Source organism: Chenopodium album, chromosome 24 (assembly GCF_948465745.1).
Source record: "Chenopodium album chromosome 24, dcCheAlbu1.1, whole genome shotgun sequence".
NCBI classification, from domain to species: Eukaryota; Viridiplantae; Streptophyta; class Magnoliopsida; order Caryophyllales; family Amaranthaceae; genus Chenopodium; species Chenopodium album.
The window spans coordinates 2,906,952-3,019,949 of NC_137857.1; the positions used below are offsets into that span (position 1 = coordinate 2,906,952).

General features: G+C 35.6%; 9 protein-coding genes, 1 long non-coding RNA gene and 1 pseudogene across 20 annotated transcripts; 6 read left to right on the plus strand and 5 right to left on the minus strand.

Annotated features, from left to right (window-relative positions):
- The first annotated feature begins 782 nt into the window (after positions 1–782).
- Positions 783–1,241, plus strand: LOC145612742 (uncharacterized). The gene has a single exon (XM_081668040.1). The coding sequence runs from the start codon at positions 783–785 to the stop codon at positions 1,239–1,241; it is 459 nt and encodes a 152-aa protein (XP_081524166.1).
- Positions 1,242–10,580: 9,339 nt separating this feature from the next.
- Positions 10,581–19,481, plus strand: LOC145611391 (VIN3-like protein 1). The gene is made up of 6 exons (XM_081666716.1): positions 10,581–10,696; positions 12,029–12,169; positions 16,685–17,313; positions 17,468–17,778; positions 17,894–19,078; positions 19,191–19,481. Exons 3-6 carry the CDS (start codon positions 16,856–16,858, stop codon positions 19,202–19,204), a joined length of 1,968 nt encoding a protein of 655 aa, XP_081522842.1. The 5' UTR covers positions 10,581–10,696; positions 12,029–12,169; positions 16,685–16,855; the 3' UTR covers positions 19,205–19,481.
- Positions 19,482–22,508: 3,027 nt separating this feature from the next.
- On the plus strand, positions 22,509–28,494 carry LOC145611736 (fe-S cluster assembly factor HCF101, chloroplastic-like). 2 transcript variants are annotated; one of them, XM_081667094.1, is made up of 16 exons: positions 22,509–22,671; positions 22,757–22,867; positions 24,663–24,805; positions 24,882–24,932; positions 25,169–25,324; positions 25,532–25,675; positions 25,750–25,892; positions 26,039–26,108; positions 26,218–26,313; positions 26,451–26,540; positions 26,669–26,722; positions 27,040–27,163; positions 27,294–27,418; positions 27,618–27,740; positions 27,968–28,045; positions 28,135–28,494. In XM_081667094.1, the coding sequence occupies exons 1-15, from the start codon at positions 22,599–22,601 to the stop codon at positions 28,034–28,036; spliced, it is 1,572 nt and encodes a 523-aa protein (XP_081523220.1). In that variant the 5' UTR covers positions 22,509–22,598; the 3' UTR covers positions 28,037–28,045; positions 28,135–28,494. The 2 variants fall into 2 exon arrangements, with proteins under 2 accessions (XP_081523220.1, XP_081523219.1); XM_081667093.1 differs by having other exon boundaries at positions 22,510–22,671; positions 27,968–28,494.
- A 5,094-nt stretch (positions 28,495–33,588) lies between these two features.
- LOC145612458 (protein WHAT'S THIS FACTOR 9, mitochondrial-like) lies at positions 33,589–36,139 on the minus strand. 2 transcript variants are annotated; one of them, XM_081667827.1, is made up of 3 exons: positions 36,019–36,139; positions 34,138–35,581; positions 33,589–33,952 (listed from the first exon to the last, which is right to left on the minus strand). In XM_081667827.1, the coding sequence occupies exon 2, from the start codon at positions 35,578–35,580 to the stop codon at positions 34,441–34,443; it is 1,140 nt and encodes a 379-aa protein (XP_081523953.1). In that variant the 5' UTR covers position 35,581; positions 36,019–36,139; the 3' UTR covers positions 33,589–33,952; positions 34,138–34,440. The 2 variants fall into 2 exon arrangements, with proteins under 2 accessions (XP_081523953.1, XP_081523954.1); XM_081667828.1 differs by lacking the exon at positions 36,019–36,139 and having other exon boundaries at positions 34,138–35,611.
- A 22,340-nt stretch (positions 36,140–58,479) lies between these two features.
- On the plus strand, positions 58,480–61,352 carry LOC145611498 (strigolactone esterase D14-like). The gene is made up of 2 exons (XM_081666832.1): positions 58,480–59,010; positions 60,495–61,352. Exons 1-2 carry the CDS (start codon positions 58,613–58,615, stop codon positions 60,925–60,927), a joined length of 831 nt encoding a protein of 276 aa, XP_081522958.1. The 5' UTR covers positions 58,480–58,612; the 3' UTR covers positions 60,928–61,352.
- A 2,261-nt stretch (positions 61,353–63,613) lies between these two features.
- LOC145612105 (multiprotein-bridging factor 1c pseudogene) lies at positions 63,614–64,135 on the plus strand (annotated as a pseudogene).
- Positions 64,136–64,937: 802 nt separating this feature from the next.
- On the minus strand, positions 64,938–68,790 carry LOC145610294 (aldehyde dehydrogenase family 2 member C4-like). Its single transcript, XM_081665616.1, has 9 exons — positions 68,685–68,790; positions 68,399–68,541; positions 67,547–67,930; positions 66,610–66,699; positions 66,152–66,325; positions 65,875–66,012; positions 65,639–65,776; positions 65,437–65,498; positions 64,938–65,211 (listed from the first exon to the last, which is right to left on the minus strand). The coding sequence occupies exons 1-9, from the start codon at positions 68,788–68,790 to the stop codon at positions 64,938–64,940; spliced, it is 1,509 nt and encodes a 502-aa protein (XP_081521742.1).
- Positions 68,791–70,978: 2,188 nt separating this feature from the next.
- Positions 70,979–74,866, minus strand: LOC145610241 (aldehyde dehydrogenase family 2 member C4-like). The gene is made up of 9 exons (XM_081665539.1): positions 74,632–74,866; positions 73,482–73,624; positions 73,001–73,384; positions 72,651–72,740; positions 72,375–72,548; positions 71,937–72,074; positions 71,693–71,830; positions 71,435–71,496; positions 70,979–71,301 (listed from the first exon to the last, which is right to left on the minus strand). The coding sequence occupies exons 1-9, from the start codon at positions 74,735–74,737 to the stop codon at positions 71,028–71,030; spliced, it is 1,509 nt and encodes a 502-aa protein (XP_081521665.1). The 5' UTR covers positions 74,738–74,866; the 3' UTR covers positions 70,979–71,027.
- A 346-nt stretch (positions 74,867–75,212) lies between these two features.
- LOC145611195 (aldehyde dehydrogenase family 2 member C4-like) lies at positions 75,213–88,854 on the minus strand. The gene is made up of 9 exons (XM_081666486.1): positions 88,671–88,854; positions 81,506–81,648; positions 77,109–77,492; positions 76,863–76,952; positions 76,605–76,778; positions 76,378–76,515; positions 76,154–76,291; positions 75,993–76,054; positions 75,213–75,779 (listed from the first exon to the last, which is right to left on the minus strand). Exons 1-9 carry the CDS (start codon positions 88,774–88,776, stop codon positions 75,506–75,508), a joined length of 1,509 nt encoding a protein of 502 aa, XP_081522612.1. The 5' UTR covers positions 88,777–88,854; the 3' UTR covers positions 75,213–75,505.
- Positions 88,855–97,417: 8,563 nt separating this feature from the next.
- Positions 97,418–103,269, minus strand: LOC145611350 (uncharacterized). Of its 8 annotated transcripts, XR_014106366.1 has the most exons (10): positions 102,315–103,269; positions 101,893–102,039; positions 100,969–101,231; positions 100,567–100,821; positions 100,062–100,130; positions 99,601–99,692; positions 98,516–98,584; positions 98,198–98,213; positions 97,765–97,902; positions 97,418–97,674 (listed from the first exon to the last, which is right to left on the minus strand). It is a non-coding gene; the product is annotated as an uncharacterized LOC145611350 (long non-coding RNA). The 8 variants fall into 8 exon arrangements; XR_014106361.1 differs by lacking the exon at positions 98,198–98,213 and having other exon boundaries at positions 103,124–103,269; XR_014106365.1 differs by lacking the exon at positions 98,198–98,213 and having other exon boundaries at positions 102,969–103,269.
- Positions 103,270–105,017: 1,748 nt separating this feature from the next.
- Positions 105,018–111,712, plus strand: LOC145610068 (3-hydroxyisobutyryl-CoA hydrolase-like protein 3, mitochondrial). 2 transcript variants are annotated; one of them, XM_081665325.1, is made up of 10 exons: positions 105,018–105,283; positions 107,547–107,648; positions 108,086–108,138; positions 108,704–108,838; positions 108,933–109,029; positions 110,048–110,177; positions 110,523–110,701; positions 110,851–110,978; positions 111,066–111,167; positions 111,303–111,712. In XM_081665325.1, exons 1-10 carry the CDS (start codon positions 105,061–105,063, stop codon positions 111,402–111,404), a joined length of 1,251 nt encoding a protein of 416 aa, XP_081521451.1. In that variant the 5' UTR covers positions 105,018–105,060; the 3' UTR covers positions 111,405–111,712. The 2 variants fall into 2 exon arrangements, with proteins under 2 accessions (XP_081521451.1, XP_081521450.1); XM_081665324.1 differs by lacking the exon at positions 108,086–108,138 and adding an exon at positions 107,826–107,890 and having other exon boundaries at positions 105,019–105,283.
- The last annotated feature ends 1,286 nt before the right edge of the window (positions 111,713–112,998 follow it).

The window sequence follows — 112,998 nt, forward strand, 5'->3', positions numbered from 1 at the left end:
GTTTTGGTTTTACTTTAGAGGTTAGGAGTCTCGAATTCAACACACATAAGATAAAATTTTCAACAAAAAAAATAAAAAAAAATAAAAAATCTCGATGAGATATTATTTATTAAACATCAAAACTACTTTGATAATTTTACATTTTAGATTGATGTTGAACTATAATACAATAAGATCTCAACAAATCTTGCTATTTGGTCAATCCTTATTTGAAGCATGCAAGAGCGCGACATGCATCGACATTTCCTAATGTGCATATCACACACATTCATATTTGAACTGCAACCATTGTTATACACATATGTAGGTATATCAGCATATGTAGTTTATCCTTTATCAGCTTATTCTATTATTTCAATCGAGACTATAAAAAAAATGGTTATTACGAAATACACTCCTTAGCTCCATAGAGTTTGACTTATTGGTGCTGACTTAGTCAAACTTTGACACAGTTTGACTTAAATTAATAAAAGCCCAAATTATCTTTTTCCAAAAAAAAAAATCAAAAAAAAAAATCTCAGAAATCGTGTTGCCCTGGTTGAAAGTCGTAAGCAAGTCCAATACTGCAATCTCTAACCAATAAATCAATAATATGCAAACAATAACGACGTCGTTTCAATCGCAATATCAATGTCACGAATTCATCCCTAACTAAAATTTACAAATTCAATTTTTTCAAAAAAAAAAAAAATTTTACAAATTCAACAAACTTTGACATTCCACGTTGTTGAAGAAGAAGGAAGATAAAACTCCGAATTTCGAAACCTCCAATTCAATCGACAATGGCGAAACGTTTCTTCCTCCTCCCACTCTCTCTCTTCCTCCTTCTCCTTTCTCTCTCCTCCGCAAACACTAACCCTAATTCTCTGTTAGCAGCACACACAGAACTCAAAAGCTACGGTTTTCCCGTCGGACTTCTCCCCTCGAACGTCGCCGACTACTCAATCAACCGAACTTCCGGCGACTTTTCCGTCAAACTCAGTGATCAATGCAAGCTTACTCTTCCGCCAGACAACTACCTCGCGTCGTATTCGAAGATCGTCAGGGGTAAAATCGTCAAGAATAAGATTGCTCAGCTTGATGGAATTAGGGTTAGGGCTATGTTTCAGTGGTGGTCGATTACTGGGATTCGATCTAGTGGTGATGATTTGGTTTTCGAGGTTGGATTGTTGAGTGCTAAGTATCCTGCCAAGAATTTCAAGGAGAGTCCTCCTTGTGAGGGTCTTAAGGCCGATTCTTGAGCTCCGATTTCGAGGTTTGAATTTGAATTTTTTTGAGCTTAATTGGTTGGATTTTTTAGGGGTTTTTGTTGTGTTGTTGTTTGATCGAATTTTGATGTTATGATTGTTATCTAGGGTTTATATTTACTGATTGTTTTTGCTGTGTGATTTGGTTGGATGTGGCTTTCTGGGTGCTAATTTTTGCTTTTGATGTTGCTTTACGCTTTAGTATTGTTTTGATTATTGAATTTCTGGTAATTAAAGTGATTGTGACTTTGTGAGGTTTTAGTGGTTATGACTGATTGGTGTTGGAGGGATGATTAGTTTATCTCTGAGAAACAGGCGTTTTTGCTTTACTTTATATATGTATATGTATATGTATATGTATATGCTGATGTTGTAAGTTGGAAATTGAATAGTAGGTAAGAAACTTTTATAGTGATGAAGTGAGGGATGAAAAGGTTGATCTTTTTGGAGATTAGGAATTGTTGTGACTTGTGAGGGGCATGAACTTTTCTCAACGAAAACTTGGAGGATACTATATTCATTGCAGGCGGTTCTTGAAATCTTATTACGATTGTATGCATTTTTGATGCTGAGGGTGGTCGGTGCGCCTTTGCCATCTTGTCTTGATTAATAGGAGTCTGAGGAAAGAAGACTTTACAAGCTGTTGTCACCAGCTATATGAATTGACGTTTAGGAATATTTGTTATGCAATGCTATGGTGCATCTTCTAATTGGTGGTTCAAAGAATAGTGAGAATGTATTTTGTGGGAGCCAGAGAGAATCTGGGAGACTTATCGGAATGGAAGTATGCAAAATCTTTGGAGAACAGAGTTGATGGTTGTAATCCAGCACTTTTTGTTTGGGATGCCCTGGTGAGCACTTGAGTGCATGTGATTTAAGATGGTCTATATTGCTGTCCCCTTGCTCGAGTTTTGCTGATTGTGCAAATACTCCTAATCTCCTATAGTTCTATGTAGTCATGAGATGCCTAATTAGTTAGGTAAATGGATCAATTAGCAATTTAGAGAAAGTGAGCGCCAAAGGAAATAGAAGCTGAAGAACAAGAGACAAAACATTCCTGATTTTTGGTCAAAGTTTAAAAGGCTTTTGGGAACCAATCCTGTGTTATACATATCCAAATGGGGAGAGTACTTTTATTGGTTCCCTCAAAGTTAATTTAAGCTGATTATACAGTTTAAGTAACTGAACGGATTTGCAATTGCTATTATCTATCATAATGATTAGAGAGTAACGTTGGGCTTGTTAGCTTAGTATGAGTGAACTCTATTGATATAATAAATAGTATAGCTGAAGTTCCTGATTATTATAGAGAATTGATGGTGAGGCTTGTATTGCAGCAGAGAGATATGGTTGTCTCCATATACAACAAAAAGGAAAGCTATACTGGGAAAATAGGGAAGAGAAATTCTTGGAAATCATGGGAGAGTCTTTTTGAAGGTAAGAGCATAAATGGAGGAAGAAGAAAGAGAAGAGAGATAAAGAAGGGAAGTGCATGATGTGGTTTTGGAAGAGAGTATATTATTTACGCTTGTTTCATAAATTATACTAATTATTTTGTACTTCATACTATATTCTATAGATTGGGGATAAGATTGATATAATGGCTTTGAGCTTTGGGAAGTTACAGGAACGGCAAGTTGGACTATTAGAGTGCCAATTTGATTTTATTGCTGTAATTACAAAATTCGATGACACATCTGAATTATAGGACACTTTCTGAAATGTATTATTGGAATGGTTTTTGAGTGAACTGTACTGGAGTAAAGAGGGAACCATTGTCACACACTCACACAACCATATTACTGCAATACATTGGGTGGGAATGCATCTTTATTCCCCACAGATCTTGTGCTTTTGACTTGTGAGATACTTTGCAAGCTTTCAAATGACCTATTTTAATTTTAAAATTTTCAATTTTTATGGTAAGTTTTCCATATATTCAACGGATATTATTGCTCAAATTGCTAGAGTAGCCAAACGAGGGTTCTTATCTTTTGGTGACTAAGTCTGGCTTTCTGATAATTTTGACCCATGCATTGTGTAGTTTACATGTTAAGTTTTTGGCGGGTTACATGTTAGACCAAACTATTTCTAATCGATAAATTGATACTTTTTTGGGACAGTTTAAGCTAGCAGATATGATATTATCTTGTCCAAACATGTCATTTTTCAATAGTTTACTTGAATTCAACTAAGTGATGAGGCTTTGCTGGTACTGCCCTGTATGCCAATTAATAAAAGATCTACCAGAAAATGCTTAGATTTGCAAGTTTGATGATTATAAATGAGGGTAGTAAGCATAATTAAAAGGAATTGCTCTCTTGAAGGGCAGGGTATAAATAAGTAATGAAGTAATTACTAATTAGAGATCGATTAGAACTTTGTGAAATTGATTTTGGATCATATTCCCTCCATTCGAAATAATTGTAATAGTTTGACTTTGACATTATTCATATACTGATTTTGACAACATTTTAAAATTTTATATAAAAATCAAAAGCAGTTGTGTGTGTGTGTGTGTGTTTTAAATGCAGCACGTCCTATAATCAAAATAATCTACACTAACACAATAGTGTAACAAATTTACATAATTGCGTATATTAAAGGTCTAACTTATGCATTGGATCGTTAGTATTCAGGGATGGATGGGCAGTATAGACTATAGATAACCTAACTCCATTTTTGAATGCAGGGTCCCACTCATCTTTATTTCAGTTTTGCAAGTGTACATGCTTGCTCTCAAGTCCCATGCCCCAGGAACATCTACCTCTATTTTATTGCTTTCCTTATGTGTATAAATGCTGTAATTGTGTTATAATATAGACTTTCAGTGGAATAAAATGCTACTGGTAAGCTTTGTAATTTTATGAACTTTTTAATGTTGTATATACTGCAAACTGCTGCTGTTATTTTTACTATGAAGCTGTTGTCATCACATTTGAAATTAGCACTGATTTAGCACTTCAAGCTAGTATTAAGAAAAGCGAAAAAGCGGGGTAGTGGACCACAAAGCCATGCGGTTAGCAACAAGAAAGAGTATGGGTATGCAGCGCGCTCTTGTGTAGAGAAAAAGCTCAAGAATTCAAGATGATTGAGTGTAGGTTAGTATCTTAAGTGTTGAAATCCCAGCCATAAAAATTCTACAGGTATATTGATAGGAATTTGTCATAAAAATTCGAATACACTCTTCAACATAAATCTGATGAAAACCAAAAAGGGGGACGTGTAATTTGATCTTAGAAAGATGTACACTTTATTTTAGCTGAAAATTAACAACTTTACAGAAAAATAAAGTGGAAAATATCTACAAGAAAATTAACAACTTAAGAAGCAATTTTACACTTTATTTTAGTGGAAAATTAACAACTTTACAGAAAAAGGGGGACTTTAATTGGAGTTGTATGTAGTTGGAATCAGGAATAAAAACAATGGTCGCATTTTGAAGAAGCAAAGAACATGGCCACTCTAGATCTAGATCCTCACAGAAGTGTTAATTGTTGGGCCAAAAATTAAATTCGATTCCTAGTTTTACTTATTGATTAATGATGAACATCGGGCAAGCAACAAGACTTTATGGCTTTTAAAGCATCTAAACAAACTTGAAAGTAACTTTTTCTAATATGTCGATGAGATAAGTTCAATTTTTTTATTTGCACTTGAATTTTGATTTTATTAGTCATCCTCATTCAATATACTTATACATTAGTGTAATATTGATGGATAGGACATAATTTTAATAAGTTGTGTATTGACAAATTCAAAGTGTCATAAGTCATAGTGTCATACTACAATTCATAAGCTCAAAACTAAAATACTACGGCCTTATTTGGTAGTAAGCTTATTGGGGGTATATTAGCTTATTTGACTAACTTTAGCTGATTGACTAGTCAAACAAGCTAATACAAGTGTTTGGTAGTAAGCTTATTGAAAGAGCTTATTCCACTAAATAAGCTCTTTTTGAAAAAGCTCATTTTAGGAGCTTTTTTAATTAGCTTATTCATTAATTATTGTGAAATGACACTTATAACCTCATTTAATTAAAATCCTATCTAAACTACCTACCCCACAATTAGCTTATTGGTCATTTCACATACTCAATTACCTTTAAGCTATCAGCTATTTACCAAACACTTTTATATAATCAGTTAATACAATAAGTTAGTCAAATCAGTTAATAAAATCTGTTAGTCAAAATCAGGTAACTCAATAGCTTCAGCTTTCTCCCAAACAGGACCTATGTATAAAACAAAGTAAGTTAATTTTGAAAAACTTTACATACATTCTTAATAGTCATATCTCTATCATCTCATCAAGATGTGAAATTGGTCTATGAGAATATGACTAGTGCCAATATTTTTTCAAATCTCACATTTCATAGTAAATTATCAATAATATTGCTTTAAAGTAGACATAAACTTATAAAAAAAGAATTTATACCTTCTTTTCATTTATTTGACTTTTGTACTTTTCATAAAGATCTTTAATAATTCATAATTAGTTAATGAAAATATAGTACTCCGTATATAGTAATCTCATCAACAAGATGAACTCGTGAAAGGTACATAACTAAACAGGTCCAAATTACATTAATTCTTTATTGTTCACAACTAACTGACTTATGAAGAATTAATGAGGCCAATTTGTAAAGCTAATAGAAGATTACTTCATGTAAATGAGGATGCATTCTCTCAAATTTTATAGGCTGATAATATTTCAAAAATCATAATGGATGCATATCAGCATATGAAACTTTAATTTTCATCTATCAGCTTGATGTAACTATCCATTGATACTAAACCCTAATTTTTTTTGGTCCACAACGTGTAGATAAGTGGGAGCCATGCATGCAAAAATGACATTACCATGCATGCAGAAAATTTAAATAAAGGCATAAATAATGCATGTTTATTTTTTTGGTGTCACCAAAAAAACGTACATAAGAGGAGCTCCTTTTAATAATTGAGGAGGGCCATCCTTTAATATTTCATTTGTCAACTATCTATTACTCCACTTGTCCGACTCTTTTATCATTTTTTCTGATTAAGATATAATAACTGTTCATGAAAGGCGTGTCACGTACCTAACAAAAATAACCTAACAAGACCACTACTATGTAGATTGGCAAGCAAGGGTCGGATCCCAAGAGACTATGGTTCAACTAATTATATAGAATCAAGCAATTACTAAGCAAGTAAACAATTCAAATAAATGAGAATCAATAACTAAAGAACTAATTAAAGCGATTAAACTAAATAATATGATAAATCAATGCTAAAAACATCCGATCCAAGATCAAGCATCACCACAAATACAATTAATGCAATAGTCGTTCTACCCCTAACATATAATTCAATTGATTAATGAGGAAAAGTAATCCCTATATAATACAAATGGTCTCTCTCGAGTTATCAATGGCTTCTCTAATCATAGTCAAGCCTACTTCCGTGGAATCATGCAAATTAAAGACCTTGAGCACATTACTCTAACTTCCTAATCATCCGTTCAACTACTCCCGTGATGAACTTCAAACCCTTAATTGATTTATTCAAACCCGTCAAAACCCAACTCCCGTTGTGATTAAAACAATGGATTAATAACAATACTAATTATCCCTAATCTAATATTGGCATGAGCACAATCAATTAAGCATATCAATTGCAATTATCATTAAAAAAATTTAAAGAATGAAATCATGCATTAATCATATTCGGGTTCCGCTAGATCTTGGAATAAGGAAACTACTCACACATATTAATGAAAACAATAATGATAATCAATAAAGAAAACATAATTAACAATAATAAAATAAGAGAATTGAGAGAAGAAATCACTTGGAATTAATTATGAAATCTTGAATCTTGAAAGCAAAACCCTAGAAAATAATATGGAAGAACATAATACCCAAAAAGAAGTCTAAAAATAATATCTGAAAAATGATAAAAGGTCCTCCAATAAAAGACTATCTAAAACCTATTTATATCCTAGCATAAAACTAGGTATTTTTTTTTTTTTATCTAAATAGGACTCTCAAACGCCACCAAAACAAGCTGCCACAAGTGGGTTGTGGCACGAAGAAAACTGCCACAACCAGGCTGTGGAACGGGCTGTCCTTACCTCTCCCTTGCTCCAATATCGACGCCCACAACCAGGTTGTGGCCAAGAGATTGCACGCCACAACTAAGTTGTGGAGCAGGCTGCCACAATGCTCCATATAAAGAAATTTCTCGCGATTAAAATAAATTCCACGCAAATCGAGCCCTATTCCTATAAAACAAAAACAAACAAACCGAGAACAGCAATATCGAAATAGGAAGAATAATAGCTCAAAAAGACTAGGAGAATGAAGAAAACACAATAACACATGACCAAATATCACATATAAATCGTGTATAATATCGTGTTATCAATTCAAACTAATCATAATAACAATGTAGAGAAAAATTAGAGAATATGATATAGATTAGACCTCAATGTTTGCTAAATAGTTGTGTTGTATTAAGTTCATTGTCTTAGAAGCAAACTTCGTCATCATTTTTTAATTTATTATTATTATTATTATTATTATTATTATTATTATTATAAGTTTTTGACAAGTGTATAGGGTTACACAACTTCTTTTTTTTGGTTAAGCAAACTTCGTCATCATCAATTCATCATTGTATTCTTCATTTCTCTAGGGGACGAGTAGATAGGGTTACAAAACTTCTTTTAAATTGTGCTTTTGCTCCATAACTCAAATGGTGCTGGATTGCCAACTCAAAATATCTAAGGGATCAATTGTAAAGAAAAAGGAGGTTGGATTTCGGTTTGAAAAAGTTGTTTGGTGAAGCTCTAACGATAACAATTTAATTGCGTAAAATTCCAACAATAATTCAATTTTTTTTTTGAAGTAACAATAATTCAATCTTAATAATAAGTTAAATCTTACAAGTATTCTACAATATTAATTTTATAGTCCTTGTATATGTAGCAATATTATTTAAATTACTTTGATACAATACATTTGAAAAGGTATTATTGAAGACTTTTCAGTCTTTAAGATGATTATAATTAACTCAACCAATTACCATTTACCAATTGGTCTTTTTTCATGAGATGCATTAATTCAATTGGTGCTCTTTTAAATTGTACAATATAAAGATAAGATAATATACCTTGAAAAATAAGGCCAAACAAGTCACTTCTTTTTAGAATGATTTTGAGTTAAAGGACAAATTAGGTCAAATTTTTTTATATTACTGTCTCTTTCTTTGGTAGCTAGCAGGCTAGCTTAGAGGCCTTAGACTAGCACATTGGAAAAGGCATTTTATTCTTATTGATTAATTGGTAGGAATTCTTTAATTTCCCAAATATTATAAGATTGGTATGAAAGTTAGTGTGTTAGTGATACCAAATTTGTGCTCTTTTGGTGAAGGTGAGGTGTCAAACAATTAGGGCAAATCGAATTACTTTCTACTACTACTAAAGTATACAGTACAATTTAGAGGAATTCAAAGTGTCACAAACTTTAATTTATAGCTAAGGCCTAACAAATAAGAATAATAGCATTACAAGCTTGCTTTGTTTGACCATTAATTCTAAAATACGATTGAGTTGTTAACTTTCTATAAACATCCTCCTATAATTAATTTTAAAAAAGAAAAAAACTTAAACTTCAATTAACCCTAATCGTAATTTATGTTATATCCAATGCTACATCTAGTTATTTAGTCACGTGATGAAATTAATTAAACTATAATATGAAGGTTGTAATTGTCTTTTATTGTATTATAAATTTGATTTATTTTAGATTCAATTTAAATTAAATACATCACGTGGATTTATTTGCAAATTGCAATCAAAGGTCAACTGAAAGTGAATATGTGAGTTATTGTTGATGCCAATTATTGATGATAAAGTGCTACTCATTGTTTTGAAAGTCGTATACTGTTTGCATACAAATGAAGTTACGTGTTTTTTATGCACACTTGAATTGATTTAGAAAAAAATGTGAAAAACTTGGAATACGACATATATCCCTATGTAACTCAATCGGCTAAATAAAGCATGTGAATGAACCGAAACTTTATAATAGTAGATTATAATGTGTTGCACCAAGACATATAGTACTCTATAGTCTCTATAGTATGAACACTACCCGTATCATTCATTTAACTGAAGTAATATAGGTGAGCGGATTTGTTCATAATAATAACTACTTGAACTGACGTATTGATCGGTTAAAATATTTATAAAAACGTAAATTTTTAGCTGAGCTAATCCTTTGACAATATTCAATCCATACATTTACACTTTTTATTTTACGAAACTTGTGATTGAAAAACGTTGAAGCCAAATCAAACTATGTAACCTTTTTCACTCCTTTTATCACTTTGATATAGCTTATACTACGTATTTCCTACAAGGCTACATCCTACAAGGGGTGAAGGAGATAAAATATAAATAGATATAATATATACGAAGTACTATAACATTTAGCAGTATGCAGAAACTTGATTACCTAAGGACATTCATCTACAATTTTAGATGTAAGAAGTTCTTCAATTCCCACGTTTGCCTTAACAAATCTCTCTAGGTTCGGGACATTATATGTTCTAAAATGGAACACACTCCTTCTCAAAGCGTTGTTCCAATTTCAATTTTTTTATGAACATATACTTTATAAACTTGAGTACTCTTGCTGTCAAAAAAAAAATAAATTTGAGTACTCTTAACAATTTTGAAATTATTCAAGGAAAAAAAAAAACAATTTTGAAATACAAGTCAATATTACAGAGAACTCCTATTTACAAGCAATGCAGATAGGATGACATTGGGAACATAAAGGTTGAAAATATGATGGCAAAAGGAACCCCTACATGCATAATACTCCCTCCGTCCCTAAATCTTTCTCTGGCTTTGTATTAAGAAACGGAGGGAATAGTAAACAAAAAGTACTATTCAAACAACTTATGCTCTAATAGTACATTATACATGTATAATAGTTCACAAAAAGTACCACTATATCGTTAAGAGAGAAAAAAAATGTACAATCGAATCTCAGATTACCCTCCTATTTAGTATTTACAAGCCAAACAAATAGGGCCTATGCGCTCGGAAGACTCCAATATAATTAGCCAGCCAATGTAAAAAATGTCGTACTTCAATTTACGGAGTAAATTTTCCAGTTGGGTATTTTTTTAATGCGTGGAACGAGGAAGTACAAAACTTAACTGAAAATTTATGACCGTTGATAGTACACCTTATATAGATCCGACGGTTGACATAAATTCTAAATTTAAGCGTGTCATTAATCTTGTCGTACGTATTTATTAAATTTCCTTTTGGAGCTTTTCACTTTTACGCTGCACCCTCTCTCCCTTTCTCTCTCCTCCATTGAAGCGCGTACTCTTAATGCTCCATTGAAGCAGCTTCGGAGCTTCCTCTCCTCCATTGAAGCAGCTTCTGAGGTTACATATTTATCTTTTTTTTTTTAATTTATCGAATATCAATTTCACAATCTAGGGTTTTATCTTTATTTAATTGTCAGTATAGTCAATTTAGGGATCTTTTATGTCGGATTATTGAACTTTTGGTTGTAATTACTCAATTTATGAAAGATTTTACGATTGGGTTTATTGCTAGTGTCTTGTTATGTGCAATTTACGTTAATATTGTTATGCGAGATGGAATTAATGTGATTCATGGAGCCTAATTTGGCAATTCAGTCAAATTTGATTGATAATGTGTTGAAGGGTATTTTTTTGTAACCTTGTATTGTATGAAGGAAGTATGAAAATGGACCTTTTCTTCCTGGACCTAGTGCGGCTCCCCACTCGCCTGCCCCGGGTTCAGGGATGGGTCTTAAGAGTTTAAGAATTAAGGGTATTGTGTGAGATTGTGTTTAAATTGAATTGGGGTTGTGCATTGTTTGATTGTGTCTTGATTTCAGGAGTCCTGTGTTTCTATATTTGACCTGTGTTAGTGGCAAGTAAAAGCTTGAATTTATAGCCTTATGCTTAATTTGTAGCATGATTGCATGAACCAATTATGTTGTTAGCATGTATGTTTGTTTCTTATGGAGGTGCATTGGGAGGAAACTTATTTAGCTGTGATCGTGATAAATGTTTCAAGAGACTGATTTTGCTGGCTAACCATGTGGTTCAGCTTGATTTGTTTCTAAATTAGTATTTGGATGGAATAGCATGATCATGTGATGTCTTGAATTTAAGGGTTTGGTCCACTAATTTAAATGGAATTGTACATTTTTATTAGATATTTATTGATCCTGCTTCTGAGTGATAGTCCTAGAGGAAGGAAGGTAGAGGGTTAGTTATTTCTCCTTCTCCAAGATTGGGATTCAAGGGACATGGGAATTTTGATGAAATGTGTCATTTAACTATTTTATTCGTTGAGTGGTGTTTTTCCATTTCACAATTCTAATTTGATAGAAACTTGTATTCAATGTCTTTTCTCTTGAATCTGAATTGGTGTGTTTTGTGAGTGTCTGATTAATATGTTGGACTATAATATTTACAGAGTTTGCTCTTTACTTGTCTAATTTTTAGGGAAATGCTTAACCCATTGTAGCTAATGCATGTTTATGAATACTTTAATTGGGAAATATAATAAATTCGTCTTCTTTGCTCCCTATGTTTGTATTTGTTACTTGCTAGATCAATATGCAGGCTGTTTTTATCATAGTTCTTTCTTTCTAATTAGAATTTCCTCCTGATTTAAATTCTTGAATTTGGGTTTAGTTCTTGTGTGGTACCGCCTTAACATAGTTTTTGTTCTTGTAGTAAAGAGGAGGAAGGAAAAGGAAAGAAGGAATGACTATTGAAGGATATCAAACAGATCCATTATTCAATGGATGGGTATTAGTTGGAGTTGAGAACTTGAAGTCTAGAGCATGAGATTGGAAGATCAATTCCCTACTCTAGGTACAATGCCTCGTGGTTTTGTTTCTATGATATGTGAATTATGATTGATTTCATAGGATGAAGCCATAGAGTATTTTTAGTTTGTTTTGGTATCCGTAGTCTAGACTTTAGAGATTTGAAAGCAACAACGGGAACAATTAAATGATAAGACGATACCCTTGTGGCCTTGTCTCTCTAATATCTTGTTCTGATAGAGTGTTTGGTGAAGGGGGGGGGGGGGGAGGTAGTTGGTCACCGAGGGAAAGGAGATGTTGCCACTTGTGATTGGAATTCAGTAGGCATGCCTGTATCTATTGCCTTGTTCTTCCAACATTAAAAAAAATTTCTTCTAGGTTTGTATGTTTGAATTAGGGTTTCAACTTTTTAATTCACAGACAAGTACAAGGGTGAATAAGTTCAGTGTAGAAATGTTTAGGTAAGAAGTTTAATTTTATGAAATGAAGCCTTAGGCCTTGTTTAGTCACCTGATTAGTTATTACGTAGATTTATTTTAGACTAGATTAGAAAAGATAAGAATAAAAAACTTATTTTTAAAAAATGGTACTCCCTTTGTCCCACAATAAGTAACACATTCAAACTTTGCACACATGTCAATGGATTTTTTTTTTTTTTTGTTTTTTTTTTTTTAACAAGATGTCAATGGATTAGTTTGACCTTAATTTTCAATTATTTATTTATATTCAGAAATAATGGAAAAATACAAATTAATTGAAGATTTTGGGCTATAGTTCATGTTCTACTTGCAAACATGAAAACAATAGAAATGGGATTGACCCAAATAAATCGTGTTAAAAACATGTCAAATAATGCAGTTTAGGCTAGCTGGTTCATTTGGGACAAGGTTTAGAATACTTAGTAAAGTGCTTCCTGCACTATTTAAATTTTTTCTTTCGGCAAATTTTGCTTTTTAACTTTAGACAAAATTTCTCATAAGTTTGAATAGGTTCGAAGGTTCATACAAACAGTTGAGCCTCCCCCTTGGCTCAAGATAATTACTCGTATTATATTTTGCTTATACATGTTATAAGTTTTAGTGTAGAGGAGGTGGTTTTTGCCATGTGATAGTGGACAAGAGGGCAAGAGTTCAAATCTTGCAACTAACATTTTTGTAGTTTTTTTCTTTTTTAAATTGTAAATGTAATCAATGAACTCAATAATAGTTGCAAAATTATGCATATATAGATATGATATTGGTTCCCACTACACTCACTTTTATTATTCTATAGTTTTTAATATCTTAACTAACCCCACTTCTATACAAGTACTAAATATTTAAATAAATTCAACTTAAAGTCTTAAGTTCAGTGTTGGTGAAACTGTAACACTTCGGATAACTGTTAGTAGCTGTCAATTCATATTTGTAGTGGGTAGAGGTTAGCTATCAAAGTAACAGTTGATAGTATGAGTGTTTGGCAAAAGTTGCGGTTCCAATTCTAAAATGTAGCAAAATTCATTATATTGTTTAAAAAGTAATAAAAAATTATTAAACGCTACCCTCTATTTCTAAACGCTACTATTTTTAACGTTTGAGAAAAGCTACCTAAATGCTACATCTATCATTAACTGCCACTCGAACCGCTACCTTGCCAAAAACTCTTATATTTTTTCTAGTAGTGTTTTGACTAGTCAAAACGCTATTCGCTATCTTAAACGCTACCACCAAATAGGGTCATAGTTAAGGCTGTGCATTGACACGTGAGTCAAGTTAAGCTGTTGGCAGCATTATGAAATGGAGGAAACTTTTCGTAATTCTAAGATCACTTTTAAGAGTCACGTTAAGCATGTGACCCATATCAGTTTCTTTTTCCCCTTTTCCCACCCTTCTACAAACAAGTCTTATGATAGCAAGGCGGTTTTATTAAAAATTTATACTCGTATATTTTTAATTTTGTGCCTAGATTTACTTTTGCATAAGCCAGTCACCAATTTTATTGTCAAAAGTCAATGTCTTATAACCGGTTTTTATTTTAAATTTGGAATACTTTATTGTTGGTTGTCTACCAAAATACGAAGTATGAATTTGTCACAAAAAGACATATTGAGTACAAGATTAGCCGGTTTTACCCTAACATGGTGCACAAACATTCAAGTTGCACAAAACTATACATAAAAATTTATTAAAAAATGCACATAATGGGACTTTTATTGTAATTATTTTTTTTAATATTTTTTAATTGTTATCTACAACACTTCTAAATCGCTTTTTCTTTTTTTTTGAACTTTTGATTTTATATAAGTGTGAATCATGTGATGTAACATTCATGACATTTTGTTTCTACATTTCCGCAACTGTTATAGTGGTCACGCCCTTTACCATGCCCCCGCTCTTTTGCCCAATTCTCGTGTTTGGACTCATTGGAGGTTATGAGAGGTTTACAATGAGCTGTCAATTGATTATCTTTAAGATGTTCCAGTATATATTTTAACTTATCCAGCCATTTATGCTATACCGATATTACCAAATCGTCCATTTTGAGTAATGTTGCGTCTTAATTTGATAGTTTCAATTTTCAAATGATTTCTCTCTCTCTCTCTTTCCTTAAAAAAAAACTCTCATTTTCATCATTTGTCGCATAGAAACATTATTTTTCTTGCAAATTTCGTGACTTGCTAATAATTTTGAATTTTGATTGCTGTAAGGTACGTTGTATATGTCTTGTATAACATAGGAGGATATTTACTGCTTTTTTAGAGAAAGATATTAGCTAATCAAAAAAATCGTGACGCTTCAGTTTCTTTGGAGTGTCTATAAGAGCCTCGTTTCCTCCGCTATTGCTACCCTGTCAAGAACTTCCATTTTTTAGTGCCTTCTCTGGGGTTGTTTGGTTACTGTAATTTCTCTAAATTGGCAGTGGACCTCTTTCAGAGTTTCAGGTACCCTTTGTTTGTTTTGTCCACCACCACCCCCCCCCCCCCCCCCCCAATTGATTGATTGATTTAATGTTGCCTCGCTAAATCTCGGTGATTTTTTGGTTTCCTTTGCTAGATATGCATATGTAAAATTCTTCTTGTCCTTCCATCTTGTGTAATTTGATTGTTTTTTCATACTTGTTGCTACCCCCACCCCCTCCGCTTTTGGTTTGAGCATCAATTCACCGTTAACAGAATAAAAACGTCAAATTACATTAATTGGAAAATCTCTTTTTCTTGAGAAGAATTTGATCTGTTTGTATACCAAAAGATTTGATTTTTCATAAAAATATTTTATATAATCGGAACCAATGACTGAGATTTATAGGAGCATGTTGGCTTGGTTTTAAATTTTTAATGTTTCATTGGTCTTTTGGCTTGGAACTTTTGTGGGTACCACTTGAGTTTGATACTCTTTGTTAATCAAAATTATACAAGGGTTCCCTATTCTTTGTGAATCTTAGGGGTGTGCATTCGGTTTGTAATTATCAAATCCCATCCGATCCAATTGGAATTAATATTCGGTTATTTGGATCCGATCCAAAATCCGAATCAAAAAACACTGTAAAATTAGGGCCTAATACGATTATAAAAATTCAAGTTTTGAAAACATAGTTGTACATAATTAATACAAGTATTGAAAACATAGTTTTAAATTAATATAAACATTCTTTATTTTTAAAATCAGTGTTTTATATTTCGGTTTTTTAAATTCAAACAAGGATAATTTGACCCAATCCGAATTATCAACAAAAAAGTTCAATCCGATCCGATTTAAGTTTGGATCCGATTCAAATTAATAATTTTGTTTAGATTGGATTGAATTGGATTTTGGTTTTAATTTTAATAGTGACTCCTAATCTCCTATGCTTCTTATTTGCTGGTTTTGACCAAATGCTTCTAATAGGATGAACTGTTACGCCTGTGTATTAGCAGAGAGAGATGGATTCATCAGTTGGATCCTTATCTGCTAATTGAGTTTGCTGGACAATTTCTTGGTTGTGCTTCATGTCTTTTTGCCACTTATCTTTCTGTGATGGTCATCTGAAATATATTATATGAAGATTAAGAGGGGAGGTAAAAACGGGAAATGACAGGGTGCCTTACATATAATATTTTAATATCGATGCTTTGAAATTAACTTAGCCTTACAAGCCTAGACTTCAGAGTGGCTGGTTACGATACAAAAGAAAAGACTATGTTAGTCTTTGCTCAATACAATTTTTTTTATTTACAAAACCTTCCCTGTTTATACTTCCTTCTCTCTTTGCATCATCCTCTCCAGTCTCCACTATTTCATATTTTGCATAATTACTAAGTACGTAGTACTTGCACGGTGCAGTGCCTTACTAATTGAATTGTAAAGTGCCTTTACTAATTTATAAAGTGCCTTGGGCTGGGTGGGTTGATATATAAATTGTCTCCTCTCTTACTCAGGAATGGCTTGCCCTGAGCCCCTGATAAATAGTACAAGTCACATAGGAATGAGGATGCCACATCTACATATCTTTCTGTTTTAGGGGGGATTTATGCATATTGAATGTTCATTTGTTCCTGTTGCTATTGTTCAAGTTTGACTGGCTTCATTTTCCTTTTTTCTTTTAGGTATTAGTCATTCATCTAGTGTACAGAACACTCTGGTGAAGAAGGGAATTACATGTTATGCTTCTAGAGGCCTAGAACTTCGAAAAGAATATCTGAAACCTGGTTTGAAGAGAGCTATTAAAGACTTGCTTTGGCAAAGAGTAGAAACTAAGATCCCCTTTGAAAAGAAGTATGATTGAGCAGCAGCTGAAAGCGTGTACCAAAAATGTGAAAAATCCAGAGAGCAGGAAAACTGCTCCTACTTCCTATAATTCTGCTTCTAGGAAGCAAAGTAGGAAGGGAGAAAATCCTACTCGATTCATGCCGAAAACAGAGCAATCTTTTGAATTCGGATGTTCTAGTACTTGGATATGTAAAAATTCTGCGTGTAGAGCTGTTTTGTCCATAGACAATGCTTTCTGTCGGAGGTGCTCTTGCTGCATTTGTCACCAATTTGATGATAATAAAGATCCTAGCCTTTGGTTGGTTTGCGAAACTGAGTCTGGGCAGGGTGATTCTTGTGGATTATCATGCCACATTGAGTGTGCATTTCAACAAGAAAAACTGGGAGTTGTGAACCTTGGGCAATACATGCATTTGGATGGGAGTTACTGCTGTGCTTCTTGCGGCAAAGTCTCTGGGGTACTTGGGTAGGTACTTTGCTTCATTAAGTGAACTTTTAACCTCAGATTATACTTTATATTTATTTATATAACTATTAAACGACAGTTAAGAGTACCTTGAGAATAATTATTGTTTGCTGGGCTCAGCTCAATTGATGTGCTTGAATTTTACTGTTGGCAGATGTTGGAAAAAGCAATTGGCTATAGCAAAGGATGCTCGACGTGTCGATGTGCTTTGTTATAGAATATTTTTGAGCTACAGGCTCCTTAATGGCACAGCTAAGTTTAAGGACCTCCATGATATTGTTGCAGAAGCTAAGTCAAAGTTGGAGGCAGAAGTGGGTCCCATGAATGGAGACTCTGTCAAAATGGCTAGAGGCATAGTTAGCAGGCTTGCTATTGCTGTGGATGTACAAAAACTCTGTTCACATGCAATCGATAAAGCTAATGAACGCCTTTCGAATGTTTCCAATATGAGTCCAAATTACAAAGGTCAGAACCCATGAAACCTTCATTTTTTTCCAATTCCTTGGCCGAGGAATGTCCAAGGTCTATCATAATGAATTATTAACTTTTAATTTATTTTTTTGGGACATAAATTTGGCAGTGGATTCACTTCCAGCTGCATGCAGGTTCCTTTTTGAAGAAGTTGCTTCTTCTTCACTTGTAATAGTTTTGATTGATATCCCCACACCAATAACTGAGTCCATCAAAGGCTACAAGCTATGGTACTGCAAAAGCAGGCAGGGGACATTTTCGAAGGAGCCTCAATCCATCTTTACAAGGGAGAAAAGAAGGATTTCTGTAACACATCTCGAGCCTTGCACTGAGTACACCTTCAGAATAATTTCCTGCACGGAAGCTGGCGATCTAGGTCACTCTGAGGCTAAGTGTTTTACCAAGAGTGTAGAGATACTTAATAACAATAAGAATCCCACCACAGGAGGCTGTAAGAAGGAAAACCCCACTGTTGAGGGGAGCTCCTCAACTGCAAAGGAGCATCCCAACTCAAATTTGGCTGGGTCATCTTCTGGATTTAAGGTGCGGGACCTTGGGAAAGTCTTGCAACTAGCTTGGGCTCAAGAACAGGGCTATCTTGAACGCTTCTGCAGTGCTGATGTAGAACAATGCTGTCGAGTGACAAGTTGTGAATCTCCTAAAGATCACCAGTCACCTCCACCCGTCTCTCGTGAGCTTGACCTAAATGTTGTTTCCGTTCCTGATTTAAATGAAGACCTTACCCCACCTCTTGAGTCTTCAAGGGATGAAGATAATGGATGTACACTGGAGCGTGGTACTGGGCCTGACGATGATGCTGCTTCTCATGATGTTGAAAAGAATGGGCTTGGGCTGGCTAGGTCAAATGGTAGTGGGCCAAGTGATGATTCTCAGGCTTGGGCTACCATTCGAAACGGAGATGTGTGTGCTGTTGATTCCGTGACAGTCAATCACCGGAAGAGGGCCTCAAGTGCAAATGAAGAGATCCATGATTGTGACAGCACTCTGATAAATGGGTCGCCATTTCGGGCCTCTGGAGGGCCCGGTACCCTGGATGATAATTTTGAGTTTTGCATAAAGACGATGCGGTTTTTGGAGTGCCAGGGTTACATAAAACCGGAACATAGGTTGAAATTATTGACTTGGTTTAGCTTAAGATCTACTGAACAAGACCGTCGGGTTGTTCAAACCTATATTCAAACTATGGGAGATGATCCAAAGAGCTTAGTGGGGCAGCTGTTTGACAGCTTTGGAGATGTCATATTTAGCAAGAAGCCCAGGAATAGTTTTACTAGTAAGTTTATGTCCGTCCACAATTAAGATATTTGAAGTTGTTTTTATTTGCACATTCTCTTTACCCTTACCTTCATTTAGAGTTTAGACTGATTTTATCTTGCTCTTTGCAGGCATTGCTTCTTAAATCTTAATTATATGGACCGGAGAATATCTTGGATACATTTCAGATGTTTAGGATACAGTTCTTAGGAAGCAGTACCTGATTTTCCTCCAGAAGGAGATTCGATTTCAGTGGATAATTGCACATTTTTAGGAGGTATTTGTTAGATTCTCTTTGACCTCATTTGTAGAAAAATTCACATTGAGACAATTATTGTTGCCTTCTTTCATTGAAGGAAGGATGGTTTAATGGATGCGTTAATTCTTGTTCAATTTACTAATTAATTAGTCTGTTTTCACAAGTATCAGAGGATTGTTTTTTTCATTTGCTGAGTTTTGTGAGATTTAGTTTTTGACTGTACCACAACCTATAATCGTTCTTTCTGCTCTTTGATACTAAAAAATGTTGACAAATACTGTTTGCAAAAGTAGAATAATTGGTCTGTTCAGCACATACTTTTGGTCATTAGTTTAATTTAGACGGTTTGACTCAAAATAGAACTAATAGCAGCAACAAGCGAGTTCTGTTGTAGAGTATGCCCTATACAACTTTTTGGCTAATGTGGAAGAGATCTAAATGAGCAAATGATAAAGCATGTGCGGGTGTGCTGTGTGCCTGTGTGCGTGGTACATCTGACCACCTGTTCGGGAAAAGGGGAAGACCACCAGCTACGTAGTGAGCAGTATCTTTGCTTGGGCGAGGAGCTAAATTTGCTCCAATGCTGTTCATGCTTTTCCACATGCTCCTCGAGTGTTATCACTACTCACTAGTATTACCCCAGTCATCCATTGCTCATTAAACTGGTTCTCATAGCTTGCGAACTGTCGATTGTCAGTGTTGTTCATATAACTTTTAAAGAAGGGTGTCATCTGGTTAACCTGCGCGCCTATGTTGGAAGCATCATGCTTTGTGCATGATCAAACAATTAGTGTGACTTGTTATTTGGGATGGAACTTATATAATTTAGATGACATAATAGAATAAGTTAAAACTTCTTTGGTATCTTTGGTGATCGATTTATGTTTTAACATAAAAAAATACAACCATTTTTCTTTTATAATTTTGTCATCACATTACTATACGAATTTGAAGTATAACAACGGTTTATAATTTGATTGACATTCACACCCTTCAAACATTACCAATATAGCATGCTCTTTATATTAAGCTTCTGTTATTTTTAACCATCATAATTACTGCATTTGATACGCTTTGTAGTTTGTATGATATTCTCGGTATAGTCTTCCGCCTTTGATAAGCAATATAGGCTTCTGATTATACTCTGAAAATAATTCGACATACCGGAATTAATCACAAGATAATAAATTAATAACTGTGTATATTCCAAAAAATTCAATACAAATATAAATTGGCTAAGCTGATTGTGTATGTGTATGCTTACGGGTCATATCGAACACGAACTTTGCCAGCTCTAAGATCAGCAATTGCATTGAAAGCCTCTTGAGAAAGGTTAAGATCACCAGCACAACTAGAACATAAATCCGTAACTTTGACAGTAACACTGCCTCGTTTGCAAGGGTGAGGAGCTAGATTTGCTCTTCCTATGCAAGTAACCTTGAAATACCTTCCACATGCTCTCTATTGTTCCAATGAGCATTACTTACTCCTGTTATCCATGGTCCATTGTCCTGGCTTCCGTAGCATGCCGAGGCTGTTTGTACACATTTCGAACATAATAAAAATAAGTTTAAGTTTCTCGCTTGCATAGCTTCAATCACTAATAGTTTTACTCATCGTAAGTAAATTTTATTGTGAAATGTTACTTATTGATTATATATATTGGGAGTTTGAGATGAGTCTATCTCACAAGACTACGTTGTTTTGTATAAATTGTCTAAGAGACAAAGATAGCCTAACACTCAAATTAGAGTATGTGAATAGTGTAAAAATTGAAACTTTGTGAGTATAATATTAGAGCCTTAGAGGAATAGTAAAAATACTTACGAGTACGGTGAGTATGATAAACAGGCGACATAGACGATAAGGCTAATCACAAAGCTCACGAATAAAACTGCCTTCAAACTCATTTTCTCTCTTGTGTTTGTGCACTTAATGCTAATGCTTTGCAATTTGCCAATGGTTCATCCTCTATTTATAGGCATAGCAAAGTTTGTTTCTTTAGCAAGTCAATGCCCACTATATTACGACCCTCAATACATTGGACACAATTTTCTCACAAGTTAAATAGTCATCGGAAAATAATAATGCCATTTAGCCAGACATCCATTGCATAAATGAAATTGTCTTTTGGGTCCTTAATTTCCATTCACCTTCCTTGGTGTAATTTGTGTTGAGGAAAAAAAAGCACTAATGTCACCAAAAGCATTTCAAAATTTCTATTATGTGAATAGTAAACACGTTTAACTTCATCACATAAGTTACAGTTACGTCTTTTCAAACAATTGTAATATTGACTCTTGGGAATTTTTATTTTCCCTGAGAAATGAGAAAATTTATAAGGTAAGCGTCAATAATGGGAGATTCTTAAGAATAATTTTTTTTAAGAGATAGCTCTTATGTAAGAAATGGGAGTGTCTAATTTGAAGTTTGCAAATATGAGTGACTTCTAAAATAAGAGATGACTTCTCTTGCCAAGAGCTAGGATGTGTCATCCGAAAATTCATAAAGACTTTACATGTGTCCATTAGCTTTAACTTAGGGGAAAGAAAAGGATACAGGAAGAGGAGAGAGATTAAGAGATATGGCTTAGGCCCTGTTCTCATCAGATTATTTTCACTTCCTTTCAGTTCAGCTCTTAATTTTCTTCTCTCATAAAATATTCATTTCAGTTCAATTTAGTTCAATTCAGTTCGGCTCTAATAAGTTCAGTTCAATTCAGTCAATGAGAACGGACCCTTAGATAGTGCATTTATTTGATTATATGAATTATTAGCCAATAAGTTAGTCATTTCACTTGCTTTGTAGATTTGTTTAGCTAACATATTTCTATTTCGTATTTGTTTCCTTACGCAAAGAAAATGTCATTTTATAATATCGGGATAAGAAAAATTAAATAAGTATTATCTTAAGTCATGATCATGCCGAGCCTTTCCAATCTGATCCATGAGCAACTCTATATTCAAGATGAGCACATTATCTTAAACGAAATTAAAAGCAGGTTCATTCTTGATTCTTGAATTAGTAGAAGATGCAAGAAATGTTAGCCACAATTCTATCCCCAAAATCAAAATATGTTAGCCACAAATAGGCGCCGTGGGGCCAACAATATTAACGGCCGATAACGCAAAACCAAATCAAGCCAAACCCAACGACGTCGTTTTATTTGCAACAAAGATTAGATTTTCAGATGACAATTTTTTGACATTTTATTGATTTTAAGCTCAAACTTAATACTTTCTCAATCTCCTCTTTGTTTTGTACTTTTTTTTCCTGGAAAATGCATTTACTTCATGCACCCATTCCTCCTAATCTTTCTTTTCAACCCTCTAAAAATCTTCAGCACAAAAATGGTAATTCTATAAAACCCACTTTAATTTTCAGTCTTAATTTAATTTCTGCTAATAAAGTTGCAAACTTTTTTATGATTCTTTGCAGGATTAGTATTTAATGGTTTAATTCAACAGCAAAGGCAGATAAAATCTACATGGGTTTTGCATAATCAAGTTAATTTTAGCTCTATTACAGCTAAAGCTTCTTCTGTTGAAGGTATGTATGATTATATTTTGTTTTGTATTTGATAAATTTCTTGGAATTGGAGAGGTAATATTGAATAAATCATGGGTGTGTTATAGCATAAGGAAATTGCAAAATTTGACATTTGGCAAACTAAGATACTTTGTACTAGTAGAATTCTGGATGGTTTGAAAGCAATAGAGGGAGTGACAACTTAGTTCGTACTCCTAGTCCTTCCATTCCGATATAAGTGTCTTTTAAGATTATGCACACATATTAAGGCGATATTAGCTTTTATAGTGGCATTGCAATTTTAAGTTGACAAATAATAGTAATAGTGCATTAATATTATTGATGATGGATGGTGTGGAAAACGGAAAGCATTAGTTAAGTGGTCAAATAATATGGAATAGAGGGACTAATACATACGATGATACGAACTAACCTTTTATTTAAGACTTAAAGTACTTGTCAAGATCGTTAAGTATGGAACGATGGTTTTTGTTGGGTGAAACCTTGTTATACTTGATAAGTTGATAGTATGCTATGTTGAGCCCAGGAGCAATCCCACATGTGAGTGAAAGTGTTACTCCACATTGAAAGAGTGTTAAAGTGTTGAGAAGTGTATCCCACAAAAGTTTGTCCACTTTATAACGCTAAGGGGCTACTCTCTCGTTGCCATATGGTTTTGAGGTGGAACCTCCTTGGTTGTATAAATTGGACACTTGTGACGGTGCAGGCCAGGCCTATTTATCATGCTATGATGTTTGGGTTCTTCATTTGTAAGTCTAGTAACCGAAGAGGTTTCACCAAAAGTTAGAACTTAAAAGTCTAATTTTTAGGGAGCAGATCCTATGGACAAGCAATGTGGCTAATTAATTTCTCATCCATAGTGTATTGCTCCTGAAATTTTGTGTGAGGATGAAAGATTTTGGAGGCAGTGCTTCTAACTTGATGATATCTATTGGCAGAAAAATTATATTGGTATTTCTAAAGAGTTATCCTTTGTAAGTGTCATAGCTTATGCTGCAATGTATTATATATTAGTTCTAATAATTTAAAGAGGTAATGCGCGGGAATGGGTTATCAGAATGTTGGAGTTTAGAAATAGAGGTGCCTGGAATGGCAATCTCTGTGAAGACATGAAGGAAGCTTTGATATGGTAATGACATGGGTTTAATCTTGAGATCGTAGAAATTTTTATTTGTATATTGGCTATTTCTTTCAGGTTGTAGGGGTTATATGTGTTTCTAGGTTTGACTATTATGGCTATTATGGGGATTGAAGGCTTTTTCCACAAGTTGCCATGTTCATGGATTTGCCCTGCATACTATTCATAAATTGATAGTTTCTTTTGCTTTATTAGGTATCTTGAGTCTCGGCTTCTAGGTGTTGTGGTATTTTTAGCATCCATTTCTAAGGTTGTATTGCTTGTGGGTTGTCTTACATGTGTCTTTAAGTTTTGTCTCCTATGGATGTATGAGGCTTATTGTCCTCAAGGTGTCTTTGGACATTGACTGGTTTGGGTGTTCTAGGATTTTTACTCTATTTTTCTTAATCTCTGGTGTTTGAGCTTTGATCTCTAGTTCAATATATGATAAATTGGATATCAGTTATTGATACAAAAAAGGTATCCTATTACTCTATTAGTGAACTGCCTTGCAGAGTTGCAGCAGCTTGAGCTAACTTGAAATATAATTTCAATTCCCATTTTCAAATTTGAATTAGTAGAACATTCTTTAATTTTGTAAAGTAAGCATTAGTACCTCTCTGTCTTGTAATTCATATAGTCATGTTTGACAACATGTCTTTATTTTTTGACACTCAGTGGGCGCTTCAACATCTTCAATTAAAGAAGCTGAGAGTGATGTCCTAAAAGCATTGTCTCAAATCATAGATCCAGACTTTGGAACCGACATTGTTTCTTGTGGCTTTGTGAAGGATCTACAAATTGATGAAACTTCAGGAGAGGTCATTTAAATAATATTGTGCTCTTGTAGCTTTGTAATTTATCATTACTCCCTGAGCTCTGAACCTCTGATTTCAGGTGTCATTTCGCTTGGAGCTTACAACCCCAGCCTGTCCAGTCAAGGACATGGTAAATTAATTCCAAGTTACAAATTTAATTATTGCTAATGTATGTTCTGATGTCACTTTTTCCCTTGGAGCATTGTTGTAGTTGTTTGATATGTCATGTAGAACTATCGTAATTTATTGCCTTAATTCTATACACTGACCTCTGACTGACTCTATCCCGCCTATTTCTTTGTGAAGTGTATTTGGGCTGCAATCATTATGCATTAATGTGGGGTATATAATTGTTGTGTTTTACAGTTTGAGCAGAAAGCAAATGAGGTGGTGGCAGCACTTCCTTGGGTTAGAAAAGTGAATGTCACGATGTCTGCCCAACCTGCTAAACCAGTTTTTGGGGGAGATCTTCCAAAGGGCTTGCAGACAATTTCAAACATTGTGGCTGTTTCTAGCTGTAAAGTAAGAGCCTTGTTTTAGACTAGAAGATGCTGTTTCATGAAAAGTTGGATCAAGTTATAAAATTGTTTGACAGATATTTTGGCTATCATTTTGGGTTGCTGTAAAATTCAATATGTTAAATTATGATGGCTACTGTTATGTCAAAATTTGTTTTATCTCCTGGGATTCAATTCATTCAACATATTTCTCTTTTCTTGCAATATACAGGGAGGTGTAGGAAAATCAACTGTTGCTGTTAATCTTGCTTATACTCTTGCTGGCATGGGAGCTAGAGTTGGTATTTTTGACGCTGATGTCTATGGTCCCAGTTTGCCAACAATGGTTTCACCAGAGAGCAGGCTACTAGAAATGGTGATAGCAATACCTTTAAACTCATTTTTAGCTGTCTTTTTTGGATTCCTTGTTTATGTTATTTGCTTGTCCAGATTGCAGAGACGAAAACAATCATCCCAACTGAATACTTGGGTGTCAAACTGGTATCATTTGGATTTGCTGGGCAAGGTCGTGCAATTATGCGGGGCCCAATGGTTTCTGGAGTTATTAATCAGCTGCTTACAACAACTGAATGGTATAGTTTCTCATAAGTATTTAACAATTTTGCTAAATATTAACCAGTTGTTTGCAACAATTGAATCGTATAGTCTTCCCATAAGTATCTAACTAAGTATTGTTAGTTGAAAAAATTAAATATATGATAAGTTTCATATTTTGCAGGGGGGAGCTCGACTACCTTGTGATTGACATGCCACCAGGGACTGGTGACATTCAGCTAACTTTGTGTCAGGTTCTTGTTGCCTGTGCCTATTCTAGGTTTAGAAGGAAACGTGGAGAAAAAATGGAAATATATTTCTTTTCCCTTGCCTTTGCTGAATTCTGTAGAATATTTTTGTCAGGTTGTTCCATTAACAGCAGCAGTTATTGTTACCACTCCTCAAAAGCTAGCATTCATTGATGTTGCTAAAGGAGTTCGCATGTTCTCAAAGCTCAAGGTCTGATCTTCAGTGCAGAAACCTCTTGTACAGTTATTTACCTTCTGCTTTTCTGTTTACAACCTGTGATGGGAAAATTTATTGAACTTCTTGCAAATAACTTTAGTGTTTAGTAACTCATTGCATGATATGTACAGGTACCGTGTGTTGCTGTTGTGGAGAATATGTGTCACTTTGATGCTGATGGAAAGCGCTTTTATCCTTTTGGCAGAGGTTCGGGCTCTCAGGCATGCAGCTGATCTCCAGACTTTATTGATTTCAATGGTTGATTATTAAGTTTCCTTAAATGCTGCCTCGATCCTTCAGCATGTCTGGAGAGGAGCTAACATAATCATTGTGACCATTGTCCTCTCAGGTCGTTCAGCAGTTTGGAATCCCGCATCTATTCGAACTTCCAATCAAGCCAGCTGTATGTGCTCTGTTTGTTTATGAAACCATTCACATCATAAAAGTGCCATACATATTCATTTATGAACCAGAAATATCCTGATATCTGCTTTCTGAGTCAATTACTGCCATGGATATCTTTGGCACTTGGGTCATATTCCGGGTCTATGTTAAATCAGCTTGTTGTGAAACTTAGTCAATACTGGTTATGTTAGTTTTTTCAAGTCGAGTTGGTATTTGTTCAGGTCGAATATATTCATATACAGTCCCAGTTTAAGTCAGTTGCGGTCAGTATTTCTTGGTATAAACATTATCCTAACTACATATTGACCTCTGCAGTTGTCTGCTTCTGGAGATAGTGGGCAACCAGAAGTTGTAGCTGATCCTTTGGGAGAGGTTGCAAAGACATTTCAAGACCTTGGAGTTTGTGTTGTACAGCAATGTGCCAAGATTCGCCAACAAGGTTTATATCATTGGTTTACAGCGTTATAAAAGATCCTTGTATTGTTGAATCAATAAAAAACTTGGATTTGTAAATTAATTTCAACATGATCTATAATTAAGCTACTTCAAATTATTTTGTGTATTGCCAGTATCAACTGCTGTCAGCTATGACAAATCAATGAAAGCAATAAGGGTGAAGGTACCTGATTCAGAAGAAGAGTTCCTTCTACATCCTGCAACTGTGAGACGGAATGATCGGTCTGCGCAGAGTGTGGTAAGCCAAAATAAACTATGTCCTACCCTTTTGAACAATTGAGTGACATCATTCACCCATGGCTCAAATAATTCTGCATCTAACAGAAGGATGATATGATAAAATTGTGTATCTTGTTGTGCGAGCCATTATAATGAAAGAAATTCCCAATCAGATAATCAAGTATCATGTGATAAAATGGTTGTGTTTCCTTTAACAGGATGAATGGACTGGGGAGCAAATGTTGCAGTATTCTGATATTTCAGAAGATATTGAGCCAGAAGAAATCCGACCTATGGGTAATTATGCTGTGCAAATAACATGGCCAGATGGGTTTAACCAGGTAATTTTGCTTCTTCCTTTCACATATAAATTTGTTACTGTACTTGAGCTTACATCCCTCAAAATTACTCCTCTGACGACTCTCAGCGTTGAAGCTTGTCTAAAGCTCAGTTCATTTGGTCTTTTTTAGTTATTACCTTTGGAAATAATGAAACAAACTTCAATGATTTTTTCAACACTAAAGCATAAGCTATAATTTTTAATTGACTGTTTCTTCTCATGGCACAGATTGCACCATATGATCAACTTCAGACCATGGAGCGATTAGTTGATATTCCTCAGCCAACACCCGCCTAAGGACACAAGGTTGAAATATTATATTGTCACTCTAGCAAAGCAACACTTTGATTGGAGTTGCTTAAAGTTTTCTCTTCCTTTCTGCTTACTGGTAATAGGAGATGTACAAATGAATCAGGCATATTCCAGCACGAGTGTTCGAGTGCTTGTTTATTTGAGAAGAAAATTATGTGCAGTTCCTAATTCATACAGCCATTTGAAGACCAAATTCCTGGGGGATTGTAATATTGTGCAACTCTTCCCAGTACGGAACACTACGGGGGATATTCAGGATATCTTTGATAGAAATATATATTATATCCCAAAGGGGCTATAGTCTGAGATTTTTCACAGAATAGTGATTGAATTTTTTGGTGAAGTTAAAGATTAGCAACATGAGATAGTCTTGTAATAACTAGAAGTTAATGTAGATATGAGCATTCAAAAATCATTTTATATATTATTGAGCATTCAAGTCATCTCTGGTTCTTTCTTTTTCGCAAAGTATCCCAATCCCGACAATTGTAATGCTGAAAAGACGCAGATCAAAAGATTCACCAAGTGTTGGATTGTTCACCCACCAATAGGGAACGTGAGCTGGGTTTAGACCGTCGTGAGACAGGTTAGTTTTACCCTACTGATGACAGTGTCGCAATGGTAATTCAACCTAGTACGAGAGGAACTATTGATTCACACAATTGGTTATCTCACTTGGTTGAAAAGCCAGTGGCGCGCCAGTGGCGCGAAGCTACCGTGTGCTGTATTATGACTTAACGCCTCTAAGTCAGAATCCGGGCCAAAAGCAACGCATGCGCCCGCCGCCCGATTGCCGTCTTACAGTAGGGGTTTCGGCCCCAAGGGCACGGGTCGTAGGCTAAGATCCCGCGGTGGATGTGCCGTGAGAGCCGCCTTGAAGTACAATTTCTACCGAGCGGCGAGTTGAATCCTTTGCTGACGACTTAAATACGCGACGGGGTATTGTAAGTGGCATAGTGACCTTGCTGCCACGATCCACTGTGTTTCAGCCCTATGTCGCTTTGATTCGTCCCTCCTCCCCGCCTATTCCCTAAAAACATCTATATTTTGGAAAACGAGGTTAGCGATACATCTCGTATGCTAAAAAATGCTAAGTACGGGATTAAGACAAGTCACAAAGCCTAAATGTTAGGATTTTGGATGGTACAAGGGGCCGTGTGGCATGTGCACAAAACATGTGCACCCAAGGACAAGACTTATCGGGTTCCGGACACTATTTACGACTCCCAAGGCCCTTAAGATGAGATGATTAAGGATAAATTATATGTTTTTGGGCACTATTTATGACTCCCAAAGTCCTTTGGGAACCCCTGGAAGTACTTGGATGCATAATTTCGCCGGGTGAAAAAATGATATACGGATGGAAAATATGAAGGCTATAATACACGAAATCGGAGCAATTTAGGAGGTGTCGGGACCTAGTGTCGGAATTTCACGGAACATTACGGGATGCATCCCAAGGTTAGATAATATTGTTTCGACCCATATATGACCATTATCCGGCTACGTACATGCCACGTGAAAGCTTATAGCCAATACAAGAGACGTGTACGAAAACGAGTAAATTGACAGTTTTAAGGCAAATTGGATGGCTCCACCCACCCAATTGGACTCCCGGAGGGTATTAGGGACCATGGTAAACATCTCGACAATTTTTATTTTCGGGCGAAAAAAGGTCAAAAAATTCTAAAATTAAAGACTATTATCCACGCTTTTTGAGGAATTTTTTATGTTACAGGGCCCGGTGTCGAAAAGTCTTGAGACCCTAGGTGATACATATTAGGGTCATATAATGGCACTTGGAACCATATATGACCATTATATGTTGTCAAAAATGTTCGTGGTAGGCTTCAGTTCACGAAATCAGTGCAAGTTTCGAACGGGTAAATTGACCGTTTAAAGGCAAATTGGATGGTTCAACCCACCCAATTGGACTCCCGGAAGGTATTAGGAGCCATGGTAAACATCTCAGCAATTTTTATTTTCGGGCTAAAAAAGGTCAAAAAATTCTGAAAATGAAGGCTATTATCCACGCTTTTTGAGGAATTTTTTATTTTACGAGGCCCGGTGGCGAAAGTATTGAGATCCTAGAGGATACATATTAGGGTCATATTATGACGTTTGGAACCATATATGACCATTCTATGTTGTCAAAAATGTCTGTGGTAGGCTTTAATTCACGAAATCGGTGCAAGTTTCGAACTGATAAATTGACCATTTTAATGCAAATTGGATGGTTCCACCCACCCAATTGGACTCCCGGAGGGTATTAGGGACCATGGTAAACATCTCGGCAATTTTTATTTCCGGGCGAAAAAAGGTCAAAAAATTCTAAAATTGAAGGCTATTATCCACGCTTTTTGAGGAATTTTTTATGTTACAGGGCCCGGAGACGAAAAGTCTTGAGACTCTAGGGCATATATACGAGGGTTATATAATGACGTTTGGAACCATATATGAACATTATATGTTGTCAAAAATGTCCGTGGTAGGCTTCAGTTCACGAAATCGGTCCAAGTTTCGAACGGGTAAATTGACTGTTTTAAGGCAAATTAGATGGCTCCACCCACCCAATTGGACTCCCGGAGGGTATTAGGGACCATGGTAAACATCTCGACAATTTTTCTTTTCGGGCGAAAAAAAGTCAAAAATTCTAAAATTGAAGGCTATTATCCACGCTTTTTGAGGAATTTTTTATGTTACGGGGACCGGTGTCGAAAAGTTTTGAGATCCTAGGGGATACATATTAGGGTCATATAATGACGTTTGGAACCATATATGACCATTACATGTTGTCAAAAAATGTCCGTGGTAGGCTTCAGTTCACGAAATCGGTACAAGTTTTGAACGGGTAAATTGACCGTTTTAAGGCATATTGGATGGTTTCACCCACCCAATTGGACCCCGGGGGTATTAGGGACCACGGTAAACATCTCGGCAATTTTTATTTCCTGGTGAAAAAAGGTCAAAATTTTTTAAAATTGAAGGTTATTATCCACGCTTTTTAAGGAAATTTTGAGGTCACGAGACCCGGTGGTGAAAAGTCTTGAGACCCTAGGAAAAACATCTTAGGGTCATATAATGCCGTTTGGAACCATATATGACCATTATATATTGTCATAAATGTTCGTGGTAAGCTTGAGTTCACTAAATCAGTGCAAGTTTGGAACGGGTAAATTGATTGTTTAAAGGCATATTAGATGGTTGCACCCACTCAAATAGACTCCCAGGGTGTATTAGGGTCCATGGTAAGCATCTCAACGATTTTTATTTTCGGCTCAAAATAAGTGGAAAGTTGTCCAAAATTGAAGGCTATAATACACGATTTCGGATCAATTTTTGACATTTTTTCAAAAAATGAACTGAATGTGTTGGATGACTCCTCAGGTCATATAAGGAGGTGTGAAATTATAAGACAACGATATAGATGTCCATAAAGTATCAAGAATGAGTTTTTGACTCTATTTTGAAATTCATGAAATATAGTGATGTTATATAAGTGTAATAATGTGATGTGATGTGCGTTAACTATAGTTATGTCATATATTTATAATAATGTCATATAAGTGTATTGTAATGATGTGACCTAACTATAATGATGTCATATAAGTGTAATGAAATGATGTGACTTGACTATAATGATGTCATCAAAGTATATACTTCCTCCGTTTTCTTTTAGATGCAACACATCCTTTAGCGCGGTAATTAAGAAAGGTGGGGTTTACATGATATAGTAAACTTTAAAATAGGATGAGTGGTTGTTACGAGTGTAATTTAGTGCGCCATGTGCTTTAAATAAGGGATATAGTATAGATTTTCTCTAAAGTAACTTTCCTTTTAGTGTGTTGCAAGTATTGTGACATTTTCTTTTTGGGGAAGTGTTGCAAGTAAAAGAAAACGGAGGAAATAAGAAGTGATGTGACTTGACTATAATGATGTCATATTATGTAAATAATTTTTTAATGATATGATGTCATATAATGACTATTCATTGTTGCTATTCACATGTGTGTTGATTGATATGATATGTGCTGTATTATATTGAGTATATTGATAAATTTGAACAAATATTCATGTTTGTAATGTAAATATCATATCTTATCTCATGTAAACAATCACCAACAACCCAAACTGTCCCTCAATCACCTTGTTTTGGGGTCAATCACCATATTCCCGGTTCCGGTCCCGAACCTCGAAAAAAGCACAATAAAGGAAATATGGGATGTAAAACTGATAAAAACCCATTCCCCTCTTATTTCCTCATCTTCTGGACTGTTTCAGCAAATTTTCATATTTTTCTAATTACCGTCATTTTTCCCGTATTTTCCCTTTTTGGGGCCCACAAAAAATATTTTCTGGAAAAATAAAAGTGTCAAAATGTAGATTAATACCCAGTCTTTGGAGTCCACAAAAAAAAATGGGGTGTAATTATCACATTTTCACAAGTTTTGACCCATTATTATGTTATCGTTATTGTGTTCACTAAGATTTTACAAGAGTTACAATATAAAGCTCTATAGGGGAAGGTAGGCAACTCAATGTTGAATAGCTATAATATAGTTATTCAATGTTGATTCCTTCTCCGAACCAGAGGTAAGTTGTGTGCATTGCCAGACGCTAGGAAGAATGCACACAAAAATCTCATTGGGGGCAAGGCGGAAAATTTGACGGTGTCATAGCTTCGACGCCGGGAATGTTGACCCGGCCATGTGCTTGGAACGATGCAGACGCTACCTCGAATTTATGAACCCGATATTGTTCGTCTTGCCTTCGACTAAACGTCCCACCGTTGACGTTGTACTTTATGTTAGTTTAGGGTGTTTTCAACTATATTTTCTCGTAATGACTTTTTGTTGTTGCAGGACTCGTAGTTCGGGGAATCACTCGGCAAAGTAGTGGTACAACACAACAAATATTCGTTGATGGAGAACTTATGTGAGTTGGGGATTCCGGCTTTTATTACCGTCGGGAAACCTTGGCGAACTAATGGAACACCGTCTGTTGCCTTATTCGTCGTCTACATAGGGTATCGCGAAACGATGAGGAAGTAGTGTTTAGGGTGGCTTGATGCAGACTATAATAAAATACGAGTGAGGACGATTAGTATTATTGATTAGTCCAATTCTTGACATTTTGTGGCATGAAATCATCGTAGTAGCGAGTCTAGCCTGAGTTAACGATTGGAATTGTTGTTTTCACGTTTTATGTTGCTAGTTGAGGGATTTCGATGAATTCTTGCAGTCATATTTGTGGTTGTGGGTTGTACGCTTGGGATTTCTTGACATAGTGGTACGGAACACGTGTGAGTAGTGATCGGATTTTTTTGGTTGGCGGGCTCCATGCTTGTGCATCGAACCGCACGCTTGATAAACTTCTTCAGTGTTTGCTCCAATGCGGTAAGCTTTGGGCGAGGTATGGTTTTCTGTGTTTAATTCCTAATGACGGTATTGATGTACATGTAAATCTTTTGTTTCCGCCTGACATCCTTTTGGGTGTTTGGTGGACCTTGTTGAGACAGTGATCTATTATCAGACGGATTTATCCCAACATTAAATAATTTTAGATAAACAAAAGTTGTATGTTGGATCTAATGAATATACTAGTGTAATGTTGGATATACTAGTGTAATGTACAAATCAGAATTTCAGAATTCATTGATGCCCTACTTGTGTTTTCATAGCATCTTCTTCATGCAACCAACTTATTCTTTAAAGGTCATCCCACATTCCAGTAAAGTAATGCAAGGATGTTAACTTCTTATACCAGCTTGCATAGTTGCATCTCTTATTATTCAGTCTCTGATTCAAGAAGCTTTCAATGCGACATTGTGCCACCATCCTTTTGTGCTCACTAAATCACTTCAAATTATTCTCTGATTCCAGCTATTATACAAAGACAAGCCTGCACATTAAAAAAAATTTAAAAAATAATAATAATATATAAAATTGAGTGAATTTAGAGGAACAGTTTTGGAACTGCCAACTCAACAATTTGAAAGATATTAGGATTATACATCCATCCAAGTTTGGATTAACTAAATTTAACAACTCAAACCAGAACATCAAAGTAAAGGAAGGTGAATTTACCTCCATAATGGAACAAGCTGCAAAGAAGATTCCTCCAAGCTTTGAACAGAATGCATAAGTCGAAGTTTGGCAATCTGATCTCATATTCTGCTGTATGAGATGACACCACAAATGGCATACACATAGCTTAGTAACTTGACAAAAGCCACAAATGACTTTCTCATTGAGGCATAGCAGCATATCTGCTACGAGGCTATGCTTAGCAGCTATAAATCCTAACACACTGCCATCAATGTCCCAGAATGAGGATCGGCATTGGACAGTTTTCAACTGGGTTTTCTAAATGATTGCAACTACCTAGCTTCATTCGAACTCTTGCTCTATGTCCCTAGCTTCCCGATACAAACCCCGACTCCTATCCAAGAATCCTTGTTTCATCATTTCAGCATACCGCCTCCTAATCTCTACTAGTGGATGCTTCTCAAGGAGCTCAGATCCACAATAGGCTTCCCGAAGGACAACTGTTTGTGTATCACTTTTCTTAGAAATATAAAAGATGCTAGGATGGCGTTCAAACACCTTAGTGAATTTTTGGGGCAAGCGCAATGGACTTCGAAGGTTGCTCACATTTTTACGTTCAGTTTGTTTTAGGATTGTGAGGTGTAGAAGCTCGTGAAAAACCCCAACTATCCGTTTCTCAGATATATCTGTACGAGGATCCAAGTGAGAAGGATCACTGTAAGGCGAAGTATAAGGAAGTCCCTGCCACTCTTCTAACCATTCCATACACTTCCTTTTCAATCCATAACCTCGAGGGAATCCAACAGGAAAGGCTAGACAATCACTAGATGCACCCTCATTGTTTTTCTGCAAATGAGATACTGCAAGGTGACTATCCCATGACAACAGCTTCAACCCAACACGATCATCTTTAAGGTTGACGAAAGAGAAAAGTTCAGGAAAGCGGGGAATCAAAGACAGATGGTAATCATGTGGCAAACCAAGATCCCATTTTAACTGGTTAATTGTCTGTAAAGGAAGAGTAGCATCCTTAACAAGCATCAACAGCTTTTGTAGCCGAATCACTGTATCCATCTGATTCTGCTGAAGAATTCTAAGCTCTTCCTGATGCAGACTCAGTGCTTCAGGGGTCAAGCTAAATAAGGGGACAGGCGTGCCCCCACTATCGAGAAAAGAAGACTCATGAAAGATACTTGGGTATCTCCTTACAAAGCTAGATAGCTTAAGTGCATCAGGAATCCCAAGCTGTCTACGCTGGCGCCTAAGACGGTAAATTGGAACACAGTCCTCGGTATCAGAGAAGATCATGGACACAAGGGTGCAAGCCGCCTTGAGGTCTCTCTGACCTGTCACAGCTTCGTCAAGCGTCTTATCTTTAACCCATTTCAGCTTAATGTTTACAAGAGTAAGTTTCTGCAAGTAATCATACCCCTTCTGACTCCTGCAGGATTGCCCAAAACCTCTAACCAGCCACCAAACCATCCTTCATAGATGACAATGAAACGAATATACCAAGTATTACTCATTGTCCACATTTCTTTACAAGAAACAAATTATGTTGTGTATGATGTTTAGGAGACAGTTTCATATACTATTAAAGTTGCAACATTGAATTCTGAAAGAGGCAATACATCAAACACCTGGTGTGCACATTCATAAACAATTTCATTCAGCTAAAACAAACCAATATAATATTTCAATCAAAGAACAACAACCCAACAACATCAATCAACAATTACATCAACCCAAATAAAATCCCACAAATCATAACAATTGAAAGCATCAATTTTCAACAAAATGCAAGCAACCCACTTTAATAAAATGAATTAAATGGTGATAAAATCATGATAGAAATATGAAAATTCAGAAAAATCAACTAACCCAGATGAAAGGGAGTAAGAGGAAGAAAGAAAAACTAACCTGTTGGAAGTGTGTAATGCAAACGAAATTCGAAATCAAGCCTTAGACGAAGAACGCAAGCCTATACTCTTGTGTTTCCCGCGGCCTCGGGCTAGCCTGCGGAGTGCGAGTTGCCCTTCCAATCGGGGTTCGGAGTTGGGTGCTCAGAAATCAGAATACAGGGCAGTTTTGGTATGTTTGGGATAAATCTTGTACTACAAAGTTGGGCTATGATAATTTGATAATGGCACAATGACTAGGCTCATACATGAGAACATGACATTTTGACCTAGCTCATTTGGTTCCGGCCTCTTTACTTCTTTAGTAATCAGTAATCTATAATCCAAATAGTCCCACAAGTAGTCAAGTAGGGTTGTTTATCGGTCCAAGACCGGATCAATACCAAAAATTTGAAAACTGAAAACCGAACCGATTCAGTTGGGACCGAACTTGGACTGAACCGGGAAAATCGGTCCAAAATCCGAACCAGACCAACTTTAGAATTTTTTTTTTTAAAAAAAAACTAAATTTTTAATAATTTTATGGGAAAATCGAAGAAAAAAAAAAACACAACATTGTAACGTCTTTTTTAATTTGAATGTTTAATACAAAAAAAAAAAAAAAAAAAAAAAAAAAAAAAAAAAAAAATCTCATTTTTAAAGCTTATTAAGAATAATCTTAATCATTTTTAAAGGTTTTATGCATAATTTATAGCCATAAAGACCCGATCAAAAATCGTTTTTTATAGAGTTTTGGACCAGACCGAAAACCAGCAAAATGAATTTCTCAACTGGAGACCGGACCAACTTTTTAACACCACTACCCACAAGTGTTGTAATTTGCAAAATTGTAACTAATGGAGTTGGTTGAAAATGTATTAACATGATGCTCTTTGGAAATAAGTACGGCCAAATAAGTACTTAGGGCCTGTTCTATGAACTGAATTGAACTAATTGGAGCTGAACTAAACTGAATAGAGCTGAAATGAATTGTTTATGAGAGAAAGATATTAGTAACTAAACTGAACTAAACTGACTGGAGCTGAACTGAACTGAAATTAAGCTGAAGAGAACAGACCCTTAATATATTTCATAATTTTTGATAAATAATCATATGCGAAGCATCATTTAACTGTAGAATAAACCTGGTTTGATATAATGAATAGATTACCTTATAACTTTTTTAATTGAAAAATAGAGGTGATCTTAGTATGGAATTTTGAGGGGGGGAAAAACATGTTTGATTGTGCAAACGAAATAGAACACATACACATTTACATTTTGAGTGTGTTAGGCAAATTATTACGGAATATGAAGTATATGTATCATGACAAGGAGGGAATAATTTCACAGTATTGCATTATTATATGTACAACCTATGCTTCACATTATGTCAATTATGTGCAACAATTGGGTTTTTTTTGTGAGATATAATAAATTCAATTGTTGTACGTAATGTGAAATTGAGGTAGTTTGTTTTTGTATTGAGCAAGACACAAGACGCATAGCATTTGATTCGACATAAATCAAGGTACACATACACTATTTGGACTCCTAGAACCCCTAGAGAGATGTTTTAAAGCTAGCTAGGAAGACATCCCTACATTTTTTTGAAAGTAGCTACAGTATAAGATTTTTTTTTTTTTTTTTACAAGCACATTATAAGATTTTTAGCTGACTTTTGAATGAGATGTTTCAATTGAATGACTTAAGTTTTGCACTTGACATGAAATGCCAACATAAATTGGATGGGGCTAGTATCTTTGTATGTCATTCTAGACTTCTAGTAATAGGCAATTTAGTAGGAGATTTGTACTTCTTTTTATTACCATTTTTTTGTTTATAGACTTGGAAAAAAAAATACGTAGTATTTGATTATATGCTCCTACAATGGCTAGAAAAAGGTTTATTGTTTTAAGCTATGACCATCACGACAGATTACAATGGACATCATATCAATCCGGTTTGCGTTTTGTCACGATTAAAGGTGAAGCCAAAATTTTAGATTTAGGTGTGGGGAGGCAATTTTATAATTTAATTTGTACTCCCTTTGTTGGTAAAAGTTAATCATGTTCTGAATGAGCATGTTTTTTATCAATACACATACATCTATTACCTTTAATATGACTATGTTTAATTTTCTCTTATATAGGGGAATCGGAATAACATAACAGTATACTTTGTAGAAGATTTACTCAATTATCTATAATTTCAATTAAGATTTTAATCAGATCGAGAAAACACTAAGAGATGAAGAGAGTAATCTATTATGACTTTACATTTATATTTGAGATCATGAGATGTATGAACACGAGTACATGACACCTGAAATGTCACCATGCATGCATCTTATGATGATATGCATTTAAGTTGGAAAGATGAAAGATGTCTGAAATAAAATCAATTAGGGAGACAAAGTTGGATAAGTCATTAAAAACCCTAGCTAATTAATAACTTGTACATCTACTTAGTTAAAAGGGCACATCAAACATTTACTGAGTTTTTGAGTTTAAAAAGTAGAAACCGACCTTTAAATGAACACACCTAACAAACTGTACACATAAATTGAAGCTCCATCAAAAGGGTATTGCTTTCTTCCACCATTTTGCCGTGTGGATTTTTGCCTTCTTTTTTTTAGCTTATCAATTTATTTTACATGCTTTCTTCTATTCCAAGTATTTAATTTTCTTCGAACCAACTTTCTAGACCTTTTAATTTTCATGAATATCAGAATTATCTTTGATGTAATTAGTGGTGGAGGTAGAGTTTTAATCATGAGGATTCAAGACTTCAAGTCCATATACTACCTCCGGTCCAAATTACTCGCAACTTTGGGGTATTATTTTTGAGATATAAAATATTCCAAAGTTGCGAGTAATTTGGACCAGAGGACAGAGGTAGTATTAATTATCTAAAGTTTTAAATCTTAGCATATGGGAGTATTACACATGTACGTGCGCAAATTGTACATATATTATGCAATTAAACAAGTTTTGTTTATCATGTTAATAAACTTGAATTTACTCAATAAAAAAAAAAGAATTTATTTTTCTAATAAAAGAATTTATTTTTCTAATCTCACGTCAAAGGATTCAATTAAGGTCATCATTTTTCACATATATTAGCTTTATTTATATAAGCCATTTTTATAGATTTAGGGAATTAAGGGTACCTAGCTAGATATATAGTTAAATTTTGATAAGAGGAAATCTAGGTGTGTCTTATAAGTTGTCTATTTAAATTAGGAGGTTGCTTTGACGAGTCAATTTGAGTCGTTCAAATCGAGTTTAGTTGATTCCTATACAAGTTAGGCTTTTTTAAGCCCAGTTGGAGTGGTACGGTGTGTAGGTCTAGTGAGAAGTGAAGATATACTAGGTCGTTAAATAGATTTACTACCTCCGTTACATATTATTTGCAACGATTAGATATTTTTTCTCTCTACTTTATGTTAAATCATTGCAAATAATATGTAACGGAGGTAGTATCATTTTTTAAACGCAATCATACTTCAATTCTAAGCATGTTAAATTAGCAGCCTAACTAGCTAAGCATGCATGAGCTTAGGTTCATGCATCACTTGACTTTCAAATAAACTTAATGTTATTTTATGTCATCGCTTTCATGGCCTGGTCTGATTATTTAATATCGATCTTTTAGTCACTATCTCAAAGAAAGTTGATTGTTTTCCAAATGTATTTGGCTACTAACTACTACTGCTCTTTTTAAAATTAAATTTCTTTTAATGACTGGTCACATCCTAGCTAGGTTAATTATTTACTGTATTAGATTTATTTTATTTCCATGTACACAAACAAGTAATTTACTTTTTATAGAATGAGTTCTTAGTTATTATTACGCAAAATTAACAAGAGAATATTTTATCTATCTCTTATTCGTAATTAGTAATTTACCTGAAGAGCTTTCATAAATTATTATATATCTTATTATATGAATTTTTTGCAAAAGTAAATAGATATGAAGTATATACCTAGTGAAACGAATATATAAATTAGGGGAAATCAAAGCCCTGATCAAGAATTTTAGTTATATATTAATATACACAAACCTCTTTTACAATTACATAAGGAAATAAACTTTGCCTCTCGTGATGAGCGGAGGAGGGATTCCTAATAACTTATTTTTCTTACCTTAAAAAAAATTTTAATTATTTTTTTTATTTAGAAAATAAATTAAATAAACTGCATGTTTCAGAATTGAAGGACGTACAACTTGCTAAGCTAATTAAATGCAATAACATAAAATAAAGACTAGAAAATTAAGCCTCTAATATATTACTGAATGTACACATAGACAAAAAAAATTGGACATATGACATATGTGATTTATTGTTAATTTGCTACTGTATTAATTAATTGTTTGGGTCCAATTTAGTCCAATTGGGCCTAGTCATTAAATGATCCAATTAAAAGCCCAAGGTCAAGGTTCAACTCTCCAATTGTGCTAAAGTCAAGATCAGTCCACAAGGCAAGTCAATTGGGTCAAGGCCCAATTCTCCCATATATGCAAAGGTATAAAAGCCATCAATATCTCTATTTTACATTCATTCACACAAAACCTCAAGCAATTAATTCTCTTGCATAGCTTTCTCTCTCTACACATTGTACTGACTTTAGCATCGGAGGGGCCTTCCTCGGCAACACCCCCGAGGCTAGTTTACGTGTGTTTGCTGTGCAGGAAACCCTCGGCCCAACATTACTTGGACCGAGCCCAGTCTTCACCACTTCATTGGACCTTCGGCAAGGTCCCATTATTTCCACCCGAAACAATTTGGCGCCGTCTGTGGGGAAGACTTTCAAAAAAATCTTTAAGCCAATTTCATTAGTTCTACCTCAATCTTAGTAACAATGGCTAAGAATCGCAAGAACAAAAGCAACGGTGCTTCTCCTCTGAGAAAACGCCAAAAGTCACTGGGAGGGTGTCCCTTAGAACGCCCTACTCCTAATCCGTCCTCTCCTAGGGATCGGAGCCCTTCCGGGGGACCCGACTCGCAAGGGGATCCAAGGGAGAGATCCGAATCTCCCCTAATTCAATCCAATCATCCGCCGAGTCCACCTCGGTCAAATGAGGACAACCGGTCCACTCAAAGGACTCAGTCCCATGCTCGGAGTCAATCTCGGAGCATTCACACCCACTCTCGCTCTCAGCCGAGGACACCCTTGACGGGGCCCAACTCGGAGGAGGTAGTGAGAGCCCTAGAGGTCCTCATGGAAGCCATGAAGGCCCAAAACATGCCACCTCCACGCGACCGAACCCCTCCGCAAACTAGGAATCAACGGAGAAACCTCGGTCAGGATGGGGGGAAACCCTCATCTTTCAAGGAGTTAGGCGAATGGGAGGAGGACACCTGGAGAACCGAGAGGGAGAGAAAGAGGAACTCTCACTTCTTCAGGGAGCCTTCTACTCAGCTCACCACGAGCAGGACCCATAAAAGCAGCAGTTCTGCCTCTCGGCCAGAGACTGCTCGCCGAAGCGTACATGACCATCTCGGCGACAGGGAACGGAGCGTGCACAGCCGCCTCTCCTACCCTGCAGCCGAGGCCCAGACCTCCCAGCCAGGGACAAAAACCACTTCTACCTCTCTGAGAGGGCGGAGCGCGGTCCCTTCGGCTGGGAATAAGGGAAAGGCCGTGATGCTGCCTTCCAGTTCTCCATTCGAGCAGTGGATACTGGAAGACCATGTGCCGACGGTTAAAATCCCGTCGCACATTACTTATGATGGAACTTCGGATCCGAAGGACCATATTGCCTCATACGAGGCTCACATGCATCTTTGCCCCAGGTCCGAAGCGACTTGATGCAAATATTTTCCAACCACTCTCAAGGGGGTCGCGCAAGCGTGGATCTCCAAGGGAGTAAAAGAAGGCTCAATCACCGGGTGGGACGATCTGTCCTCCAAGTTTAAGAACAAGTTTTCCACGGCAAACCGCCGAGAGAAGACTACTGCAGAACTTATGGGTTTGCAGCAAGGGAAGGCTGAAAGCCTCCGAGACTATCTGACTCGCTTCAGCAACGAGTCGTCCAGCATTTCTCAGCTGGACCAAGGGCTGGCAGTTTTCGCCCTTCAGCACGGTCTCAGAACTGGACCGTTCTCCAACTTCATGGTCATGAACTCACCCAGGACCTTGGAGGAGGCACTGAATGCTTCGGATAAGTTCATCCGAGCTGAAGAGTGGAACAAAATAAAAACCCAACCTCAATCTGGGGGAGGGAAACAAAAACAAGCACCCTCGTCTGAAGGCCAAGGCCAGAAGGCAAAGGGAAAGGCGAAAGCCTGGGAACAATCTTCGGCCAACGAGTCAAAGAAGGAAAAATCTGCTCCTTTTGCGGGCAGATACGAATCCTACACTTCGCTCTCTCTTCTACGCGCTAAGATTTACAGCGTGACGAAGGAGGAGCAGAGTTACAGAAAGCCGAGACCACTCCCAGAGTGGTATCAGCGAAAAAATAAGAATCAGTGGTGTGAGTTCCATGAGTCACCGGGACACAACACTGAAGAGTATATCCAGCTGAAGGACCAAATCGAGGATATGGTCCGGAAGGGGTACTTGAAAAAATATATCGCGGATCACCGCGAGAAAAAAGAGGCTGAGAAGTCTGAAAAGGACTCTCGGCAAGAAATTGACTTCCCCCGAAAGAACAGCAAAACTGCGAAGGGAAAATTCCCTCCAATTCATGTTATTTCGGGAGGAGCATGCTCTCGGAGGGAGCACAAGCGTCACCTCAGGGCTCTGACCCACCAAGTGAACCACGCTGATATTCAGCCGCCCCAGTCACCGGTGCCGAACATGACGTTCACATCCGCTGACTGCTGGGGGGTGACGTATCCTCACGAGGACCCGTTGGTGATCATCGCCACGGTGGCCAACCACGACGTCAGCAAAGTTCTAATTGACGGTGGTAGCGGAGCAAATATTTTGTTCTGAAAGGCCTATATTCAAATCAAGCTAAAGCCCAAGCACCTCACGCCGGTATCCTACCCAGTATCCGGATTCAATGGGGCTTCAACTTATCCTGATGGGAAGGTTCTGCTTCCTGTCACCATCGGCTGCGATGAAGCAGCTAGGAACGTCATGACTGAATTTTTGGTCATCGACGCTCCTTCAGTGTACAACGTGATTTTGGGGAGACCCATAATTCACGAGATCCAAGGGGTCGTCTCAACTTATCATCAGCTGATGATCTACGTTTCAGACGCCGGCTTCCCCGAAAGGATCCAGGGCAGCCAAAAGAGGCCCGAAGGTGCAACTACCTCAAGCCATCCACTAGTCGCCCAGACGACGACGGTGAGGATGAGGAGGAAAAAGAAAAATAAAGAGAGCCGAGCACAAAAAAGCCAAAAGGTCTAAGTGCTTCGGCCCAAGGTGTCGCGCCCAAAGAAAAAGGGCCAGAAAAAGAAAAGGCTAGCTCTTCATCTGAGCCGAAAGACTCAGAGAGCCAGCCGAAGAAGAAAAAGTCTGGGACGCCTGCTGACATAGACAACAGGCCAGATTATGAAGAGTCCGACCCATCAACAATGGACCTGGACCAGCAGACTGAAACGGTCGAGTTGACCGAAGGAGACGCTGAGAAATGTGTAACAATCGGGATGGACCTTGATCCGAGCACCCGTTGTGAACTTATTCAACTCCTTCGGGACAACAGAGATGTGTTTGCTTTCTCGGCAGCTGATATGCCTGGGATAAGTCCAGACCTCATCTCCCATAAGCTTAACGTCGACCCAACGTGTCGGCCAGTTAAGCAAAAGAAGCGGAATTACTCCGCAAATAAGAACCGAGACATCGCAGCCGAAGTCAAAAAGTTGCTGGATGCAGGCTTCATCAAGCCCTGTCAATATCCAGAATGGCTGGCAAATGTGGTGATGGTTCAGAAGGCCAATGGTACCTGGAGAATGTGCGTTGACTTCACGGACCTAAATAAGGCTTGTCCGAAGGATTTCTATCCCTTGCCGAGGATCGATCAGCTAGTCAACTCGACAAGTGGCCATGCTTTGCTTAGTTTCATGGACGCATTCTCGGGGTATCATCAGATCTTCATGCACCCCGACGACCGAGCAAAGACGGCATTCGTCACGAACGCCGGGGTGTACAATTATAAAATGATGCCCTTCGGATTGAAAAATGCGGGGGCAACTTATCAAAGGCTTGTGGACCAAGTTTTTGCCGATCAAAAAGGCCGAAACATGGAAGTCTATGTTGACGATTCAATCGTCAAAAGCAAAAAATCTGAAGACCATGTTAAGGACCTGGCTGAAACCTTCGCCACCTTAAGAAAACATCAAATGAAGCTGAATCCGAAGAAGTGTGTCTTCGGCGTGAAGTCAGGGAAATTCCTTGGGTTCATGGTCAGCAAGAGGGGGATTGATGCCAATCCCTCCAAAGTTCAAGCAGCGCTCGATCTTCCTGAGCCGAAAACAAAGAGGGATGTTCAGCGGCTCATCGGAAGAATGGCAGCCCTATCGAGGTTCATTTCCAAAGCTTCGGACAAAGGGTTACATTTCTTCAAAGCCCTAAAACTCCCGAAAACAAAAGAGCTTGTTTGGGAAGACGAGCAAAAAGAGGCCTTCAAGCAGCTTCGGGAGCATCTGGCTCAGCTCCCAACACTGGCTAGCCCGGTAGAGGGAGAAACTTTGTATCTGTACGTGGCTGTTAGCCCAGCCACCATCAGTGCAGTGTTGCTGAGGGAAGAAAATAAAATTCAGCAACAGATCTACTTCGTCAGCCACACTCTGACGGATGCCGAGACTCGCTACCCTCTACTCGAAAAAGTTGCCTTTGCAGTAGTGGTAGCTGCTCGGAAGCTGAGGCCCTATTTTGATTGCCATCAGATAGTGGTCTTAACTGATCAGCCGCTGGAAAAAGTTCTCGGCAAAGTTGAAAAATCCGGTAGGCTGGCCAAGTGGGCTTTTGAGCTCACCGAATTCAGCATCAGCTACCAGCCGAGAGCAGCCATCAAGGCTCAAGCTCTAGCGGACTTCCTGGCCGAATGCTCGTACCAGGAGACGCTAGACGATGAAAAGAAAATTTGGACCGTATTTACGGATGGATCCTCCACCGTAAATGGTTCGGGGGCAGGGGTAGTGATAACCTCTCCCGAAGGCAAATCCTTTGAGTATGCACTCAAATTTTCTTTCAAGGCTTCGAACAACGAAGCTGAATATGAGGCAGCAATCGCGGGCCTAGAATTGTACATCTCTTTTGAGGCCGAACATGTCTGCCTGAAAACAGACTCTCAGCTAGTTGCATATCAGATCGGTGGCAGCTACGAGGCCAAAGAGCCCTCCATGATAGCTTATCTTGCCAAGATCAAATCAGTCATTGCAAAGCTGAGAACTTTTGAAGTTCAGCTGATCCCAAGGGGTCAGAATGCTCAAGCCAACGCACTCTCCAAACTTGCCAGTTCAACTCTCACCGAGCTGAACAGATCTGTATATGTGGAAGTGCGCCGAGAAAGAAGTGTCGACGAAGCACCTGAAGTGTGCTGCACTGACCCAGAACCTAGCTGGATGGATCCCATCCTAGCTTTCAAGCTTCGGGGAGAAATTCCCGAAGACAAAATTTTGGCCTCCAAACTGAAGAGAACCTGCTCAAGGTTTATCGTCTTCAGAGGGGAGCTTCTGAAAAAGTCCTTCTCAGCCCCATTACTGAAGTGCGTGGGCCCAACAGATGCAGATTACATCCTTCGGGAGATTCACCTCGGCATCAGTGGGAACCACATTGGGGGAAGGACCCTAGCCCACAAGGCATTGAGGGCCGGATATTACTGGCCCACCATGATCTCGGATGCTAAGGAGCTGGTCCGAAAATGTGAAAAATGTCAAAAATTTGCACCAGTCATCCATCAGCCAGCTAGAGACCTTCAGCCGATCCTTAATCCACTTCCATTTGCCCAATGGGGGCTGGATATTTTGGGACCCTTTCCAGATGCACCTTACCAAAAAAGGTGGTTAATAGTCGGCATCGACTATTTCAGCAAATGGATCGAGGCTGAAGCAGCTTCGAATATCACAGAGCAAACTGTCAGGAAATTTATCTGGCAGAACATTATTACCCGCATCGGTATTCCGAAGGTTTTTGTCTTCGATCATAGGAGGCAATTTGATAATTTACCGCTGAGGCGGTACACAGATCAGTTCGGCATCAAATTGGCATATTCAGCAGTGTGTCATCCACAAAGTAATGGCCAAGCCGAAGCTGTAAATAAACAAATCCTCAATGCTTTGAAGAAAAGGGTTGAAGATCAAAGTCCAAGTGGATAGAGGAACTTCCAGGAACCCTCTGGTCACTTCGGACAACTGAAAAAGAGGCAACGGGCTATTCACCTTTTGAGCTGGTGTATAGTGCTGAAGCCGTTCTTCCAGTGGAAATCGGTTCTGAAAGTTTACGAGTGCACCACTTCTCGGCTGAGAATGAGCAACTTATGAAGGAATCCCTCGATTTCCTCAATGAAGTAAGAGACTCAGCTCGAGACAGAATGGCTGCTTATAAGCAGAGAATCAGCAAATTTTACAACCGAAGGGTCCACGCAAGGCCTCTCAAAATTGGAGACCTTGTCCTTCGGAATGCTGCTGCAGTTCAGAAAAGCCGAATCCATGGGAAACTCTCAGCTGCACGGGAGGGACCCTATGAAATTTATGATGAGCTTCAGCCGGGGACATACCGACTTCGTCAGTTAGATGGAACTGAGCTGAAAAATCACTGGAATGCTGATGTACTTAAGAAATATCATGTGTAAACCCTTCGGGGCAGAACAATCTTTGTAAGTACATTTTGAATTATTAATGAAAGGTCTCAGAGCCACCATTTCTATAACTATTTGCAATATTTTATTCTTTCAAATTTTCTCTATGCTATCTACTCTTTAAGGGTTTTTATTCAGCCTCGTCTGAAACCTTCGCCTTCGGGTAACTGGGTTTCAGATTGCTGACAAACTCGTCTTTTTAAAAAGAACTTTGGTCTTTCAGCTGAAGTAAAACTTCAGTAAGACTTGTTCTCCAAAGACAATGAGTCCATGGACAAATTTGGGATATTGCCTTAACTGAGCCTTGTATCCCAGAAAGCCATTATCTGAAACATTGCCTTCAGTTGGCCTTGTGTTTCAGATATCCATTTTTACAGATAGACAGAAAATCAAGAATAACAGCAACTGTTAGAAATTTTTTATTCAGCTTCGTCTGAAAGTTAAAGAAACAAAACCCAACTCAGCAATCCAAAGACTTGAGTCTCCAGATTGCTGGGGGGGCAAGAGGCACTGTTAGTGCAAGTTTATCTTCAGAAGAATTCTTCAAGCTGAAGGCTTTGTACTTAGCAAATTTTTGAGAAAAATTTTCAAGATCAGAAATAGCAAACATTCAAAATAAGGCAAAGCAAGTGAAGAAGGTGCATCAGATAAATGAGATTAATGCTCAGAAAATGAGCTACAAGTTTAAGCGTTCAAAATACATAATAAAATATCGACAGCCGCCCACAAGCGGAAATTTACAGCTGCCGAAGTACATACAAAAACAAGAGAGAAGTTTGTACATCAAGGCAAGCTGAAGCAAAAAACAAAGCAAAAATTCAGAAAGCGACAAATCTTAAGTTAAGCGCACGATGATCCGCAAGATTCTGAAGACGACTGCCCGAGTTCCTATGCTTCAGCCCGAGGATCAGACTGATCAGCATTGCTGGGTCCCTTGTTGGCTTCAGCCCCAGCAGCAGAAGAAGCAGGCTTTGCACTCTGCTGAGCCTCCCTTTCCCTTTGCTCAGCCTCCATCTCCTTTCTGAAAGCTTCTTCTTCGGCTTCTTCAGCCTCAAGAATCTCAGCTTCGATTGGAGTTGGATACTTCATGTGAGGGTCTTTGGGATCCTGGATCCATTCAGCGCATTTGGACCAGTCCAGCTTCGGCTCAGCATGTAGACAGACTCTTCGGCACATTCTGAACCCGTTTCTGAAACCCATGTCGTACTCTTCCTGGGTGTAGATACGGACCTTGAGTAGAGCCTCAACATCAGCCAACCTCTTCTTTGTCTCCTCCAAGTCTTCCTTGGATTTCTTCAGCTCATCAGCGAGCTTGGAGGAGGAATCTTTCTGCTCGTTCAGCTCCTGCTGAACCTGGGAAACTTCAGTCTGAGCCTGGGTCAGTTCATCTTTTTTAACCCCCAGTTGATCCTCAACCTCTTGAAGCTTCAGTCTTTGAGCTTCAGCAGCAGTGGCAACCTCGGAGAGTTGGACATTCTGAGCTTGGAGCGCTTCTTCAGCAGCCATTCTACTGGCTTCAAGAGCTTCCAGCTTCTGCTGCACTTCAGCTTGCGCAGCGGCTCCATCTCTGATTCGACTCTCAATGGCAGCCTTAAACTTGGAGATGTCTACTCCCATATGCTCCTGAAGGAATTTTTCCCCTTCTATTAATGGGGGAAAAAATCTCCTTCTCCATGGCGACGCAGAAGGTCTGAAGGGCCTTAGCAGCTTTCTTTTCATAGTCTTCAGCCTTCTGCTACTTCTCTTCAGCTGCTGCTTGCTTCAGCTTAGCAAGCTTCAATTCTTCCTCTACCACCCTCTTGTCTTCTTCAGCAGCATCCACCCTATCTTGTAGGGAGTCAATCAGCTCTACAGTAAGAGTCTGATTGTGCACAAACTGGAAACAGGGGCACAAGTCAGCAAAAAAAAAAAAAAAAACTAAAGAACTGAACTGGAAAAGAAATAAAGGCAAGGAAGAAAATTTACCTGCATCATCAGCAGCTGATTAGACTTGGCTGGGTCTGGAACTGATCTGCTGGATTCTCCCATCCCAGCAGTGGCCTTCAGCGACCAGATCCTTGCCCTATCTACTTCGGACAAGCTAGCAAAATTGCCAAAGTAGGCTGCAACACCTTCTCGGTTCTGACCCCATATGATGTCCCAGATGTGATCAAGAATTGGAATTCGGGGGGCCGAGAAACCCATTTCTCCATACTTCAGCGTCTGGAAGGAAGGAAAGGAGGATGAGGGAGCTTCCTGAACCTTGGATGGTTCAGCTTCTTCCTTTTTCTCAACAAAGTCAATTATTATGACCTCCTCTTCTTCTTCAGGGGTGAGGACGAAAGCCTCAACCTCCCTCGCAATATCGGTTGTGAAACCCTCAGCATCGGGCTTCACAGCATCTTCAGCAGCGTGCTCTGCAACACTCTCTTGTACCTCTTCCTGGACCCCTCCCTTCGGATCAGGAGTTTTCTGGTCCACCTCCATCTCAGGAGGTGGTGAAGGGGTCTTCGGTGGAGATTGAGCTGGTGGCTGGGGAACCCTCGGCGATCCACCGCCTTCCTCAGGTTCCCTTATATTGATGCCGATAGGCCTCGGCCTCGTCTGGAAGTCGTGAGGGCCAATGATGGCCATCCTTCTTCTTCTTTTGAGAAGAGGCTGCTCGTCCATATCGGATTCTTCCGGTATTTGATCTTCGGGACGAGCAGGGGCTTTCCCTTCTCTTTGTCTTTTGCTATCGTCAGACTGCAAAAGACAGGGGGGCAAGAAGAGCGTGAGTAAAAAAAAATAAAAAAAAATAAAAAAATAAAAAAAATCCTTGCTGAAAAGCTAAGTCTAAAAACTCACCGAGGTCTTCAGCAAAGCCTCGTCTTCTTCAGCAGCCCTGGAGGACCCTTCTCCTCCTTCGCAAGCTTCGATAACCCGTGCAACCTCTTCGGCTGTATAGGCAGCTTCAGCTTCTTCGTCTAACAACCGAAGCCAAGGATCCCTCTTCTTCCACCAAGGCTTCTGCTTCTGATACAGAGCAACAACCTCAATTTGGAGATGGGAATGATCTAAATGAACCTCCCTGTGCTTCGGATCGGTGATAGAAGGGGCCCGATCAATTATGATTCTCTCTCGGTTGACGCCGAGACGATTGTAGTCAATGCCGACGTTGGTCTCGTTTCGCTCTGAGTATAAGAAAAAAGGAGTAAAGATCAGTTCAGCAAAGTAGAAGATGCTGGATTGGCTCAACAGAAAAGTGCGAAGCAAAAACAGAGAAAAAGAAATAAATAGATAATAAAGGCCTCGGCCCCAGCCGAAGAAGCTTACCATCCCTAAACTTTCGGCTGAGGCCGACAGCTGCTAACATGTTCTCTTGGAAAACGTAATGCGTATCCGGGAGCCAAGTCTCTGGGATATACTTCATTCGGCCGCCGCCCCCAGGGTTCAGCAGTTTGCCGAAGATATTCTGCTGATTAAGGTTCAGATCTGGGCCGTTATCTTCGGGAGGGCCCAAACTTCCCATTTCGGGATCAGGCTCAGCTAGATACCTGGGAGCGCTGAAGACGTAAGGGTGGCTGGGATCCGTGGGTGCCCTGACCCAAATCCATTGACCTCTCCAGTCCTTGTCTGAAGAGTCGTTCGGCCACATTGTTAGGTACTGGGGCCGGGACTCAATCCGGTACCACCCAGGACCATGATCTCCGTGCCCACTTTGAGTGTTTGGCACCAGCCGATGGAGCTTTTTGAAGCAGTGCAGGTTCGGCACATATCTGAAGAACTTACAGACCCACAAGTACGTCATCACCCTTCGGATGCTGACAGGAGTCAGCTGGCACAGGGAAACGTTATAGTGGATCAGCAAGTCTCGGACGAATACGTCCAAAGGGAACCTCAGCCCATACTGAAGTTGTCTCGTGTACACCTCCACATACCCCGGGGGTGGACGATGAATCCTATCAGATGCCACAGACATTCGGCACCAATACCCATCAGCTTCAAGGATGTCGTAATGCAATTCAATCTGCTCGGCAAACCGATATTCTTCAGCATTCCCTACCCACCATGAGTAGGGGCAGTTCTTTATCATAGCCGAAGCTACTTCAGCATCCTCCCACTCCGTAAATCCAGGGAGGATATCCCAAAGGGAGGTGGGGACTTCTTCGTCCCACCCAGAAACGCTTGGCCCCTCCGTTTCTTGAGGAGGAGCCGAAGATATTGGGGTCGCCCTGATCCCTTCAGCAGGGTCAGGCCCCATCCTTTCTCCATTCCATGTTCCAGTCCTATTCCGAGGATCCGGAATCTGCCTTGCTCTTCTTGGAGCACGGGCCCTACCTCTAACTCCTCTCACCATTGTCGGTTTTTGAAGAAAAAGTCGAAAAAAGGAGGAAGAGTTCGAATTCGAAGAAAAACAAACTAAAATCAAAGGAAATTACCTTAATCTGAAGCGGAATTTGCCGATCTACGAGTTCGGAGTGACGAATTTCAGTTTCTAAGCTTAATTCTCGGGGATTCAAGGAAGTTTTGATGCGGATTCGAGGGTTTTGCGCAAGTCGGAGTTCGTGTTTTGTGAAGAAGTGAGGAGAGTGAGGGCGGTTCTCTTGCTTATATTTCCAGAAATGGGAATTCTGGGAGTCCGCGCCTCTAATTTCTTTTAAATACCTCACTAAGTAACCGTTAAACACATTCCCTCTTGATTAACTGCCCATTATCCGTCCAACTTCCACCATTACCCATCCAGCCGCCGTTATTTCATTAGTTGCGGTTTAAATTCAAATTTTTTGGATTAATTAAATCATTTACTTCCCTCCTTTTTCTGATTAATTAAACCCGACCCGTCATATTTCCAAATCGGGTCTGGGGGGCAAGTTGTTTGGGTCCAATTTAGTCCAATTGGGCCTAGTCATTAAATGATCCAATTAAAAGCCCAAGGTCAAGGTTCAACTCTCCAATTGTGCTAAAGTCAAGATCAGTCCACAAGGCAAGTCAATTGGGCCAAGGCCCAATTCTCCCATATATGCAAAGGTATAAAAGTCATCAATATCTCTATTTTACATTCATTCACACAAAGTCTCAAGCAATTAATTCTCTTGTATAGCTTTCTCTCTCTACACATTGTACTGACTTTAGCATCGGAGGGGCCTTCCTCGGCAACACCCCCGAGGCTAGTTTACGTGTGTTTGCTGTGCAGGAAACCCTCGGCCCAACATTACTTGGACCGAGCCCAGTCTTCACCACTTCATTGGACCTTCGCCAAGGTCCCATTGTTTCCACCCGAAACAACAATTAAAAGAGGATGTGACATGTTAATTATAAATCATTACTCTATTAATTATTATGAGCAGATAATAAATCACTTTAATTTCATTTGATAATCTTAATTAATTGTATACTATGTTCCTGCTCCAACTATTTTCTGTCTTTTCGCAAATTCAGTCCAATTGATATTTAATTATCTATTCAAGCACCATTTTATCTTTTTGTTTGATGATGATTTATTTAGATACCGTGAATATTTCCCTCAAAAAAATTCACATGAATATAATAAGAATATTCCTTTTTTTACAAGTACAGATTAGGAAAAGGTTAATTTTGTTTTCTTGCTCGTCCAATTCACATGCTCATGCATGCACAACACACGTGTGAAAAAAAAATTCATTCACAATTTCACAGCTAGGTGACTGCAAAGTCCAATTAGGGGCAAAGCTAGGAATAAAAAATTATTGGGGTCGAGGTTGCCTTCTTCCTTAATTTGTTGGCAAGCAGAATACTACATACCAACCTTTGCTTTCTCCCCTAATTAATTAACTAATACAAGTACAATATACTACCTCAGTTTCTTATTATTTGTAATAAAAGAATTTTTTATGTCTCACAAATAATACCCATTTGTTGCAAATAATAAAGACCAGAGGTAGTAGAATAACCTCAAGTGCTCTTTATTTTGCTATGAGCCTATGACTAAAAATTGTCTAATCAACATAGTAAACTTATATCGTAAATTATCTACTATACGGTCTCGATCAATTTATGGTCTCCATAGATATTCTTCAATAATTTGGAGGATCTCATGGTGAACAAGTATAACTTTGTATAGACAATGTTTTCTTGTCTAAGTGATTTGGTCGTTGAAATGTCCTAGCAATATAAAGTTATGTGTCTTGTTATGTTTCTTACCTACCTAAAAAAACAAAATATGCAAAATTATATTACTGGTACATGCTTGCTGGTTTGTGCAAATTTTACAAAAAAGCTTGCATCACACGTTCATTGGCACCACATTTGGTTTGGACTTTTAGCAATGACCTTTTGAGGCTTTTCCCTCCAAGAAGGGGCAAGTGCGGCTGTTCGATACTTAAAGTTCGTATTTACTGTTTAATATACTTTGTACTACGTACTCTTTCTATCTCTTTCTATCTCTATGTATTTTTCGATGGTGCTGGACAATTTAAGCTTGGTGAGTTTGGAGAGCTAATGGATATGAATAGGAATGAAGGGCTATACAATTACTCGTACAAAAAACTTTTGTATACCTCCAATGTGCATCAAGGTAATTTTAAAACTTTTGAATTTAGGGTAATTTTAAAACTTTTTTTTAGTAACTTTTATTAATAGAGCATAAATAACTTTTATTTGGCTTCTATATCCTTATCTTTTACAACATCAAATCGATAACTGTCAGATTTCGGGAAAACTCCTTGATCAGAGTGATTTCCATTGATCAATATTTATAGGGTTACAATGAGAAACCTAATCATATTAGGTAACTATAAGATATGTACAGATATAAAGATAATCTTATACAAAATATATCCTAAACCTAAGATGAGAATATTCTATGGATATTCTCTATCACACCCCCGCAGTCAGAGCGAGAGAAAATCGGATGCTCAGACTGGATCTGAATCACGCATCGAGCGGTAAGGATAGTATGGTAACCCATGATCAAAAGAGAAGTAGTAGACATGTGCCGGTGATGACGATGAGAAGCAACAGCCACGACCTACATAGAGTAGAGATAAGCACTGCTAGGCCGGAGGAGAAGGAGAAGAGCCGCACACAGACTTGGGCTAAGTTGCAGATCCAGAGAAGAAGAAGCTAAGGGATCAAACCATCATCGGGGAGAAGACACTACACTACTACGTGAAATCACAGTTGAATAAAAACAAATAAATTTGCGTAAGAAAAGATTAAATTCCACCGCTTGAAATTAATCTCAAAAGAGAAACCCAGGTAGCAAGAATCAATACTCCACAAAGATTCCAAGTGCTGCAACAATAAGAGGAGCCAACTTAATAGCAAAAGAGATGTGCAAAAGTAGTTGACTTTATTCTGATATACGACCACCAAATTAAAACAAGCTAAGTAGTGGCTGGATTTAGAGAATAAGATAATCTTATACAAAATATATCCTAAACCTAAGATGAGAATATTCTATGGATATTCTCTATCAATAACAATCATTAAAAGGCTTAATACATGGCCAAATATAGTTGGTCAAAAAAATCTAAGACTACAACAATAATCCAACGGTTTCGACTATAAAGCAAAATTAGTGGTCGTTTTACTTACCAAATGAATAGTTTCTGATTTCTAAAAACAAATTCTAATTAATTAGAAATGGTCGAAGAATATTGACTTGTGTGGTCCTCTTATAAAAAGAGAAAATTTGGACACATTTATAGGATTAAAAGGTGAAGAAAAGCGTCTAAAAAAAAAATCATACGGTGAAGCTTCTACCATCTTTGCTTCAAAAAAAAAAAAAAAAAAAAAAATAATAATAATAATAAAAAATGAAAAAAACTTCTATCATCTTTTATCATTAGTAAAAGTAACAAGTAGCCACACGTCCAATTTTTAAATTTTTTGTACGAACATTTTCTATATTCCCTTTTATTTCCTTTTGTTGTTTCAATGGTAAATTTTTTTTTTTTTTTTTCATTTTCATATCTTACAAAAATTCTAAAGAACACTAAGAAAAAATAGAGAAAGTAAATTTAAGATGGTGTTTTTTTTTTTTTTTAACTTATAAATTTGTAATATGACATTTAATCTCTTATCCATCATTTTTAGATTAAGATCGTACGGAATTTATGGTTATTAATGTGTGCACCAACCAACAGATTGACGATGACTAGCAAATTGCACTATCATGCCTTAATTTTCATTCTTTAATTGAACGTAATATAAGGATTAAGATTCTTGAATAATGTAATGTTTTGAGGGTAAAAGGATAATTGACGTTAGGTCGTGGATTAATTATCTATTGGTGTACATACTCCCCTCTACAAACAGAAGTATAAGCTTGTCAAATAACACCCTAGAATCAGTCACAATTCTTGTTTGTGCAGCATCTATAGACTCCGTACTAACTAAGTAAAAAATAAGCATGTTTTAAAATTATAACAAATGGAATTAATAACGAATGCTATCAACTTAGGTTTTATATCAAAATTAAAACTAATCATAGTTTTTATGCTATGGAAGATAATTATAAATATTGACAAGATAACAAAGAAAATTCTTCATCTTTAGGTTTCTAGAATTGAAAATATCACAATGATAACTATTGATCCATATATTCCTTGAAAAGGGTGTGGACATAAATTCTTGTTCTTGCCACACCAACCACTACCACCTTCATTGTTTTATCCGTACTTTCTTGCAAATTTTATGAATCTTCTCTTTAAGTATTTTTAGTCAAGTTATTTTCTATTTTCCATCCTTTTTTTTTCAAATTTTTGTCTGATTTAGTTGTTTATATTTATATATAAACACCATAATGATAACTATTAATCGGATTAATAATACTTAGGTCTATTATCTTCACCTTACATTTGTTAAGTTGAAATTATACTTATGAAACTGATTACATTGAAAATCGTAAAGGTCAAAGTGTGACCACAACGGGTCGGATAGAGTTGTGAATAAGTGTGGTAATTGATTAATTAATTAATCAAGTAATTGAAGGGGATTATCAATGTCATGTCATAGAGTGAAGTTGCGCTACAATGTTGAACGTGGTGGCTCCCATCGCTTTAAATGGAGAAAAAGGTGGACCTTGGAAGTATCTCAAAATTTGAAAAAAACTCTATTTCGTAGAAAAGGCCAATATTAATAGGACAAAAAGGCTCTTTATGTCATTAAACCATTATGTCTGCCAAACGTAACTTTACCTTCTTATAAACCACATTCATGTGATTTGTATGTTTGTGATCCAACTTGTGTTGAACTTAGATTTCTCTAGCTAGCTCTCCAAAATGGGTTGATTATTTTGGTTGCCTTACACCAACGGCAACTCTGTTATCTTTATATTTTCTCTATATTATACAAGGTACTTAAATGTCATGGAAAACAATCGATTTAGCACACATAATTAGAATGTATGAAGTACATAATAACTACTCTTACATACTGACTAATGTATTACTCCCTCTGTTTTGCTAAGTGTTACTTGTTTTTTACGCGATCTACAATGGACTACTTTGACCGTTAATTTCATTAATTCTGCATTATGTATTGAAAATTCATAACAATACGAATCTAATAAGATCTAACTTGATAAGGTTTTTTGTGTTATATATACACAATTAGACATGATCAAAACTTTAAAACTTTGACCTTGTTAATAGTAAATGGGTAGAACCGAGGTAGTACATAATAATGGTTGAATTTTTCGTCATTGAAAAATTACATACTAGTCAAACATACTTAGTTTTCATCAAAAACCTAATTGATTTTATGTGAATTAACTAATTCGCGTTCTTTATCCTTTGCTTTTCATTGGCATGCATCATGTTAACTAACTTGCTTGACTGTTGACAACATAAAACTTTGACTATACATGAATTTTAAATCAATTATAATTTTCTTTACTATTTGTCTACTATTTGATAGAGTATAAGCTAATTTTAGACTTTAGCCATTAGCGTATGAGGTATTTGTCTACTGTTTGATAGAGTACAAGCTAATTCTGGACTTTAGCCATCAACGTAAGCTTTTGGTTGAGTTGGTCATTTAACACTATTCTCCAAGCTAAGCTAAGAGGTAAAAAAGGTGGTAGATTTGAATAGCATAAAGGCAAAATCGGTCATTAAATAGTGTTAGTTGGCGGAAGATGACTGAATCCTTTATTTCGGCTGTTCTTAATATTCATCAAAAAATCAGCGGATCAGATTGGTGTAAAATAAAATAGAAAATAAAGAAAGAAAATAGAAATGATAAAGTTTGTACTCCACATTTTGTGTGTGTGTGTAAGTGAGCTAGCTACAGTGGGCCTTCTGAAACAAATATTAAATCTAAAAAGTCTAAAATAAAAAGGGATGATTTATGACTTCCAACTGTTTTTGAGATTATTATGACCTTTCAATTTTCATGATCATCTCCCTTATCTAACTTTGCTACTCCTTTTCTAGTTTTCTCTCTCTTGCTTTCTTATTTGTGCCGAGATTGGCTCCTTCCATCTCTAAGATCCTAAAGCAATTAAGCATTCAACAAATAAAAACTTTATGCTATGTCAACTCTTCTAAAAAGTCCTAATTTGCTACTATTCTCGTCTTTATATATGTTCTTTTCACGTTGGATTAAGTTGTATTTAAAAAGATTTCAAATAGAAAGAAGATCAAACTAGAGATGGACTAATGGAGGAATAGTATGCATAACATATATATAGTTGAGTATAGCTTAGCTAGCTAGATACGTACAAGTACGTCCTAAGTATTTGCTCATCGCTTCATATTAAGTATATGTATTATGTGTAAATCTGTTTAAATGGCTATTTTAGTGTGATTAATTACAATTGCTCTTTATTTTGAAGTGGTGAAATCAAATGAACAATGATAATGGCTTGGTATATATCAACACGAGAAAAATTCAAATATTACCCCAATATATGTGACAATATTTCCATTTTAGGCATATTTATTCCGTACTTTTTTAGGCATGATACATGCCAAATGGTGAATGCAAGCAATTTTTTACTATATCCCACTATTGAGTATTGACCATGACTTCATTCTAGATTATAAGAAACATACTCCATGTTATATTATTTTAGTGAGAAATTTGTTTTAGGGCCTGTTCATTTCAGCTTAATTTCAGTTCAGTTTAATTCTACTCCAATCAGTTTAATTCAACTCTTAATTTCCTTCTCTCATAAAATATTCATTTCAGTTCTATTCAATTCAGTTTAGTTCGGCTCCAATCAGCTCAACTCAGTTCAGTAAATTAAATGTGAAAAGACCCTTAATCCTTGTAAAAATTCTTAATTTTCTTCAGAAAATATATTATTATATCTTTTACTTTATTTTGTATGATGTTGGTTTGGATTTTTAATTGTTATGTCATATAGTTGAATCAAGATTTTGAAACCCGAAAAGTAATTAAGAGTCATCCAATATTTCTGAGAGGTTTTTTTTATCGATTATTTTTTAATTGTTGAATATACGAATTGGACATTTTTTTGGTGTATGCATCTTTGTAGTTTGTAAATTAAATTGCATGTCTGTAGTTAAACTTGTACTCGTATGAACTATACATTGAATATATTATACAAAATAATAAACTACTCAACATTCTATCACAATCATCCAATAAACGACACATTTAATTTTGTTAACAAAATATAAATCCATTGCATGATATATTATTCATACATAAAATAATAATAATATAATAATAAAAAATAGAAATATGGTAGCTATAACACAAGTGTTCCATTTAATTTAATGTATGGCTACAATCACCTTTCCTATATAAGACAACCCAAACCCTTTCTCACTTCCTCAACTCATTACCCTACACATACAGCTTCTCTACTTCAACCCCCACTTTTTTTTTAAAAAAAAATAAAAAAATCTCCCTAAAATATAATTTTTCTTAGTTTCAACAATATAATGGTGATGTTAAAGGGTCTAACAGCATCCATGAATGCAAAAATCCTCGGTACCGGGGGCCAAGACGAGGTGATTGTCCTAGGACATGGTTACGGGGGAGAACAATCCTTATGGGAAAAGATTGTTCCAAGTTTAGAAGAAAAGCACCAAGTTGTTCTTTTTGATTGGAACTTTTCTGGTGCTTTTAATAATCATGAGAATAATAATCATGGTTTTGATCCTTTAAAGTATAATTCTCTTGATGTTTTTGCTGATGATTTGGTGAATTTATTGGATGAAATGAACATTAAATCATGTGTTTTTGTTGGTCATTCTATGTCTGGTATGATTGGTTGTATTGCTTCCATCAAGAGGCCTCATCTTTTTACCAAGCTTATACTCATTGGAGCTTCTCCCAGGTAATTAGTTTATTCATTCTACATACTTTTTTAAGAAATTTTAATTTGATGTTTATATTAATTACTCAATAATTAGTGTGTTTTGTTTGGTATAATTGTGGATAATGCATTGGTGGATTACACATATTTAATTTTTCTACCTGAATTTAATGCCTAATTATTGGAGTATTATGTTTTGGATTCTTTGTGAGTTGGCTAGCTTTCTTGGATTTAGTTAAAATAAAATAAAATGAAAACCTCTCCTTCATATACTATCTCTGTTTCATATTATTAGCTTATCCATTTGTGCTAATTTAGTAGATTTTTATGATAATTTATTTCTATTTCTCTAAAATAACTCTGATTTCTTTTCCATCATGGTTTAGTTTTCATGCTAAGTATTTGGAAATTTACAAAAAATAATAATTTATTTGGATATAGACAACAACATTTATAGATCATACAAAAAATCATATCAATCTTTCACATATTTCGTGTGAGGAGTCCAAAAAACCAATATTTTTAATCTTAATAATAAAAACTATGACACTCATATGCTTGAGTTGACATGTCTAGATTTTGTATACTATCAAAGTCTAGTATATACTCATAATTTCGAAAAAAAAAGAAAGTCTTATTTTCTCACTTTGAGATGAGTAGTCCATCTTATAGGAGCTTGCCTTGATTATGTTCAATCCTCAACATTAGGAGTTTGTCACGAGTAGTCCTGTTCAATCCTTAAAAATTTAAAATTAGAGACATTGATACGGAAGGACCATAGTAAAGTTTGAATAGGTGTAACTAATTAACTCTCATATAAATACTAGGATTCATGTATTACACTATTTAATATTATAATATACTTGGACAATTTTTTATATTCTAAGGCTAACATGCTTAATAAAGTTTTAAAGTGAGCTCAACTACTAGGGACCAAGGCTGTTTTAGGTTTAGAAATTTGAGTGATGTAAAATGAAAGAAGAATGTGGACAATTCTTTACTTTTTGCTTGTAATAAAGTTAAAAAGCAACTTTAATTGTCATGTGGCCACATTGAAATTTATTATTATTATTATTATTATTATTATTATTATTATTATTATTATTATTATTATTATTATTATTATTATTATTATTATTTTCATTTTTTTAAATATCTTTTTAATTTTTAATTTCCTAGACTTCTTAATTTCTTATAATCTTATTCATGTGGAGCTTTGTCTTTATTAGATGGAGTAGTTGTTTAGTTAATATTAATGACAACTATGGAGTACTATTCATACTCTGATGTGAGCTTTTGGGCCCAATCTAGCCCAAAAGTTTGTTCAGGTTGAGTGGTTTCAATTAAATAGCACTTCAATTCCCTTTGTTCACTTATCTTTTTGCCCAATCTATTTTTGACAATTTCACATTATTTTCACATCACCACTTAGCTTATCTATATCATATAATTGAGTATTTTTTTTTTTATTTTTTTTTTTATTATTATTTTTTTTAATAAAATAGGTACATAAATTCAGAAGATTATGAAGGAGGATTTGAAGCAACACAAATTGAGCAACTCCTCTCAACAATAGAATCCAATTTTCAGCCTTGGGCCACAGCATTTGCTCCTTTAGCCGTAGGAGGAAAAGAGCCTCATTTAGTTGAGAAATTTGAGAAGAGTTTAAAGAAAATGAAGCCAGAAGTTGCCCTAGCTGTTGCTAAGATCATCTTCCTCGGCGACTACCGCCATGTTCTTGAGAAAGTTGACACACCTTGCACCATAATTAGCACCACCAATGATCTTGTAGTCCCCTCATCTGTGCCTTACTATATGCAGAAGAAGATGATCAATGCTAAATCGAGGGTCGAAATCATCGATGTTGATGGTCATTTCCCACAATTGACTGCTCATGATGAGGTGCTTAATGTGATTACTAAGGTGCTGGATTCTTAATAGTAATTAAGGACTTATATATATATGTATGAAATTAAAATTAATTAATTAATTAATTAATTAAGTTATCTCTAGTATATGCATGCATGCATGCATTATTTCCTGCCCCTTTATTAGGTTAGTGGGAAAAAAGGGTTTGTGAAATAATAGTTACTTCGTATTAGTTAGTTAAGTGTGTTTTTATTTGTTATAATCAAGCAAATTATTAAGCCAAATTAGGATTAGTTATAGCAAGCTAGGTTTGGGTTTGCGAGCGAGTTTTGGTTGGAAATTACATTCCAAATTTTTTCCTATGTTTAATTAAGAAGATGAAATTGGTTATGGCTGTATATGTTAGATTATTTTATAAGTATGTTGTATATTACATGTAAGCCTATGGACTATTTGAAATGAATTTATTCTCTTTCGATGTTTATCTCATCAAACCCAACAAGAACTTATATGACTTTATGTCTTTATTTTAGTCTTTTCAACGAAAATGTAAACCTATGGACTATTTGAAATGCAACATTAGATTGGTTACTGTATTTTTTATTTTTTTTATTTTTTATTTTTTATTTATTTATTTATTTTTTATTTTTTAAGTTTAGCCTATTGAGGATATCAAAGCACAATTCCATTATATATGGCAAAGGCCCAAATATATGTATTTGTATATGTCCCAATGGGCTCAGCTTAAGCATTTACATTTACTTTATAGCGAAAGGGTGAGATGATAATGCCGCTCTAAAAATGTAAAACACCCTTCTTTCTTTAAATGTAGAACAATACATAAAATAAATTGCAAAACACCCTTCTTTCTTCTTCTTCTTCAAAAAAAAAAAAAAAAAAAAAAAGGAAAAAAAAAAATCAATTATCTGAGATTTTGTTGAATTTTATTACTCTTAGATATACCCTTCCATTTCTATTTATTTGCTCCAATTTGCATTTTCATAATTTCCAAGGGACATTCTAAAACATACTAGTATACTTTGTTGATACAAAAATTCAAATATAATATTCTAAAGTCAACAAGAACACATATGACTTGATCATTTCAAATAGATAGAAATGATCAGAGGTTGGCTGAGCCTAGCTTTGGCAATAAAAGTTCTAATAATTTGTGGTTAAATTTTTCAAAATTTGACTCATAAAAAAATGTTAGGAAGAAATAAATAAATAGGAACATTGAGGTAGAAGTATCAAAAGTTGGATTGTGCCGAACCCGTGCATAATATCTTATACCCATTACCCAAACCCGTTAAACAGTGTTGGACTTATCGGGTCAAACGGGGTTTTTAGGTTTTTCCGAGCCAACTCGGATTTTGAACTAAAAATGCATTTTTAGCCTTGTCTAAACTCGCACTTTTCCGGGTTAGTCCGGGTTGGGCTAGCGGACCGGGCCAATGATGATCACCTCTACATGAAGGGAGTACTCCCTTTGTTTCTAAATACTTGCTCTACTTTCGATTTTCAGCCATTTTTAAATAATTTCTCTGTTTCCTTATTTGGAAAAATTATACAATATTTAATTCATTTTTATCAACTAGTAGGACCCAGTAGAATTATATTTTATTACGTTTTGATCCTCTCTACTCTAGTTTATCTTCCACTAACCTCACTATCTCCATATGTTATTACTTTCTTCAAATTCTCCTTAAACTCCGCACATAAAAAATGAACCAAATATTTATAAACAGAGAAGAGAGTATTAAAAAAAACAAATCTTTGAAAACTCATTAACCTCTCCCCTAAAAAAAAAATAAAAAAAAATTCACATTGTACCCTTTTGCTTGATCCCCAAGAGACCTCCCCAAAATAGCAAAAACCCAGCCCACAACATCCCACATTCCCACCTAAACATGGGCACGGGCCGTGCCGGCACGGGCCTGGCACGACTCCGGCACGGCACGACTCCGGCACGGCACGACGGCCCACCTGTGGGTCGTGGGCCGTGAACAATTTTCTGGATTTTGGCACGGGCATGGCACGTGGCACGGCGGGCGGCACGTGGGCCAGCACGCTGGCACGACTCGCCGGCACGGCACGCTGGCACGGCACGTGGCACGGCCCGGCACGGCACGAGCCAGACACGGTCCGTCATATAATAAAATAAGTTATTCTTCAATTTATTGTGTTTTCGGATTATTGCACTCGTATTTTTTTTTTATTATATGCATTGTTGTTTTTTTGCTAAATTAATAAAATTGTTTTTATTTGTTTAAATAAACTTAAACATAATTATTAATTAGATAAATAATTTATATAACCTAAATTAAAATAAAGTTGTTCAAAAAATGAAAACAAAATATATTAACATTAACATAAACATAAATTAATCACATATATTAAGTTGTACTTAAAAAAATATATATCGTTTATTTCTTTTTTTTTTCATTTATTAAAAAAAAAAAAAAAAGGTGGCACGGTTTGGCCCGTGGCCCGGCACGGCCCGCAAGGCACGTGGGCCGTGCCGTGGGTTGGGGTGTGCCAATTTCAGGCACGGCACGGCCCGCCGCGGAGCCGGCACGGCCCGTGCCCATGTTTATTCCCACCTTCTAGACTTTCTACTACCTAGAACCTTCTACCATCCTCTAACCACCAAAAAAATCTCCCCCCATTTCTCCAAAAACCTTCCAGACACCCTTACCTCTATAAAAACCCACCATCTTTTTCTCTCTCCATCTTCAAAATCCTTTCAAAAAAACCCCATCAAAAAATACACTCAAATTCAAATCAAATTCTCTCTCCTCTCTAGAATCCTCCACAACAATGCCAACCCGATCATCCGGCCCGATCTCTCAAGACTGGGAGCCCGTCGTCATCCACAAAACCCGACCCAAAACCCAAGACCTCCGCGACCCGAAGGCAGTCAACCAAGCTCTACGCTCCGGCAAACCCGTCGAAACCGTCAAGAAAGCCGTCGCAGGAACTAACAAGAAGGCCCCTGCGACGGTTGTCAATGCGCGGAAACTCGACGAGGAGACTGAACCAGCTGCGCTTGCTAAGGTGGGGACTGAGGTGAGATTGGCGATTCAGAAGGCGAGGATTGAGAAGAAGATGAGTCAAGCTGAGTTAGCGAAGCAGATCAATGAAAGACCTCAGGTTGTTCAGGAGTATGAGAATGGTAAAGCTGTTCCTAATCATATGGTTCTTGCTAAAATGGAGAGAGTTCTTGGTGTTAAACTTAGGGGAAAATCTGGGAAATGATTTGATTGTGTTGGTGTTCTTTAGTTGATGATGATGATTTGTTGTTCTTGTGATTAAAAGAGTTTAGGGTTTATGTGTATGGTGTAATGTTTGATTGATGAATGAAAAGTAAGTAAATAATTTGTGATTTGTTGGTTGTGTTATTTTTTTGAATTGATTGATTCATTTTTATTCTCTTATTTGATCTGAATTGACCTAACAATTTGGGGGCGTTAAACATAGATTTTGAGCTTTATGACTGAAAAATGACCCAATTAGATCAAATGAAAAAAATGATGAAATCGGAATTTGATATGCATGGGGTATTAAACATGGATTATGACTTGAACTTTGACCAAATTAGAACAAATGAAAATAAATGATCAAATCTGAATTCGACCCAACCTGATTGTATAATTAAACAAATCACTTAATTTGTAATTGATATTGACCTGGTCTTAAATAATTCGGATCTAATTTTATAATTTTACACGACCCGATTCAAACATTAGAGTCTTAAGGCTAATTTGAATATACTATTTGTCAATGTCCTCATAGTCTAGTTTTGGGCCTATTGGTTGGACTTAGTAACCAATGTGGTCTTTTACTCATCTGGAAGATAACATTTTATGACGTAACTTGTATCAAAACAAATGGGTTAATTGTCATATTTAGCAAATAAACACCTAATTAAAAATCATCATTAATAAAAGAGTTAAAATATTACAGAATATAATTTCCACAAATTACGTACCACTCAATAACATTATACAAATATAATTACGCAAATAAACAAAAGGAAACATGTAACTTCTTCGAGTTCACATTGATAATTTAGAAGCTTAGAGCCAAGGGGAGTTGTAAATAGGAGTGACAACAGACTTAACTTGGGTGTACATATAGAGGCCATCAAGTCCATGTTCTCTCCCAAATCCGCTCATTTTGTATCCTCCGAAAGGTGCATCATAATCAAACCCAAAGTAGCAATTGATCCAAATGGTTCCGGCCCGAATCGACCGTGAGACTGTGTTAGCAATGTCTATGTTCTTGGTTACTATCCCAGCTGCTAGTCCATATCTTGTAGCATTTGCTCTTTGTATTCCTTCTTCAACGGTTCTGCCAATTGCACCAAGACAACATAACTTTAGTTTGAAAGTACACCCAATGATTAGCTAAGAATTAAAGTCACGCCAAATACAATGTTACGTACTAGCACTTTTTTTAAAATGTTCCTATTAAAATGTTACATCTATTAGAATATTACATCTTACGCATATCATTCAAACATTTTACTTGTGTTAAAAAAAAAATCATATAAAAATATGCGTGGATAAAGCTTACTTGAACTTCATCAAAGACATGACAGGGCCAAAAATTTCATCCGTTGCTATTTGCATATCATCCTGAAGAAATTGGAGGCAGAATTAGAAACTAAAGTCTTATATAATTAAGCTTTTTTGACAAGATATATAATTAAGCTAACTTACTATATTTTTTAAAATTAGCATTACTAAATTAAGAAAATAAAACTTCAAAATGTTACCTTGACATCAGAGAAAATGGTTGGGCAAATATAATACCCCTTTTCACCATGACGATCACCACCAGCTAGTAACTCAGCGCCTTCTTCTTTGCCTTTTCGAATGTAAGAAAGTACTCTCTCAAATTGTTTCTTATCAACCTACATCATAAAGAAGAAATCTCAATCACATTATTAACATTAATGAGTATATGATTTCTACTGCAGTACAAGACAATGCAATATAGTATCAAAGTTACCTGAGGTCCTTGTCGAACTTTAGGATCAAAGGGATCACCAACAACCCAAGATTTAGCCTTTTCTGTCAATTTCTTTGCAACCTCGTCGTAAATTCCTTCTTGAACAAGAATACGAGTACTAGCCACACAAATTTCTCCCTGAAATAATTCCAATTAGGACTATATAACATCCACGATATGTTCAACGACACATTTTTGTTGTAACTCTTAATTTGAGACGATAAAGTTGTTTGATTAATTAAAACCGTGCTTATTAAAATTAATTAAGTGAATGTACCTTATTAAACATGCAACCTTGAAGAGCAAGCTCAGCTGCAACATCAGCATCAGCATCATCAAATATGATGAGAGGGGATTTTCCTCCAAGTTCTAGTGAGACTGGTTTTAAGTTGCTTGTCGCGGCTGCTTGCATTATAAGGCGTCCTACCTCTGCTGATCCTGTGAAGCTTATCTGCATAATTACGAAAATAATTACACTATGATCGGTACCTCTCAGTCCAAACATTATACGAGTATTAAAAGTAAAACCAATCACAAATCATTACTGTTTTTGGAAATATGAAGTATATATTATAAGTAATGCAACACTTTTCCATTCATTTAGACCATTTTATCAATAACGTTATATTGTGAGACATTAAAAGTTATTAGGTAAATTAAAAGACTTGAATATTACGGAATACCTAAGAATTACTACATGACACGAGTAAAGAGTATCATGAAGTTTTTACATACTTTGTCAATGTCCATATGAGAGGCGACCGCAGCACCAGCAGTTTCTCCGAATCCATTCACAACATTTATCACTCCATCAGGAACACCAGCCTGTTTAATTACCATCCATTAGAAAGGAAGATTTAAATGATAGACATACATAAATTAAGAATGAAAATAATAAATTCTAAAAAGGATATTATTTGTACAAATTATGAATAATATAAATACAATATGTAAATATCCGAGAATACAATATAGGTATAAGTTAACAACATTACGTATGATAAATCTAATAATGGTGTAATTATAAGCTATTTTAAATTTGAACGAATCGCAATTATTCAAAGCTATTAATTTAATACTCTGATCGATCATATAGTTTCATATTCTTACGTATAAGATAGAAACTTTAGTCAGCTATAACATAGGAACAACCTTTATAAAAAATTTGCATACCTTACTCCTACGAGTCTACGACTACGACAACAAATTGTTTACCATACTAGTAGCATTTATTTTAAGCATATTTTTTTTATTTATTTTAGTTTTAGTTGAAAGGTATTCATGTGATCAGCTTACAACTTATTAGAAATTTTGCTAAAAACAATTCAACCAGCATGTTTTTCAGTTTGCAAAAAACCCTCCTTCATAATTCCTACTTTCGTCATGTCAAAACCACTTCTACAAATTAAATTAAGTAGAATTATTAAAGCTAGAAGTACCTTGAATTTCTTTAAATGATCGTTTTCTATGAGTTACAGTATTATCTCAACATACTGTTTAGTATATAGAGCCTTATAATATAGCTAGGAAATATAATATAGACGGTCTAATTATACCACAACACAAATCTCTAAAGGTGAGAAAGTAGTAGCAATAATCAAACTAAAATATAGTGTTTATTATGAAGTACTTGTATGAAGTATTGTTATGTGGTATACTGGTATTGGCTTACCAACTTGGAAAGATGAGCATAATAAAGAGCCGAAAGCGGGGTTTGCTCGGCCGGCTTAACCACCATGGTGCACCCAGCAGCTAGGGCTGGAGCCACCTTTAAGAAAAACATGGTGGTTGGGTAGTTCCATGGTATGATGTGGCCCACAACCCCAATTGGCTCTCTTAGGGTGTACCCCTGCATCGCACGTGACAACTTCAACGTCTCTCCATGGATTTTATCTGCTGCTCCTGCGTAGTACCGTAAGCAGTGAGATGCACCTGGGATGTCCAAGACCTTCCCCATTGTAAAGAGTTTGCCTGCATCTATTGAATCCAACGCTGCTAGTTCTTCCACGTGTTCCTCGATTAAATCCGCAAATTTCATCATCACCCTTCCCCTATCCTAATAATCACGAGAAGAGTGAAAATTAGATCACGATAATACAATTGAAATCGACATGATATGAACACAAAATTGAGAAAACATGATGTATGTAGGTGCAATACGACAGGCCAAAACAAACACAATTATGACACAACACAACACGTTTGATTGCTCTAGTAATAATCTCATATTGTCATGAAAGAAACAATTCATAACATAATTTTGTAGTCTTATAACCCTTATAGGTATAACTTTTGACTAATAATTTGATTGAAAATTCACAAACAATAAATAACATCCACGCTAATATCATTTAGCTAGGGCACCTTCGCCTCTAATCAGATTCCATTACTTTACCACCGTAATTAAAAGATATATACTCCGTATACACCAAGGTACAAAATTAAAGGTTAGAGTCAACCTTTTAATAGACAAGCACTTTATGTTGGTTTTATCAAAAGTCAATCATAAACTTTTAGCACTTACATATCCAGACATACGAGGCCATGGTCCATGGTCGAAGGCTTCACGAGCAACCTTAACAGCCAAATCTATATCTTCCTTATCTCCCTCGGCTACACTCGCTATCACTTCACCATTCCTCGGATCGATTGTCTCGAAACTTTTTCCTGCATAGCATCATTAATTAATTAGTCGATAACATTCTTGGACCGACCTAGACTCTTTTTTTAGTTTAGGTGTACAGAGAGTCGTAAAAGGTAAATAATAAATCGAATTTAAGAGAAAATACTACAAATATAGACATACTAACCCGAAATTGCATCGACAAATTCTCCATTGATAAAAAGTTTTGTAAATTTGATCTCTGGAATTTGGAAGTCACATGATTCCGAACTTTCTTTTGACATATCACCCATAATTATTTCTTTGTGTTTTTGTGTAGCTAGGGTACGTGCAGCCTAATAACTTTGCTTGTTTATGATCTATTATATATATATCCAAACTACTAATAAGTTTCATTAGCTGGCGTAAAATCAGTCAACACCGCCTTCTTTAAAATTAAAATATATTATAAAATATTAGTGTCACGATATGCATGATAAGATAACCACAAATTATTCCTTTAATTCGATCTTTTGGTTGCAATACTTTGGCTTGCGATATTATATTATTGTTAATTAGAATTTGTTGAATGTAGTCCCTAGAAAGCTAGGGGACCCATGGCTATGTTTAAGCAATTAATAATTTTGCGTGTAGAAATAAACGAACTACGAATATATTTGTGTACAACAAACGATGTATACTTTAATCTTAAACTATCAACTGTAACGTTTTTAAAACTCGTACATAATGCTAAGAGATATGAACTACATAATTGTACTTCTACAAAAGTAAATCAACTATAGTATGCCGTATGAATATATAATGTTTGTTTGATTGGAAAGGGATATAATAAGTTACTTAGTCAAAATTAATGAAGTTGATCTGCCTAAGATATGGCCTCCATGAAGAGTACTAAAAACATTTTTTTAAGTACTATCATATTTTTTTTTTGACGGGTAAGTACTATCATATTAGAATATCTAAGATTAATGAATTTAATACTGCATAATTACTTATTGTGTAAGCTAAAATATAAACAGTCAATGGGTTGACTTTCACTTCTATACCTCCGTAAATCAACTGTAGAACGATTAATTAGAATGTGTTTTATTTATCTTAATTCTACTTATCTAAGCTTATCTGAATTTATTTTAACTTATCTGAATTTGTTTAAACTTATCTGCACTTATTAGACTTTATGAGAACTTCTATTCCTTAATTTTTCATTTAATAATTTATTAATCTTTTCTAGTGATAACAACCAAAATATAATAATTTATGTATGTAGTATGTACTATATATGTAATGACCATTTATAATTATATACGAAATATACTGTTATGAGGCCATATGTAACAAACTTCACTACAATACATATTCCCAGCTTGTAATTACTTCATTTTGAACGGCACCTAATTAAATGAATGAAAAGGACAAATTACCAAACCATATTCTTGTTATAATTTGAGCTGGTAGATCCAAAATTACATAATGTTTGATTCTCTTCAAGGGCCTGCAACTTCTACTAGGAAGTCTTAAATATATATGGTGTATATTTTTTATGTGCGAAACGGCTAACAACCATGGTATGGGACAATTAGTTGCCCGTTCTTGGGTATGAATTTTTAGACCTTAATTTTTTTTTGCATAACTTTGAGCAAACCTACATAAACATTGCTACTATCACAACCTTTTTTTCTTGAAATCAAGGAAGCTCGATCGGGCTTTTATCACAACTTTGTACTAATTAAAGTTGATTTTTTTTTTTTTTTTTTTTTTTTTTTGAGGAGAATTAAAGTTGAATTTTGATGTTAATATATTAATGTTTATATATAAAAATAATTAAAATTTCTTTTATTGTATCACAATAAGCTTAAGACAGTGTTTATCTTATCACCAATATACTATGAGCTTAAAAAAAAGTATAATAAACACTTAGATTAAAAAAAAAAAGTAAAATAAACACATAGATTAATAATAATAAAAAACGAAGTATAATACACACTTTTATGTACAATATAAGAATTTTGCTTATTTGATTAATGGAGTTTAGTTTAATTTATTTTCATGGAAATTTTGGTTTTTTTTTTTTTTTTTTTTTTTTTTGTTTGGCATTGTATGCATATGGTGATGGTAGTATTGAGGAATTTTCCAAAGTTATGGGAATTAATTAAGAATTTTGTACATAATATTAATATGGGTTCAATCTGATGAAATAGACGTATAACTAGGCCCAATTTGTCAAAAGCCCAATTTGAAGTTATCTGCTCATTTCACTTGTGTCATTTAGGACTCTTTTGAGTCTTTTCCATGTGAATGTACAATTCAGTTATTCAGTAACTTACTTTACTTGTATACACTTCGTATTTTAGTAGAGCACGTAATAGACTCGAACCGAAAATTTACATTTTGCTGAGGCACGTGTCACCCATGCCCCTTAAAATTGTTCGACGCATGCAGTGATGAAATCACTAACAAAATAAGAAAACGTAAGCTCTTCAATTGTCATCGATAAAAACCTTATTTATTTTATACCTTGTTTTACATTGTTTTACAGCCAAGGGGAGTTGTTAAGAGGGGTAACAACAGATTTGACTTGAGTGTAAATATATAAGCCATCAAGTCCTGATTCTCTCCCAAAGCCACTCATTTTATACCCGCCAGTCGGAGCATCGCAATCAAAGCCAAAGTAGCAATTGATCCATATGGTACCAGCACGAATTGACCGTGAAACGGTGTTAGCAATGTCTATATTCTTTGTCATGATCCCAGCTGCTAACCCATACCTTGTAGCATTTGCTCTTTGTATTGCATCATCTACAGTCCTGTAATTTCTCACAAGAAAACAATGCATGATTAATTTCTACCATAATTTATTAGTATTGATTTAGGGTGTCACCTTTTTAATTTTTCATTTAAGATGTATAAACCTTTTGGAAATTCATATACTAAACTCACTTGAACTTCATCAAAGACATGACAGGCCCGAAAATTTCATCCTTTGCTATCTGCATACCGTCCTGTAAAAATTGTGATTAAATTAGAGACCAACCTCATAAATTTATGCACAAATAAGCTAAGTCCTTGTCAACAAAAATATGCTCATCACAACATATGTATTGGAATGGACCCTAATAGTAATTCTTAGTGTATGCGGTATGTTTAGTTTGCGATGACACGTTTACTTGACAAGGCTAGCTAGCTTAGCAAAATTACCTTGACATCAGAGAATATCGTTGGGGCAATGTAGTATCCCTTTTCACCACAAGGCTCGCCTCCAACTAATAAATCAGCGCCTTCTTCTTTTCCTCTCTTGATATATGAAAGCACTCTCTCAAATTGCTTCCTGTCAACCTGCAAAGTGGTAAAAAGTAAATTTTTCATAGGAAATCGATTACGGCAACATGGAGTGCAGCTAGTAATAAGTGTAGTAATGATCGATGCAAAACAAGTCATCCACCTGAGGTCCTTGTTGAACATTAGGGTGAAATGGATCACCAACAACCCAAGATTTAGCCTTTTCTGCTAGTTTTCTTTTCATTTCCTCGTATATCCCTTCTTGAACAAGAACACGGGATCCTGCCACGCAAATTTCACCCTAAACAAACAAAGATGAAAACATACTTAAAATCATTGCTAAAAAAAACAGGACAACCATTACAAATTGTTAAATTTCGAAACAATATGAAATGGGCCTGGGCAACCCGAACAAGGAGGAGGAGAGTTAGGTCCACAAACAAGGCTTTGGAGCTTCCATACTAAAACCAATTGGCAATAATAGGAGGTACTCCTCTACCTTATAAAGTGAAACCATCTCTCCTCTTTCTCCAATGTGGGACACTCATAAGTGGGCTACAATGGGATTCAACACAAATCAACATCTCTTAGATTATTATGCCTTATTATAGAGGCAGCCCTGAAGAGCAAGGTCAGTTGCAGCATCAATATCGGCATCATCAAATATGATTAGAGGGGATTTCCCTCCTAGTTCCAGGGTAACAGGTTTTAAGTTGCTTGTTGCAGCTGCTTGCATCACAAGGCGCCCCACTTCAGGAGATCCTGTAAAACTTAACTGAACAAGAAAGATCAAAATCAGCCATTTTCTCACAATTTGATCTGATGCATGATAAGTAACTAGTATCTACTAAGTATCTAAAAATCAAACTGTACATACTTTATCGATGTCCATATGTGATGACATTGCAGCTCCGGCAGTATGTCCATATCCATTCACAACATTTAGCACTCCCTCTGGTACTCCAGCCTACTCAAACACACCATATAAACACATAACAGAGAAAATTAACAGAATACTTGTTCAAGTACTAATTCAATTTAACTTGTTTCGTTTTGTAAACATCACCTAGCTTAGTTTGTAATGTCGCCTTAAAGTGTTACATACTCAAGACCTCAGTATGTCCTAAATCAAATTCCATTTACATTACTACCTTTTTCAAATAAAAAGTAGTCTGTAGTCTCATACATGATACATAGTACGAATTGAAGTATATGTTATTGGCTTACCAACTTCGAAAGATGAGCATAGTAAAGAGCGGAGAGTGGAGTTTTCTCAGAAGGCTTAACCACCATAGTACAGCCAACAGCTAACGAAGGAGCCACCTTAAGAAAAAACATAGTAGTCGGAAAATTCCATGGAATGATGTGGCCAACAACACCTATAGGCTCCCTTAGGGTGTACCCCTGCATCGAACGTGACATCTTTAACGTCTCACCATGGATTTTATCCGCGGCTCCTGCATAGTATCGTAGGCAGCGAGCTGCTCCAGGGATGTCAAGGGCCTTCCCTGATCCAAAGAGTTTTCCTGCATCCATTGTATCTAATGCAGCAAGTTCTTCTATATGCTCCTCGATTAAGTCTGCGAATTTCATCATCACCCTTCCCCTTTCCTAAATATTGTAGGAATTATAAATCAAATGATCATGTTACATTGTTACATACTAACATAATAATGTTCTTTAACTATGTTCTTTAAGCAATACTAACATATCCGGACATTCGAGGCCAAGGCCCGTGATCGAAGGCTTTTCGAGCTGCTTTGACGGCCAAATCAACATCTTCTTTATCTCCTTCAGCCACCTTTGCTATCATTTCACCATTTCTTGGATCAATTGTCTCTAAGGTTTTTCCTGTAATGTTTTTATTAATCACTGTTAGGCCCGTTCTCTTTGGCCATGTTTGGTAATTGGCTTTTTGGATAGCTTTTGGCTTTTGACTTTTTTATGTAGTCAAACAGCCAAAAAAATGTGTTTGGTAATTGGCTTTTTAGCCAGCGAAAAAGCCGGCTTTTAAGCCAAAATAAAAAAGCTGCTTTGAGTAGCTTTTTTAATGGCTTTTGGCTTGTTGGCCCACAAATTATCTAATAAACAGCCAACAACCAACAATTAATTTACCAAACACTTTTATAAACAGCCAATTTCAAAAGCCATTATAAACATCCAAACATTCCAACTGGTCAAACAAGCCAAGTGAACCAGCCAACAGCCAACCGCCAACAGCTATTTGCCAAACAAGGCCTTTACCTTATTTTTGCTGAACTGAAATTATTTTATTTAATATTATTTTTTTTTTACTTAATATTATTTTTGAAAGGTGAAGATAACAGGGCCTTACATACATGCTTATAGCCATATATAATGAAGAATAAATTTTAAGAGTCTAATTCAATAGGTAATGGTTATAATTTTACATAGCTCAACTTTCCTCCTCATATTAAAGAACAACCCTACTAAATCAGTTGGTCTTAAAAGTAAGAGCAGAGCTACACAAGTCAAGTTTGAGAATGGGGATAATCTAATGAATCACATGAAGGAGGAGAGTTCGATTCACAAATAAGGCCCGGTCCAAGGAGGTTCCATACTAAAATCAATTGGCAACAGTAATAGTAACTTCGATCCTCTATCTTATAAAGTGAAATCAAATCATATATATTTTCTTTTTCTCTAATGTGGGACACTCAAAATTGAGACTAATATGGGTTTCAACACTCAATAGATTCATTGACAAACTAGCTAATTAGAGTTAATATAATGCATAAAAAGTAATCTAAGACATAATATTCAAGAATAAATAAAGGTTGATAATCATAGATAATTGAAATTAAAAATAAGGTATATATATGTAAGAATTAATTGACCTGAAAAGGAATCCACAAATTCTCCATTGATGAAAAGCTTGGTAAACTTAATTTCTGGGATTTTAACGCACGAATTTGAACTTCCATTTGATACATAATCTCCCATTTTTTTCTCTCTATCTAATTAACGTCTATCTATTTGATCTAAGCCTTTTATTTTAGTATATAAAATGACAATATTACAAAATAAATATGTGAAACAAAATAATAAGGATAAGCTTTGTGCATGCAATGCAAGTGTATATGTTTCTGTTTTTACTCGTAACACACATTAAAGGATAGATTATATTAGTGGCTTAAAGTCCTTGGCCCATTTATAGTACGGCTGGTACGTAGTAGTTGTATTGTACATATCATAACAGTATACAAGTAGAACTATTACTTAGGAAATTTTAACATCTAGTCGTCATATTCTTATACAAAATTAGACAAACATGATTTCAGAAGTTGTCTTTTTCAAACGTGAAAACATACGCGAATTAATTATGTTTCACAAATAATATCTTTTTGTTGTAACCAAATTACATCAAAATTATGGAGAAAAATTGATACATTATTTATTACTCGTAGTTACGGAGAAAGAGAAAAAAAGTATAAACTTATATTGATGAACTACAATACATGTATTTATACATTATACATATATAACTACAAGCATAATGTTGTTGATACTGCATTACATAATAAGAAATTAATTCACCATTATTTGTGTACCATAATTCCGATCAAATAAACTTTCAAAAAACCTTTTTTTTTCTTTATTCGGGGAAATTGTCATAAGCCAAATATTACAAAGAAGCAAAAGTTTTATTAGTCATCCCTCAATTTATCCCCAAGTTGTGTACAAAAGGCGTTCATTTTCGTCGTATTAAATTTATAGCCAAGGAGAGTTGTAAAGAGGAGTTACAACAGACTTGACATTGGTATACTTGTACAAAGCTTCCATCCCTAAATCTCTTCCAAATCCACTCATTTTGTACCCACCATAAGGACAATCAAGATCAAATGCAAAATAACAGTTGATCCATATTACTCCGGCTCTAATCGATCTTGACACTGTATTTGCTATGTCGATGTTTTTAGTCACTATCCCTGCTGCTAGCCCGTATTTTGTGCTATTTGCTCTCTCTATTGCCTCCTCAATAGTCCTGCAATTTTTCGCGACCCAACAATATTATTCAGGTTATCAGGTATTCAGTACTTATGCAAGAATGCACCAATGCAGTTGGCAGTTAGACACACTAGGCATCCCACAAGGCCACAAGGATATATGTTCAGTCGCGATAGCTTATGACCTTGTTCATTTATACTTAAGAAAGGACTAATTGTTTAAGAATTTCAATAAGTAAAATAAAACTTACTTGAATTTCAACAATGACATGACAGGCCCGAATATCTCCTCTTTAGCTATGATCATATCGTCCTAATGACATTTAGACACAAATAATCAGAACTCGTAGAACTATAGGGAGAAATAGATCGATGCATCAACTTGTTATACAGAGTAAGTTTAATAAGTTACCTGAACATTTGTAAATATGGTAGGCTGAATGAAGTAACCCTTGTCTCCATGTCGACTACCACCACATAACAAGTTAGCTCCTTCTCGCTTGCCATGCTCTATGTACGAAAGTATTTTCTCAAATTGCTTCTTGTCAACCTATACGACGATTTAACACAAAATTTGACATTGAACTAATTGATCAAGGAACTGATGCATATGAACAAAATTTATGTAAATTGCACCTGTGGTCCTTGATGAACATTGTCATCAAAGGGGTCACCCACAATCCAATTCTTAGCCTTCTCTGCCAATTTCTGGACTACTTCATCATGAATCCCTTCTTGAACGAAAACTCGAGAGCCAGCTACACATATCTCTCCCTGCAAGAGTAACACAAACAGGATCAAGCTAAGGTTAGGTTATCTTAGAGTTGATCATGAACAAAAAAAAGGCTACAATACACATTTACCTTGTTATAGCAAATGCCGCGGAGGGCAAGATCAGCAGCAACATCAACATCAGCATCATCGAAAATCATAACAGGGGATTTTCCTCCTAATTCAAGGGATACTTGCTTTAAGTTGCTCATTGCTGCTGCTTGCATAACTAGTCGTCCCACTTCTGTAGACCCTGTAAAACTAACCTGTATAAACATTCAAATTAACATTTAGTTTAGACCATTAAGTAAGATTTTCGACAGTGGTAACTTCATCAAACTAGAACTTACTTTGTCAATGTCCATATGGGATGCTATGGCTGCACCAGCAGTCGGTCCAAATCCGGTGACCACATTAATGACTCCATCAGGAATACCAGCCTAATTCAAGAAATATTTTTAAGTAATCAGTAAGTTAATTAGTGCACAAAGTACGTATATAACCAAGTCAATAATCAAGATTTCAAAGATGATATGCAAAACATCATACTTATTAGAAATCCCTTATTACAACATACTATCTATTAAAAAACGTACCAACTTGGAGAGGTGAGCATAGAACAAAGCCGAGAGGGGGGTTTGCTCAGCCGGCTTAACCACCATGGTGCAGCCAGCAGCTAAGGAAGGAGCCACCTTCATGAAGTACATACTTGTTGGAAAATTCCATGGTATAATGTGGCCTACCACTCCTACAGGCTCGCGTAGAGTGTACCCCTGCAACGCACGTGACATCTTCAACGTCTCACCATGGATTTTATCGGCTGCTCCTGCATAGTACCTTAGATTACTTGCACCACTAGGGATGTCTATCAATTTTCCCATGCCAAATAGCTTCCCTGCATCAATTGCATCCAATGCTGCCAATTCTTCGGCATGTTCCTCTACTAACTCTGCATATTTTATCATCAATCTTCCCCTTGCCTTCATTTAAATACCAAAAATTAGTTAATGTCTTAATCAAAGAGTATATAATTGTACAAATTGTCGTTATAAATTTATTTACGTGGATTTCGTCCATATATGGTACGGGAGTATATGTGACTATGTGAGCGTGCTAAAAAGTCAACTTAAAAACATTATACCTATACCAAACATGCTCTAAAAATGTTACGAGTATATTGACATACATATAAGATAAACCACATCGATCAATACTAAATTGCTGCATATGAGTAAGTTTTTAAAAGTATTATGGACTATATTATATTATTATGTAAGATAAACCACATCAATACAAAATTGTTGCATATCAGTAAGTTTAAATGATCAATTATAATTTAAGGGGCTAAAAGGTCATCTTAATTATTCCCTTTTTTATCACACTTCATGTCTTTAACCTTTACTTTTTTGAGGGGCTTCAGCCTTTACTTAAATAGTTTAATCTCACATATCTTATATACTACCTCCGTTACATGTTAAGTGCAACATTTGCCAAATAAGGAAGCTACACATTAAGTGCAACAAAGTGAAAATTTCCTAATATAGTAAAATTTTGTCTGTCAAATTACAATTCTGCCCTTACTTAATTTTCTTAAAACACAATTAACACAAATTTACTGATTTGATTAGAATTTATCCCTTAGTTAATTTATCAAATGACTCCCACCAAAATCAAAACACAACCCTCCCAACTACCCACATTTAATTCAATCAATTCATCTTAAATCAACTGCCCAATTTCATCATTCATCTTCTTCACTCATCTCATGAACCCAGAAACCCTATCCAACCCCTTACGCCCCTCTTTCTCTCTCTTCCATCCATCTTTCTCTTCTAGCAATCTCACTCTTCCATTCTACTCAAATCGCTGATTTTCCGATCAGATCTGACCGGAAGCAACCCTTTTTCCTTTTTTTTTTAGAAATTTCGCAGAACTACTCGGATTTCTACACTTGAGTCCCTAAAAATGGCTTATTTGACCCCTTTACACGATGCTTTTTTCACTTGTGATGATGAAGACGAACGTGTGGTTCTTATGAGCTTATTGCCTATCTTCAGGATGATTTGCCTTGGCCTTTCCAATTTTACAGATCTGGTGAAGCTAGGGAGGCTTTGTGTGACCATTCTTTCGAGTGTTTGGGAAGGGTCCTTAATTCTATTCAGATGGCAAAAGGTGAAGATCCTGTGGTGGATTTGGAAGAGAACTACCATTCTAGGGTTCCAATTGTTAAATCCACAAGACCCACCTTTAAACCACGAAAGTTAGGTAGATCTACAACTGTACGGAGGGTTGGTGGGAAGGGGGTGAAAATCTGTGATGCTGATGAAAGGGACAATGGGAAGGAGGGAGGTTCAGCTGGAAAGGGAGGGGGAAAATACGGGGGAAAGGGGAAAGACACGAAGAAAGGGGGAAAGAGTGGGGTAAAAGAAAATGGAAAGGGTGTTGAAGAGGAGGAGTGCTACGGTTTTACAATGAAAAATCCCCCAACCAAAATGATCTTCCCTTTTGAAGAAGCAAAATATGGCAACAAAAGGATCAGATCTGGGATTGTGGTTGATGAGGACCAATACGATCCAGCTTACCTCGACTTTCTGAAGTATCTTGATCGGAAATTTCACCCTTCTCAGTGAATGGGCAGCGTATAATTTTCTGAACCCTTATTTAATTTCTGTTTGTGATTATATGAGTCCCTTTGTTGCTTGAAATGTATGCTAGCTCTGGTTGTTATTTTCTTCAATACATGTGTTGCTTATTGTCCTATCTATTGCTACAATATGCTCATGTTTCTATGAGTCCTAGTTGTGATGATTATGGATGTTACTCCTATTTTGAATATGGTTGGCTATTCTGGTTGATATTGTGAATATGGATCTTCTTTTTTTGGTTGATATTGTGGATATGGTTGGCTATTTTGGTTGATATTGTGGATATGTTGGGCTATCTTGGTTGATATTGTGAATATGGTTGGCTTTTTTATTTGATATTGTGTCTATGGATGGCTATTTTCTTTCACATTGTGAGTATGGTTGCCTCTTGTGGTTTTTGTTGTGCATATGGTTAGTTTATCTGGTGATATTGTGGATAACCAACCCATTTCTGTCATTGAGAATATGGTTGCCTTTTGTGGTTTTTGTTGTGAATAAGGTTGGCTTTTTCTGGTGATACTGTGGATATGAAGTGTGACATGTGAAATTCCCAAAGCTGCCGCGTAACTTCTTTCGGTTGTCCGCAACCTTAGTGGGACTAACTGTAGCAGTGCATCTGGCCATTCTTTTGGTTTAGGACCTACCCTCCCCAATTTCTTTGTCCTGACATCAATCACCTCTCCATTTTGTCTCTGTTTCTGCATGTCCTTGAAAACTCTATTTACTGTTGATCTGTGAACATGAAACTGTCTTGCTATTTTTGATTGTGCACCACGAGGTAAGTTGTCATCCTCTTATAGCATAGCTAGAAGATGATCAACAATTCCCCTTCTTTGCTCGAGAGTTAATTGTTTTCTACAAATCATTGGCTGCCCATGTTGATTTTCTTCATCTGTTTCTGTTTCATATCCATCTTCATCTGTTTCCATATCTTCATACTGTTGATTTTCTTCATCGATTAACATTTGTTCAATACCCCAAAACCCATCATCACTGACCTCATCCATTGCTTTCTCTGTTTGTTTGTTTTTTTTTTTTTTTTTTTTTTTTTTTTTTTTTTTTTTTTGTTGTTGTTGCTCTTGTTTTGTTTTCAGATTATTTTAACAAAGCAGAAGGAACCTGAAGTTGGAATTTAAGAGGCTGATGATGATTGCTGATGAAGCTGTTCTTGAATGCTGCTGTAGGAATTTTTTTTTTTTTGGTTTACTTTAGGGAAAAAAAAAAAAAAAAAAAAAACCTTTGTCTGTAATTTAATCTAACTCATGGTGACTGATTATGTAATGGAACAATGAAATGGGAATATGGCTGCCTCTTTATAAAGGGGTTGCCTTTTGGAAGAAAGAATGAAAGAATTTTAAACTTTAAAATTCAATTTGAAAAGTTTGGTGAAAATTGGGGCGGGAATTCTTTTCCCCCTAAAATTTTGGCAGACTTCTTAAAAGCAAACCAAGGAATAATGGGACCCAATTTTCTCTCTCCTCAAACTAATCACATGCACTTATGTTATTTAATCACTCTTTCCATTTTTTTTCTTGGGAAATGTGCACACCCCTTTGTTGCACTTAACATGTAACGGAGGTAGTATTATATTGTCAATTTGCTAAAATAGTTGGGAAAAAAAATTACCTTACTTAACTTACTTGAACCCTACGTACCTATTATTAGACTATCATTTAGCCATTTCCATGTAAACATACTTATTTGGAGTGGTGGGGGGCAATGGGCCATGAATAATTTATGGTATCCAATTACAATTTACAACTATACGTTTATACTTATTTATTAGAATATGTGTAACAATTTGAATTTTACATTATCTATCTATCTATATATATATATATATATATATATATTTTGACTTAATTTTTCTTTTTATAGATATACAAGTACAAAAAAAATTTACTCGTAATTGCTTCTACTCATTTTATTATTGTAATAATAAACGATTAAAGATATTAACAACAAATGTTGTACATTAACAAACGTGTCACTAAAACTGTTGCACTTTTTGAAAGCGGGAAGTAAATTCTCCATGGTTCCAAGATGGAATCCTTTAGGAGAAAAATAAAAGTTACTCCTAATTGGTTTATCTTAAAGAGAAAGAGAAAGGTCATAGTGATATGAAGGAGTACATACAATGATAGGAGTATGATAATTTAGGAGGTAAGACAAAATGAAATTATAGGAGTATGATAATTTAGGAGATGTGACAAAAAAAATTATAGAGCATAAAAGACATATAGTTTTAATGTGTATCAGTATATGTTTTTTTTTTTTTTTTTTTTTTTTTTTTGACACACAGTATATGTTATCACTATATAAGTGTTGTAGTGTATGGTAAGACTTACATGACCAGACATACGAGGCCAGGGACCATGGTCGAATGCATCACGGGCAGCCTTGACAGCTAAATCTATGTCCTCTTTGTCTCCTTCGGCTATCTTCGCTACCACTTCTCCATTTCTTGGATCTATTGTTTCAAACGTGTTTCCTGCATTTTTGACATACGTACGTACCCTCTCGATCATTAATCAAACATGTCACGATAATACGATTCCTAAAATAATCAACAAAGTTGTCACTTCCATCTAATCACTTTGGTAGGATTAACTTGTCAATGCTACCAACTAATCATCGTCGATTTTACACTATGCTACATAATGGATTGAATTATTCTACTACCTTCGTTAATTGTTATCTGCAACTTTGGAATTTTTTATATCTCACAAATAATACCTCAAAGTTGCAGATAACAATTAACAAGGAAGTAACTATAATGAAATTTTATCTTCAAGGTTACCATATTTTATTGGATTCTTTGTAAAAGCTAAGGTCTTTGTTATTTGAAGAAAACGATGGTAGAAAAGAAGACGATTTACATTGGGAGTTTGGGACCAAGGTATTAAGGGAACTTTTTATCCTAATGTCAAGTCATTTTATTTCCAATGCAATCTTGTTATCATGACATACACCGTATCAAATAAGGGCCGTGAATGAATAATCTAAAAAGTCAAAAGATCCTAACCCAAACCTTACTTCTTAAGTTCTTATGATTTTTTTTTTTTTTTTTTTTTTTTTGGTAATATTCACGAGTGTCAAATTAGACACTTGGACTAAGGAGATAGACGTACATCAAGATTTAAATTTTAAACCTCTAGACGGGTTGAATTAATTACTTCGTAGTATATAGTGATTTTTCTATTCATCAACAAAATATAGAGCAATTGGAATAATTGCACGCTCCAAAGCCTTTCCCTTTCAAGACCTAATATAAATTCATATTTGAGGCAGACCAGCTAAACCACTTCTAGCTACTACTACTACTACTAGTAGTAGTTCACGATAATTGGTAAATCTATTAATTTATGCAAAAATCAATGTCAAATTTAGTAGTAGGTTAAAATCAAATTATATTAAAAGTCATCGTTAATTCTGTGGGTCTACAAATACCACATGCATCTATTTAGTAAAATTAAAAAATAATAATATTAATAAACCACATGCATAAAGAATTACAGAGATAACCTTAACTATAATATAAATTAATGCTCTCAAGTACCTTAATCCTGAGACCCTATGTCTACTACCACCGCTTTCTTTCCTCTATGCCTTCTTCTTCAAAGATTTCATGGCTAACTTTAAGCCTTTGTTTACTTCTTGGGGTTAGTTTAACCTCTAATTTGCTAAAACACACATCCAATTATTTTGGATTTAACCTTTATTTTGGGGTAAGTATAAACTCCAATTTGCTAAATCAAACAACCAATTATTTTGGATTTAAACTTCATCCTTACTCTGTTCGATGTCCTCAATGGTTTATTGGGTACTCCTCATTTATGAGTTTGATGCCTCCTCTCCTCACTTTCAATTTATGGAATCAAGCTTTGATGGGTATAATTATGGTCGCCGATCGTCCCAAGGGTCACCGACTCATGAGTTATGTGAATCATTTTGTGCCTTTCTCCTCTGTTTGTGGTTGTTTTGGGTTTCTTCTTTTTTATCTTTTTTTGGCTTCCTTCTTTTTCTATCATATGGGTATGTGTATGTCTCTGGATTTTTATTAGACTTCTTGTGTTTGGGTATTTTGGTTACCTTTTGGACTTTACTCCTTGTTTTTTACTTACTTTACTATGGTCTAATTCTATTTTTTGCCCGGTTTTTCTATCTTGGACTTCGATCATTAACTTGTTCCCTCTTTGTTTGATTTATATTTTGTTTCTTCTTATTGTTAATTTTAGTTTGATTCTTTGGAGTCAAATTGTTAACTTTGTCTTGCACTTTGTTCCTCTCCGAAACTTGGAATTTTATGTTCCTTATGGAACTTATGAATTTGGTCTTCTTAAAGGCCTGGTTTTTGGTTTCATCTATTGTACAACCATATGTGTGTTCTGGTGTGATGTCCCATATCCTTTTGCCATATGGCTTGTAGTATACTTGTATAATTCTGCATTCTTATTTGATGTGTTTTTCTCTTTTTTGTCTTATCTATGAAGATCATTAGTTGGAATGTTAGTGGGGCCAAACGTTCGCAAGCAATTGGCGAAATGATATTTCTTAAGAAAAAGTGTAACCCAGATATATTTATAGCTATAGAAACTATGGTATCTCCGTCTAATAGCAATAGATTAAGCAAATCATTGGGTTATGAATCTGTTCATATTATTAATCCAGAGGGTCACTGTGGAGGTATGTGGATATGTTGGAATTTTACTAAAATTGATGTAACAATTGTTCAATTAAAACATCGACTTGTGTCTCTTCTTATTCATGATTTATCTATGGATCAAGTATTTATGTTATTTGCTATTTATGCCCTAGCTCAAACTTCTCAAAAAAGTCTGTTTTGGACCGAGCTTTTTGAGCTGTGCACTAATTCTGTTCTACCTTGGTGTATTATTGGAGATTTTAATGATCTATTTTTGCTTGTTGATAAACATGGTGGGAAACCCCCTACTGTTGCCCGGTGTTTTCGTCTACAAAGATTTGCTCAATTTTCTCAAGTTATATATTGACGTTAACCCCTTAGGAAACCCATTTTCATGGAAACGTACGACCAACTCGCATATCATATATGAACGCCTTGATAGATCTTTTGTGAGTCCTCAATGGGATTCCTTATACCCTTCTGCAACTGTTTTGTATGAACATTTTTCCATTTCTGACCATGCTCCTATTGTTTTGGTTACGAATAATAAATCAACCCCAAAATTATCCTCTTTTCGATTTCAAAATGCATGGACTTCTGATATGGAAGCTCAACAAATTATTGTTAAAAATTGGAAGTTTCGTTTCACTAGTTCCCGCTTTTACTGTATTCTGCAAAAGCTAAAGCATGCTAAAACTGAGTTAAAACATTGGAATCATTCTAAATATGGGAATGTTCAAATTAAGCTAAAGCTCAATCAGACTAAATTGCTCTCAGTGGAGGCTCAGTTGCTTCTTTATCCAAATAATTTCCATATTCGCCAACACCTTACACGTCTTATTCGTTAACGAGAAAAGCTCCTTCTCTTTGGTCAAAAATTTTGGGGTAAGTATGCTCGAAAATTATGGTTAAGTAAAGGTGACCGTAGTTATAGATTTTTTTCATGAGACTATGAAATTTCGTTCAAGTAAAAAACAAATTTTCAGACTACAAAATGATGACAACCAATGGGTTGATACTCCATCCGACATTACTAATCTTTTCTATAAAGAATTCTCCATGCGTTTTAAGTCTGAACATCCCCAGGGACGATTTATCTCTCTTCCTTGGATTGAGCCAGTTATTACTCATACAGATAATCTTGCTTTAACAAGTCCCATTACTAATGAAGAAATTAAAGATGCCTTTTTTAACATGTCGCTCTATAAGGCCCCTGGATCAGATGGCTATGGCCCTAAGTTTTTTCAACATTATTGGAATATTATAGGACAAGATATATGTAAAGCCATTAAAGGCTTTTTCTTTAATGGTGTTCTTTTAAGAGAGCTTAATCATACAATTATTACATTGATTCCTAAAATTGATTATCCCTCTAAAGCTAGTCAATATAGACCTATTAGTCTTTGTACTACTATGTATAAGGCAATTTCGAAAATTTTAGTTGCTCGTCTTAAGCCCTTTCTTAAGAAAATTATTGGTCCTTACCAGAATGCTTTTGCCCCTGACCATGCTATTCAAGATAATATTTTGCTGGTTCATGAGATTTTAAATCTCTTTACTAAGTCTAAAAATAAGCAAGGATGGCTAGCTCTTAAATTGGATATGGAGAAAGCTTATGACCGTATCGAGTGGGATTTCTTGTGGGTCACTCTTGCCTCCTTTGGTTTTAGTCATACTTGGATTAGTTGGATTAAATCCTGTGTTACCACAGTCTCTTACTCTCCTGCGATCAATCATACTACTACTAACCTCATTAAGCCTTCCCGTGGCTTAAGGCAAGGCGACCCCCCTTTCCCCCGCTCTTTTTGTAATTTGTATGGAAGTTCTTTCGAAAAAATTGCTTCTACTTAGTCAGAATAAGTCACTTGGTATTGGCATTAAGATTGCCCCTTCAGCTCCTCTTATTCCTTGTTTACTTTTTGCAGACGATAGTCTTTTATTTTGTAAAGCTACTCCTACGTCTTGTAATGCCCTGCGAAATACGTTAGCTGAATTTGCTTCGCTATCTGGTCAACTGATTAATTTTCATAAATCCTCTATAGTCTTTTCTACATATGTTAATAATCGAAACAAATCTATTTTGGCAAGCTATTTTAATATGACTCCTAAATCATTCCTTGGTCTTTATTTAGGTGTGTTTTTTAACTCAACTACGTTCAATAAGGATAATTTCCAGCATATCCTTTCTAAAGCAGATAAAAAAATGAATTCTTGGTCTTCCAACTTAGTCTCCAAAGCTGGTAAGGTTGTTCTTATTCAGAGCCAACTTGAGGTTATACCTTCTTATGCTATGACCACTGCTCGTTTACCAACATCTATTACTTCTTCTCTTGATAATTTAAATAGGGATTTTTTTTGGAAGCAGTCCCCAGCAAAAAAAGGCTTGCCTATGCTTGCTTGGGATACAATTTGTCAACCTAAATCCCAAGGTGGTCTTGGTCTTCGTAAATCAGATGCTGTTAATTCTGCTTTCTTGGCTAAACTTGGTTGGAAGATTATGTCTGACCCGACTAACATATGGGTCCAGTCTATCACTGCTAAGTATTTACGAAAATCCCATTTCCTTACCTATCATACTCAGCCTAGAGACTCCTGGATTTGGAAGAAAATTCTTCATATTCGCCCTCTCTTAATCAGAGGACTTCGCTGGAAAGTAGGTAATGGGTCTTCTATCCTTTTTTGGGTTGATATTTGGTGTGCTCACACCAATCTTATTGCCCTTCTCAATTTGGATCTTGATCAAATTGCGGGTATTGATGTCATAGTTGATATGTTCATCACTGATAACAATTCTTGGGATATCCCTCTACTTCTTACTGTTCTTCCCGATAATGTAGTTCAAATTATTTGAGGAATCCCCCTCCCCTCCTCCCCTGTTCCTGATGAACCATGTTGGGGTCTCTCTAAAGATGGCCAATTCACTGTTAAATCTGCTACTTGGCTTGCTCATTCTCATGTTCATCCTACCTCTAAATGGGAATTTAGTTGGATTTGGAAATTAGACATTCCTCCTAAAATTAAGATTTTCCTTTGGCAAATCTTGCATAATAGTTTGCCTACTCGTCATACTTTATCTTCACGTAATATTGTTGTCCCCACTTTTTGTGCTTTTTGTTCTAATCATGCTGAATCCCAGGATCATCTTTTCCTCTCTTGCCCATTTTCTATGGAACTTTGGTCTTCTACTTCTGTCCTTCAATGGCTTGGTTACTTCCCTCAAATTAATCACATCCATGATTTATTTCGCTTTCTCAAAGTCAATTTGCCTAGACTCCTTCCAAAGATAGCTATTTTGTTTTGGAGTATTTGGAAACATCGTAACGCAGTTATTTTTATTTTAAGAACTCTTCTGCTAATATTCATAGCATTTTTATTCGAGCTTTCTCTATGTTTAAGGAATGGGAGTCACGATCTCTTCTTGACGCCATCCACTTTTCTACTACGACTCCTCCACCGCCACCTCCTCCTAACCCCCCATCCATTGTCTCGTGGTCCCCACCCCCGTTCGGTTTTTGTAAACTTAATTTTGATGGTTCTGCCAATCAAAATTCTGCTACTGCAGGTGTGGTCATTCGAGACCACCTGGGTAATCATGTGGCCAGTCGTACTTATAATTTAGGCTCTTGTCTGGCCTACCTTGCAGAAGCTATTGCCCTTCGCAATGGCCTCCTTCTTGCTAGAAATTTTAATATTTCAGATATTTTTATTGAAGGCGATAATCTTATTGTTATTAATATTTTGCAGGATCATTTTAGCTGTCCATGGAAACTTCAGTTTCTTATGGCGGATGTCAAGACTATTTTGGATTCTTTTTCGAGTTTTCAGGCAAGACAAATCTATCGGGAAGGAAATCGGGCAGCAGACTATGTTGCCTCTCTCGGCTACTATAGTCCGACTCATCAAGATATAGATCCTTTTTTAGATAGTAAATTTTCTTATTTTTTACTCCTTGATAGTTTAGATCACGGTCTTGTGAGAAGACGTACCTAAATTCCTCCATGTATCTTACTTTAATATATATATATATATATATATATATATATATATATATAAATTACGTATTATAGAAAGTTTTAAATAAAATTAGATTTGTCCACTCTATTTGTCTACTATGACAAGTATTATGCTCATTTGCTCAATGGTCCACCTTTGAATTTACTCCGTCTTTTATGGGTTGGTTTTAATTTTCTTCCTACTCATTTAAGGATCCAATAAATTTTTCTCCAAAAATAATTTTGAAATTGATTGATTTTTTTAGCTTGAAATCTAAAAACATTTCGAATTTTTATCGTGTACGGCATCTACCACAATAATTAACCCTTCCTAAAGAATCTAAAAATATTTTATAATAATAGATTTCAAATAAGATAATAAATTTAAATTAATTATAAAAAAAAAAAGAAAAGAAAAAAACCAAATTCGTAAACGAAAGTAGAATTATTAGAGGTCATTCTAAGGCTAGCATACAATGAAATTATAATAATAATAAATATACTCTAACTTGCATTATTGTGTGGATTCTCAAGCTCATTGAAGGCCGAAACTAATTTAGCATCTTAAATCTCGTCAAAAAAAAATTTAGCATCTCAATGAATAATAAAATAATTAAGAACCAATTCTCGAATTATTTTTTTACTCAAGAAAAAAAAAATTCGGGAATATATGTTGATGCAAGTTGAAGAATGTAAGGTGACATATATGTTTACCAAATTCCAACATACTAAAAAAGAATTTAAAAAATCGTACTAAATTAAGAACGAATAATACTTCCTCGGTTTTTTTTTTTTTTTTTTTTTAATTTTTTATGAAACATCAAAAAGAACTTTTAGAGACGAAATGAGTGAAAAGGTTAACTAAAGAAGACGAACCTGAAATGGCGTCGACGAATTCTCCATTGATGAACAGCTTAGTAAACTTAATCTCTGGGATTTTGAAGGAGGTTGATTTTAAGCTTCCATTAGTTTTAGAACTCATCTTTCTCTCTCTAAATTTTTGTTTCTCTCTCTAAATACTCTGTTTTCCCCTCTGTTTTGGAATAATACTAGCTAATGTGAACTTTTATAAGCTTCACTAATTTTGGTTTTGGTTAATAATGTTACATCATTATATACGTGTGTCCTTTGTACACCGTATCTGATGCTTACTATTAAAATGCTACTATTTTATTGATGTTTTATGAAAAAACAATATTGTATTGAATTGATTACTAACAAACAAGATTGCTTAAACTCATTTTGTCTTTATTTTTCAAACACAGAACATTTCATTTATTAAGATTTGTTACTCTGTTATATCTTAGATGGACCTGCCTCACAATTGTCCTCACAACTTTTTTTTTTTGGTTTGCATAGTACCTGCCTCACAACTTGTCAAAGTCTAATATTTCTTTCACTTTTAAAAAATCTGTCACACTACCAATGAAGTGTTGGACTGATGGGGTTTGGCCTATGGTACAAATTGCGAGTTTGTCTACCTTACATGATTGTCATGTTAACTTTTGATACCATGTTGAATGATTAACTCAACTAAAAGTTTAAACTGATAGTTGAAATCCAAGATCAGTTTTGGTTTATATACTCTATCAATGTCCTTGTAGCTTATCAACTTGGCTTACATCATTTTTTCCTTTTAAATTACCCCTTGCCCCGAAAGTCATTTCGCACACAAACATGCGGTAACACGGGGGGTTTTGAATGTTTGATAATAGGGCGTATGCATAATTGTCAAATTTGTAAATTTGTAAGTAATATAGGGTCGTGGACTTGTAAAATGTACGTTTGTGCAAATGTGCAATTATTCATAAGTTCATAACGTGCAGTGAAGACCATGATGGAGCTGAAAATGAGGCAAGACACGGGAACATGATTACATGAATGTAGTGAGCGAGAAAATTGGACGAAAGCTACAGTTGTTTGAATAAGTGTGATGCCTTAATAATGCAAACCGTTTATTTTAAAAACCCATCTCTTAGGAAAAATACAACTTTCATATTGCATGTAACTCGATTTGTGGAATGGTATGCGGTCTATGGTTATCCTAGACTAGATTATGGGCCGGGCCTAGGCAAAAATGTTGGCCCATTTTGAACTATAGCTTTGGGCCAAAAAATCGCAAATATTTGGCTGAGGTCGCACTCAGCCATCGCTGGCTGAGGTCGCGCCCAGCAGATGAACATCTACTAGAAAAAAAATGAACATTCACTAGAAAATAAATGAACATTTATTTTTGAACATTGCATTAAATAAAAATGAACATTTATAGTGTAAGAGTAAAATAAAGAGACTATGAAATTGGAAAAAAAATTTACATTTAATATTAGTATATAACTGAACATTTCAGTTGTAAATAACAATAAACCTATGATGTTATTGTTTATTCATCAAAAAAATTTTAAGTTTCAAGTTAAATACATTGATTTGTTCAATTTTCTTGAATGGATATCATGCAATTGAGGTAATGTAATACCAATTAAATAAATCAACAATATGTTTTTTTATAATGAACAAAATGCTAATGTCTAATATTATTAATGCTAATGTTTATGGGACATCCTCTATTATAAAAACGAACATTTTATACAACTGAACAAACACAAAAAGTTGTACTTCGTATTAATTAAAAAATAAAATGAACATTTATTTTTAAAAGAATGAACATCATACGGCATGAAAATGAACATTTATTTTATAAGAATGAACATCATAGTGCATGAAAATGAACATTTGATTATTGAAAAATACAAAATTTTTGTAAAATAGGTTCAGTTAGAAAATGTTCATTTTTATTACATTAAATGTTCAATTTGGCGGTGACCTCAGCTAGTGTTGGCTGAGTTCGACCTCAGCCATTAACTACTGCCAAAAAATATTTGATGTAGAGAGGGAAAAAAAGTCTAAAAGCTGTACAAGTTCTAAACATGAACATCCCATCAAATAAATAAAAGTATTCATATACTTTTTTTTTGAAACCAAAAGTATTCATATACTTATATTACAGTTTGAATGAGCTATAAATTATAGAATTTTTTTTTTTTTTTGATAAATCATTTATAAACATTTTAGTTTGTGAGGATAATTGATAGGATAAGGATTTAAAATCCCTCATGTCCCATTATCTCTTATGAAGTATTTGTTTGAGAAGACTAGTCGTTGGTGCACGCGCTACGCGCGTGCCCCCTCGACGGCAAGATAACTAATATTCGCGAATTTGTATGGTCCGTGTAGTATTCGTTATTATGTTCCGACTTTGTAATACAAACAGTGAAAATTTGATATAGAGTATATTTTAAAAATTGTCTATTAGAAGTGTAATGATTGAAATGTGTGTAAAATATTAGTTCAAGTGCAATGTGTTTTATTTTTAAAAATTGCTTATTGTGTTGTAAAAATAGTGCGGTGTATACATAATGTAAAGTAAGAAACATAGTGCGATCCATACGTGGTGTATTTTAAAAAAACAATTGGTATAAAAACAAACAATCTAAAAAAAAAATTAAATCGTAGTCAACACACGTGTTTCATAGATGTGATCGTGTTTCGTAGTTTGAGATTATGAATTTCCCAGCAACCTACACTACGCGCGTGCCCCCTCGACAGTAAGATATGTAAGATTCGTGGATGTGATCGTGTTTCGTAGTTTGAGGTGTTATTAACATGCTGATTAGGGGAGCATAATTTAATGAATTGTAAAAAGAGCTTGTTGAATCATTAATGTTATTATTGTGTGTGATTATCTTGAATATCCGATATCCAATTTTTTCGAATCAAATATCCAATTTTTTGGATCGGATCCGGATCGGATCAACAAATATTCGAATTTTCAAATAGTTTTGCTTAGCCCTAATTTAAGGACTAATCGGTGCAATATATGTAATGTTAATTATGGGGTTTTTATCTCTAAGATTATATAAATGCACATAAGTTTGGTTTATGCTAATTAGTTACATTTGAACGATTGTAGTGTTTTTAGCAATCGAGCATCTTATTCTATAAATAGGATGTTCTTGTGTTGTTTTAGGAAATAGCGCTAAAGGCTTTAAACAATAGATAAGTTGAATTCTAATTTGGTTTGTTGATTAAATATGTATTTTTAAGAGTGCTATTGTGTATGGGTAAATATGGAACACATGATAAAATGTTTTCTTTCTCATGATTTATATAACTACTTAATGGCTTTTAAGTGTACTAATTAATTATCTCTCTCTCTCTCTCTCTCCATTTATCTCCTTTGACTTTATCTCCCCGTTCCTTTTTTCAATAGCTTTGAAATCATACGTTTACTTGCTCATATTTCACTCATCTTTCGTTTATTAGCTCAAACTATTTCTTATATATCTCTCTTTCTTTCTTCTGTCCTAAATCCTAATCCTTCTTGTCCTTGTTCCATTATTAAAAAAAGGCTTTTAAAACTATAGGTTGTATTTTCTTGCTCTCCTCCCCCCAACATCTATCTTTCTTTTGCTCTCCCTTGAGCCCTCTCTCTCTCTCTCTCGCTCTCTTTCCCATCCCCCTATCTCTATTTAGCGCTCTAGATTTATTCGATCTTTCGACCTTCTCTATCTCTCTTGGCCCTCGTTCTCTCTCTATCTCACTTTATTTTTCCCAGCCCCTCTTTCTTATTTTCTCTCTTCTCCCAGATCCTTTTTCCCGTCTCTTGGCCCCTCTCTCCCGGCCCTTCTTTATCTATCCCTCCGCATGCCCTTTACTCTTAGCTTATGGCCTGCCTTTTCTCTTTCTTCTTTGAAGTACCTTTTCTCTATTTCATAGCACCTTTCTCTCTCACCCCTCTTTCCTCGCGACCTTGCCTTCTTTCTCTTTCCTAGCACCTTTATCTCTCAACCGGCCCTCTCGATCCCCCTATCTCTCTGTCTCTCTCTCTCTCTCTCTCTATCTCTCTCTCTCTCTCTCTCTCGATCTCTTTCTCTCGGCATTGCCTTTTCTATTAATCTATATATATCTATCCATTCTTTCTCTTTCTCCTGGCCTCTTTTTCTCTCCCAACCCTTCTTTCTCTCTTCTAGCCCTTTTTCATTCTTGGCTCTCTCTGTCTTTTTCTCTTGACCCTTCTCTTTCTTTTCCATCCCCCCTCTTTTTTTTGTCTCCCTCTCTTCCTATTTCTTCCTCTCTATCTCTCTTTCTTTTCTTTCTCGAGTCTCTCCCACTGAATTTTGTAGTCATAAATTTGTGACTTTATTCTTGTCAATTGTCCCAGTAAGATTTTTCAAATTGTATGGTTGTTTAGTATATGTGAATCTCTGTCCAAAAAAAAAAGTATATGTGAATCGAATTCATTAAAATTGTGGGGAATGGGGATTAATCGGTGCAATTATACATGTATTAAGTAATAAAAACGTTTTTGATACATGTTTATTATACATGATATGGAGTGCGCGCCCCCCCAACATCATGATATAAATATTTGGTGCGTGTTTTCGTGTTGTTATCTTGAGAATCGTTAAGATGTAGGATGAATTGCATAATAGTATACTATATTGTATGCCTTAATTATGTAGGTATACATAATGTAGATTAGTGATTTATATTAGGTTTTTGTATTAAGGCAAGTCTTTAGTGAAGCATATGTGATGTAAAAAACTAAAAATCATATTGATTTATAAGCAATCTTGTAGCAAATGAATCAAAGTGTACCCGTCAAAAATAAAAAGAATCAAAGTGTGAGATGAACACAGAAAATAAAACAATGTTACATATATGAAAACCATTATAGGTGCAAAGGTGAATATTAACATTAGTAAACATGTATAACATTGATTTTATTTATCATTTCCATTCATGTAACTATCATGAGATATGGACATACTTGTAGGATTACATTATATTACACAATATTGAAGTTTGGTAAAAGCGTAATGAATAACTAACTCATAGTTTGGCCTAAACAGTACATATAAGACAACTTAGGATGGATGTAAGGCTAGTTATAAGATAATAGGACGTTCACTCTTAAGAAATATGATACCAAATTTTCCAACTTATGTTCCTGCATCTGCAAGTACTTGAAGTTCAGTAAAATCTTAATGAAAAACTAACTCATAATTTGACCTAAACAATACATATAAGACAACTTAGGATGGATGTAAGGTTAGTTATAAGATAATAGGACATTCACTCTTAAGAAATATGATACCATTTTTTCCAACTTATATTTCTGCATCTGCAAATACTTGTAGAAATTCATTTGTTATTCTGCAATAAACATTGCCATTGTCAAAATACAGTGTTTCAACATGAGCGTCTCACATCATGTGGCACTGCCATAGCAAAGCTGAATTTGTGTATGCTTATTGACATGAAAGAAGACTTTCCTAGCAGACTCTTTTTCGGCTTGCCTTCTCTCTCACGAGAGTCTCGATCCTTCTTTTTCTCGGCTCCTTCTTTCTCACATACACACTCTATCTCAATCTCTCTTTTTCCCGAAACTTTTTCCCTCCCTTCCTCCCTTCCCCTATCATCCTCTCCCTCTCCCTTTTTCTTCCGCTCACTCTCTCTCCCCCCTCTCCTTTTCCCCTTTTGTCCCTCCATCCTCAATCTCTTTTTAAAGCTAGCTATTACTACGATTGTACAAACAAAATAAAACAAAACAAACAACACTTACTGATGAACCTAGCATGATTTTCCCAGAATGATTTTAATTTTTTTTTTGGCTCCTTATAGCTCCTTTGGTACTTTTTCTTCTTCTCAAAATTAAAGTTGAATATATTCGAAAATATTTGCAAGATATTTCACCCCTATTATTGACTCTAAGATCATCCTTACTCAAAATATATACTAAAACAACTTCTTTGTTTAGTTTTTATTTATTACCAACCTATTTTGAATATCATGGTGATAGACTATAGACATATAATAGTGAAAATTTAACACTTGCTCCATCCTCTCCTTTTGTCTTTTTTCATTTTTACACTCTTAATCTTGCAACTTACAATGATCATTAACTTATTGCTTTTTAAAACTTGCTCTCATTATCACCGCTTCTCACTTTCTCTCCTCTCCTTTTCTATCTTTCTCTAAATTTTTACAATTGACTTTTATGGTTTTAAAATGTTAGAATTTGAAAAGCCTTTTAAAATTTGATCCCCTTCCTTCTCTTTATTTCTATTCTTACTTATTCATTATGATTTTGCATAATTCATAGATATTTGATTGCTTATTTCCTAGAAAATTTAGTTTTTTTTATAAAACACACTATTCTCTATCTCCCTCAATCTCACAACCTTTGATTGGAGCCAACATCTTCATCAATATTAACTTTTTGTCTCATCTCCAAAGTGGATTAAAACCATACTATATTTCAGGTATTAACATTCAACCAATTATTTAGCAGTGATAACATAATTTTATCTGATATACACTTTGAAAGTGCACAGTCAAAACCAAATAGAAAAAGGGGGAAAACCGCCACAAAGATTACATGTTCATTTAAGAACTTGCCCCTCGATATATTCTTGCAATTGCACATCATTGTTTTTCTCAGACTAAAAACAGAAAGAGATATTATTGTTAGCAAGACCTGCATTGCTAATTTCACACCTCAATCCTGTTTCACACACTATTTTACAAGCTTGAATTTATATACAAAGCTTCATTGGCACAAAATTAAAATGGAAGCATAAACATCTAACAATAGAGAAATGGCTTGCTAGTTCACCAATTTCTCACTTATAAGTTTCTCCAAGGACAAGGCAAGTTCCATAGCTGCATCACAAAAATCAATGCATCCCTTTTTTCCTCCTATATTGAAGCGTACTCTAAGTGCTCCCTCTTTTTAAGTGCTTCATAGTTCATCCTTATTTTCGCTCTAAATTGCTCAAAAGTGATCCTCTCTCTCTCTCTCTCTCTCTCTCTCTATCTCTCTCTCAATATATATATATATATATACCAACCTACTTGAATATATATAAATCCCAACCTACTTGAATATATACCTTCCTCGCATGGATTCACTAATATGAGAGGACTTATCTTTCTCAATCTTATTAAATCTTATCAAATCTCTCTTTCTTTCTCTCTCGCTATCTCTTCATTCCTTCCCTTTATTCTTGTTTTATTTAGATATGTAGCTATTTATGACATTCTTATCAAATACACGCGCACCCCCCCCCCCCCCAACGCTATGATATGTAAATTTGCTCGTGTAATATGTGTGTTATCCTGAAGATTTTTAAAATGTATGCAAGTTTGGTTTATGTTAATTGGATATGTTTTAATGATTGTGAAGTTTAGGTTTGTATGCATGTGAATGGTAAAAGCAGCGTACTGGTTAAGGAAGTTGTCCAGGGCTTTCCATTTTCTCAAATAAATTCTTCTTATTTTGAAAAATTATACATTTTATTAACTATAACTATTTACGGCTACCATCATGTACATAACGTGTTTCGTAATTTTACTCATTAGAAATAAGTTCCATTCTTGGTCACTGTTGATGCCCAAGCCACTTCAGAATTGATATTATAGTGTAAGATGAACTGGAAATGTAGGGTGAAAATCACCTGTTACAACCCCTCTCTCTCTCTCTCTCTCTCTTACTATGTTTTTTCCTTAGTCCATCTCACTTTCTCTCTGTATCTTACTCTCTTTTGCTCCCATTCCTTCTCTCTCTATCTCCTACTCTCTTTTTGTCCCAGTCCTTCTTTCTCTTCCAAATATTGTATGTATTTGTTACCTCGTCCCCAAAACCACTTTATCTTCTTCAAGGATATCAACTCTCTCCACTACAATGACTTGACTAATTTTTTTCAAGTCCATAATAGGTAAATTTTAAAAAGTTAAAATCTATTCAAAAAGTATTGTTTACGTATTCCTTGATTACAATCATTACATAGTAAAGATAGTCATTAAAAAGTTCTTCATCTCGTTCCCTTTAATTTCCTCGAAGCCTCTCACCTCCCCCTCCCCTTCTTTTCCCTTCCCTTCTTTTTCTTCCTTCTTTGCTATCCAAATAGAGCGTAAATCTCAAATTTGAATGCACAAAGCTACAAAATATAACATTTATCCATTACTGACAGATTTTGAACCAAAAAATTACAAATAGGAAATAAACCCAAGATTTATAATGAGCTTAAAAGCAAAACCATCTGATCAAAACATCCGCATTTCAAAGTTATGGACACAAATTCATAGGTCGTACCTTTCAAAATGTAAACCCCAAATTTCTTTTTCACTTCGTAATAACTTGTCATTTTGGTGCAAAATGATCTGTTTTCTTTATTCATAACTTTATTTTATTTTGAATATATATGTATTGGGTACAATTGTACATGTATGATGTAAAGTAAATTAAAATTACATTTATTGAGTAATAATTTAGAAGCCGTATCGAAATAACCTACAAAGCCAACAACCAATTATTTTTTATTAAAGTATTGGAATAGAACCAACAAAACCAAACATGTAGCATCTTTAAATTTCTTAAGAGCATTAGGCCGGAAAACTTGGTTTGGTGATTCTTCTGAGCCACAATCACCACAAACTTTGGGTTCCACTTCTCATCAAAGATGCATGCCAAAAGTTTGGAATATATTTAAGTTGAAAATTATCGAAGGATGATAGTCATGGGCAACCCTAAATGGTTTTGGAAAAAAAAAAAAACAGAGAGCTTAACTAATAATCAAGCAACAACGCATACCAAAATATGATAATATGTTCAACTGACATATAAATCAAACAGAGCCTATAATGACCCATTTTAGAATTGCTTAAGCTTAAGACAACATTTACACGAGTAACATCTTCGGCAAACATATCTCATGATGCTTTCACCTTAGACACAAAATTGTCAATCATTTCGACCTTAAAAGACTAAGTCCTTAGATGCCCTATATTGTGAAATCAACGACCATTCCCTGGAGTTAACCTAAAAAGCATAAGAACAAACAACATCAACTAATGGTAATAGAAAATTTTCCTTTTCAATTTTTTGGAAATGACGAGGAAGGGGGATTACAGCAGCAATTGATGGCACATCAGAATGCTCTGGTGATCCATGAGATACATCCACCCCAAATTATTGTGGGCACTTTTGAAATTAGTGGTTAAGAAAGAGTATGCTCAAACGAACATGGAGTTCAACCCACCCACCAAGCTGTATAAAAAATAGACAAATATGAGAAGCCACACATTTAAAAGAAAGTAAGACCATCAATAAGCACCAATCTACTCTAATTTCTAACAAATCTATGAAACCCAAGCCTAAATTAGTACTACTAAACAATTTAGAAATCAAGCTGGGGTTGTGTTTACTTTCACACAGGTGGAGTGAACAAATACAAATACATCCAGTGTGAAGCTCAGGCTAATTCCTGCTTTATTATGATTTTTTTTTAATGATTTATTATGATTATGTCACTCTCATATTAAGAATGTCGTATATGCAATACCTGAATTTTCCATAGCCTTCTTGTGGAAACCAGCATGATTACCCAAAACATGTGAAGTACAATATAAGTTCCAATTAATCTTGAAAGTGAGCTTTAAAAAATACCAAACGGAGACTGAATAAAGATGCTCAAGTATGATATACTCCGTAGTAACTCTATCTTTACACAGAACAATCAAATTAATATACCAAATACCAGGGACCAAATTGTGTAACATGTGGTCCTTTATACATGCTTAACTAAAATTTCAGAGATTTATCTACATGGAAATTAAACACCTATAAGATACATATTATCATAACATACTTGGGCACTTACAATGAGTTTGTTTTGCAAGGATGTGAAGGTCAAATGATAATCCATTTCAGAATTCGATAAAGGTGTTACCTACAAGATATGAACATGTAAGTAGAGTGTTAAAACATTTAATTATGGTTTAGTGGAAGTCTAAGATCTTAAAAGTGGAGAAAATAAAAAATCGTTCAAAATCAAAACTCACTTCTCAAACCTACTTCACTATAATCAATTTCTATCTCAAAAGGCACGAAATCTTCACCATATGCCTCATTTATTTAGAAAAAATTCAACAAACACAGAAAAATTCAATTACAAACTTAAACTAAACCAAAAAAAACCTCAAATTTTTTAATACCCACAAAAATTCCCATCTACCTCATTTCACAATCAACCAAATAAATCAAATGTTGGGTAATTAACCATCAAATGAACAACAACAATGTTTAGAAGATATATTTTTTTGTTAAACCTTAATTTCTACGATTTACTCATCAATATAGGCAATAGCAATGGACAAGTATATTTTATAATCTTGGGGTTGTAATAATTATGCAGATTGTAGCAAGGGTGTGCCATTTTGCACACAAAGAAATCACAGTGCAAGTAGCCGATTAAATTCCTAACACTCATATTCACTACCTAGTCACGAAAGCTCCATATGAACTCCCAACATGAAATCTAAGTCCAAAACACCACTTAGCAGTTGCATAGTCCAGATTTCCAATAGGCTTCAATGATAATGATCAAATTTCAGCTTAAGTTCATACATAAGATCCTTAACCATTTTTCCATTAATCCTACATTAACTCAAAACAATTCGTGAAAAGCCCATATCAAACAACAAAGTACACAATTCAGAAACCTAGTGAAATCCCAGATGTGTGAGGCCGAAATTTGTTAACCACAAAGCAATTTTTCAACATCTACTTAACAACCCCAGCATGAACACCAACTGCTTGTTAAAATGCCAGTATGCCACAATGAAAACCCAAACAAGATGGAAGGAAATTCAACATTCAGATATCAAGGGAACGGAGGAGAGAGATAATGATCTAGAATCTCCTTTCTAAAACCACCACAAGCTATAATCATCTGAAACAACTTACCTCCTCCAAGTTGAACATCTTGGCAGAAGCTATTCAGCTCGGGAATCATCAAGTGATGGCAGATCTCTTTAAAATAGTTCTTTACCCTTTACCTGCAAAATTGATAGTTTGAGTACTTAATCATTGTTTGTTCGTATATCAATTTCACTCCATCAATACCAAAATTTAATAAAAGCAAAATGAGAACTCGAAGGCTCTGCTAACCAGAAACAAAACACACGAACACATACAAAGTCACATACTGAAAGCTCCAAAAGGATCAAGTAGGCATACAGAAAAAAAGAGGAAATAATAACAATGCTTATTACACCTGAATTAGCAAAGTGATAACTGAACATAAATCTTAGGCTGATACAAAACAATGTCCACCACTATGAATTAAGGGGGAAATTTAACAGCAAATATTCCAAACCAATTGGTTGAATATTAGAACAAAATTAGAGATGGATGGGATCACTTACCACCCAATTCTTAAGTACCAATTGTTGATCCCTTTACCATCAGAAACTCCTTTAAACATGTTTAGTGCCCTGTATAATCCACAGAAATAAATTAAACCTCCGCAATTGCTCCAGCAGCCCTGACAGTAGCAACAACCACCATAATTTCACTTGAATCAACTTATACACCGACTCCAATTGAAATCAAAATGTTATAAACCTAGTGTCACTGTCGCACCTAATCTTTGATGCCAAAAAATTCCCACCCAAATAAATTTTACAGTATCTAAGGAACCCTAGAAGAAATGGTTCAGTAAAATATAAAAAATATACTTTTATACTCCTCCCATTTTCTCTAGATCCCTTCATATAAATTAACTACTTACAAAGTTATAAAGGTCAAAAGTTGAGCTTTAGTCCAAAATTGAGCAAATGAGAATGTACTCACAAATAAACATTAATACAGACAGACATGGAGCACCATATATATATATATACGATTAAAAATGAATAATTGTATACTTACTCTATCAGCTTCGGCCACAGTCGCTAGAAACTCTCTTTCTAGGATTAGGTGAGCCTTTTTCATCGCATTCCAGAGACAAATGAGCTGAGCCTTGGGGCATAACATAGAAGAGGAAGCTGGAGAACGTCGACACTGTTCTTTATGTTAAGCAAGTCGTTCTCCGGCTGTACCTCACACTCCCTTTTCAAATGAGGAACAACATACACATGAGACAATAGGTGCAGAATATATTCCTCCATATCTTCTGGGTTATAGCTGCAGAATGACAGCAGAAACACAGCAGTCAGCCTGTAAAAAATAATGTGCATATTACTGATCAAAGTTGACAAGCTGAATTAAGAATTGTCTAATTTCATTCAAAAAAAAAATTCAAATAGTCAAATGGGTTCTGCAAGATCTTACCAATATATTAGCATGGGCATAAATTCGGCCACCATCATCTATATGAATGACAACATCAGCTCAATAATCTTCATTAAAAAGGCGGCCATACAAATCCGTTATTGTAGTGCTCACAGAGCCTTGGTCTTCATAAGATGACATGCCCTTGGACTTAAGCAAAACCCTCTTAGGTTGTGCACCGGGCAATGGAGGTGCTAGTGGAGGATTCACACTCTGAATTGTCGATCACATCTCCATTATACACATTTTATTGATTTCAACTCCTGCTAATAATGAAAAAATACTCAATTTTAGTAAATCATCAATTTCTTAATCAAAATTTAGAACTCTTCATCTTCTACTCAAAGCTTACATAGATTATATAAGGGTCTTATCAAATACATTGCCTAAAATCAATCTCTAAATTTAGTCCATCATAATTTTCCTTTTTGGTCTTAATCTTTTCTAAATCCAACCCAACAAATACATGAATTTAACAATTTTTTAAGGAAATACATACACAAGTATATAATAACAATTAAATAGGATCCCTTTTGGGTTTTATGAGATTATGATCAATTATACAAATGCTATCATAATTGAACTAACAATTACTATCGTATAAGATCATATTGCAGATAATAAATTAAAGAGAATAGAAAGAACAAAATTATGAGTTGTATCAGATCATTTCACAGACATGGATACCCAAATGAATGACAAAGCTCAAGTAAAGTAGAAATTTTTACACCCATGAATATTATAACCAAAATGAAAAGAAAACTCAAAACTTATAGTTCAATGACAAAAAAGAATGCCTGAATTAAGAAGTTGCTATTTAGAAGTATTGTTTATAAAAATTGAAGCCTAATATTTCAGAAATGAGCAATTTTTCTATCATTCTATTCAACCACAACAAATTGAAAGGGAAAGAAAATACATTACAAGTTTATGAGTTTCGTCTATATTTTAAGTGGTTGCAGTCCTGAGATAGCGGCAGTCTGATGCCGGAAACTTCGCCATCACCAGTACCCCTGCCGCCGTTCATCGCAATATGTCTCCTCTTTTTCTTGTTCGACAAAAAAAGAAAACCTGAATCAAAAGGGCGAAAATTCTTAGAATTTCATCAACACTCCTTCATTCATGGATTACTCAGATTATTTCCGATTAAAATTTCCTCAATTCAATTACAAAATTAAATTAAAGAGAGGATATATAGAAAAATTAAATTAAACCACAAAAACCTCAAATTTTCAAAAACCCACAAAAATTCACATTACCCCATTTCACAATCAACAAAAATAAAATCAAATGTTGGGTAATTAACCATCAAATGAACAACAACAATAATCATTTTTTTTTGTTACCGAAAAGCTGTGACGGAGGGGAAATCGGTGGTGGTAGGCATATCACGAAAAGGTCGAAGCTGAATATCTCCCCATTCTTCTGATAGTTAGACTTCCTTCTCCCAATTTTTTTCCTTTCTCTCTCCTTTATTACTTACTTCGTCGACCCAAATCAAACAATCCCCCCAGAAAAGCAAATCAATCTCGAACAATCGATCATTTCTAGGGTTTGTTTTAATTTCTATTCAGATTAGTGTTTCATTTCTTCATTTTTTGTTGATTTCATCTATGGAGAAATGGCAATGGAGGTTTAAGGAAGAAGCAAAAAGTTGGATGATTGAATTACTAATTTGAGTCAGATTGCGAGCTTAATCTTCAATTCAAACTTAATCAGGTATATATCTTCAATTTTCATGCGTTCTTCATAATTTAGGGTTTTTACTTATGTTATCATACCTAATCTTGATTCGTTCTGAACTTGATGATAGTAATCTTGTTGATATTTATCTGATTATTGATGTTATTTTATCAATTCGAGTACAATGATGATTAATCGCTGAAATTTGCTTCAATTTCTAAGCACAAAACATGCTTTTTTTTCGGAATTAAGGATTTCTAGATTTGCTGATTATTAGTTGTGGTGCTTCATAATCACCATAAATCGTATCCTCTGACCTCTGAATTTTAGCAGAAATTGTTGTAGCTACCTCTGCAATTTCATTTACCTCAGACTGAACGGGAACCTCGGAGACGACGGGCCGAAACTGGAGGAATCGAATTCACAAGAGAGGAGTGGTAATTGATCAACTAATTCAAAGAAAAAAACTAACCTCAGAAACTGCTCCAATGGTAATTTTGAGCTCATCGCCATTGTTGTTGAAGGAAACATATTTTCTCTCTCTAGCTTTCTCTCTTCTTGTTTCCATAAAAAGTCTGAGCTTCTTTCTGAGATGAGAAGAAAGAGAGCTAAGGGAAGTCGGTGATAAATCACTCAAGCTGTCAAGCATGAAGCATCAAAAGGGAGCAAAGGGTAATTTCGGCAATCCATTGAATTCGGGGGTGTAACTGTAATAACCCCAAAAAACACTGTTACTAACTTCCCACTTTTATTAAGGGTTATAGATATAGTAGTATAAGTTATCTCATGTAGGAGGAGCGGGAATTAAAAATGACCTAATCATTCTATTTCTATAACAAGAGTGGCAATGTAAGTCCACTTTAGTAAAATAAGTAATTGTAAATAAGAAATATAATAGAGAATCAATAAAAATAATTTCAGTTCAGCAAATACAAGGTGAAGTGAACATGGCGTAAGGATTGGAGATAAAATTGAGAGGCAAGACAATTTAATGCTTGCTAAATAGGAAATGAAGTGAAAAGAAAAACGCTAATAAGCGTAGGTAAGTTTTTTTTCCTACTTATCCAATTTAATTCACGGCTTATACTAATTTAATACAATATCATTTGTATCATTAGTAGGGGTGAGCAAAAATTCAGGGTACCCTGATATGGAACCGGAACCTGTTCGGAACCGCAGGTTCTAAACCCGGAAGCTGTTGATCAGGTTCCGGTTCCGGGTAATAAAATTAGGAACCTGTTGCAACAGGTTCCGGTTCCGGGTAATAAAATTTTGGACCTAGAACCTGTAGGGTACCCTGTTAGTACAGGTTCCCTATAGGGTACATGAAACCGGAACCTATATGGTATTAAATATTCTAGACAATTAGTGTTGGTTTGTTATATTTGAAGTACTATACTAAGTCGTAAGCTTTTATTGTGATCATCTATTTTTAAAAAAAAAAAAAATTGTCACAATTTATCAAGTAACTATTAAGCTTACTTTGACAGACAGGGTACCCTGTTTAGGAACCGGAACCTGCAGGTTCCGGTTCCAGTTCCCAATTCTTAGGAACCTGTTGAAACAGGTTCCGGTTCCGGTTCCTATTTTTAGAAACCTGTTGCAACAAGTTTCGGTTCCGGGTCCTGATATTTTAACAGAGTACCCTGCTACGCTACCCCTAATCATTAGCACACTTATTAGTTTCCTATCCATATTCTTATCTCTCATATCGAATAGGGATGGTAGGTGAAAATGCGAGTCTCGCATCTCACCCGTCCAACTGGAGCGGGTATGGGTCCAACTTTGGCGGGTAAGTAGGCTGGTGTGGACATAACAGTCATACCCACCGACTACCATGATTGTGGGTAGGTGTTGGATTTGATGTCATACCAGACTAAATACCCACCTACTCGTCCAATTACCCACCAATTTATTACTACTTTTTTATTTTATTTTATCACAAATTACCTATTACCTTGTATAATATGCTAGTATAAAATTTCGACAATTTAGAGATGGCAAAATTACATATTTTATAGGAAATTATTAACAAATGTTGTTAGGCTAGCAGGTAAAAAGGGTAAAAGCGGGTAGTGGATTCCACATTGATCACATAGGTGGTGGATTGGCTATGATCGCGCGGATCTAAGTTTCTACCCACTTAAGCGGGTGTGGTTGTTGAAATTTTATCCACCGCAGGTAGGTAACGGATGTAAAAAAATTTGGGCATGCCCGCACCCACACCGCCCAATTGCCATCCCTTTTAACCGAACACTCTTACACCGCTGTAAATAGTGAAAATTGGGCTGTCGGAATTGGGACCTCAAGTCACACTCACAAACACACAAATAATCGACATCCACACACAGCCACACTCACTCCACTCGTTTTTATCTTTGTTCTACAATACAAATTGAAAATCGTCAAATGCTGAAAATTTTAGATCTTTCTCGATTCTTCCTTAATCGATCATCATCTTCTTCCCTTTTCTCCGCAAATTATCTTCCATTTGCAACTCTTTCTCCTCGAAGCTTCTCGATCATGGCTTCCGCTTCTGCTGCTGATGAATTCGTCAAGGGCAACGTTCATCCCAATGGCGTCGCCATCATCACTCTTGATCGTCCTAAAGCTCTCAACGCCATGAATTTAGGTCATTTTCCCCTTTTTTACTCCTTAATTTTGTAATTATTACTATGTTAATTCACATTTGATATATTCGAATCAAAGTAGTTGATTAATTGCAATTATTAATTATATGCTTTTCTGTTGATTTTTTTTTAATTGAACTTGCTCGAATTTAATCGTAATTATCTAAATTATAGTTGGAATTGAAATTTTAGTGTATAACAGTTGGAAAGATTGAATCAATTATTAATCAACATTTGATTTATTCGAATCAAGGTAGTTGAGTTGAATTATTGAAATTAATTACCGTGTAATAAATTTATTGATTTTCATTTTTTTTTATTTACTCTTAAGTTATCCATTTTAGACTTGGAGTTGAATTTTTAGGGTATATGAGCTGGAGAGATAGAATTATTAGTTAGAAATGTGAATTGATGTATTTTAAAGTGATGAACTGATGATGACTAAATTGTGAGAGATTAAGGTAATGTGTTGAAAAGATTGTTATTATAGGATGGAAGTGTGAAGATATATTGAAATGAAATGGTTGGTTTAGTTTTGATGGATGGACGGTTGTTGGATGAGAATTATTTCTTTCAGCTGTACTCTGGAATAAGATTTTGTCAATTTTCGATGTGATGATGTAATGATTCCATATTTGACAGCGAAATATTTATGGTGTTGATATTGTGATTTGTGAATTGTCTGGTTTATCTACTGCTCTAGGTCCTCTTGTTGGTCAACCTGAAAATATTAGATAAGTAATGAGTTTGCCAATTGATAAATGATAACCCAAGACTCCTAGAACACCTCAATAGGACCCAGAGATGCCAAGATGTTTACTCAAACAAACAACCGTCTCTTACAGCTCTTGATTACTTTTGCAATATAATTCCAAAAATAAACCAAACTCATTCTCGAGACTTTATAGAGTTGTTGATAGGCCACTTATAGTTTCAAACCGACTTATATGACCTCGAGAGACACCCCATGCATTCATTTCAACTTTGGAAAATTTTCCTAAAATTTACCCAAAGCGTGAACTATAGCCTTTAATTTTGGACAATTTTCGATTTTTCCAAGCTTGGAAAGAAAACGGGTTTGGGTGACACCCCAGGAGGCCATTCAGGTGGTGGAACCATCCACTTATCCTTTGAACTGTCAATTTAGCCGTTTACTACTTATGCATCCCTTCATTAATTCAAGGCCATGAGACTTTGACCGATTAGGAGTCTTATATGTTTCAAACAACATTATATGATACCGGGGTGCATCCCCTAAAATCTTAAGTGTTTTTTATATTGGGTCCAAAAACCTTTGAAATTGGCACGATTTCATGGATTATAACCTTCAAATTTGGCTTTCACAGAACATTGTAAAATTGTGCATCAAGGTGCTTCATAGGGTTCCCAAAGGGTCGGAGGGGTGCACTAGGTGCCCGGAACCATCTCGTTCATGCCTTATGATGCCTACTTGGTGCCTTGTCTTCATATCTTAAGATGTCTTGAGATCCTTGGCTTGGCCTTAAGATGTCTTGTCTTCCTAGGCCTTGCATTGCGCTAAGGCAAGCCAAGACGCTACCCGTAATTGCCAAAATTAGTTTTTTTTTTCTTTTTCTTTTTTTTTCTTTAAGAATAGGATGTTTTAATGCCTTGTCCTTGTGCACATGTCTTGTACCCATGCCCCTTGCCTGGGACATGCACATGTGCAGCAGCGGCATCACCATTTGGACATGCACTTATTATTATATCAGGATTCATAACAGTAAGCTTTGGCATTGATTTCACCATTCTTATCGTAGAAATCTCTGAACTTCTAAGGGCTTATGTAACTAACTTGCTGTGATTTTTTTTAATTTTTTAATTTTAATGTTACACTCAACATTTGGACATAATTGGAAATTAGGCACAAAATGAAGGCTAAAACATTGCAATACATTGAAGTAGAACTTGAAGGCTGCAATCAATTGTTACTATTCTTTATGGAAATCGAATTTTATTGATGTTTCCTTACTCATCACATTCTGAATTCCATGCTGCTCATGAAGTTGTGTAAAAAAAAAAAAAAAAAAAAAAAAAAAGCATAAGTGCAAAACTAATAACCATGGTTACTCATATCTTGTGTTATTTATCTGTATTATAAGATTTATAACATTTTTGCCAAAATGATCTATTATGTATTATTTTATTGGCCTATGTATGAGCTACACAAGTTTTAAGCTGCACTGAATTGGTTTAATATAGTATTCCTGTGCTTTGTACTATAATGGAGGATACCTTTTGCTGCAGATATGGACATTAAGTACAAAAGCTTTCTTGATCAATGGGAAGAAGATCCAAGAGTGAAATGTGTTCTAATTGAGGGTAGTTCACCTCGAGCATTTTGTGCTGGTAATTGATGTGAACTCATTATAACTTCTTCAATCATTCACCCCCTCCCTTTCTTTATTTTAGCATCTGCTTTTATGAGCTCAATTTTCTAACCTTTGATAGTTGCTCTATGGTTACATCACCAAGTTTCAGAGCAATTGGTAAGGTTTTGAGGTGACCTATTCGTTCGAAATGCAGGAATGGATATTAAAGGTGTTGTTGCTGAAATTCAGAAGGATAAAAGCACACCTCTTGTCCAGAAGGTTTCTTATTTCTCTGAAATTAATTTTTCTGCAACATCAGGGTCCTATTTTGGGGACGATGATGATTGAAATGCTGCTGATGGTTTCGATGCTTCTATATGTTTTCTCTGGTTTTATGTTTAAGAAATTGTTTATACTGAATTAAAACTGATGTTTCCTCTGGATTTATAACCTGAAATACCAGTTGATCTGCAGGTGGTGATGTGAAGCAGATCATTACAAAAAACAAATTAGCAGATGTGATTGAGGTCTTGTGTGTTTCCTATTTGTATTAACTTGTTTTATGATGTATGATATTGTCGAGGCTAGATAGTAGGCCTCAATTTTTTGAATAGTAACATTGAAATTGATTCTCTCTCACTGTATGTATGTAAGAATGTAACCAAAGATATTTGCCAGATATTCAGCATCCTGATGTAAATGAATTTATTGAAATAAGCATTAAGAACAACATGCAATGGATAATGTGCGCGCGCGTGTGTGTGTGTGTGTCTGTAATCAGATGTGTTGCAAGTGAAATTACATTGTTTGGAGCTACATTATCTGGACTTTCCTAATTGACCTGGTGGTGGGTACTACTTTTCCGAGGGGATGTCATTATTCTTGTATACTTGAACTGCTATGTCATTTTCTCCAATCTCCAATTCTATCATATTTCAAGTGTCTGTGTGTGTGAATATATGATATATACATCATGCACTTGAATTCTGAACATAGATTACGCTGTAATGCTGTTGATTCTGGCTTTCCTCGTGCTTTTTTTTGGTGAGCTACTTAGTTGTCTTTTGCTTATTTTTTTGTATGTTTTGGCAGATATTCACTGCGGAGTATACTTTGATATGCAAGATATCTGAGTACAAAAAACCTTACATCAGTTTAATGGATGGCATAACTATGGGTTTTGGTATTGGGTTATCTGGCCATGGTCGTTACCGCATTGTGACAGAGGTACTGTTATATCTTATTGGCTTTTATCTACCAAATCTCTAGAAATTAATGCAGTGCTACATATATTTAACATTTTTCTGCACTGCTGTTGCAGAAAACTCTTCTTGCTATGCCAGAAAATGGCATTGGTTTGTTTCCTGATGTGGGGTTCTCATACATAGCTGCAAAAAGTCCCGGAGAAGGATCAGTAGGTATGTTTGTTTACTACTCGGTATTTCACTATCACCTTGGGTCAAGTAATTAGAAAGATAAAGATAATGAGAAAAGGTTGCATCTAGTGTTTCTTAGCATGGCCCAATGAAACTTATGCACAATTTATGAGCTTTTGGGTCTTAACTTTTGTTAGAGGCCCTCTTATTGGCATGCTGTTAACAAAGTCTTCAAAGGTTCATCTTAGGAAGAAAAAACAAGGAGCATTGGTGTAAATGCTGGCTTTGTTTACAGCAGGTGATATCTTGAGATTTTTTACTCAAATTTTTTATCAGTGGCTAGTTTTGAGGAAGCATTAGCTGCTAGTATGTGAGAATATGCTAAAACCCAATGGAAGCTCTTGATTACATCTATTTCCCTTCTCTCTTTGTGTAATTTTTTTTTTTTTGCTAAATCCCCAGTCTTCAATAAAACTAGACAAATCACTTAATTCAACTGCATTTATGTTGTGCTGGGTAAATACTATTTTACTTTGGTGATGATTTTTGCTGGTACCTCGTTACTTGAACCTGATCATTGTATGGCTTTACATCAAAACCCTTAGATCATCGTTTGTATACTTCCTTGACTGCCAAAATATACAAGAAAGACCACAAGGACAATGAAAAAGTGATGCAAAAATATACGATTAACAGGTTAACATAATTGGTTGAAGTGGATCTATAGGGGCAATAGGGCAGCATAATATATTAGTGCCACAAACTTCCATAGTTCGTACATGAAGATGCAACTGGGGGTTTGGAGATAGCTTTCGAGGACAGTGTTACAATAGATATTTTTGTAGGGCTATCAGTATGAATTTATATATTGCCTTTTGGCACTTGTGCTACACAATGACACTACTATACGCAATGTATTTTTTTTGTAACAAGTGCTGTTTATTCAATCAAGAAGCACAACAATCTCTACTTCGCTAGATGTCTATGTCTCTTCTATTACATCTGCTTCTTTTATTCCACTGTTGCTTGATTAATTTCAATCTTAATTTTATTTCTGCAGGTGCTTATCTTGGGATGACTGGTAAAAGAATATCTAATCCAGCTGATGCTTTATACATTGGCCTGGGGACGCACTATGTGCCTTCTGGAAACCTTGGCTCCTTGAAGGAATCATTGTTGGCATCTACATTGTATGTAGAGACTGCCTTTATATTTGTTCACTTTTTTTTGGAGCTTTATTTGTTTGTTTGTCTGGCGAGTCATAAGAGTTGAAATTATTTACAATCTACTTTCATGAGTTGCTGCATATACTATGCATGCATGATTACAAGTTCTGACCACTTGACTAACTGAACTTGTTGAAGCCTCTTTTTTTATTTATGTAACTCCTCACTGGTGTCTTTAGACCCTTCAATATCTTTTGGCTTCTTTGTTGAGCTCAATTCTGAAACTTTATCTAACATTTTTCTGAAGTACATTTGTTAGTCCTACTCTTTACTCATTTATGAATTTTGTTTTCACAAAAAATTGTACAGTTCGGAGGATCCTGACCAGGACATAGCGACACTAGTGTCAAAATACAGCTCCCAGCCGGAGTCTGAGCCACAGCTGAAGGTACTCTTGCCCCATATCACTTCTACCTTTGATGCAAACAAGTCAATCAGTGAGATAATTGAGGAGTTAAAAAAGCATCAGCAGAGCTCTGATAGCATAGGTAAGCTACTTGTTTTTTATGCAGCATTTTCTTTTGTGATACATGGAGGTCAACATTCATCGTGTACATATGTTTGTTATGTTTGTTCACCCTCCTGTAATATTTGGGTCATATGTTTCCTGTTTTGAATAATTGAGTTTGATGAGTAGTGGCTGGATGGGCCAAGGAGGCGTTGGAAGGGCTTGGCAAAGGAGCTCCATTCTCCCTCAGCTTAACGCAAAAATACTTTGCTAAAGTCGCATCAGGCCTCAGAAGTAATGATGCTAATTTGTCAAAAGTGAGTAAGAAGCTTCTCATTCAAATTTGACTTGCATACTCAGCGCAAATCTCATTTCTGCTCTCCCCTTTGCTGCTTGATATGTAGTTGAGTGGAGTGATGAAGCTGGAGTATAGAATCGCTCTAAGATCTTCTCTGAGAGAAGACTTCACTGAAGGTGTCCGTGCTGTCTTGGTCGACAAGGATCAGGTCTGTCCTTTTATTCATTCTAATCATGTTGTTTGTTACACATTCTGCAAGTTCGCTAGTGCTGCACCACCAGACACCAGTCACTGAGGATAGATAGTTCTGTCTTTAACATGATGATATACTTATTACTTGCAGAACCCAAAGTGGAAGCCACCTAGTGTTGAGGAAGTTAATGCACAAGAAGTGGAGACCCTTTTTGAGCCATTGGAGCCGAGCGTTGAAGATTTGAAGGTGTAATTGGAAGCTCCATTAAGCCATTAGGTGTCTAAGCTGTGTGATTTAGAATTACTTGTGTTATCTATTATCAAACTGAGGCACATTTGTAACTCAGATAATCGATTCAGGTTTATGAATAAACGAACAGCATTTGTCAAAAACAGGAATCATATTTCCTTCTGTAACGGCAATTCTGAGTCCAATTTGCACTATCATTTTCAGGGCTTTGCATTGTTGTGAAGTTTTTGTATGATGTGCTGTGAACTTGTCACAGCAACAGAGTAATTTGTCAAGCCTTGAATAGAAAATCAAGCTATTGCTATTCATAATATTCAGTAAGTTGTAGTTTAGTCCAAATTTGTCATCAGAAATTAGTAATTCACCTCTGATTAAGCTTGCATTTCAAAAGCTTAAACATTAATCTTACCAATTATCCATTGTTTTCCCACGCTAATCTTACCAGCCATAAATAAATTAGCAACACCCAAAAAACTTATGATCTTATTTGACCTGGTTTTATAAAACCAGCACAGTTCAATTTTTGTTTTTCCACAAAAGAGAAAGAAAAAAAAAAAAAAAAAAATCAAGAAAACTTTCTTACACATATTTTGGGATTCGAAAGTCCAAAAATTTCATGTCATAATTTCAAACCATTTTTAAAAAAATTAGAAAACAATAAAAATTTGTTGGGGGAGGAGGCTCAGATCTGCCATTTCACCAAAAACAATCTGGTGGAAGTAATTAATCCATCAAGGTTAGATAAAAGGTCAACTCCCATGGCGGCAAATCAAACCCATAACAGGTAGCTGCCAAGCCAAATGGAAAATCAACCTCATCAAAACCTTGACGATAAACACCTCCAAAAAACCAAACTGAAAATGACTAATTTGATCGATTTGATAGCATCATAGCCTCGAAGGGAACGGAGATAGTATAATTAATATTACGAAGTACAGTACAGTATATATATAATATGATTTGATGATTATGATGATGATGATTGAGGACCGTTTGATTGGGTTTAGAGAAATCATCGGCTTAAGATTACCGACCGCCGTAAACCGTGGCGGATTATCAAGGGAGAGTGGCAAACGGTCCTCGGGAAACTCCCACGGCCTCTCCCTGCCTCATTCTTAAACTAATGATAGGAGCCCTACTTTTTGCGGCTTCTCTTCTTTCTTATAGTGTGGTTAGGTGGTCAGGGTCACCATTTGATGATCATGTATTGCTTTTTTCTTTTGTTTGTTTATTTATTGTCACTTTTGCCCTCTTTGTTTAGGATCTTTTACAAGTATAAGCAATGAGAATGACTCTACTTGATTCAAACATATACGTACTTCCTTTGTTTTTACTACCTCCGATTTTTGTTATTTGCAACTTTGGTTTATTATTTGTGAGATAAAAAATATTTCAAAGTTGCAAATAATAAAATTTGGAGGTAGTATAGTACTTTCTTAATGGATTTTCCTTAGGCGCATTTGTTAATGTATGACTTTAAATAAGAACATGAACACAAGCAAGTAACGTGAATGATACTATTTGACTCAAACATATACTTCCCCTGTATTAATATTAGTTGACACATTTTCTTTAGACGCGTTTGTTCATCCATAAC

Bases quoted from the DNA above. Each gene is read 5' to 3' on its own strand.
- LOC145612742 (XM_081668040.1), top strand. From the start codon at position 783: ATGGCGAAACGTTTCTTCCTCCTCCCACTCTCTCTCTTCCTCCTTCTC.
- LOC145611391 (XM_081666716.1), top strand. From the start codon at position 16,856: ATGATTGAGCAGCAGCTGAAAGCGTGTACCAAAAATGTGAAAAATCCA. The intron at 17,314-17,467 runs GTAGGTACTTTG...TACTGTTGGCAG, and splicing joins AAAGTCTCTGGGGTACTTGG to ATGTTGGAAAAAGCAATTGG. The intron at 17,779-17,893 runs GTCAGAACCCAT...TAAATTTGGCAG, and splicing joins TATGAGTCCAAATTACAAAG to TGGATTCACTTCCAGCTGCA.
- LOC145611736 (XM_081667094.1), top strand. From the start codon at position 22,599: ATGCATTTACTTCATGCACCCATTCCTCCTAATCTTTCTTTTCAACCC. The intron at 25,893-26,038 runs GTATAGTTTCTC...CATATTTTGCAG, and splicing joins CTGCTTACAACAACTGAATG to GGGGGAGCTCGACTACCTTG. The intron at 27,419-27,617 runs GTAAGCCAAAAT...TTCCTTTAACAG, and splicing joins ATCGGTCTGCGCAGAGTGTG to GATGAATGGACTGGGGAGCA.
- LOC145612458 (XM_081667827.1), bottom strand. From the start codon at position 35,580: ATGGTTTGGTGGCTGGTTAGAGGTTTTGGGCAATCCTGCAGGAGTCAG.
- LOC145611498 (XM_081666832.1), top strand. From the start codon at position 58,613: ATGGTGATGTTAAAGGGTCTAACAGCATCCATGAATGCAAAAATCCTC. The intron at 59,011-60,494 runs GTAATTAGTTTA...TTAATAAAATAG, and splicing joins CTCATTGGAGCTTCTCCCAG to GTACATAAATTCAGAAGATT.
- LOC145610294 (XM_081665616.1), bottom strand. From the start codon at position 68,790: ATGGGTGATATGTCAAAAGAAAGTTCGGAATCATGTGACTTCCAAATT. The intron at 65,777-65,874 runs GTAACTTTGATA...TTTATGATGTAG, and splicing joins AAGTTCGACAAGGACCTCAG to GTTGATAAGAAACAATTTGA. The intron at 65,212-65,436 runs GTAAGCTTTATC...TGCAATTGGCAG, and splicing joins ATGTCTTTGATGAAGTTCAA to AACCGTTGAAGAAGGAATAC.
- LOC145610241 (XM_081665539.1), bottom strand. From the start codon at position 74,737: ATGGGAGATTATGTATCAAATGGAAGTTCAAATTCGTGCGTTAAAATC. The intron at 73,385-73,481 runs GTTAGTATTGCT...TACAATATTTAG, and splicing joins GGCCTCGAATGTCCGGATAT to GAAAGGGGAAGGGTGATGAT. The intron at 72,741-73,000 runs GTAAGCCAATAA...GTGTTTGAGTAG, and splicing joins ATGCTCATCTTTCGAAGTTG to GCTGGAGTACCAGAGGGAGT.
- LOC145611195 (XM_081666486.1), bottom strand. From the start codon at position 88,776: ATGAGTTCTAAAACTAATGGAAGCTTAAAATCAACCTCCTTCAAAATC. The intron at 77,493-81,505 runs GTAAGTCTTACC...ATTTAAATGAAG, and splicing joins GGCCTCGTATGTCTGGTCAT to GCAAGGGGAAGATTGATGAT. The intron at 76,516-76,604 runs GTAAATGTGTAT...TTACTCTTGCAG, and splicing joins GCGGCATTTGCTATAACAAG to GGAGAGATATGTGTAGCTGG.
- LOC145610068 (XM_081665324.1), top strand. From the start codon at position 105,061: ATGCTGAAAATTTTAGATCTTTCTCGATTCTTCCTTAATCGATCATCA. The intron at 107,649-107,825 runs GTAATTGATGTG...TTCGAAATGCAG, and splicing joins ACCTCGAGCATTTTGTGCTG to GAATGGATATTAAAGGTGTT. The intron at 109,030-110,047 runs GTATGTTTGTTT...TTATTTCTGCAG, and splicing joins TCCCGGAGAAGGATCAGTAG to GTGCTTATCTTGGGATGACT.